Source organism: Manis pentadactyla, chromosome 5, assembly GCF_030020395.1.
Source record: "Manis pentadactyla isolate mManPen7 chromosome 5, mManPen7.hap1, whole genome shotgun sequence".
Taxonomy (NCBI): domain Eukaryota; kingdom Metazoa; phylum Chordata; class Mammalia; order Pholidota; family Manidae; genus Manis; species Manis pentadactyla.
In genome coordinates, this window is record NC_080023.1 from 163,781,023 (window position 1) to 163,902,918 (window position 121,896).

At 47.6% G+C, this 121,896-nt stretch overlaps 4 protein-coding genes and 1 long non-coding RNA gene across 26 annotated transcripts in view; 3 read left to right on the top strand and 2 right to left on the bottom strand.

The window, feature by feature from the left end:
• Window positions 1-9,087, top strand: part of GDAP1L1 (ganglioside induced differentiation associated protein 1 like 1) — a 19,874-nt gene extending 10,787 nt beyond the window's left edge. Inside the window, exons 4-6 of the mRNA XM_036902212.2 lie at window positions 3,575-3,672; window positions 4,489-4,603; window positions 8,720-9,087. Of these exons, the coding sequence (XP_036758107.1) occupies window positions 3,575-3,672; window positions 4,489-4,603; window positions 8,720-9,063 (557 nt within the window). The 3' untranslated portion in view covers window positions 9,064-9,087. The remainder of the gene's footprint in view (window positions 1-3,574; window positions 3,673-4,488; window positions 4,604-8,719) is intronic.
• Window positions 9,088-17,399: 8,312 nt separating this feature from the next.
• On the bottom strand, window positions 17,400-23,051 carry FITM2 (fat storage inducing transmembrane protein 2). Of its 2 annotated transcripts, none has more exons than XM_036902216.2 (2): window positions 22,902-23,051; window positions 17,400-20,699 (listed from the first exon to the last, which is right to left on the bottom strand). In XM_036902216.2, the coding sequence occupies exons 1-2, from the start codon at window positions 22,925-22,927 to the stop codon at window positions 20,084-20,086; spliced, it is 642 nt and encodes a 213-aa protein (XP_036758111.1). In that variant the 5' UTR covers window positions 22,928-23,051; the 3' UTR covers window positions 17,400-20,083. The 2 variants fall into 2 exon arrangements, with proteins under 2 accessions (XP_036758111.1, XP_036758110.1); XM_036902215.2 differs by having other exon boundaries at window positions 22,755-23,017.
• A 14,138-nt stretch (window positions 23,052-37,189) lies between these two features.
• R3HDML (R3H domain containing like) lies at window positions 37,190-45,245 on the top strand. The gene is made up of 5 exons (XM_036900950.2): window positions 37,190-37,447; window positions 39,955-40,073; window positions 40,185-40,317; window positions 41,401-41,516; window positions 44,888-45,245. The coding sequence occupies exons 1-5, from the start codon at window positions 37,190-37,192 to the stop codon at window positions 45,018-45,020; spliced, it is 759 nt and encodes a 252-aa protein (XP_036756845.1). The 3' UTR covers window positions 45,021-45,245.
• Window positions 45,246-49,974: 4,729 nt separating this feature from the next.
• On the top strand, window positions 49,975-108,479 carry HNF4A (hepatocyte nuclear factor 4 alpha). 5 transcript variants are annotated; one of them, XM_036902210.2, is made up of 10 exons: window positions 49,975-52,223; window positions 89,393-89,567; window positions 90,700-90,794; window positions 95,819-95,925; window positions 96,644-96,799; window positions 100,122-100,209; window positions 101,064-101,219; window positions 103,474-103,740; window positions 106,175-106,327; window positions 107,344-108,479. In XM_036902210.2, exons 1-10 carry the CDS (start codon window positions 52,175-52,177, stop codon window positions 107,484-107,486), a joined length of 1,389 nt encoding a protein of 462 aa, XP_036758105.1. In that variant the 5' UTR covers window positions 49,975-52,174; the 3' UTR covers window positions 107,487-108,479. The 5 variants fall into 5 exon arrangements, with proteins under 5 accessions (XP_036758105.1, XP_036758103.1, XP_036758101.1 ...); XM_036902208.2 differs by lacking the exon at window positions 49,975-52,223 and adding an exon at window positions 84,849-85,750 and having other exon boundaries at window positions 106,175-106,297; XM_036902206.2 differs by lacking the exon at window positions 49,975-52,223 and adding an exon at window positions 84,851-85,750.
• On the bottom strand, window positions 52,232-81,656 carry LOC118920807 (uncharacterized). 17 transcript variants are annotated; one of them, XR_008997966.1, is made up of 10 exons: window positions 81,426-81,656; window positions 71,940-72,173; window positions 71,434-71,625; window positions 65,691-65,864; window positions 62,653-62,832; window positions 62,449-62,559; window positions 58,238-58,357; window positions 57,253-57,333; window positions 56,555-56,671; window positions 53,558-56,372 (listed from the first exon to the last, which is right to left on the bottom strand). It is a non-coding gene; the product is annotated as an uncharacterized LOC118920807 (long non-coding RNA). The 17 variants fall into 17 exon arrangements; XR_008997971.1 differs by lacking the exon at window positions 56,555-56,671 and adding an exon at window positions 68,457-68,528; XR_008997973.1 differs by lacking the exon at window positions 56,555-56,671 and adding an exon at window positions 74,726-74,907.
• Window positions 108,480-121,896: the final 13,417 nt, after the last annotated feature.

A 121,896-nucleotide genomic window follows, 5' to 3' on the forward strand; every position in this document is an offset into this window, starting at 1 on the left:
TATCCTGCAGTTACACCTGGATGTGTGCACCAGAAGGATGTCCAAGGATATTCATTGCAGCATAGGTAATAGCAAGAGGTTGGAAATAACCCATGAGTTGGGAACTGAGTAAGTAAGTGATGGTACTTGCATGCAATGGAATACTGTGCAGCTATTACAAAACAGTAAGTACACAGAATGTTCTCTAAGATACATTAGTGAGTAGAAAAAAATAGTGAAGGGCAAAAAAATGCGTCCAGTGTGCTATCATTAATATATTTAAAAGAGGGTTAAATGGATACACAGTTGCTTGCAAACAGAAGGAGTATTTCTGGAAGGATGCACAAGAAGTTGCCAGTTGTGTGTGCTTTTAGGGAGCAGGACTAAGGGACTGCAGATTGAGAGGAGAGAGATTTGGTCTTCCCTGTGCTTTTCTTTTAATATTTGAATTTTCAAACAAGCTTACATGCACAACCCATTCAAAACCAAACTGATAGAAAAAAAATTAACCGAGTATGAATTAGTGTTAAAAGGGGAGCATGGAGGCTGTGGGACCACAGAAGATTCCCTTCCCAGCCTCTGGGGTCATGGAAGACTTCTGAAACGCAGCAACATCCAGGCCTGACTAAAAGTTAGAAGGGGAAGGGGAGAATCCTTTCAGGTTCAAGGGTAGGAGAGGGCGTGGTGTGTTCTGGGAACCAAAGTAAGTTCAGTGTGGTTGAAGTGTAGCACGAGGGAGGTACAGGTGGTTGTGGTGTGAGTCTCAGGAGCTGGAGCAACAATGACGGGAAATGACACAAGCAGATAAGCATTTTACAAAGATCACTCAACCAAGAGATGGATGAGTGGGGCAGCTAGGAGGTCCTGACTGTCATCTAGGTGAGCCATGACGGTGGCCTGGACTAGGTGCAGGCAATCCCTAAGTGTTTTTGGGGGCTGGGCGTGCTCCCCATCCTGTCCTGAGCCATCTGAAGGTGCCTAGAAGGCAGCTGGGGGTGGGGGATGGGGGTTGTCCAGAGCAGACCCAGCCTGCACGGAGGGACCTTTATAGGATGCATAGGTATCCTGCAGTGACCCCTGCTATCAGTCCAAGGTCTTCTCTTGACCTGGTCTGCCCTCCTGGAGTCTAGAGAGCTGCTTGGGCAGCCCTGGCAAGAGAGAAGATGCTGTATTTGACCTTCACATTCATAATACATCAGTGAGACTTAATATGGCCCCAAAGCTGAAATGTCTGCCAGGGTGCTTATTGGGGTTTTTATCAGGCAAGGAGATAGGGTGGTGAATGGTGAAACCTCATAGGGCAGAAGCTTAGCAACTGCAATCACTCATTCACTCACTCCATCCACTCATTCATTCATTCAACACTCACTGAGCTCCTGTTCTATGCCAGGCCTATACTGGGTTTTAAGAGAATAGGGATGTCTGTTGCTCTCCAACAGCTCAAATTCTAGTGGGAAACATAAACATCCAGAGATAAGTAGAGCATCAACATCTCCATGAACAGCAGTACAGGTAATGCACTGCACACATTTACAGGGCACTTCTCACAGAAACGTCAATGTGAATTTGTGCAATGGCAGTTCTGATTGGTGTGCTTGCATTCTGTGGCAAACATCTGTACAGTGTACACTGGAGGACAAGGCATTGAGTGGTTAGATCTCTTAGGGAGTCAGGAAGGACTTCATGGTGGCAGTGTTTGTGAGCTGGATCTGGACAAGGATTTTCAGAAACACAAGAGAAGTCTATTCTGGGAGAAATACGGAGTGTGAACAAAGACCTGGAGGTTTGGAATGGTCTGGCACATTCAGGGAATGTCAGGCATTTGGAGTGGCTGAAATGTTACCGTCTAGAGACAGGGACAGTTGGGGAACTCAGTGATGGAGTTGGTGACGGATGAGGACATGGGTCCTGCTAGATCTTGTAAGGCAAGTTGAGGAGTTTGGACAATGTCTGAGGGCAGTGAGGAGCCAGGGATGGATTTTAAGCAGGGAGTGGCATGGCCAAGTATGTATTTAAGTAAGGTCTCTCTGGCAGAAGTGGGGAGAAGGGCTTGAAGGGGAGAGAACGCAGGTGGCAGAGGGTGAGTCATAGTCACCCAGGCAAGAGATGAATAGGGCCGGTCAGAGGGTTGAAAGGGAGAAGTTAAACATGAGAAAGATTAAGGAGGAAGAATCAACGGGACCTGGGCTGATTTAGTGTGTGGAAGATGGAGGAGGAGAAATGGAGGACAACCCCACACATCGGACTTGGCTTAGTGTTGGGGAGGGGTACTGTAATTTGGGGGAAGAGCAGGTGAAGCAGGGAAGATGATGAGGTTGGGCAGGCCAGGATGTGTTCAAGAAGCCTAAGGGATGTCCAAGTTGAGTTGGGGTGCAGGGAGATGACAGGGCAGGGTTGGGCACCACTACCCATGACCCACCATGTCCCATACTTACCAGCCAAGAATTCTAGGCAAGTCCTGCCTCACTCAGGGAATAGACCTCAGGATCTTATCCCACTTAATATTTCCACCTCCCCTTGTAAAACCCACAGCTTACAGTTAAACTTTCTCTAAAATTTTTTAATAATAATTGGTCAAACTATATATCAAACACAGATGTTTAAGTTATCATCTGCAGTCCAATAAAACAGTACACAATTTAGTCTAGACAGTAGGGAATACCTGCATATTCAAATAAAGTTCATAAAATTTAATAAAAAATAGTTTACCATCCATCAGTCAGACCAATAAGATGCTTGATGAAACTTTTTTAGTGCCGAAATCATAAGATTTGATAGATATAACAGGCTACAGTTAGACTTTCAAAGTTAGATTATAGGACACTTCCTCTCTCCCAGTGAGAATAATTCTCAAGAGACTGCCTTGAATTCTATCATCAACCCATGTTCCATCACTCCTGTCTTTTTGGCGTCTTTAAAAGGCCAGTTTTCCTGGGAAAGATGGGTAATTGAATCCCTAACTCTTCAGGGAAGTTGCCTCCCCACAAGTGAAAGTTTCAAGACACCAAAGGTCTCATATAGATTTTTTTGCATTAAACACGTTTTTCCTTGTGGGCTACAGGGGGTGAGCCATAGGCTGAGCATCAGACAGATCCAGGTTTGAAACCTGTTTGGCATTTACTAGCGTGGAGTATTCCTTAGCACTCTGAACCTACTTCCTCACTACAGAAAAGGGTGGGAGGAGACGTTCCCTGAAACATGAGTTTGTTCAAGTCTAGGATTAAATCCACCTCTGGAAATTTCCTACTCATCCTCAAGAGTACAGTGTCCTCCTCAGCAAGGTCTCTTGACAACTGCATCCTCTGGCAGGCAGGTGGCCCTCTGGGTCCCGCAGCATTCTGTGCACTCTCCACTAGAGGATGGACATGCTGTTTCATAGAGATTTCTTTATGTGACTGTCCCTCCCACTAGCCTGAGCCTAGAGCAGGATGGTGTCACATCCACCCCTATGTCCCAGCCTGTAGTGACATAGTGTCTACTAAGGTTGGCTGTTGATATTGGTACTTTGCAAGCCAGTGTCTGGGACCTACTCCAAGCTGTGTGGGGGAAGGTGACACCAGGTGTCAGGAAAGGACCTGTCCTATTCTCTCCCCAGGACATTTAGCCAATGCCACCACAGACCTCATGAAGCTGGACCACGAAGAAGAGCCGCAGCTCTCTGAGCCCTACCTTTCTAAGCAGAAGAAACTCATGGTGAGTGCCTCCTGGCCTGCTCATTCTCCTTGCCTACCATCTTCCCATGGAAAAGAACAATTGGGAGGCACTGATTCTAAAAGAAGATCAACGGATGAGATGAAATGGGAATACCAACTGGCTGGTTCTCTGGCCCTTTCTCTTCTGTCATTTACTGTCTACTTGACCTTGGGAAAGCCACTGTCCCCATGGAGCCTCAGTCTCCTCACATTTTAGGTTGTGCCTCTAAAAACAGAGCACTGGACAGAGGCTCTCGGGTAAGTATGGGACTGAAGGAGTACTCTGAGGGGGTCCCAGAAAGGATTAGAGGGATAGGAAAGAGGAAGGAACCAAGTTCACCTGATCCTGCGGGGAGCTCGCGAGCGTGAATGGCACCACAACATCAATCCACCTTGAGAAAAGGGGCCGGCCTTTCACACCTCTGCGTCAGTCAGTCATTGGCTACAGATTTCCCAGTGTGGGAATGAGGGGCAGGGAGATAACATCCCAAGTATTTCTGGGCAGCAACTCAGGCCGAGAGCAATTCTCTGGAGAAGGGCCCACAAAGAGAGGCTGTCCGCCAATGTTCACAGCAGCTGGTCTTCGGGAGTACCAGCCCCAGGAAGTGAAAGGCCTCTGCCCAGGACCGCCCAGCTCACGGGAGCCTTATGAGTGCCACATGCGGGCGCTTTGTAATAGAGGGGCACTTATACACTTGAGGGGATATTTGGAGGCTGGGTTTGCAGAAGAGGGTTTGAGCCAAGCTCCTTCCTTCCCCTGCCACCCGGGCTCTATTCAGGCCAACCCAGCCCTGGTTCCTGCCTGTCCCGCCCCCAGGCCAAGATCCTGGAGCACGACGACGTGAGCTACCTGAAGAAGATCCTCGGGGAGTTGGCCATGGTGCTGGACCAGATCGAGGCTGAGCTGGAGAAGAGGAAGCTGGAGAACGAGGGTGGGTGCCAGCTCGGGGTAGGCGGGTGCTGAGCCCACCCAGCCCACCTGCCCCTGCCCAGTTCCAGACTCTTAATCCCCAGGGTCCCAGAGGACCTCCAGACTGGTTAGGGTCGGGAGCCATGGAGTCAGACAGACCTAAGTTTAAGTCCTAACTTGGCCACTCACCAGTTGAGTGATCGTGGGTCAGGTACTTCACCTCCCTGGAACTTAGTTTCCCATCTGTAAAATGGGGATAGTAATAATAATTACTTCAGAGAGGTGTTGAGACACAGCATGAAATAATACATGTGGAGTCCTCAGATCAGCACTTAGCACCCAGTAGGTGTTTAATAAAGGTTGGTAAAGATGATGGTGGTGGTGGTGGTGACCACTGCCCACCACACCATCTCACCCTTCCCCTGCTCAGGGATATATTTTGGCTCCATGTATTATAGTAATCTGAGTAACTCCATTTAGCAGATGAGGAAACTTGTGAACTTCCCAAGGTCACACAGACAGAAGTGGTGGAGCCTGGATTCAAACCCTGGATCCCAGAGTTTGAGTTCTTACGTACTACCTCTGGCATGTCTTCTGTTCTGTGAAAGACTGGTAAGATGAGCACCACCTTCACAGGCCTGTTATGAGCATCACTGAGAACACGTACCTAAGGGGCCAAGCACATCTGGGTGCATGGTGTGGCAGTGTCCACAGATATCAGGGACTGTTATACTCGAGGGAGATGCAGGGTGGGACCTGGGTGGGGGCCAGAGCTGATGGTTCTGAAGAATAGCTGTGGACACACATTCCTCAGGTGATTCCTGGACTGGGAGCCTCCTGCCCCCACTCCCTGTATTGGTCCTGAGGTCTTCCAAGAGGAGGCAGCATTGCACTGCCCCACGGTAAGATGACTGGGGTTGTACAGGATGGAGCCTGTGGGCAGTCCTCGTGTCCCTCTGATGATGAGGGGTACAGCAGGGAAGGTGGCTATGGGCTTTAAACTTCTGACTGGTTGGACCCACATGGTCTGTATGGCTTGGTCACCCACTGGGGCACTGCTGAACCTGCCTTGGGTAACATTTACCTCCACTGCTCTTTGAATTCACAATCACTAGCCTTAGATGGCCTCCTTGCAGCCCGAGGCCTTCCACTGTCCCCTCTCTAGATGACTATTGATACCTTTGCCTTTTCCTCAATTCTTCAACTACTTCCCCCACATCCTCACACTTAACTGGCATTTTCTTTCTATATCACTGAGAAAATAGAAGCAAAGGAAGAGACTGTAGCCTTGGCCCCATAGCCACCCACCCACCAGCATTCGTGTCCATACATACACCATATTTTATCAATTCTAAGATGCATCTTTGTTAACATCTAACATCTCTGAAATTGGAACATCTCTCACAATCAATAGTTTAGTTGGTATCACTTGTTTGCTCTAGGATGGATGTCTTATACTTGATAGCAACATAGATTTGAAGAAATGCAGTACCACACTCTCCTTGAACCAGCTCAGTCCCTCCCTTGTGTACTAGACACCATCCACACTCATCCATGTCACACCAGCAACTCTCTCCCCATAGAATAATTTCCCCCTCTTTGCTAGACCCTTGCCACCAACATACTGGTTGTTTCCTCCCAAACACTCTTGACCTGCCTCACATTATTAGCGTATCCTACCCATTACAGCAAAACTTGAAAACTCCTTGATCTTTCTCACCTTCTCCAATTCCTCTCCTCCTTTCTCTCTCGAACTCCCTCCAACCCAGCTTTCATCATCAACACCTACTCCACCTGCTCTCGTCAAGGTCACCAGTCGCCAGATGTAATCAGAATGGTCAGGCCCTCTCTTATTTGACCTCTGCAGCAGAAGTCCTTGGAACACTTTCTTATCTTGGTTTCCGGGACACCATGGTCTCCTGGTACATCTCCCACTTCACAGGCTATTCCTTATGCTCATTTGCTGGTTTCTCCTTGTTGCCTAATATCTAAATCCTGAAGCCCCAAAGCCCAGCCCTTGGTCTTATTCTCAGATCTGTCTGCATGTACTCCCTTGATGATGTCATCCCACCTCCATGCTGATAATGCACACTTGAACTAGGCACATGTACCTTTAATTGCCAACTCATCCCTCCCCTTGGATATCTAGTAAGCATCTTGAAGGTTACATATTCAAGAACTTCTGGTTAGTGCCTTCATTATACTTTACCTCCTCCTCCCCTGAAACTGTGAATCTCTTGAGGGAAAACATCGCATCTTATCATGACTTCTTGCCCAGCACATACTAGCAGATAAACATTTGTTGGATGAATGAATAAATGCATGAACAAGAAAACAGAGTGAAACGGGCAGAGGAAGCTTAGGCTTATGGTGGAGGGCATTAGATACATGGACTTTCTAAGCTGAAGGGAACACCAGTTCAAAGGTGCAGAAGCAAACTTTCCAGGAAAGCAGATCTCACAAGAAGTGACAATGGAGGGAAAAGCATTCCGGGCATGAGGTACAGTAGGGGCAAAGGCCCAGAGGCCAAAATGGGTGAGGCCTGCTTAGGGGGAACAGTGGATAGGCGGGTAATTCATGAGAAGTCAGAACTAGAGAAATATATATTGGAGATAAACTATGGAAAAGGCTTAAAAGCCAGGGAAAGGAATTTGGACATTAACTCATAGACAGTGAGGAGAATGGAGGGCTTTTGAGCAAAGAGATGATGTAGGAGAACAAAGTAACTCCAGAGTTTCAAGTCTAAATGACGGGGAGAAACATGTTACACAAGCGTTTCCTATATATTCAGGCTAATTTTAGATGGTATATGACCACAGTGATAAATAATATGAAACCACATAGTAAGAATAACTTACTATCAGTTATTAATAACTAAGCTATTCTTTTAATTCTTTTGTTTAAAGGCTTTTATCTCTGCATGTAGTTTATGGCAAAGGATACTGTTCATGATGCAGTTTCTCTTTTCTTCCGTCAGTCATTCAGTAAAGAACTGAGCCAGGCACAGGTCCAGGTGCAGGGGATACAGCAGCAAACAGGGCAGACCAAAATTCTTGCTCTTGTGGAGCCTCCCTTCTAGTAAAGGGTGACGGCTCAGAAACAAAAGGAGCATGCACAAGATGCCGTGTAATTATGGGGACAAGTTGTATGGGAGAAAACAAAGCAGGGGAAAAGGGTAGTGGCTCCTGGGGCTGGGGTTTCAATTTTAGATGGGTGATCAGTGAAGTCCCCCAAGAAGATGGCATTTGAGTAAAAACGTGAAGGTGGAGGAGTAAGCCCTGTGGCTATGGGAGAAGATTGTTCCAGGCAGCGGGAACAGCAAGTGCAAAGGTCCCGAGGTAGGAGGCCGGGATGGCTGAAGAACAGTGAGTTAAAGGGGAGAGAAGTAGAACACAAGGTCTGAAATACCTGGGGCCAGATCACCCCTAGGCCATTGGAAGGCCTCCACCTTTGACTCTATGACAGGGAGTCATTAGAGGGCTTTGAGCATGATCTGGCTTAGATTTTAACAGGATCACTCTGGCTGCTGTACTGAGAATAGACTCTAGAAGGTCAAAGGCAGAAGCAGGAAGACCTTTTAAGGGGACACTGTGGTATTTCAGGTAGGAGATAATGGCTATTTGGACCAGGATGGTAACAGTGGTGCTAACATCAAACTCTTGAGTGTATTCCCAAGATAAAGCTAATGGGAACTGATGACAAATTGTATAGGAGATGTGGGAGAAAAAGAAGAATTTGACAAGGCATGGGGCTTTTGGCCTGACAGACTGGAAGGATGGATGTGCTGTGACTGACATGGGGATGAGTGCGGTGGGTTTGGGGTGACAATCAGTGACTTGGTTGTGGACATGTTGCATCTGAAATGCACAGTAGACACCAAAGTGGAGCTGTAAAATGGGCAGTTAGATATATGAGTCTAGAGTTTGAATACATGCATTTGCACTTAAAAAGTCAGTTGATTTAAGGAAAAAAATAGAGGTAGTATAAGCATATGGCAAAAATCATGAAAGTTGTACAGCAGTGACTGACCTTGGGGAAACACTATGGCAGGCAGACAAATGCCAGATGAGTCACAAGAGAGCAGTGAGTGTATGGGGGAGAAAGGCTGGCCCCACCCCCAAATCTTCTCCCACTCTAGGGCAGAAATGTGAGCTGTGGCTCTGTGGCTGTGCCTTTACCCTCGCTGATGTCCTCCTGGGGGCCACCCTGCACCGCCTCAAGTTCCTGGGACTGTCCAAGAAATACTGGGAAGATGGCAGCCGGCCCAACCTGCAGTCCTTCTTCGAGAGGGTCCAGAGGCGCCTGGCCTTCCGGAAAGTTCTCGGTGACATCCACACCACCCTGCTGTCGGCAGTCATCCCCAATGCGTTCCGGCTGGTCAAGCGGAAACCCCCATCTTTCTTTGGGGCGTCCTTCCTCATGGGCTCCCTGGGTGGGATGGGCTACTTTGCCTACTGGTACCTCAAGAAAAAATACATCTAGAGCCAACCCAGGCTTGGTGTCTGACTGTTGGTGTCTGTGCTGTGTGAGTCCCAGTGAGCTCTCAGTTTCGCACTGTCTCATGAACACTTGGAGAGCCCCTTCCACCCCTTGTTCGGAGTAATTCTGTCGTCAATGTGAAAACATTCCATAGTTTAGAAGTAGACATCGCCAAAGCCGTGAGTTGAGGCCAAGGCTCTACTAAAGGAGAAAAGGAGCAAGTGAGAGAGACAGAAACAGTACGAATGCCTTTTCTTTCGATTCAAGGTCCCAAGATGGAACTGTGGGGACTGGTTAGGATCTGAGGTGAGTCCCAGGCTGTTTCATCCCCTAGGGCCCAGATTCTGGGAGGGGCTGGGCGCTCAGAGGGCCTGACCCCTCCCTTCCCCTTCCCTCTCGTCCAGGGAACTCTTCCACAGGACAAAGCCAACATCAAGACTCTGCTCTTCTAAGCGGGACCTCTGGGTGGGGCTGGAGACCTGGAGACCCCATGGGAGGCCCCTGAAGATCAGAAGGGGCTTCATTCTTCTCCTGGACATGGACTATGACAGCGGTTGACAGTGGCACTCAATGCCAGGCTGTGTCTGGGCCTGGCACTATGAGCACACCTGTCGTCCCCTCCTGACATGCTGGTGTGTTTGGTTGGCACTCTGCCGGAAGTCCCTGAAGGCAGCATCCACCATCCTCTCCCTGCCTGGAGTTGAGTTCTCCCACCACATGAGGTGGACTTTCAGTAAAATCCATGTTGACCTCTCAGAAGGTCCTGGCCCGAGTGCAGGGGTGGGTCTGGATGTGGAAGGACCTCAAGCCCCTCTTCCAGCCTCTGCCAAGCCATCTCCTTTAACGGCCCCCTTTCCCATCACTCGTGGGGCTCCCCCGGTGCCCCACCATGCCACGCAGGGAGGTCTCTGTATCCACGCTGCCCACCCTGGTTGTGTCTCACTTTCCTGTGCCTTTTGCATGTTGGGAGAGGGTCCAGGTGTCACTGCTGCTCATGCTTAGAAACCACTGAAAGCCCCAATAAAGCATCCAGGAGGAGCAGTTGCTTTTCATTTCTACACCTGTGCTGTCCATCCATCCAGCTCTCATTTCCAAAGTTTGTAACCAGAGAGGTAGAGACGTGAGGTTCAGATTCAGTGCTCTGCAAGAGCAAACAAGAGCTGAATTTAGGTCTCAAGTTGCTGGTTCTAGGGAAGACTTCTAGAAAGGCTGCAAAGTTCTGACCTTGACATAAACAGACCTCATCTGGACTCAGTGCTTCAGAGTTCACAGATCATGTTCACAACCACTTGCTCGTGTTAACCTGTACACAGGCCTTTGGGATGTACCCAGGGCACATGCCCCCACAATTTCCCAGAGGGAAAAATGTGTTAAAATGTCTAAAGAACATTAAACCAGAAGTATAATTTGTGGAACATCAGGTTTAGTTTATTTATTTTGCAAACATGTGTATGAATTTTCCCATTTTTCTCATCCAGATGAAAAGAAAAAATAGCTAGGGCCAAGACAGGGCAAGTGTGAAACTCAGAGGCCACAGATACCATCGGGCACTGTCCACCCCTTTGTCTACTCAAATGGCCAGAGACCATCCCACTCATAATTAAACTCCATTCGAGAACAGTTAACAGCGCGCTTAACCCTAATGGGGTCAACTGTTTCCCTGAAATGAGAGCATACTCACCCTCTCTCCAAAAATGAGACCCACAAAGCCCTATAAGTTAGCAACACCACTCTGGATGATGCTGGATTCTCCTCTTATTCCTCCTCTAGTTCTAGAGATCACAATCATACCTCAATATACTGTAATACACAGATTAAAATGTCCACTCAACATCACTAAAATTCCTTATATACAGCGTGTACACACACAAAACAAGCAAGGGAGAAAATATTCATAACTGTTGAAGTTCTCATTTCTGCAAATGATCCCAAGACCATTGTTGATATTTACAATTTCTCTTTTTTTCCACCAGTTATTCTGAGATGATTCAGACTTTGGTCATCCCTGGGTTGCTGTGGTCTTCTGTTAGTTTAATTTGGGTATGGAAGCACCAGGGGCATCCCAGAGAATCCTCTAGCTCCTGTACAGAATCTTCCATGCTGCACTGTAGCAGCAACCCCATTTACCCTTGGTGATCAGAACCCACAACTCTAGCCAGCAGAGTAACCTACTTTTTGCCTGCAGTCTCAGATATGAGGAGCTCAAAATGGCCAGGTGGCTGTCTCAGCTTCTCACTCAGCCGAACCACTGATGTATTCCCCGACAAAAGCATCCCTCCCTTGGGAACTATAATCTCTAAACCATCAAAGTCCAAAGTTTCAGGGACAGGAAGCAATATTTTTGTGAATGGGTTATTAAGTGCAATAGTGAGAGTAGCCATGCCTTCCTCAGCATTGCTATGTTTTCTGGGTGTGGGAGAAACAGCACTGTGGTTGGTACAAAGTATATACCACATCCTGAGGGGCAGCACCCCAAATTCCAGTGTCTCCCAGATGCTGCTATAATGGAGTCTTCAAGATGCCATTTCAGTGTTCTTTAAGTCTAGCTCCTTCTAGATAACAGAGCACTCAGACCATAGAATTCCACATTCCATATCCAGAAAACTCCATAATCACACTGCTTCATTTCTTTTGCTGTAATATCAACTCGTTGGTCAGAAGCAATGTTGTATAGAATACCAACACTGGAATCAAGGTGTCCATGGAGGTGGTGGTCAAAGAAGTCAAATCCATGCACAGAATATACAAACTGCTGCTCCCTCGAAGATGGGAAGGACTCAGTGTAATTGACCTGCCACTAGGTGGCTAGTTCCTCTGGGGAATGGCGCGGAATCAGGAATTCTGTGCGAGGTGGGCACTCAGTGGTGGTATTAGCTAAAGAGCTTGCTGTGAGTAAGACTGTGTTGACTTGCTTTAATAAAGAAATCACACCTGAAGGGAGCTGCAGTTTGAATCACTAACTGATGAAGTTCACAGTAGGATATAATCCTCCCACAAGACCCATCCATTTTACAGTAATGCAACTAGTCTAGTGTGTGTGGGGTGCTGGTGGGGAGTTCCAGGCACTTTCCTCTGAGATAGGAGCGTCAGGATGGACTTAACTATGTATGACCTCCTCTCACCTGCTTCAGCCGCCACCGGTGTCTTGCATTGGCAGAACCTGAAGGGAAGCAGGATGAGAAATGTACGTTGCAGGCTTCCCATCCATGTGATACACAGGAGCATGTGGAATAGTAAGGGTGCAGCTCAGAGGCAAAGGACGTTGCCTGGCACACACTGTCCTGTCTGAACTTTAGGTCCCTCTCCTCAAACACAGGGTTAAAAATTCATACTCTACCTCAAAAGATTACTCTGGAAAAAAAAAAAAAAAAGATTACTCTGAGGAAATAACAAGTGATGATGCCTTTGTAAACTACTAATTGCTGTACATTTGTGACACATTACCTTTGTTATGGTTATTGTTACAGCTGCATGGGTTATTAATATTACTGTTGCAGTGGATCCTGGGGCATGTCACCCCCTTATACCCTCCAGGGCTGAGGCCTTTGTGCCCCAGTTACTGGGGAAGTTGGCGGTTGACAGCTCTCAACTGAGTCCCTCTCTGGGCACTGCTTCTGCTAAGGAGGCCTCCTCACTCAAGCTCAATCCACTTCCACAAGGGCGGTTTGCATCCATTGACTGGTTCATACAGGAAAAGAAAAGTCTGTTCCCTTGCCTCAGTGCAGGACACCACTGAAGGGACATTCCAGATCCAGAGCTCCCTATGGGATCAGCTGAGGTACTATAGTAACTATCACAGTTGACGTTCTCTCTCTGCCCATCTTGCCCCTCTTCCTCCCTTACAGGTGATGTTCCCAAGAGCACCCCCCGATAAGCCTCCTACCTATGAATCGAATCTCAGAATCTACACTGTTAATGTCTCTCTAGCATTCACAGGATTCCTGTTGTAGAGGACAGTAAGGGCCACTGAAGGTCCAATCTTCTTCGGCTTATCAGCTCCTCCCTTCCAAAGTCACTTTCAAAGATAGTCCAGGTCACTCTGACACATCTTTGAAGACCTGTTGGTCCTTTTCTATTGACCTGGGCCCACATTGCCTAAAGGCCTCAGTTTTCTCACCTCTAAAATGGAGCTGATGATAATAATAGTTGCCATCCATTGAGTGCTTACTATGCACTAGGAAATTTATATAAATTATTTCTAACTGCATAGGTTTTTATGTTTCACTGATAGGAAACAGAGGCTCCAAGTACCCAGGGTAAAAAGATAGACTGGATTCTTTGATTCTCTGGTAGGATTATACATCCAGTCTTTGCCAAGTAACTGTAGCACCTCCCACTGTGGGTGGGGTTTATTCCCTGCCCCATGGATGCCAGGCTTGTCCCTATGACCTGCTTGGGCCAGTAAGGTGTTAGAGGAAGGATGTGATGCAAGCAGAGACTTTAATGTGCTGCGCGGTTTGGCTTAGGTGTGGATGCCCCTGTGATTGTTCGAGAAGAGCAGGCCCCAGCTGGTTGCTGCCCTTTTAGTCTGGACCCCAAGAATGAAAGTAGAACAGGTCTGAGCCCAGCCTGTGGCCTGGAGCCAAGTCCCACCTACCCATGGCCTGCAGCAGAGCTCACCAGCTGAGGCCAGCCCATGTCAGCAAAACTGCAATTCCTGGGAGCGTCTGTTGTCCTAAGCCAGCAAGTTTGGGGGTGGTTTGTTACAAAGCTTTACTAAAGCAACAGCTAGCACAGTAACAGAGCTGGGATATGAAGCCAAATGTGCTAGAAGCCAAAGCCCTTCCTGTTTTCTCTATGGCCTAGGTTGTTTGGAACTATAGTTGAGATAATATAGTAAAAATGCCAGGCACTAGATTTAAAAATTCAGAACAAATGTTAGTTGTTACTGATTTTACTGAATGTTGCATTGTTTAAAAATTATTTTGATGACACCATGTCATTTCAGTGTTATTGGGGACTTGTAGGAGTTACAGTGTCCAGACTTCTGAGAGAGACATTGATTAGACAAAGACAAATCTCTTCAAAGACAAATCTCTTAAGTGCCTGATATTTTAAAGCTTATAAAATATCTTCCCATCCATGATTCCACTGAGCCAATCAAATACTAGTGAGGTAGAAAGTATTGTCCCCACTTCCTTGATGAGTAACAAGTCCACAGAGACTAACTGACTTGCCTAAGACCACACAGTTGAGGAATTGATAAGCAGAAATTGAACACAGTCGGTGTGCTTTAGTCCAAAGCTTCTAATAACTCCAGGTGAGAGTAAGTTCATGCCCCCACCCACTCACCCTTGCATCTCCCAGGAGCAGGGCTCTCTGGGGCAGCACGCTCAGGCAATGCAAGCAGAAGGCAAGAAGGGATGAAAGGAGAGGGACTGGGAAGTAAGTGGGTGATGGCAGCTTGCTAGGGCAGGGCCTGAGTGACTTTGCTCCAGAAATTAAGATGCTAATCAGGGTGGCTCCCGTGCTCCCCCACCTATTTACCTCCTAGGCATTCAGCCGCCTCAGACACACACCTTGGGCAGCCGCACCCTGGCAGAGAAGACAGGGGAGCATCAGGGCTCCTGGAAAAGGCTCCTAGCCCTGCCCCTGAAAGTAAGTGGCCCTTAGCTTGCCTGTGAGTGGACAGCACCTCAAATAGGGGAACTTGGCTATAAGGACCCTATAGATAAATGTAAACAGCTCTCAGGAAAATCACCTCTCTTATTCTCCCTCATCCCCTAATTAACCCTGAAACCAGAATGCAGTCTCAGAGAATCCAGTTCCATGCTAGGTCACTGGGACATGGCCTTCTATATTCATTGACTATATAATTAAATTACTTCTGAGTTGATCAAAATGGTAACGCTGACACGTACAGGATTTCTTTTCCTTGACTTTTTAAAGTAAGTTATGGTAATGATGGCATATTAGGAACTTACTATGCACTTGAAAGATTTATATAGCACTTCCCATATATTTGGTCTTGTTCTAAGCACTTTACAAGTATCAATTAATTTAATCCTCACAACAACTCTGACTTAACAGCAATCATCTCTGCCTGGGCTGTGACATCAGGGTAGGTTGGGGTGCACCCTGTACAGCACTGTGTGGAGTTGCTCATTCCATTGTCTGGGTTCCCAGTTAGACAGTAAACTCCACCAAGGCACTGTGTCTCTGAATTAATGCTGTGCCTAGCACAGTGCCTGGTTTGCTCATTGCTCCTCAACTATCGGGTAGTGAATGTTCAGTGAAGTGAGGCACTGTCATCCCCATCTTACACATCAGGAACAGAGACTCACAGAAACTGGCTAAATTGAGGGCACACAGCTTTAGGTTATAGTCAGCATGATCCCAAGGCTTTCTGCCTCCAGATTCCATACTAAATATAACATCATTTATGCTTTACAGTAACTGCATTACATTCTTACCATAGCATTACCATGCGTTGGCAATATAGAAATTCCAATCTGTTAATACATCATGATGATTTCTATTACAAATAGCTGCAATAAAATCTTTGTACATATCTTTGCATAAGTACAAAGCATTTCCATAGCCCAAATCCCTAGACCAACACTGGTGGATCTGTACATTGTCATTGTAAGTGACCATTTAAACATACAGTACAAATTTACTAGCTCCCCTCTCCCCAAAGTATGAGAGTATTAGAGGTTTCTGGGACAATTTTTGAAGGTGACTCTACTGCACAGGGCTTACCTTAACGGAACCTACCTTCTCCTCGATAGCTATCAAAAATAGTTCGATTTTGGAGACTTCAAAAAAAAGCTTCTGCAGTTCACCCCCCTGGGAACTAGACTCACAACTCCTCATGTCCAGTAAGTCCATATGAACCCATGCAATCCTATCTGAACTACATCGGGCTGTTGATACAGAGAAAAGCGGGGTAAGGGTGGTGCTGTGATAAAGTGCTCAGAGGTTGGCTTCCCCGTCACTCACGGGGAAACCAGCTTCCACCTCAGCTGAGTGGGAGTTTCTTTTCATGTTGTTTCTTAAAAGTCATTACCAGCTTAGGAAGAACTTTTTATCACACAGAACAGAGAAACAGAATAGAAGAGTTGGTAAGAGTATCCAGTCCACACCCATCATTTGTCAGATAAGGAAACTGAGGCACAGAGATGTTGAGTGACTAATAGAAGGTCACACAGAAAAGCAGAAAAAACACTGGCAGAACCCAGCTCTAAGTCAAGTATTCTAATTTTACTAAATGTTATTCTGGCTGAGTGCCCTTTATATTACAACAGGGGCGCATCCATGATCTCCACTGACAGTCCTTTAAATTTGCCTTTAGTTAATCTCTGTTGCTCTTGAAAATGAGGGGGAAGTTAGGTTCCTTGAGAAGGGATATCAGAATAAAAAAATCGTAATACATGTATGTGCCTTTGCACATGTTGTTCTCACTTCCCTGGATACCCTTTCTCTGCCTAACTGCTGCAGTTCCTCCTCATCTTTCCAGGCCCAAAAGAATTGTCACTTTTTGTGAAAATATCCCCAGTTTCCCAAGGCAACTGGTTGTCCCCTGCTCTGTGTTCCCTGGTCCTGACCTTAATCTGGCACTTAGACACTTTACAGTGGTTGCTGGCTCCTTATGTGTCTTCTCCACAAGAGTGAAAATTCCTTGAATGCACAACTGTAACAGATTCACCTTTGCAACTCCAGCACACACCTTAAGCTTTGAAGGGACAGACTCTGGACCACAAACTCCATGCCAGAAGGAGTTCACCATCCCACCCCCACAGCTCCTGGCTCACCACATGAACTCAAGAAGGGTCTGTTGCTGCTGAAGGAATCTGACCAGGGAAATTTTGCATTGGAGGAGCTTCTAATCCTGGAGCCATCGAGCTTTCAACAGACACTATCTGTAAGTGCCAAGCAGGTCAGGCTGACAGATGAGTAGGCACTAAAAGGTGCACAAAGCCCTCACATGAGTGTAGGCCTCCAGGGTTCCAAGGTATTGTTACAGATGACCTCATCTGAGTGAACTTTGCAACTACTCTTTGCTATTACTTCCATGAGGCTTAACTTTTCTCCTTCTGCCAAGAAAACTGCTCCCAAATATGGCTGATCCAGACCTTAGGACTCTCAGACATGGATACAGCACAGGAGGAAGAAGTAAATCAAGCTAACAAATATATGATGGAGCACATACTCAGTTCACAGGATTCAGGGGGAAAATAAGAGTAACTACAGCTGTGCAATACCCCATGTACAATGAGTAGCTCAAGTAAGAATTAGGCAAATACAACTTTATGAACCCATTTCATAAAGGCACTGAGCTTTCCTGGTTCTGGACTTCCTTCACAGTTTGAGAAAGGAACACAAGAAATGCCAGTATGTAGGATTTCATTATCTCCAGTTTACTTAATTTGCTTGTTTACACACATGATCTGTGTGTACATAACAGTGGCAAGAGTCATTCTCTAAATACAATCTGGCACTCAGACTATGACAGATGCACGTGGAAAATGAGGCATCAGTGAATGAACCTCAACACAGAGGGAAAACAAGCCTGGTAGTGTTCTGTGATCACAGATGCCCTCAAAGCCTCTTGTTCAGCACCTGGGGACAATAGACACTTTCCAAAGGACAATATAAGACTATTTCAACAGGAGACCCAGGCCTCAGGTGGCACTTGAAAGATGATGTTAGTTTCTCTGCTTTCATTAGAGGAGCCAAAAATTCTAAAGGCTTAGTCAAAAAAAGGAAGCAGGGATTATTGACTGCTAAGCATATGGGCTGGGCATTGTACACACATCATTTCCCTTAAACCTAACAGTATCATCGCCATTTACAGATGAGGAAAAAGAGCCTTGCCTGTGGTCAAACACCTCTCAGTAGTGGTGCCAAGATTTGAGCCCACAGCTCACATTTACCTAAGCCCCAACCCTTTCAGTTATGCCATGCTGTCTCACATAGGGATAGAGCATTTTCCCAAGAAAAAGGCGAGGCAAGGGCATTAAGACTGAACAGGAGGTGGTGGAAGACTAATCAACACACAGGCTCAGGAACTGACACTTTCCACATTGTTAATTTAATGCCAGTCTGAATCAGACCTGCATGGGAGAAATGTCTGTAGGTTTAAGCGTGACAAACGACCATCTGGTCATCCATGCCTACTGCATTTTGGTGCTGAACATGAAGCTTAGGAGAGTTTTCAATCCCTTCAACAAGCCTATTCCAGCCCCACTTCCATTCCCAGTTTTGAACTTCAGGAGGCAAAAATATTCTCACAGGGCTCAGCACATCTGGCCAACGCTCCCAAAGCACCGTGGTGACACCTCTGAAATCTCAGTGCAGGTGTTTCTGCCACCCTTGGATACAATGTATCACATCTCACATTCTGATGGATTTGTTAACCTGCAGCCAGATGGGATACCAACTGCGTATTATATGAAATACAAGTTACCCTGAAAATTCTTCCTGACCTCAAGTTCCTAACAACCTAAGCTGGAGTTAAGCGGTCAAGTGTAGTGCTCACTAGTTAATGCTATTATCAGGCTTGACTGGGGGTGGGAGGAGCATCAAGAAGTGCTAAGGATGATAATGCAAAATCAAGATGCTTGGTTTGAAAGGCTTAAGGAGATAACCTGGGATAGGGGTGGGGTAGCTTATCACCAGGGTGTAACTGTGCCTTTGCAGGGTGGAGGTGATGGGATTTCTAACCCTTCCCAGGACTCACCACAGTGAAGGCCACAGAAGGATGAAGCTGGGCATTGAGAAGTACTGCGAAGGAGGGGGGGAAAGGTGGACTTCCAGGCGAGCTGAATAGGCCCAGGTTTGGTTTGGTTTTGGTGGTGGTGCAAGTGAGAGGCGGGTGGGGCCCAAGTCTTGCCACCATTGAGTAAGGACATTTTTACAAACAGATTGGCTGCTTGCCATCAGAGGCAATGGAAGACATTTTTCCTCCCTTCTGACTTACCATTGTCTTGTCCAAAAGGTAAACATGGCTTGGGCCACAGCAGATTGATCAATGTACTACTCACATGACCCTGAAGCACACTATTCAGTCTATACCACTGATGTGCAGTCAGGAAAATTTCAGTGCAAATATGCGTTTTTGCAAAATTACTCTGACTCAGCTTAAAATTCATCAAGTTATTATTAAAATGTTTGCTTTCTGATTTTATTGACAGAGAAAACGGCCCCAAGAGGTGGAATTTAATAACACAGGCCAAAAGTTTGGTTTATAAAAAGTAACTTAGTGTTCTAAAAAAAACCTCAAAGCTATCTACACACATGCCAAAGTGCAGCACTAGAGTTGTGAGATTATGAGTTATTTTCAGTTTTGTTAACAAAAGAACAAATGTCATAGTTGTATTAAAAACTATAAAACATTCATTCAAAAGAGAGAAAAAAAATGTACCTTATTGCTCCAAAAACTAATATATAATAGACAACATGGACAGAAAATCAGCAATGCTCATTACATAAAAATCATCCAATACTGAGTCACAGAGGCACTCCTGCTTAACTGTTCTGATAACTAATCAGAAGCCAGTTGCAATATTTAACATTTCATGGATGAAATAAATACTACAGTGAGAGTGTGTCTTTCAGGTGGTTGGTTGTTTTATAAAAGAATCCTTCTGGAAATCAATGCTTAGGCAAAACTGACCAGAGGGAAATATGGTTAAGCAACCACATCAGCAACCATTAAAACAAAAGACAACTAGAATCAGGAAGTTCGGCAACAGAGAAGAGTCCCGAGGCCCTGGCCCCTCCTTCAGCCACACAAGAACGGCTTTCCAGATTCTATCCTCTCACTGAGCCTCTAGGGATAAAAGGGACATTACGGATTAATGTCAAGTTTTGCCAGGGACAGAGAGTGCTTGACTGAGAATAGTGGTGCTTGTGAAACAAGGTGATGTCACCAAGATGACTGGGGACTGAACCCACCACCCACCCAAACTGCCTGGTTAGCTTCCTCTCTGAACTGGTGTCAATAATTTAATCAAATAACTAAGAAAAAGAAATGAAAAATATATTAGTCATTGTCCTGCCATTGCCCTTGTTGTTTCGTTCATTTCTTGTAACTGTCTTGCTTCAAATTCAAACTCAAGCTCTGGGGAGGAAGTCCTGGGGAAAAGGATTTCAGATACCAAAACCTGTACGTCCCATACCAACCTAGCAAACCAAACAGGGTGCCAAACACTTTCTGGGACAAGTTGTGGAAATAAACGGCCGTGCACAGAAACATCAACACCCATACGAAGGTCAGGAAGCCCAGGGCGACCACCAGGCTGGTGATGGCAGTGTGCAGGCAGTGGCTTCGGTCCGTCTTCACCTCATGCAGCACAGCCATCTCCTCCACAATCATGAGGGCACAGAATGTCAGCAGGAAGGAGTGGCCTGAGATGTCGAAGCCATGCCAAAAGCCCCCTTCCCTGTGGCACTGCTGCTTACTCTGGTGCTCCTTTCTGACCCCCTCCAGGGCTGCAGACTGGTAGCAGCTGCCTGTGTAGTGCTCAATGTTGGAGAAGATGGCTGTGCAGACATACCAGATGGCCGTGCCCACAAGCAGGGTGCTCAACCGCCGCAGGACCAGGCCCGTCTTGCCTGTCAGGTGGTAGTTGGTGAGGGCAATGAAAGGCAGGAGGAGACAGAAGGTCCAGGTCCAGGCCAATTTGACAAAATACCTGGCAGAGGAGGAAAGTGGAAGTGAAGATGGGACATGGTGGAAAGGAAACGATGTCACAACTCAGGCCTCTAGACTCTCAAAGGAGGGAAAATGAAATGAGCTGATAAAAGCTAAGGTAACTTCACTACAAGTTCTTTAAATGTAGTAACTATGCAGTGCTTAAACAACTCCATGAGGTTGGTACTACTGTTATCTACTTTTTAAGACAAGAAAACTGAGGCACAAAATAATCATGCCCAGAGTAGAGGTCATAAGTGGTGGGGCTGGGATTCAAACCCAGGGTCTGTGATCTTAGGCACTATGCTATTGCTTAGAAAATTAATCATCAAGCATCTACCAAATGCCAGGAGCCTTCGCATACATTCACTTTCCCATGGAGCACTCACTTCACTTCCCGATGGAACACTCACAATTACCTTGGGAGGAAGGTAACACTTGCCCCATTTTATAAAGAATCTGAAGCTCAGAAATGTTCAAGAACAGGGTTACACTCACACAACCAGCAAGCACAGGTTAAACCAAGGTTTGGCCAGCCCCAAAGCCCATGCTGCTTCTATATCACGGCCCTTTCTTACGTGACATAAACGATCTCGGAAGAACTTGGCTTTGAGCGAGAAGACCTAGGTTCAAATCCTGACTCTGACTTAACTAATTACCACACTTCTCTAGGCCTCAGTTTCCTCAGCTGTTAAATAGAGCTGAGGGGACCAAATGATTTTTAAAATCCCTTCCAGAGCCAATGATTCACTAGTTCCCTTCCGTTAATTAGCAATAGAGGCTTGGAACAAAATGCCAGAATCTATGGTTACCCAAAAACAACAGAGACTTGTCTGCCAGGCTGCTTGGCTCCCAGCTCTCCCAGGCTAGATAAAGCAGCAGCTGCCTTGTCTGCCTCCCTTGCACTCTCCAAAGGTGGCTGGCCTGGGGACCAGCTACAATTAACACACATGCCAGAGCCATAGGGCTACAACCACTCTCACCAACTATTCTTAGCCCAGCCTCTATGAGTAGGTGAGGAAGGAAGGGGGCCAAAGACAGAATGACTCTTTGCTAGTTTCCGAAGGTGTCTCAGACACCAAAGGCCTGACTAAAATCTTCCCTGGAACTGATATGCAAGCATCTTACCGGAGCCAAAACCTGTCAGGCCTTTGACGAAGATTTTTGGGAGAGTGACCAGTGTTTTAAGTGGATAACCGAAGTTGGGGGTGACCTCTGACAGATGCTGCTGACATTATAATTCTAAAGAAGAATCTAGGCTCACAAAACAAGGCACAAGCTTTATCCTTCAGTTTCCCTTTACAACTGCAACAATATTTTGTGTAATAAACTGAAAATCCAGAAATTAAAAAAAAAAAACAGAAAAAGGAGTAGGTGGGTGGAGTTAAGGAGAGGTTTCAAAGAGCCCAGCTGGGATTGCTTTCCTGGGCCACTGCCATGAACTTTGAGTGACTGAAAAGGTCCAAAGGGATCCAGGCGAAAGGTCAAAGACAGGATGGTTCCAGTCCTCCGCGGCTGTCTTGGAGTGGGTCAGGCTGGGACAAGGCTCTCCAAAGTTGGGGTGGCGGGGAAGAAGGCAGGTCTTTCGCAGGTGGTGATGGGATTCCACCACAGGCCGAGGGGATCGGATTTAGGGTGGAGGCGCGGGGTCTAATACAGGCAGGCAGGAGGGAGGTGGCGTCTCCCAAAAAGGGCAGGGGAAAACTCTTCATTCCAAGGGAAGGTGAGGCGAACAGCGACACAGGCTGGTTCAGCCCCCCCTCATCCCACCCCATACTCCTACATACACACAAGGCACACACACACAACCCCGCCCCGTCACTGCCAGCCCAGTCAAGCTCAGGCGGTCTCGTTTGGGCGTGCAAACACGACTGCTAGTGACACCAGCTATCCCGCGACCCCTCGGTGGCGACAAGCGCGCAGTTGTGGCTGTCATGATTGGGAGGACTTCCCCTTCCAGTGACTGGTGCAGCCGGGCAGCTAAGCCCGGTCATCTGGACCAGGCTACCGCAGGTCGGCTATGGCGGGGACAGGAGAGGACCCGGGGCGCACTCACACGTTGAGGACGTTGCGCTTGTTGCTGAGGTAGCTCTCGGGGAGCGGGGAGAGCTCCTTGAGGAGGGAGCCCACCAGCATGGAGGCCGCCAGCGCCCAGGGCAGGTAGCGCCGCACTGCCGCCCGCACCAGTAAGCCCCTAAGGCACCTTGCACAGCGCTCCAGATGCTCCATGCCTAACCTCGTCGGCAACCGTGTTCCTTCCCGTGCCTTCTCGGCCACCGTCTCGCCCTTCGCCGGGCCCGGCGCCACCGCCTCCCTTCGGGCGCATGCGCACGGCCCGCGGGGTCCACCCCTTGCGGAGCGCTCGCGCTCCCCCTCCTGGCCACTGGCGGCCTCTGCAGCCGGTCCGTCTGATAACTTGCCACCATCTCACCGCTCTAGTCCCACCCGCCTAGCGAAACGCTCGGAGTGCTGCCGTTTCGATCTCAGCCACTGCACCTTGCTAAATCTGGGAAAAAGCGCTTGTGGGAGAATTTGTTGGAGGTGGGAAAGAACAAATGTAGAACTACAGGAATTAGAGCAGTGGTCGCAGCATCATTTAGTCCCTCTTGGAGACGGAGACACCTCCATCTGAGTCTCGGTTTTCTCGAGGTTGGTTATGGTGATGCAGATATAAGGACGATATTAAATTTCATTAGAAAATACATGCATAAAATAATTACTAAACTTAAATTTTGAATTGTTATACTTTTTTTTAACTTTAAAAACAACTATTTGTATTGAGCGAAAATGCTGCACGCTGGGTGTCAAGGGAGATCGGAGGAGGGCGCTGCAGTTTCAGTTGCTCAATTTATCCCACAGCTAAGCCCTCTCACCCCCTTGTCAAGGCTGGGTGTCTGATTCAGTGTTTCCCAGTCTTGAGTCATATCTTCGCCGCTGTATTAGTTTCCTAGTATGGCCGCAACAAATTACCATAAACCTATTGGCTTAAAATGACAGGAATTATTCTCTCATAGTTCTGGAATCCACAAGTCAGAAGTCAAGGTGTCAGCAGCGTTGGTCCCTTCAGGAATCTCTGAGGGAGAATCTCTTCCAAGCCCCTCCTAGATTCTGTTGCCTGTTGGCATCCCTGGCATTCCCTGACTTGTAGCTGCATAACTCCAGTCCGTCTCCGTCCTCACATGGACTTCTCCCCTCTGCATCTCTGGCTTCACTCCTTCTATCTCTTACCAGGACAATAGCTACTGGATTTAGGGTTCACCCTAAATCCAGGATAATCTCATCTTGAGAGCCTTAATTATATCTGCAAAGACTCAGTTTCCAAATAAGTCACATCTCAGGTACCAGGGGTTAAGATTTTAAGCATACCTTTTTTGGGGGGAGGGTGGGGGCACCATTTAACCCGTTACAGCCATGTTAACTGCTTTTACTATGTCCCTATACCTCCAATACTATTATATACTTAACAGTTTTCCTTAAACAATGCACATTTAAAAGTTAAATACCTGCTGAGTAGCCTCCCAAACAAACATCCATGGAATCATGGATTCTGTGTGCCAGTTGTATTTATTCTATTACAAATAAAACATTCAATTGAAATATTCATCATCTCTAGCTGCCTAAATAATCTAATGTCCTTTTACCAAGGATAGCTACCACATTTTGAGAAACACTGGCCTAAGTTATGCATACAATGGACTGATGTTTAAAATCTCTCATGCAGAGAATCAGTAAATGAACGAGATTGAAAGTGTCAGTTCCTTAAAACCATCTCAGGATGATCTTCATTATCTGTAAAAAACATGTATCTGATCAGTGTTCTTACTTGGCAAGGTCTCCAGGCCTTGAAAAGGCTAGATTTAAAACAGAAAACATAGTGATTATTCCAGTTTGGTTTTTCATAATTGGGAATAAAAACTACACAACTGGAAAGATGTTATTTGTGAAGGCAGCTTGTAAATAGAATCGGAAACCATCTCTATCTCGTGAAGGTTAGCAGGTGCTCAGTTACTGTTATTTCCCATAAGCAGACTGCATAATCGCTAAGAACAGGGAGGTACATTGGACATTACTAGCTAATGGTTCCCTGGGCAAATTCCACATGCTAATCCCCTCAACCAAAGAATGGGTGAAAGGGTGCTGGGTGAAGAGAAACTCTAAATAATCACCCAAAGGAACTACCAAAAATGTATCTCCTGAAAGTTTCAGGCTTTGTATTTTTGTAGAAAGGAAATGGGTTTGTGTCACTTGAGACCAAGCAGCTTTATCCCTGGAGACTGTTGAAGACTGAGTTAAACCCGGCCCTGAAAAATTATTTTCAGCCCTAGAGAAGTGTTCATCTTTTTTTTAAAAAACTTCAGCCATATTCGGAAATACATATTTATATTGTAAGTCCAATGGTCCTCAGCCAACTCATACAAGCCTTATGAGAGCAGATCGTTAAATTTTCAGGACTTTTGCAAGCTGAATGTTAAGCACAGCCATTATTAAAAATTAAATTATATAAACTAACAAATTCAAAAGAAATATTCAAAACTCATCATTTCCTGATTATTTTACTGTATTTCATTGTAATCTATGCTCTTGGGGTTACTTACATCTGCTGTATCTGTAAAGTATGCTACTGTACAACTCCGCCCTACTGCGGGCTCTGTAACATCACAGTGAAAGCTTGAAACCAGCCATGGAGGGAGTATTTCTCCTAAAGAAACTGGCAAGTACTATAAACCAGGGCTTTATTTGGTTTGTTGATTGTCTAGATTGAACGCAACTCCATTCGTCAAAACATGACTGAATTGACACTCTAGGATGGCTAGACATGAGAGAGTTCAGCAAAAATCAGTGAAAGAATTCTCTGAGAATCAATTTGCTGAATGGAATTTACAATAAAGAATATTAGCATATTTTATTATTTATAAATGATGTGCTACACATTCTTTATCTTAAAAATTTATAATAAATGTATGTCCATATATACTTATACACTTTCCCCCAGAGAACTAGTTGTTAAACATTTGTCAACAAATCACTGGTTGTGACCCAGTACACACATAAAAACATACATGTTTTTATGTAATAAATGAGTATATATGCTAATAGGTACAAAGATCTAGCTATAAATATAGCTTTATGACAGAATTTGCCTCCACTATGTGTGAGACCCTTTGATATTTTCCATTAAATTATAAATTCAGTTTTTAAAAACTCTGGTCATGACTCACTGAATTGATTTAGCACTCACTAATGGGTGGGGATCCGTAGTTTGAGAAACACCACCAGATTTTAAGGCACTGGAGGATGATGCCCTGCTGTTCCCCAGCAGAGGGTGATAGAAAACCAAAAATTAGGGTTCTGCCTTGCCACAGACTTCAGTGGTACCACCTGTTGGCTTTCATTCCTTCTTTATCTATTAAGCAAGTACTTATTAGAAGTATATGTCTCTGACATCAAGGAACTTAGAATCTAGTGAAGGTGATAATCATTCATTTATTCAGCCAACCAGCATTTATTAACTATTCACTGTGCACCAAGCCTTGGGCTAGATGTTAGATTTCCAATGTGTTGGATGGGTCAGTTGCCTTGATAACTGCAGATTTATTACCCTTTAAAAATAGTTTCCCAGATTTGAAGCAGAATATACAACATGAGGTTGGACCATCTTGTCAAACCAGAATGCAAGGAAGCCATAGACTCTAAGTGACTGCTAAGGTTATTTCAGGAGAACACAAAGCGAAGAGAAAGGCTCCCACAGGCCAAAGATGGGACATGGGAGCATAAATAATAATAATAACTCCAATGGATGGAAACATGACCTATGTTTAAGCCTGTGGGTTTACAATGGTATTTTTTAAAGTAATGGCCACCTTGGGAGGAATCAACTCATTTTTTGAAAACAAGTAATTTAAGGGAAAGAATCAAGCACTTTTCCTGCCTCTCCTGTGTGAACTGAACCACTGAATAACCAAAGAGTAGATTTCTTTTTAAAGAACTATCTCAACTAGTAAATGAAGAACAACAGAATTAGATATACCGTTTGTAACACAGAAGTAAAAATGTTGGTTTGAAATATTGGTGTGTCACATTTATTCAAGAAAAGAGTTTGAAGATTTCCATAAAGAGCAAAGTTTAAGAAAGTAAATACTAAGCAGCACTTTTCATTAAATCTCTAAAAATCTATCTCAGAAGGCTTAAAATTTTAAAATCAGATCATTGTGATTTTGACTGTCACTCAGACTTTTATATTTTAGGTTTCTTAGAGTCAGATTTTACATAAGTGTATGGCTTCATGTTTACTACAGAAATGGCGAACTATAACCAAAAATATGTCTGCCACAAAAAAGTACCCTTTTCTTTCTTACCGAATGCTAAATGTAATTTCATAAGCAAACCCCATACATATGTCACTTTTGTTGCAAGAGTTTGGATATTATAGATTTATCTTGAAGTCTGAGTCTCTTTGGGACAAATAGAAACTGTTGAATTTTTTGGAAGTCACTTTTACTTATATTTTTGTTTTGACAGCAGTTTGAGGTTTTTGAAAAATATAATCACTAAATCTGTGAATGGTTGCATAGAAATAAATCATCTGTTGTTACAATTGTGCTTTGGCCAGATTGGACATAAATGTGTATCAACTAAAGATTAAATAAAAGGAAATATAAGTTATGTGCCTTCTCTTAAGGAATTTTTCTTCCTTATCACCACATTACATTAAAATGCCACAGATCCATAAAGAGATTAAATTCTACCAGGGTAAAATACAAAAAAAAAGGGGAATTTTTTTGTTTCCTTTGGAAATATGATCTTTATTTTGACAATGATCTTGGTCTGTTTTAGAGTAAATTGACCTGTATTACTTGATTAAATGGCAAAATTTTAATCTAAGAGATCTTTATGGATTAGGAGTATCATCCAAGATTCTTTTTTAAATATACTCTTGATATACATATTTATTTATTTTCTGTCTCCCCTACTTGAATGTAAACTTTAGAAGGCAGGGAACATTGCCTGTTTTGTTCACTGATACATCCCCTTGTCTAGAACCATGTCTCCTCCTTACTAAGCACTCTAAATTTTTTTCTTAGTTAAATAAATTAACCAATCATTACTAATATGCTGATGTAAAGAAAATTATGTCAAATGTAAATTGCTTCTTTATGAACCAAAGAGAAACAAAAGAAAATAATAATTTTGAAATCATTAGATTTTTATTCTTAAGGGGTTCCCAAGATTATAAATCATGGTAAAAGTGTTTGCTGGTCCATAAAGTCTGAAAGATGCTGCAGTAGAATGATAATGGGTTAAGTAGAGGATGCTGAGGATGCTGAGAAGAACCCATGAGGCCAGGGAGGGGTCAGGGAAGAGTTCTTGGAAGAGATGATTTCTGAGCTTGGGTCTAAAGGATTGGCTAGGAGTTGTCCAGAGGAACAGTGGGAGGTGGTCATCCCAGGAAGAGCAACCAGCAGGTGCCCTTCTGTTGGCTGGTGTATGTGAAACAATTCAGTCTGGGTTGGGCAGGCGAGCAGGATGGGTAGGCAGCCTAATTCTCCCAGCAGGCAGCCTTCTTTGTCCATTGCTCCTGGCCAGCTTGCAAAAGCACTCATTCCCAGCACCAATTCCTTCTTTTGGAGCTCTCCTCTGCAAGGCATCCCCATTCTTAACCTCTGGCTACCTCTCTTTCTGGCAGGAGGGGACTACTAGCCACTCCCTCGAGGGAGGCAGCTAAGCAAAGCCAGTGTCTGCCAGAGGCCAGACTGCCTGACTGCCTAACTGGGAGGGGGTTACATCCACTGGCTGGGCCCCTCAACACACAACCTCAGGCTGCCCATCAGGGTTCCCATTTGGGCACAGGGTCAGAAGGGCAGGCACAAGAGGGCAGGGATCCGCCTTTGCTCATCTGCAGGCATGGGGAGAGCAGCCAGAGGGGCTGCCTGGGACCTCACAGCACCCCGGGCAGCCCTGAGGTCTCTCCTGATCCGGCTTCTGGCCACCGTCTCCTTCAGACCCCAGACCCTCCTACCAGGCAGTCACAGGGCTGAGGCCTAGGAGGAGGGAACCTTGTTGTCTGAAAGGGCGCTGGTAAAATTAGAAAGAAAAGCAAGAACTTGAGTATCCCAGTGTCCACACAGCAGCTTCCTATAGGATCAGAGGGTTTTGGGAGTGTAGCAATGTTCTGATCTGGTTCTTTACCTGGGGGTAGCCCCATGGATGTTTGCTTTAAAAATATTCATTAAATGATATATTTATATTTATAAATCTAACACATTTGTTAAATTTCAAAATTTATAAAATGTTATTTAAAAAAAAAGAAAAGGAACACCAACCTGGGAACAAAATGCTGAGATTCCATGAACTGCTGTTTAATTGAGCCGCGGCTAAGTGCCTGGCCCTGGGCTCAGTGCTTTACTGTATCTGACTCGCCTTTCTCACAAGCACCACACAGGTATGTACTGTTAGAACTCCATTCTACAGGGGGAACACTGAGGCACAGACAGGCCAAAGAACTTAACCAAGGCCACACAGCAAGCAATTCAGCAGAGCTGGGTCATTCTGCTCCGTAGGGCAAAGCACTTAGCCAGAAGCCCACCCTGCCTGCCAGGTTTGCGGAAGGCCACTCTGACCTCGCCTGGCTGCCAGAAACCACCTCTCCCATGGTCACAGCCCTCCCAGAGCTTAGCAAGTCACAGTTGATAGGGTTTCTCAGCCGTGCAGTATGTTGGTTAAGAATAGACAGACGTGGGTTCAAGTCTACATTCAGGATTTATGACCTGGGTGACTAGGGTCAGTCACCTATCTCTCCATTTCCTCACCTGAAAAAGGAGAACTGCTTTGGGCCAACTTCGTTTGCAGGGATAAATCAGTGAGATCTTCTCTCACCAGGTGTCATGCCTACAGGAGGCGCACAATACATGGATACCTCTGTAACAAGGACGCTCATCTGTGGCTGCTCACAGTAACTCGGGAGACAGGCAAGGCAAAGTGCCGCCGTCCCCACCAAACAGCTGGGAAGTCTGGCCCAGTTCTCATGCCGCTGAGAAGCGGGGAGGCCCAGAGGCTTCCACGGGTCCCTTCCTTCCTGCCCTCCCCCTGCCGGATTCTCAGGGTCAGGCGCCGGGATGTGGCCGCGGGGCCCTTTCTCAGCGCCCCGCGCAGGAATGTGGGGCGCCTCCGCGGTGGCCAGACGGGGGTCGCTGACGCCGAGGCTTTTCCGCTCCAGGTGCGCGGGCCGGCGACACAGCAAATTCCGCGGCCACACCTGCAGCTGTCCCTGCTGGACCAGCATGAGGATTTCCCAGTCCTCTGCCCACAGGCCCTGAGGGCATGACCTTGACCCCTGGTAGCTCAGGCCGGGGCTGCTGCGCCCGGGGCGCAGGAGCAGGGGCGCTGCTCGGGTTAGGCACACCTGGGCACCCCGCCTTCAGCTCTGCCTCTTTTTTTGGAAGGGCTGGCCCTATTGACAACCAGGAGGAGGTGAGGGGCTCCCTGGCTCAGCCCCCGCCAATGCCTTGCTTAGAATTTTTGGTGGGAGACAGGGGACAGGGAGGGAGCCCTGAGGTTTCAGTTTTCAGGGTTCTAGGGGCTCATGGGAGATCAGCTCCTAGGAGGTTGAACGGGAGAGAGGTGCTGGCTTTTTCTAACGGACTAAACCCTGGTCTGCTTACCCTGGCTCCCTCTCAGTCCCTAGTTTCCACACCCCAATAAGATTGGTCGCCCGGCAAAGCACAAAGGGGAATCTCAGGTCCTCAGCAGCCCTGCAGCTGGCATGACATGCAAGCCTCCAACCTGCAACAAACGTCCTCTGCTTACCTCTGACTCTATCTCTCAACCCACCTCTTACCCTCTCTGTGCCTTCTACATCCTCCCTAACCTTTTTTCCAGTTCTTGGAATGAACCAAGTTCCCTCCTGCCTCAGGGCCTTTGCCCATGCTGTTCCTTCTCCTTGTACTGCTGTCCTCCCAAACCCCACCCCTGTGTCCCAGCTTCTCTGTCCCCTCGTTTCTCTGTTTTCTGCTTTATCATCACACATTGCTAACATTATGACTAATGGCATGTCTTGAAAATTCTTGGGCCATGACTCTGTACATGAAGTTTGGAATCAGCTTGCCAACTTCCTCCAGAAACCTTGTTGGGATTTTGACTAATCTAAAAACTAATCTGGTGAGAATGGACAACATGAAAGTCTACTAATAATGACCTGATGCAAATCACTGAAGATACAAAGAAAAATCACACAGCTCCTTCCCTCAGAGAATGTATTTGTTCATGATCTTCCTTTCTATTTTATTTCATTTTGTGAGAGAAAATCTTACGGGGTCCATTTTGTAGATAGGGAAATTGATGCCCAGAGAAATTACCTGACTTGCCCTATGTCCTGTGGTGCCCCATGTCTATCTGACCCATGAAGTTGCCCATCAACTCAATTCAGCCTGTGGGTTTGGTGTGTGTGTGTATGTGTCTGTTTGTGTGTTTGCACGTAGGGTGTGTTTTCAGGCACCCAGAGTGGAAAAGCATCCACGTTTGAAGATGGATGTGCTGTGAGGTTGAGTGGGAGAGGAGGCAGGTGTGCTCCATGGGACTGAGTTGTATCTTTGAGCTTTGAGTACGTATGTACAGCTCTGGAGGACTCAGTGGGTGTACTGCAGAGGATATTTATATGTATTGGGTAGGAAGTACGCATGGGTAAGACAAGAATGGGATATTTTTCTTGGGAGGATGTATTTTCTTATGTTGGTTTTTAATTTATACTTGTTGAAAGAACTCTTACTAAACAAAGACTTTTTAAAAAAACATACATACCTTTAAATTTTTTTATAAAGGTATAACTTAATTCTAGGTGAAGAAATCTTAAGTGTACAATGGGATGAGTTTTTACAGATGTCCACCCATGTAATAACCACAGGGATCAAAATATAAAACAGATGCAGCACTTTTCGTGGGAGTTCATTCATGGACCCTCATCAGTACCCCCCAAAGTCTCCAGTGTTCTGACTTCCATCTTTTTCCCACTGTCTGACTTCTGTTAAATTAGTTTTGCCTGTTCTTGAGCATCTTATTGATGGAATCACACAGTTTTTCTGTTCTGGGAAAGTTAATAGCTAATATTGAGCATACTGCTTTGTGCGTGAACGCTTCCCATATCTCACTGAATTTCTCAAAATAGCTGAATAAAGTAGCATCTATTTATCGGTCCCATTTTACAGATGAGGAGACACTCAGAGAGGGCACATGACTTGCCCTGGGTCCACCAGAGCTGGGCCACCTACGGACACCACAGCTCAGATGCTTGCCTACTCCTAGACCATCTTGCCTTCTGCCTCCCTCTGGGTAACCTGCTAAAGAGCAGACACTGCGGTCTGGGTGCAGAGAGAGCAGGAGGCAGACGTGGGGACCCAGAAATGTTTCTGGGAATGCTCTGTTTTCAGAGGAGTTGGTTTCTCTGGATCTGTCTTCTCCAGTGCTGGGTCAAGAACTACCACAGTCCCCAACCACCCCTGTGCTAGACACACCAAGCCACAGGGGTCGAGTCCCGGCTCCCAGACTTATTTGCTGTGTGACTGTGGGCAAGTTGCCTCCTGCTTTGAACTTCTCATCCCCATCTGTTAAAAGAAGAGCAAAATCCTCATGCGTGGTTAAGGCAGTAACAGATGTAAAATGTCACTTTATAAATTATTACTGTAATTTGTAAAGCCCTTTTTATTATAAAATAAAACCCAATTACAGAAAGTGACATAAATGTGGAGCCCAATGAGGTGAACCACTTGTAACACCAGTGCGATCAAGAACTAGAAGCCCCTCAAACGTCCCACCCCAATCACAGCCTTTTTTATTTCTTGTGTTTCTTGATAGTTTTATTGCCCATGTGCGCATCCCTCACTAATAAGAGTTTATAGTCTTGTCCATATTTTTAAAATGTGTATCTTTAAAGTATCTGCAAATTCCTCCTCCATCCCTCTCGTTTTCTTACATTTATCTTCTGGAAGAGCCTGGGGCATTTGGCCTGAGGAGCCTTGGAGTCTGGATCACCGCTGTTATTTTCCACACGTGTTCCCTCCTTCCCCAGCTTGGATTTGGAGTAACTAAGATCTGAGTTGCAGTCCTGAGTCTGCCCGTTCCTCTGTGATCTTGGACAAGTCACTTAACCTCTCTGAACCTTTTTCCTCAGCTGACAAATGAAGGGGTGACCTAAAAGATCTCTAAGGGCTGCCTAGCTTTCTCAAGCACTAAGCTTCTGCCCCTCAGTCTCTTCTTAAAAGCAACTTAACAGAGCGAAAAGAGTAGCGGAGCGTGAATCAGAGTGATCTGGCACTGGAACCCAATCTGCCCTGGGGACTGGCTGTGTGAACTTGGGCAGTGTACTTAACCTCTTTGAGCTTCCACTACCTTGTCTGTAGCAGGAAGATCCTGATGCCTAACCCATGAAACTGGAGCGGGGCTTAAATGAGATCATACCCCTACAGCGTTTAGTGGCCCTTAGCGTGTACTGAGTAAAAGTTGACTGCTATTATTAATTCCATAGCTGACATTTATTGACTGCTCACTCTGTGTCAGGCATTGTGTTAAGTGTCATAAGATGTACTAACTCACTTAACCCTCATAGCAATGCCACGAGGCAGCCCCATTGTACAGATGAGGAAACTGGGGGCACAGACAGGTTAAGTAACTTACGCACGGCTGCACAGTAAGCCATGAACCTAGCCAGTCTGGATCCAGAGCCAGCATTGTTAGCCGCTGAGCTATACTGCGTCAAATACTACCCCCCTCTAGAACAGTTTCCCCTTTACTCATCCAACCCCAGAGAGAACTCCAGTAGGGCTGAGGATGAAGCAACTGCTGGACCCAGTGGGATAAAATCCAGGGGTCAGAAAGTGTTCTTGCCCTCAAGGCAGATGGCAGCCCAGAACACTAACCTGGGCTCTCCCTCATTATTTCCTGCCCCCACCCCTGACATCTGTATCCACAGCAACCTGTCAATGTGAACCTGGGAACAGGCCTAGTCAGCGAGGGTAGCAGAGAAGGTCCCACCTGGTGGAGTGGCCACGGGTGTCGCCGTGTTTGCCATCCTCTGGCTTCCTTTAGGTATATGGATGTGTGGGACAGGAGATGGCGGTTTTGTATGGTTTCGTGTGGCTGGACCACGGGGCCATACCTGCCTCGATGTGTGTCTGGGCAGCCTGCCTGGAGGCCTGTCCCCACCCTCTGATGTATGACCCCAGGCAAACGACTCACCTCTTTGTACCTCGGTTTCCTCATGTGTGTAAAAATGGACATGATAATAACAGCACCTGCCCGATAGGGCTGCTCTGAAGATTGAATGAGCTCATTCAGGTGAAGTGCTTAAAACTGCGCTGGGCACTGAGCTAGGAGCAAATACTTATAGCTACCGTGTGCTAATGTGATTAAATGTGTAAAGGGTGGGCTTCTGTATCTTTATGGAAGGGCACTGGAGGGTGTATGATAGAAAGGATCTGAGGGGCTGGGCGAGCTGTGTCAGTGATTTGTGGGAGGAGCATTTTCTTGTACGTGTGCATGTAAGTGTGCAAGGCATGTGCACAGCGGATGCATGTGCATTCTGTAAATGTGCAAGGATGTTCACTGCCAGACCCCAGTCACCACACAAAGAAGCTCCAGGCCCTAGGACAAGTCACTGAGGCTCTGTGTGCTTTAGTATCCCCATCTGTACAATGGGTGGGGTTACTCCCTCAAAGTACACCCATCTGTACAATGGGACCGTGAGGACCAAGTGAGCCATGACGTGAAGCTCCAAACCAAGGCAAGTGCTGGTTACATACCAGAAGTTCGGGTTAAGCATTCTGAGAGAGTGGGGTTAACTGTTGACACTCCTGGGTTTGAAAGTGCCAAGGCTGTTTGTGTCTGCCTCCTGGGGCTACAGAGCTCCCTCTGGAGTGCTGTGGATCCCAGCTTGCAGAAGAGCCCTTAGTCCAGTCTCTCTGGTGGGGTGTCTGACACCCAGAGAAGGATAGAAGGATAGAGACTTGCCCTAGGACACCCAGCATGCTGGAGGCAGAGATGGGCCAGGAGTGGAGCCAGTCTCTCTTGTCCTTCTGGTGTGGTAGGAAAGCCTCATAGGGGTGAGGGTTGGCAGCCCCCACCCATCACTGCCTGTGCCTGCCCCACCTTCCCCAGTGCCCAGCAGTCAGTGCCTGTGCTAGGGGCGGCCACTCCAGCAGGAAAGTGTGTGCATTGGCAGCTGGCACTGTCTGGGCCATGGAGGCTGAGGCTGGGCAGTTCCCTATGGCGGGAATTCCCTGTGTCTGGGGAGGACCCCCAGCCCTCCCTCACCAGGCCCCAGCCCTGCATCACCACCTGGTTCAGCCTGGCCCCATGAGACTGGGTTCTGCTGCAGGTGGGATTCTCAGAGGTCCCTGAAAGAGGAGGCTGAAGGCTTACAAATGCTTCAACTTTGGTTTTTTTATATAACAGCTTTCTTGTAAATCTACAAAAGTATTGCTTGTTGTTTGTGGGGAATACAAGTCAGAGGATAAAATTAAACTCTTTCTTAATCCAGAAATACAGCAACTCAAGAGACCAAAAAGGTTTAGATCACACACACACACACACACACACACACACACACAGGGATAGACATCTGCATGCTCATGCATGTATCTATACACGTATATACATGGCACATGAACTGTCATAAGCTTACACACACATATAAGTATATACATACTCATGCGAGTATACACACACACACCTACTTACAGAGCACATAGTGTGTGCCAGGCACGATTCTAAAGTGCTCCACAAATGTTCACTCATCTAATTCTTGCAAAAGTGCTGTAAGGTAGGTACCCCGTTTGACAGATGAGTCACAGAATGACTGAATAATTTGCCTAAGGACACCAATTTAGTGAGTGATAGGGGGGATTTGAACCCAGGTGCAAGGGCTTAGTTAAATAGACTCCGTGGTGCTGTGTTTGAGTGGCATCCGAGTGAATATCCTCCTAGGTTTTTTCCTTGTGTGTCTATATTGGTTTGGTTACAAAAATGTTATCTTTTATATACTAACAGGCCCTGGAGTCAGACTTGGATTTGAATCCTGGCTCTAGAGCGTCGGGCTGGCTTGATGGTGGCCTTGTTCTTTCACCTCTCTGGCTGTTTCTTCATCTGGGAAATGGGGAGCTGTAGTGCCTGCTTCTTAATGTTGGCTGACCTTGTGTGTGTAAAGCATTCGCCCGGTGCTCATTAAATGGGGCCATATTAACTGCCTACTCAGAGGCTGGGGCTTTTGTAGGGAAAACAATCGGAAAATACTTTGTGGATGCAAGGTGGTCTTTATGTTGGAGTCTGGAAGGCAGAGAGAAGCCACTGGATCTGGGGACTCTGGAGGTGGGGGGCAGTATTTCCTCCTGGGATCTGGAGGTCTCTGCTGCATCCCTACCCTGACCAGCATCTGAGCCCCAGCCCTGCACACCCCAGGTGGCGGCGGGAACTGCAGAGGCGTGAGAGGGAGGGAGAGCAAAGCCCACAGACGGGCAGGCGGAGCTTCTGTTCCAAGTCTGGCCCGGCTGGAAGGGGAGGGGGCTGTGGGGCCACAGACGTCAGAGGCCATCAGCTCCCAGGGGACTGTTAAAGTCGCTGCACTGCCAGGACGGCCAGGGTGTCTGCAGACCCCCTGCCTCCTCCCGCCTCCTGCCACCAGCCTGGGCTGCCCGCTGTGGGTACGAGCCCCTGGGGAGCCGGCTGCCTGGTCTCCGTGGCTCTGCTCGCTTTAAGTCTATTTCTCTCTCCATCCTCTCTGTTCTTTTTCCCTTTGTCTTTCTGCCTCTGTTTCTCTCTCTCCCCTGTTCTTTCTGTTTTCCCCTATCATCTCTCATTCTCTCTCGTTTCTTTCTGCTTTTCTGTTTCTTTCATTCTTTTTCTTCTGATCTCTTTTCTCCACAGTCACCTTTTTAATCTCTCATTTTCTTTTTCTCTGTTTCTTGTTTTTCTTTCTCTCTCTGCCTCTCTTTTTCTCTGCCATCTGGTTATTTTCTGTGTCTAGCTCTCAACCTCAAAACTGCAGCAACTAGGGGTGAGAGGACCCTGCACTCTGCCTTGGGGAAGGTCGGCCCTGCCCCTCCAAGGGAGGGTCCCACTTGGAGCAGGATTGCTGAAGCAGGGGTCCAGGCTGGAGTGGACTGGTGTCTGTCTCCTGGGCTGGTGGGGTGGGGCCCGGGTTCCTCATAGAACCATTGATGTGGTAGCATCATGCCACCCCTGGACCTGGTCTGGCTTAGCTGCTGTCTGGGCATTTCTTTCCATTGCCCAATCCACTCAGTCCTACTCAGTCCACAGCGGTGAGAAGGACGGGGTATTCGGGCACCTGGACCAGAGCAGAGTTAGGGGGTCTTTGTCAAATTCTGAGGTGTAGCATCCTCTGCCTAGCAATGCCAGAGAACACTCGTGGTTTAATACCCTCATGCTCCCCCCATCCAGGCAGCTGGCTCTGACTGCACGAAGCAGACACTTGACCCCCCCCACGCAGCTATGCCCCTGCTGCCAGGCACGGTGGGCCTGGCAGGCCTGCTCTTCTGGGCAGGCCAAACAGTGAACGCCTTGATGCCAAATGTCACCCTGGCACTGGCCCGGACACAGGGCACAGCTGAGCAGCCCCTGAGTGCTCTGGGGGCGCCCCGGTACTGGCAGAAGCGCCACATCTCTGTTCGGGACATGAATGCCTTATTGGATTATCACAACCACATCCGGGCCAGTGTACACCCACCTGCCGCCAACATGGAATATATGGTGAGTCCCATGCTGTCCCCAGTGTCCCTCCTAGCAAAAGCCAGTTGACTCAGTTGAATCTTGGAAGGGCTGGACCATTCGCCAGTCTGGCCCCACTAGCCAGTATTTGGGTAATCTGGGCTCTGTGGAAAGGGCAGGAATTCTGCCCATTTTACAGATAAGAAAACGAAGGTGGTTGCACAGGTCCTCCTGGGAGGCAGGGGCAGAGGAACTGTTATTTATAGAGCATCTACTGTGCACTAGGCATTATACATTACCTTGAGGGTACTCCTCTTCCTTCAAGGTGGGAATTATCATCTCTATCTTCCAAATAAAAGAAACTGAGATGCAGAAATTAATTTGCCAAGGATCATCCAGTTGGGATTCCAACCTCAGGTCTATCTGCTGCTGAAGGCTGTAGTCTTAACTGACACAATACCCTGCCCAAGAATTTTGGCTCCCCACTGGGGACCTGCAGGGGGTGGGTGGCTAGAGCTTTCCAGGGTATTGTCTCTTTGCCCCAGGGGTTTGATGGACACACCCAGACCGTCCTCCTCCAGCCTGTGGAGGTGGAGTTTGGAGCAGCAGGGATGGGTACCTGGGGGTCTCAGGCTGAGGAAAACCAGCCGCTGACAGGTGGAGGAGGCTGGGATGCCTACCCTCAAAGAGGCAGGGCCAGAGGCTCTCACCCCAGTCCCCCAGAAGCCTTTATCACAGCCACTCCCTCAGAACCATTGTCCCAAACCAGCCTGGGGAGATAGGCTTCATACCCACCCACAGATTTCTTCAGGGAAAGATTGCCAGCCCACCTCCTCCAAGACAAATATGTGCTAGTCAACAGCCTGAGAATTCTTATACTTTTGCAATGTGTCCATTCACTTGTGTTCTAACTCCTGCTGGGAGCCAGGCACCACGCTAAACCTTGTGAACACTGCTGAGCACAGGATGGATGAGGTCTCTTCCTTCACAGAGCTTCCCTTTCACTGGGGAGGTTGGAAAACAAGCATCAACCCCCAAATATATGGATAATACAGTGTCAGGTGGTAATAAGGAGTTGGGGAGGGGTGGGGACAGGAGCTGGCATGGCAGGCAACTAGAGGTGGGGGAGTCACTTATTTGTTCATTGACTGACTCACTCATGTATTAACACAGCAACTGACACATGGAAGGCCTTCCATTTTTTCAAACAATGACACATTTGTTGAGCACCAGTTGTGTGTGCAAGGCACACATTATTGCCTGCATTGTGGAACACAGCTAAATGCCTCACCAGGGGACCTGGGGAGGGTCAGTGAGTGTGGGTTTGATGTTAGCATGCCCCTGCCCTCAGTTTACCCCTTTGTAGCAAAAAGGACACATTCCTCTGCTTTCCCTAAAAGAGTATGAGGCTGACAACCCTGTGGAGATGGTTGGACCTCTCTTTTGTATCACCATTTCTTCCTCATTAGCTGGCATCTGCCCCACAAGACAGGTGTCTGACTAAATACCCCTTGCTCCGGGAGGCCTGTCTGACTGACCCACAGCCCCCAGAAAGTTCCAGTCCCTTCTTTCACATTCTCACACTCACCAGGATTGTGATGATTATTTAATGCCCCATTTCCTTGCTAAACTGTGCATCCTCACTGCCTAGAAATACTGTTGAATATTTTCTGAACCGATAAATAAAACAAATGAATATCTCAGAGAATCCCAGGAAGCCTGAGTGGAAGGGAACTAGTATTTTTTTTTTAAGTGATGCTTTTTCAAGTTATAAAACTTGGGGCATTCATACATTAGAAAATTATGAAGCTGTTAAGAAAGATGAGGAGGGCATTCTCTGTACACTGATGTGGATTAATCACTAGGATAACCTACTTGTTAAGTAAAAAGAGCTAGGTGTCTGATAGAACGCCTGGCATGTACCATTTGTCAAAAAAATTATATATATAATATTATCTTAAGGGTAATTTTTTACATGTATAATATATATATAACCATGTATCTGTATATACACATGCTTTCATAGAAACAGCATTCCTGGAAGAGGACACAGGAAATTCATAGTCATTGTTGCCTCTAGGGGGCAGGACGGCTCGGGGACAAGTGTAAGACAGAGATGACTTTCTACCTTTCCTCCTCCGGACATCTTGCCTATTAAACTGTGCATGTTTTCACTATTCAAAAACACCTATTTGAACCACATTTTTTTTTTAATGTGAAAGAAACACATTTGAAAAACACAATAAATATAATAAAAATTTAGTCATCTTCTTGTCATCCTGGGCTTGGTCACCTCTGGGTACAGCCATGAACACCTGGACAGGTAGCCTGGGACCCCACTCAGAGCAGCAAGCCCCAGGCTTGAAGTCCAGCAAGGGCACAAGGGCATCAGGTGAGGAGCCAGAGACCCAGTGTGGGTCTTGCTCCTTGTGGACTTGCTGTGGACCTTGTAGGGGAGCAATGGCACCGGGTAAACGTGAACCTCCATATACTTTTGGGATGATGGTGGGTGTTTTCCCCGGACAACATCATGACCTTTTTGGCCCTAGGTCTGGGATGAGCGGCTGGCCAGGACGGCTGAGGCCTGGGCCACCCAGTGCATCTGGGCCCATGGGCCCTCACAGCTGATGAGATATGTGGGCCAGAACCTCTCCATCCATTCTGGCGGGTGAGTGACCTTCTGCCCTCCCTTCATTCAACTAGGGCAACCAGCAAACTGGTGGCAGAGGGACTTTCCCATTCTCCCACTCAGTGCCTCCCATCTTCTCTGCCTTCCCAGGTATGGCTCAGTGGTGGATCTCATGCAGTCTTGGTCTGAGGAGAAGCAGCACTACTTGTTTCCAGATCCGAGGGACTGTAACCCGCACTGCCCCTGGCGCTGCAGCGGCCCTGTGTGCTCCCACTATACCCAGGTACCCCTCGGTCAGGACTAGAGGCTGTGGGAGAACACATCTCAGTAGCTCAGAAGAAAAAGAAGGTGGTGGAACAGAAATTAGAAATAGAAGAGAGGCCCCTATGGACTTCCTTTTACATAATAAGCATATTCCTGGAAAGTTATGTACATATTGAATTGAGTTGAACTGGATCTTGTTTTGAGTGTCTTAGGTGGGTGGACCAGATTGCTTGACCCTGAATTGGAGATACTGACCAGCTCAAGAGTGCTTTCAGATGCAACAGATCCAAACATTTTCTAGCATTTTCCCACTGTCTTAAAAAAAAGAAATGCCAAAAACTGTAGTATATTTTGAATGCTAATATTGAATATGTTAACACTTATCATACATCAAAATGCCATGCAATATAATGTTGCAAGAAATGGGACAGAACTTCAAGCTGTATGACAAGTATCTTCTTCCAGCCATCTCAGTCTCTGTGGGACTTGTTTGGACTTACTGTCAAAAATCCAAATTTGAAACCTTCTAGGAAATGTGAGGCCTAGATAAAATGACCTTCCTGACATTCCATGAGATATTATTACATCCATTTTACCAAAGAAGAGACTGAAGCACAGAGTGGTTAAGTGACTTGGTCAAAGTCACACAGCCAGTGATACTGAGATTCTGATCCAAGGCTCCAAAATTTGTCTTTTAACCTCCAATACAACAGTAATTTTCAAACAGTGGTCACTAGGGAAAAAAGAAAGAAATGTAATAAAACAGTAGAGCAAGTATTGACATATATATCACTTTTGATAAGATTAAATATTGGTTCATAAACCTTTTGTTCCAACTGTGTGTGCATGTGTGTTTTGTGTACAGAGTAACAATATAAAATTCATCCCTTACAGTTGGTTGTAGAAAAAAAAACGAAGTTTGAGAAACATTATAGTACAAGGTACTTCCAACCTCCTCACCTTGGGACGAGGCAGACTGCCTCCATCAGGAAGACCTCCCCTAATGCACCCACCTTGTACCTAGGCCAGGAGCCCCCAGGCCCAGGGAACCTGGGCCCCACTGAGTCCTTCTTATAGCTCCTTTGTTTTTGTCCTTCCTCAGATGGTGTGGGCATCCTCCAGTCGGCTGGGCTGTGCCATCCACACCTGCGGCAGCATCAATGTCTGGGGCGATACTTGGCACCAGGCAGTATACCTGGTCTGCAACTATGCCATTAAGTAAGTGCAGCCCTGAGGCAGAGGGTGCTCTGGGAAGAAGGGTGGACCCTGGGGCAGAGCAAGCAGAATTCAAAGAAGAGGAAGACAGGATACTCGACCTTCCTCCATTCTAAGTAAGCTCAATACCATAAAATTTGGCAGTTTGAGAGTCAATTCATAATCCTTTTTCTTTACCCAAGTTTTCTGAATTGACTGGGAGACAGACAGAGGACCAAGTCAGGTGGATAGGCAGTCTCACTGAAGAAGTCAGTAGTGGAGAATGTAGTTTAGATCTGCCAGCCAAGTGGGCTTGCAAATACCTCACTCTTGCATTAGCCTTGCACACCCACTGACCAGCAACCCCAGATGACCACAGGCCTCTTCCTTCGAGTGCAGTGCCAGCCGCATAAGCCTATCACAAGAAACAGAGAGACCAAGAACCATGAGCACATGTTCCCTGCAGGCATGCAGAGCCCAGAGGAAAGAAAGGAAAAGTAGCATGAGCGTGCTTGGCTCCTTCTCCCAGACTCTCCAACCAGCTTGGTGGGACAGAGGTCACAAGTGGTCTTCATACGCAAGTCCCTTGGAAATGCAGAACAAGGGGCATGGCTGTTCCCATCCACGCAGAGTATACACACTTGCGAACATTACAGATTCTCGTACAAAAACAAGGTTCTAAGTAGACATGATATTTAGAATTTCAAAATTAAATGATAACCATCTTTTACCCTCATGTAGCCCTAGACCATTTACAAAATACTTTCACCTTATTATCTCATTGAAGAGACAAAAGAGAGAAAGAAGACAAAAAAAGGGAGGGATACTGGGAATACATTTTCCCTTTGTACATATTAAGAGATTGAGGATCAGAGAGGTTAAGTAATTTGCCAGAAGTCACAAAGCCAGTAAGTAGCAGAGCTGTTTGAAACACAAAGCCTTGATTCCAAATCCTGCCTTCTGTCAGCTATACTATCCTGATAATCTTGAAGTCACTGGTATCTTGAACACAAATTCTCAAGCTATTTGTTAGATGGTGACATCTAATGACAAAGTACCATATTATAACCCAGCTTTATCAGACAGGGAAAAATACAACAAACCAAATTCTGTTACAAACAGCTTAGGGGACTTTTCCAACTTGCTGATATATCAATTTTTTTCTGGCATTGAATATTAATAGTATAGTTATTAAGAATTTTAGGCTCTGGAGTAAAGACTGTCAGAGTTCACATTTTACTGAGCTTCTCCCTGCCTGTTTTTTTTTCATCTGCAAAATGGGAAGAAAATAATACCTGCTCATAAACTGTTGAGAGAATTATGTGAGCTGATACAGGTACACCCCGGGGCTCATATTAATTTTAGAATATGTGTTGTTCTTATTGTTATTACCAGGTCTGGATTTTATTCTCAGCCCTAACCCACTTATCTAAAACCCATGAGGATTTTAGATAAGTCACTTCATCTCTATGGATCTCAGTCTCCTCTTCTGAAATAGGGCTAATGCTACCTGGTTCACAGAGGATCATAGTCATAGTTGCCCATGGTACATGCTAAATAAGTGGTGGCCATGATTATAAGTAGGTTAGAAACTCCTTGAGGGTGGGATATAGACTGACTCATTTCTATATTCTACTACAGTGATTTCAACCCTTTGGCTTTTTTAAAGCAGTAGAACTTTTTTTTCCAAGTGGTTAAATTAAACAAAAAAAGAATGACTTTGATTCCATCACCCCAAGTGTTTCCACCATTCACTTTCCCTGTCCCCAAACTTCAGAGGACTCACAACATCAGGTACAAATCCTGAGGCCCAACAGATGCTCTGGAAGTGTGTGGAAGTGTTGAATGAATGAATGAGTCCTGCATGAAACCAGAAATGCAAACTTTTCCAGGCACTTTGACTAACTTTATTTCCAGTCATTCAACAATCATTGTTGGAGAAAAAAGATTCCATTGCTGCCCACAGAGAATATTCATTTGAAGTGTGAGAAAATAAGGCAGTGGGACTGGCAAAAATAACTAACACTCCAGGCCAGTGGTAAGATCATTAGGCAGCCACAAGCAAGAGCCAGAGGAATGACTTTAGACCCTGAGGAAGAAAGAAGGAGAAAAAGAGACATCTGTGGGCTGGGATGGAGAAGAGAGTTGTGGGGAGGTGAGCTATGTAATCTGGACCTGCCAGCTGGTCTAGAGACCTGACCAAAAGCTGTAGATGTGATTCTACAAGCCAGGGCTCAGCAAATGTGGCCCAGGGCCATACTTAGGCCTGCTGCTTCTTCTTGTAAGTAAAGTTTTATTGAAATACAGTCGTGCCATCCGTTTACATATTATCTAGGGCTGCCTTCAAACTGTAGAGACATTTGGACTGAAAGCCTAAAATATTTACTATCTGGCCCTTTACATTAAAAATTGTCAATCCCTGAATAGGCAATGGGGAGCCACTAAAAGTTCTTGAGCAGGAGAATAGGACAAAGGTGTTTTTTTTTTTTCTAAACAGTTTTAATGAAATACAATTCACATACCGTACAACTCACCCACTGGAAGTGTACAATTCAACGAGTTTTGGCAGATTACCAAAACAGTAGATTTGGTAGATTTTTTAAAAACAGTTGTAAAATACATATAACATACTTTGGTATTTTAACCATTTTTAACTGTACAGCTCAGTGGCATTAATTACATTCACAATGTATAACCATCATCCTATTTCTTAAACATTTTCATTATCTGAAAGAGAAACTCCATAACCACTAAGCGGTAACTCCCTGTCCTTCCCTGAAAAAAAGCCACGTCCTGTTGAGAGGATTCGTTCAGGAGCAGGTAGGAAGGATCTGGGATCAGGCCGTGGAAAAAATGAATAGCAGTGAGCACGACAAGGCTTCGTAAGCCCTTGCCCCCGTGACTGAATTACATTCACCATCCATATATTTCGGCTCTCTTTGCACAGCACTATTAAAAGTTAAGGTGTTTTCACATCATTTTTATGGACACCATTTCCTTTATTTTTTCACAGGATAAAATCAAGGCTCAGGAGATGAGGTGGTTTATCCTGTCACCAGTTGGCAGGTGGCAGAATCCAGAACCAGAACTCAGATATGCCTGAGTGGGGAATAGGGGAGGTGGGGGTGGAGGGAATAAGAAAATCAACACTTACTGGGGAGTCATTTGCCAGGCATGGTGCTAGGTGCACGCACACAGGGCTCCATTATTTCATCTCGGCAGCGTCCCTGGGAGAGAGGGAAGCCTCTTGGTTTTACAGAGGAAGAAACCGAGGTTTGCAGTTGGGACGTGCCCAGTCAGTGGTGGCGCTGAGATTTGGAAACCTGGGTGCCGGTTGCTCATGTAACCCTCCTCTGTCTCCCAACCCCATCTCCCTGGGACCTTTTCTCTTCCAGGGGCAACTGGATTGGCGAGGCTCCTTACAAGATGGGGAGGCCATGTTCCGCCTGCCCCCCCAGCTACCAAGGCAGCTGCAATAGCAACATGTGCTTCTCTGGGCTCAGATCCAACAGGCTTCTGCGGTTCTGAATTTTCCCTGGGCTCGGGTGGGCTACCAGCCGGGCCTGCCCTCCTCCGGGCCCCTCCCCAAAGACCAGGCCAGGGAGTAATTGTCTTTTTTTTAACCGACAGGAACCGGGCTCACTCTGTCGATCTGAATTTTCCCTCCTGCTTCCATTTCCTAAATGCCCAGCATCTGTCAGAAGAATACAACCTCCTTCCTTTTCTTCCTTCCTCAGTTACGCTTTTCTTTTCTCAGGCCTTTTTCTGTGGACCTCTGCCTCCGTAACAGACTCAGTTCTCAGAGAGCCAGGCCCGGGGGAACAAAGGCAGCAGCAGTTTTGGGGACTCTTAAGTTTCAAAGCTACAAGGCTTTGTCATCCAATGAAAAGTATTTATTAAATCATCTTTAGTCTGAAGCCCACCTCCATTCATCCGGTAACAGACGACCAGCTTCTGGGAGCCTTGGAGGACCTGGGGTTCCTTCCCTGAGTTGGATGCATTTCAAGTCCAAGCTTTTAAAAAATCACTGACATTGGCTTGTGGACACCCCACTCCCACTGCAGGTTGCTGGAGCCACCACAGGGAACAGGACCCCCTTTACAGATGGGGACACCGAGGCTCAGCCACGGGGTGTGAGCTCCTGAGCGCCGGCAGCTTGTCTGCGCCAGCACCCAGGTTGCAGCTCAGGCTCGGACACCCCCTGCAGGCTGTTCAACCCCTCTCTGGGGGGACCGAGTCAAAACCACAGCTGGGGACCCCCCTTTCTGGGCCTGTCTTCTCTCTCTGTCACTCGGTCTCCCCACCTTGGCCTCTCTTTCTTCTGCTTGTTTCCCCCGCCTGCTCCCCCACCCCCACCCCACTTCCTTTCTTCGTAGAATCTCTCTCGTTCCCAGAAACCATTTCCCTCTCCCCACCTCACCCCACCCCACCCAGATATCATAACACACAAAAGTCCTTTTGTCTCCAGAGATAGTAAAATCTCTCCCTCAGACATTGCCCTCCTGCTGGGGCCAACTCCCTGCCTGGCTGGAGAGCCTCCACGCAACAGACCTGGACGGAGAACAGCCCCTTTCCCAGAGTCCTTGCAGTGTCCTGGATGGAGTGAGCTCTCTCCGTCCGGTTATTTGCACCTAAGCCATGTAAGCCATGGCCTGTGCTCGTCAGCACCCCCGACCCTCCCCACCGCAACCCCCGCCGCAATAAAGTCCTTTGAGATCTGACGCAGTGGCTCTTTCTGGTCCCTCCCTTCCTCACTCTACTCCCAGGAGGGTCAAAGAGGAGGGAAGGGAATTAGGCAGGGGGAGATGAAATGAGGGGGAAACCAGCTCCAGAGGAAGACCAGGAAAGGGGGCTAATGGCCCCTCAGCTCCCACCTGGCACCAGGCGTGGTGTCCAGACCAGCGCACACGTGTGTGAATATGTGTCATCACTCCCTTTTACACATGAGAAAAATGAAGGATAGGGTGAGTGTCCATTTCCAAATGGTATAAAATAAGAGAAACAAGGACACTGTTGTTAAGTTCCTTATTCTTGAATTGTATCCTTCTTATTTTATTGGAGGGTATTAAAATGTGCTATCATTTATAAAACAATGGTAATAATAAATGTTAGATTTTTTTTTAAAGTTCTTAATGTCTTTATATGGGGGGGAACAAAGGCTTGCCAGCCCTATGTCAATGTCCCAAATTGTCCCAGAAATTTAAGGGGCATGTGAACTCCTGAACTAAGTGGTGTGCATAAGATCCATGGCTAGTAAGGAGCAGATGTGGAATTTGAACTCAGTTTCATCTGACCCAAAGCCTGTGTAGTCTGACTGCCCCTCATGGCCTTCCTGTGCCCTGGATACCAGGATAGTGAGAACAACCACCACCGGCCCTTATAAACTGTTTGGTATACCCTTAATGTCATTGAAGCGTCAATTTTCTTAAGTGATAGATACCTTTCCTATCCCTGTTTTACAGATGTAAAAACTGAGCCTAAGAAGCTGGATTTGAATATGTTTATATGATCCACAAGCCCAATGTCTTAACCCATTCACTCTCGCCTCTCAGCCAAGAAGGGAGAGACTCAGGGATTGGTCTAAGGCAGAGACAATTAAGCAAAACGTGCCATTGTAGGGTGGGGACTCCAAATGACCTCCTGAGTTCCCCATTTCTGACCTGCCTTTGAGACAATCCCATACCAAAGGAGAAATGAGCAAGTTGGCCACACTCATCCTGGCCACGCCGCGGCCTGCAGACCTGGGGGTGAATGGGGTTGCCCAGAGGACCCGGCTTGTTAAGCTGCTGTTCCAAGTGAAAGGGAAGTTTTTGCGGCAATTAATCTGTAACAACTTTCAAACCTCTGTAGTATTTTATACTTTTTGAAGATTTACATAGCACCAATCTTATTTGATAGCTCATTTGTTCATACATTCACCAACCAGGAGGGTTAAGAGCACAGGCTCTGGAACCAGGCCACCCAGATACATATTTAACTTGGTGGCTGAGTGTCTCTGGATAAGTTACTGCAAGCTCTCAGGGCTTCAGTCCCACCTGTAAATGCAGAAACTAATAGTATCTGTCTCATGATATCATTTGAAGCATTAAATGAATGAATACAAGGAAAACCCCTGGAATAGTAAGTGCTATAAAAGTGCCACTCTGAGCATAATGGTCATTAATATATAGATCAGGGTGGGCAAACTATAGCCTATAAACCAAATCTGGCCCACTACTGTTTTTGTAAATAAAGTTTTATTGGAACACAGCCATGCTCATTTGTTTATACATTGTCTATCGCTGCTTTCAGGCTTCCACAGAAGACATGAGTAGCTGCAAGGGTCTGTACACCTAAAGCCTAAAATATTTACAGTGTGGTCCTTTACAGAAAAAGCTTATCCACCTCTGAGATCTATAACGTTCCTGTGTTCCCAGAGCTTGTAATTCTAGAAGGACTAGTCAGGAGTACAACAGAAGACGAATACAAATACTTTATTATAATGGAAGTAAATGCCCCCTGGAGAAGAACAGGGAATTCTGAGTGCAGGCTAAACCAGAATGGGTAGTCACATGGGTCTTCCTGCAGAGGGCTGTGTTTTAATGAAGGGAAGCTGGTCAGGCTCTGAGGCAGTGATGAAAATGTTGCTGGAAAGCTGGGGATCATATCAGAACTAAAAGAAGACCTGCTGTGTGTGTGTGGGGGGGGAAGGGCATGAAATGACCCTGGGAAGGGAGGCAGGGGCCAGGTCATGAACAGTCTTGGAACTTCACTTGAGGACAATGAAGAGGTACAGCAATATTCTAACAGCGGAATGACATGTCAGATTTGCATTTGAAAGATAATTCCAGCCGTATTCATGGGGAATAGATTTGACAGGGCCAGGGCGGTTGCTGGGACCCAGGAAAAAGGCTATGTCAGTGATCCAGGTGAGAAAAAAGGGTGGCTTAGATCAAGATGATGATCCTGGAAGCCGAGAAAAATGGATACATTTTTGAGATGTTTAAAAAGTGGAATCAAGGGGGCTTTGTAGTGACTGGGAGAGGGTGTGAAGGAGATGAAGTCGAAGTGGATGAGGGCATCAGTTTATCAAGATGGGGAGTGCAGGGGAAGGAGTTCTGGTGGAAATAAAGCGCAAGAGTGTGATTATGGGCCTATTTATTTTAGATGAATTTGAAAAATAAATGGAAATATGTAGAAGGCAGTTGGATATATGACTCTGGTCTCCAGAGCAGAAATTTAGGTTAGAAATATGTGATTGGGAGTAGCCGTAGAAGGCATGGTAATGAATGAGATTATGGAGAGATAATAGAGAAGGAGAAAAAAAAAAAAAAGAAGTAAATCTAGAACTAAGCCCCAAGAAACTCAAGTATTTAAGGATAGAGAAGCATAAAATGTTGAGAGAGAGAGAGAAGAAAAGAACAATCAAGAAGGACGAAAACCAGGCCTATAGTGTCTGGATGCCAAGGGAAGAGGTCTTTTAAAGGAAGAGATGTCAGTGTACAAAGACATTCACTGTGGTAACGAAAGCTTGGAAATAACCTAAGTGTCTAGCAATGAGACACTAGTAAAATCACTTATGGGGCATCCACACAATGGAATGCTATGTAGCTACTCAAGAGATGAGGTAGGTACGCTGGTAGGGAGATGGCCCTTAGATACTAAGGGGGAAAAGAGCAAGTGGCAGAAGAGTGTGTTTAATATATTCCTGCGTATCTATATGCATTTACATCTGTGTGTACATATGAGTCACAGGCAACCGTAACAGAATACCTTAGACTGGGTGGCTCAAGCAAAAGAAAATTATTTTCTCATAATTCTGGAGGCAGAAAGTCCAAGATCAGGGCACCAGAATAGATGCGTTCTGGTAACCAACATAGGTTCCTGGCTTGCAGACAGCAACTTTCTCACTGTGTCCTCGCATGGCAGGGAAAGAGAGTGGACTCTCTGGTGTCTCTTCTTGTAAGAACACTAATTCCATAGGCTCAGGGCCCCACCCTTATGACCCCATTTAGCCGTCACTACTTCTGTAAAGCTCTTATCTTCAAATACAATCACATTGGGGTGAGGGAGGGCTTCAACATATGCAATTTGGGAGCACACAATTCCATCCATAGCCTTGTGTATGTGTGGGTATATGTATAATTCCTGGAAATGTACGTAAAAATTTGTTTAAAAGTTGAAAGGAATAAGATGTAGGATTTAAGGCAAGGGGAAGGCTTATTTTTCATGATATGCTATTTGTATGATTGTCATTTTTAACACATGAAGGTAGAACTCTTTTCACTCATAAAACTAGTTCAAAACAAACAAAAGCAAAAGGAAAGATCACACCATTTGGTTGAAGTTAAAAATACTGACAATAACAAACATCGATAAGAATGTGGAGCAAACAGGTGCTCTCTTACCCTGCTGGCAGGAATAAAAAATGGTTTGACCTCTTAGGATGATAGTTTGGGAGTTTCTTATGAATTAAGCATATATGCAATATACCAAACAGCAATTCTTGCCTTAGAAATTTAACGAAGAGAAATGAAAACATATGTCTACACAAAGACTTGCCCACAAATATACACAGCAGCTTAGTTCACCATGGCCACAAACTGGAGATAACTCCTATATCTGAACAGGAGAGCAAATTTTAGTAGAACCACCCAATGAAATACTACTCAGCAAGGAAAAAGGACACAAACACAGATGAATCTCACAAGCATGTTGAGCAAATGAAGCCAGACACAAAAGAGTAAATGCCATCTGATTCTATTTCTATGCGTTCTAGAACAGACAAACCTAATCTAGAGTGACAGCAGATCAGCAGTTGCATGGAGCAGGAGGTGCTGGGGGACTGACTGCAGAGGAATGAAGGGAACTTTTGGTGGTGATGGAAATGTTCTGTGTCTTAATTAAGGACATCAAAAAGGGTACATTTTATTACATGTAAATTATACCTGAATAAAGTTGATCTAAAAGTCTAAGGAGGGAGAGGCTGCATATATAAGGGAAATCACATGTGGTCATGTGGGGCTCCAAGTAGTAGGAAGGGCAGATGCCAGTGGGTGAGCAAAGTGCAAAGGCAGGTGGATTCGGGTGGGGAGCTCAGGCAGGGCCAGGTTTAGGGCTTCTTTTCTCCATGAAGAAGGTAAGGTCTCATCCTCCTCAGGGTGAAAATGGAAAGAGTTTGGGGAGAGAAAAGGTTTGAAATAGCGGTAGAGAGCAGAAGAGCAAGGAGAAGAGAGGCGGGAGGCGGGGCAGAAGTTTTCGGTGGGGAGGGATCTGTTGAAGGCAGTGATCATGAACCTATGGTGGCCGCCATCTGTCCTCTAAGCGATTTTTCTGGCTGCCAGCATGTAGGCGTGAAGACAGCAAGATGCTTAGGTTCATCCAGGCTTGGATGTTTGTCAGATGGTTGAAAGAAAGGAACTGAGAGAGAAGCAATGAGAAAAACAAAGATAACAGACTGCGGCTTTAAACTGGGTGGGAGGAAGAGAAGACGGGAAAGTGAGACAGGTCAGGTGAGAAGAGAAGGATCGAAGCCCTGGAAACAACCCCAGTGTCCATCAGGAGGGGCCTGGAAGGCACCCTGAGGTGGCTGAGCAAGCGTCCTGGAAGGAAGAGACTGGACAGGGAGGCTTCTTAGCTCTTGTGGACAGTTAGCTGTCTTAAAAGTGGAGCAACGTCAGCGGGAGCTATTACTGTCAGGCGATGGCATGATTTGCCGAAATCTGTACCGCAAGACAATGGTGGAGCTGGGCTTTTCTGACTCTGCCGAGTCCCCGGTTTTACTGCTTCTCTTTTGAGCCCTTCAACATGATGAAGACCTTGATTTCGGAATCCCAAATAAGGCCTCAAGATCCAGTGTTGGGACAAGAGAAATGGGACTGTTCCCCCAAAAGCCAGGCAGCAAGCGTCCAGTATTACAAGAGAGCTAAAATGCAGGATGGCTCTGATGCAGAGACCAGAATGCAGATTTCAGCAGTGGGGTTGGGGGCCAGGCAGAGAGCCTTTGGCCCAGGGGTCTGGAATCAAGCCTGTGTTTCTCCATCCCTCATAACACTCACCAGTTGGTAATCTTATCTTTGAATGGTATCTTTAATATTATCTGATTAATGCCCATCTGCCCCATTAGTCCACAAGTTCCACAGGGGATGGGGTGATGTCTGCTTTGCTCACTTCTGTATCATTGGAGTCTAGCACAGGGCCTGGTATACAGTAGGCGCTCAGTAAGTACGGTCCACCACCTTCCTCCTTTTCTCCTCTCCCTCTGCCTCCCACCTCATGCCGCACCCATTCTGCAGAGCCATAAAACCCAACCCAGGTTGGACTCTCACCTCCCCATCCCCTCCTGGCCAGTCCCTTACCTCAAGTTGTGGGTGTGTGTGGAGGGGGTGCTGGTGCCCCCTACATCTGGCTCTAGGTGCCCCCAACTACATGTAGGACTGGGGCCCTAGTGGACCTCGGGTCTGGCCAGGTTGCTATTGCCATGGCAACAGTGACAGTCCTCAGCTGCAGGTTCCCTAAGTGACTGGTTACTCTTTAACGTATCCACCCACCTTGGGTGATTAGAAGAATCAATAAGATAACCAGGCGGTGGCAGCTGGCTGTACTCACTGCCTTCCCGGACTGGCTCCCGGTGGCCCAGCTGCTGCTCTGTGTGGGGCCCGGCTCCTCCATGCCCCCGTGTCTCCAGCTGAGTGGGCTCCGCCATGGTCAGTGTGAACGCGCCCCTCGGGGCTCCAGTGGAGAGTCCCTATGGTGAGTGGGGCCAGCGACTGGAGCTGGCGGGGGACTGGACAGGCAGGACCATGGTCAAGTTTGGGAGGCCATGGGACAACCCCCTGTGTGCTTCCAAGGGCCCCTGAGACCCTGGAACGGCTCCTCTAGGATGATGGGAAGCTCAGGGAAGACATGGGACTCTTTTCACTGAGCTCCCTAAACAGGAGCATGGCAGATTGAGTATGGGAGGGGCTGCAGTAATCCCAGAGCAGGGGCCTGGCTCATGCTGCCTGCTAAGACAGACCCGCTTGCCTGCAGATGCATCTCAAGGGGCCTTCGGAAATTCCACAGAGGGTGGGGCTGGAAGCATCATTCCCACTTTGCCCTGGGGACAAGCTGAAGCCTGTAGCCAGCCTTGCTGGGCCTAGCACTGGGCTGGCTCCTGTCTAGGGGGAATGGGACCCAAGGGGAGGGTTGGCAGCCCCTCCGTGGAGGGCCATCAGCTCTGAATAATTCACCAAGGGGAAGCCATGGAAAGCAATCAGAGCATGAAACGTTGGAAAATGAAATGCTCTTGTGCTTTGTGTGAAACTTGGAGACGAGGTTCAGGGAGAGCGTGTTACTGATGGTGAAGGGCTCAGGGCTACTGGTCAGGGTGACTCCAAAATTGGAAGAACCCGAATGTCCCGCAGTGGAGGATGGGTAAATGAAGCATGATGCATCTCTAGGATGGAATGCTATCCCACTGTTGAAGAGAAAAACTGCAGACCTGTGTGCAGATAGGGAAGGACTTCCAAGTTACATTAAGTGAAAAGAAAAAGCTGAAGGACTGTGTATAGCATATTACATTCCTGATAAGAGAACGGATATACCCATACATATGTACACACATTTGTATTTGCATAGAAAACTAGTGGAAGGGAAAAGAGACCGGTTAACAGAGTTCTGAGGAGGGAGATCCAAGAAAATGTTTTTGTTTTTGCTTTGCATAATTTTTTTGTTTATATTTTTTTTGCACATTTTGGATTTTTAAAAAGTAGGTGCATTTTATAAGTTGATTGAAATCGCATGTGCACACAGAGCTTGGCCTCTGGCATCCAGTAGATCTCTGTTCTTGTTCTGCGACTTTAGACAAATTATTCGGCACTTCTGTGTGTTGGCTGCCTTCTCTCTGAAGTGAGGATAGGGTATCTTAGGGCCTTCAGGGAGGACCAAAGGAAAGCAAGGGTGTATGTGCATTGTAAGGATGCAGTCAGTATCAGTTATTATCCTCATTACCTGAGGACAGATGGTCTCAAGGAACCAGGTACTGGTGTCCTGGCTGGTCCCAGGAACCTTCCTTCTTTGACAGACCATCAAGCAGGCATCTGTGAGGCAGTGGAAACAGCAGAGGCTGAAGAACTAAAAATGGCCTGGGGACACATTCCCCATACCAGCTGTGTGACCTTGGGCAAGTCACTTCCCCTCTCTGAATCTATTTCCTCATCTGTAAAGTGGAGACAACAACAGGACCTATCTCACAACAGGCAGTGTGATTAAAAGAGATAGCACAGGTAAAGGGGTGGGCTTGCCTCAGGTGCTTCATCCAAGGTTAAACACAATTGTAAAACTCGGTTGACCCTTTGGCCAGAGGAAGATTCATTGTCTGCCAAAGGAGCCAGATAGCTTTTGAGGAAGGACAGCCCAGGCCGCCAGCCTAGGCTAGAGGTAAACAGAAGGCCCCACAGAGTTCCTCCCAAAGATTAATTGAATAATGACATAACCTGACAGCGTCTCTCTGTCTCCTGCGTCTGTCTACTTCATAGGATGTCCTCTCGTCCCTTCATCCCAACTTCCGCGCTGTGCTCATCGCATAGCAAGCATTCAACAGGCCTTTGCTGGATGGTTGGATGGATGGATAATCTATGCCTATTCACTTAATTCTCACAACAGTTGCTACAGATAAATAATATGTTATCTCCAAGGAGAGAAGCTAAAACTAAAACTAAGGATTGTTTGAAAAACAAAATCATCTGATTCTTGGCCTGATAGCATCCATCTGTGCTGACCCTCTTGGCTAAGCTGCAGATATGGCTGGGCGGACAGCCTCAGGAGAGGCGATAGAGGGCAAGGTTGTGGCCAGCATCAAGTAAATTAATGCAAGAGTGCTTAGAGAAGTGCCTGGCACCAGTAAGCATGCAATAAATCCCAGCTGCTCACATTTTTAAACTTTAGTAGGACAGTCTATAATGAGTTGACCTTTGGTGTAGTGATATTGGGTAAACTTGACCTTCCGCCAGCCTGGCAACGCGTTCCCGACCCACTGGGTTCTGCACTGCAGTTCTCATCATTGCTCTGATCAGTTGTCCGCGTGTGTTGTGGTGTTTGTCTCCCCCCACTAGACCATAAGCTCTATGAGGTCAGGGACTTCAATGGTTTGTTCAGTCTTGCCCACTCCCACAGTGACTGGCACAGAATAAATGCTCAATAAGAATTGGTGGATGAATGAACTGAGGAAGGTTTTAAGAAACATGACAGTGGCTAACAATGCCAGCCAGATCCATGCTCTTCCCTTCCTTCTTCTCTGCCATGCCCACTATGTTGGCTCTTGGTCCTTGTATTCGTTCCATTACAGACCCATGGTAGCTGTCACAGCCTCAGGCATCAGGCCTGCACTTAGGTGGCTGAAGCTGGGAGGAATATTCTCAAAGCACTTGTTTTGTAATCAAAAAGCAATTTTTCTCTAGACATCTCCCAGCAGACTTCCCTAGTTCAGGAACACTGGGAAATCAAGTGTCTTACAGAAAGAAATGGGAAATCCAAGACTGACTTAGACTGACAATGTTCTTTTCTTGAGGTTTGGCACAATGCTGCTCCAAACAAAACTGATGTTCTCTAATAAAAAAACTTCTCAGTTTTGGCATTATTGACACCTTGGCTTGGATGATTCTCTGCTGTGGTGGGCTGTCCTGTGCTTAGTAAGATGTTTAGCAGCCTTCCTGGCTTTGAGTCACTAAATGCCAGGAGCATCCCTCCCCATCAGTTGTGCCAACCAAAAATGTCTCCAGACATTTCCAGATGTGCCCTGGGTAAATATAACTCCACCGTGTCATAAGGAAGCAGGCTACTGGGCAGCGTCTGCCACAACTGAGTATCCTGTGACTCTTCTGTGGCAGTATTGCTTTGGGTGCCAGACTCTAGCTAGGGAGGCAAATCTGGAGCTGCCTTAGCAATTGTGAGGGTGAGATGCTATAGCATGCGTATCTGTGTCTCACCTGACTCATAGCTTTGTTATTTTCCTACCCTTGTTTTCCTTTCAACAAGCTTCTCTGGATTATTATTTTGGCTCTTCAGGAACTTGTTATTTTTGTAAGCACCTCAAATCTCTTTGAGGGCAAGGTCTGTATTTGTCTGATTCTTTTTGTTAAACTCCAGGCTACCACAGGGTCTGACTCTATGTTGACATTGATGGAAGTTTATTTAATGAATGAATGAATGGGAAGATGGATGGATGAATGAGGAGATGTCTGGGTGGGTGGATAAGTAGATGGTTTGATGAATGGACATGATGGGTTGGTGGGCAGATGGGTGGATGGGAATGGACTGGATGGAGAGATGGATGGATAAGATCAATGAATGAGTGTAAAACTGGGAAGATGGGTGGGTGGGTAGATGGATGGATGGGTGGGCATGGCAGATGATAGATTAATGGATAAGTAGATGTGACAGATGGGTGGGATGGATGGAGAGATGTGTGGATGAATGTGATAAGTGGATGAATAAGTAACTGGCTAGATGGGCGGGTGGATGTATGGATAAATGAGGTGATGAGGGTGGAAAGATAAAAAGACAGATGGATGGGTGGATGGAGTATGTGATAGGCTGGGCTGGAAAAGCAGCACTTGCAGGTGTTCAGGACAGAACAGGTAAAAAGAGAGGGCGCAATTTGGACACTGGTTAACAGTCCTCCATCAGGGCAGCATATGTTTCTAAAGGCCAGATGTGCCTGATCTTTCCTGGGTGTATAGGTCTAGTTCCTTTCACCAATGGCCTCAGCCATAGGCCTTATCAGAGGTTGTTGTCAGAGTCACTTTGGATAAGTGGCTTTCTCACTTAAAGCTGTGCAATGGTGAGCACTTGCCTTAGCTCTCTAATCTTCAATTTCTTCATTCATCAAATGAGCCTTGGTTGTTGTGAAGATTCTATGAGCTAATGAAAGAGAAAAGGTACTTCATTTCATTGATGGATTGATGGGCCCAAAGTTGGTGGACACTAGACTGGCTGGCTTTGGGACTGTGCTGGCTGTCAGAATGGCTGTTCCCATCCCCAAAACACAGCCTCCCCCACCTTTTTCCCTTTTCTCCTTTCTCTACATCATCTTCCCATCCTACCTCAATTCAGTTTCAACCCCTGTGGTTCAATGGTTCACAAAACTGGCTGCATATGGGAAACTTTCTTGAACAAACATATTTTGGGGCTCCACTCCAGACCTGGTGAATCAGAATCTCCTGGAATAAGTTCCAAGAATATTTTATTTTTTACTAAATTTCTTATGTGATTTTGGGTATCTAGGTCAGTCAGAGTATGGAAACCATTGCCTTATTTTGTCCCATTTTATAAAGGGGGATATGGACACCCAGAGCGGATCTTGTCTCTCATATGGTTCATCTGTTGTTAGAATTAAATGGAAGCTTTCTGCATTTATTCATTTACTGGTCACATGTTCATTTCTTCAACAAACCTTCCCTGGGGAATTATGGTACACAAGGCATTCTGCTAGGCACTGGGGGAATATAGGAGAGTAAAACGGCTTCAGGTCCTGGAGAGAGCCAGTCTGGTGGGAAGACAGACAAGCCAGAAGCAGTCAAACACAGAGCACCATGATATGGATGACTGGGGCACTGTGGGAACACAAAGGGACTTAGGAGGAGTGTCAGGGTGAGGGACCTCTTGACCCCAGAAGAATGGACTGATATCTAAGCTGAAACCTGAAGGTAAAACAGGAGTGAACCAGCAGAAGAAAGAGAAGGGGAACAGTATATGCAAAGGCCCAGAGCTTAGCCAAGTAAACTGTACTGATTTTACTTACATTTGACTGCGATTAATTCCATTCTTTCTTGAAAGTATCTTGGAACTTTTCTGATTGCTTCTTGGATGATTTCTCTTGTTCCTAAAAAGATTATGAGATGCTTACGTGCAAGAATGATGCCTGCTCTCTTTTCTGACTCACGTGCCTCTAGCCTAAGGATGAAACTGTAAAGAAGAAAATATGTTTTCATTTAAAGCTCTTCTATGCAATGGGTAGGATGCTGGTTGCTTTGTTTTCTCCCTTTTAACCCTTGCAATAACCCATAAAGGGAAAGTATTATCCTCATTTTATAAATAGGGAATTTGACATTCAGAGTTGTTACGTAAGTCTCCCTGCATCACACGCAACTAAGTGATTAAAATCTAGTCTGCCCGACACCTAATCTTCATTTTTTAAAAAAGCTACACTTCCTACCCCTTCTAATAGCATCTAAGGGGCTATATAACTTTGTGGTTAGCAGCTCAGACACTGGAGCCAGACTGCCTGGGCTCAAATTGCCACCTGCTAGCCTCGTGGCTTGGGGTAAATTATTAAATTTTCTGTGCTTCAGTTTCTTCATCTGTCCAATGTGGTGATGATAGCATCTCCTTTATGTGTTGTGAGAATTAAGTGAGGTTAATATCTGTAAAGTGCTGAGTGTCTGGCACATAGGAAGTGCTATGTAAATATTTATTATTGTAATTACTATTATTACATCTCAATTTGAACTATTGTTATTGTTATACCTGTTGAGTATAGACTACCATGTGAAAGGGATTGAATGCTTCTATGTGCTAGGCATTCTTCAGCTGTGTGGAACAAACTGAAATGAATGAGGAATATGTAACTGGCTGTTCCAGGATGCAAGGGTGTGGCTGGAGAGTCAGGACAAAGCTCTGTTCCAAGCTGTCCAGTACTCTCTGATGACTGGTTCGTGAGTCTGGGCCCATGTGGAGTAAATGGTAGGCATGGAAATGGTGGAAACAGACCTGTCCTGGCCACAGACCTGAGAAATGACTCTGATCTGGGCAGCAAGTCCTTATGCTGGCTCCCCACCTCCTCTTCTCAGACGTGGAGGCACATGACTTACTTGTTCAGCGATCATCACACATAATTCGCTAGAGACCTAGGAATCAGGAAAGATGCCTCTGCTTTCATTCTGAGGCCAATGTGGGTGTTCAAGAGGACCAGGCTCTTAGCCTCCCCAATTCCACACCAGAGAAGCTCCATTTTGAATTCTGAATGAAACATTTAATGAAATGGTTCCATGGTTCAGAAATGTTTGGACAACTAGAGGATCAGGCCAGTGTATTTCCACTGCAATCTTGACCCATTAATGGGCACACGATTTTTTGGGTTCTATTAGTTAGGGCATCATTAGCTATTGGAACAAGCAAATACAAAATGTAAGCTAGAAATGTACTTACCTTCCACATAGTCATCTAGAGACCGCAGAAGTAACCCTGGCCCAGAGTGACACTTATCATTTCTACTCACATTCCATTGGTGAGAGCTAGTCACATGGCCTTGGCCAAATGCAAAGGAGTCTGGGATATGTGCGATGAGCATGAATTTGTTGGTACACACTTGACCACCTCTGTCATGGGGTCTCACACACACACACACACAGAGTCAAATATGTATAACAAATGTGAATATGCAGTTTTTTACATCAAATCTTTCAATCAAAAAGTACATAGGAAGATAGATAGGGACAAAGCACATGTAACAGAATGCTACAAAATGGTGAATCTAGGTGAAGGATATTATCAGGTTCACTGAACTATTCTTTCAATCTTTAGTAGGCTTGAAATTTTTCAAAATAAAACTTTGGGGAAACTATAACCATTATAATTTGCTAGACTTATAAGTAGTATAAAATAAGATATGAATAGAATAAGATTCAACTTAAGCTTGAGGGTTTTGAATTGTAACTTTAACGTAGGGGTTGACAAACTTCTGTTGTAGAAGGCTAGATAGTAAACTATTTTAGCTTTGAAGGCCAAATGGGATGTGTGACAACTACTCAGCTCTGCTCTTGTAGCACAAAAGTAGCCATAGACAATAAATAATGAATGATCGTGGCTGTGTCCCAATAAAACTTTATTTACAAAAATAGGCAGTGGGCCAGATTTATTCTACAGGTTGTAATTTGTGGACTCTTGCTTTAATATACTGAATATTATTTTTAAAAGTCTTTGAGGCACATAATTTTGGTTTTAAACAGATATATTATTCCTAAAGTGCAGTTCAATAGTCTTCATTAGAAATTACAGATCAGCAGCGTCCAAGCTGTTAGGGACCCAGATCTGTTGCTCTACACCTCATAGCCTTATTATGCTGGACAAAATAATTTCAGCACAGACGCTCATCATATAATCAACACTTCTTCTGTTTTCATTTCTTGCCTAAATCACAAAGGGGTCACTGAAATTTCACAACGATGATCACATTTTTTTAAATGAAGTAAGATAGAATAAAAATCATCCCAGTACATCTTGTAGTAAGAGTAAATTGGGTGTGTGAGAAACTTTCGTTTCATTTATACGTTTATGGATGTGTGTAGAGGGCTGTGATAATAGCAAAAATTTATAAAGCATTTACTAGGGCTTTACGCATATTAACTCCTTACTTCACAACTACCCTGTGAAGAGGATACTATTATTGCCATTCTCATTTTATAAATGAGAAAATGGAGGCACAGAGAGGGTAAGACACTCAGCAAAAGTCACCAAGGCATTAAGAGGTGATGCTGAGTTTCCAACCCAGGCAGCTGGGCTCTGCTGTCTGCGTTTTGACTACCACCCTTCATTGCCACTGTATATAAAGTATGTGATGTAAAATGTGTTTCTTACTGAGGGTCATGGTCAAAAGGGTTTAAAAGCCACTGGACAGAATGTTCCCAAAGGTTCTTTACAGACCCAAAATAGCAGTTTCCTTAGGTGTACCCACAGGGTACAGGGGCTGATTTTAAGTAGTACATGGATAAACACTTTTAAATCTCATTGAATTTATTTTGCTCCATGTTGGAGAAATTTATAAGTAGCTTATTAAAACACTAATATAAAATGTCCTTTAAAAATAACATGTCGTCAAAAGAACAAAAAATATCAAGCAAATAATTAAAGATAAGAAAAGTACAGGCAATAGGCAGATAATGGTGAAAATTGTACAGGGAAGTACAAATCCCTGGGGTTTTGGGGTCAGATACTGAATTTGACAGCAGAAGGCCCAGATCTGGGTCCTGGCTCATTCATTTTCTAGCTCTGGTTTATTTGATCACTTATATAGTACATACTATGGGCCAGGCACTGTTCTAAACACTTTATAAAAATTACTTCCCTTAATCCTTATAACTGCCCATTGAGATAGGTACCATCATCATACCCATTTCTTAGAAGTAACAAAGCCTCAGAGAAATTAAGTAACTTACCCAAACCATACAGACTATAAGAGTCAGGGCCAAGATTCAAATCTGGGCACTGTATTAGTAAGGGCAATCCTAGCTGGTATAATAAACAAACCCAAAATGTAAGATAGATTATCTTCTTCACAGAGACCCTGACTCCTTCCATAGTGGCTGAAGGAGGGGTTTTATTTTAACCACTTCTCCCCACTGCAGTAAGTGAAATTTTCTTTATCATTCCGGGCTCCATGTCATCCTCTGAAAACAGGGTTAATAATGCCACTTCTGCCTACCTCTCTGGGTACCTCTACAGATCAAGAGGATGGGTGCAAAGGTCTTGGGCAAACTACAGTATCACTGGATGTAAAGTGTTAGTATTATTAGAACCAACATCTACCTTAGAGTGTTATTGTGAAGAGTAACTGAAGCAGTTAATCTTGGTTCAACTACAGATGACATCAGCTATTAATAATAGTAATAATAGCCATGCAGTTATACAAATAAAAACAACAAATATTGACTCATCTCCAAATTGGGAAATAGTTATATAGGATCTTTCCTATTAGCAAAGTTAACACATTATATCTAAAACTGGGAAACCAAGAAGTAGCAATCTGTGATCTGTAGGAAATACAGAGGAAACACCAGAGAGGAAACCTAGCGAAACCAAGTGGTTGCCTCTGGGTGATGGGAATCAGGTTCAGGAAAGACTGGGAGGGAAACTACTGCTCCTCAGTATCAGCTCTGTAGAAGTAGTTGATACTTTCAACTGTGCACCTATACAGCTTTGATTAAATCTAAACTTTTTTTTTAATTTAAAAGGAAAGGGAATAATTAAATGCTATTTCAAACACTATCAAGTGTACCTGAAAACGAGAGTCCCAGGACAGAAAGCCACAGAGAGAAAAAGCAGTTAAAGTTACAGAAGAAGCTCAGTTACAATCATATGTAAAGTCCCTCACCTTCCCATAGCTCTGTGTCACACTGAAAATTCAAGGTGAGCTCTTTTCCCTGACCTAAAAGTCCCCAGAGATCTGACTGTTGTCTGGCCCTCTGTTGGCCTCTTCTGTCTTTCTCCCTTTCGCTTACTCCACTTCAGCCACATGGGCCTTTATACTATCCTTCAATCATGCCAAGCACTTTCCTGCCCCAGGGCCTTTGTGCTTGCTTGTTCCCTCTGCCAGGAATGCCCTTTCCCGGATTTTCCTATAACCAGTATCTTCTCATAGTTTGGGTCTTAGCTTGAATGCTTCCCCACTCAGAGCAGCCTTCTTTGACCACCCAAATCTAAAACTGCCCATTTCCACCCATCACTATCAATGTTATTATCCTCCACAGCTCTGGAGATAGAGCTGTCTGCCGTGTTGCTAGCGATATCCTCAGCATGTAGAACAGTGCTTGGCGCACAGTAGGCACCCCATCAATATTTGTGGAATGAGCAAGTGCAGATGGGGACAGCTGAGTCAGTATGCTGAGTAGCTGGAAGGGCCAGTGGCGTGGGGAGGAAGCTGCAGCCTCTGCCTGGGCCCTGCCCTGGGTAAACAGGCCTCCCTCTGCCCAGACAACCACTGTTTGACCACTGTCTGCCGTGGGACCGGCCAACCTGGGCCGCCACGCTGCCAAGGACCCAGGATTCCCTGGGACAAGCTGCGGAGGCAGCCACACCTCAGAGGGAGCTTGTGAAGGAACAGGTCAAAAAGTTATCCAAACAAGGTGTGAGGAAGGGCGGAGGAGGTGGTGAGAAATAGAGAGAGAGCAGTCGGCCCTTCCGGGGGCAGAGCCCAGAGGAGCTGAGGGAGGCCCTGGCATACCCAATGGGCAGCTTCCCAGACAGGGCCTGGCCTCTGGGCTGGTCTTGACTCTGGTTCTGACTTGAAAAGGAACATCAGGCCCTTGTCATCTCTGGGACTCAGTTTCTTCCCCTGGAAATCAAGGGACTTTGGGCAGATCAGTGGTTTTCAAATTTAAAAAGAAAAAAAATGGCAGTGGCATTCTTTCTTCAAGTAAAATCTTACCTGGAAGCCAGGGTGGGAATGCTCGGGTTCCAACAAGTGTGGATATGCAGGTCACAGCTCTCCCGGCAGCCCGGGCCCTTTTGGAGTAGACCCGGGGTGAAATCCATCGTGTTCCCTGGTCGCTGGGTCTTCAGCATGGTGAGGTGGAAGGGAGCGAGGCCAAAGGGAGCACCGAGAGTCCTGTAATCAAACACAGACCCCGGTTCAAGCCCCACGGTGTGATCTTAGACAATTTACTCCACCTTTCTGAACCCTGGCTTCCCCTCTTTAAATCTGGCCTCATAAGCAGTACCTCCGTGGTGCCGCATGCCAGAGCCTGGCACCTAGTAAATTCTCAATAAGAATAGTGGAAAAATCAATGCTGGTTATTAGCGGAAGTAACAAAATGATCTGAAAAGCCAGTTCTTTGTCTTTGCTCTGAGTTGGGAAAATATTTAACCCCTCTGAACCTCCATTTCCTCCTCCCTAAAACAAGGGTTTAAAGGAGATCAGGTGTTGAGATTCAGCCCACCCAGTGTTTTTGAAAATAAAATTTGAATTAACTGCTAACCTTTAAAAATCCCAACTTGTGGCTTCTTTCAAAAAAATGGGAAGCGCTAGCAGCACTGACTCCTCATACTCCTGATGCAAAAGTGCGCGGGGCTGATTTAGACCGTGGGTGCTTTCTCTAATTTGCCGAAGTCCCTACCATTCCTTAATGTATCTCCACACCGAAGTCACACTAATGAACATAAACCATTATGTTTGCTGTACTGTTTTTCTTTACAGGAAAGTATGAAATTTGCTGATAGCCCATCTGCTCCATATCCCTATCTGGGCATTAAGGGCCCTTGAGTTTGGGACCCCATTGCTATGACCAAAGGGAAGCTCACTGTGTGTGAGAACAATCTCCTATTTCATCAGTTTACTAATTTTTAATGTGACTACCAGCCCATTTAAAATTACATATGTGGCTCACGTGTATTTCTGTTGGACGGTGCTGCTCTAGGCCCTTGGATTCTACAGCAGTGACCAGCTTCGCTGCTAATGCACCCAGCCTTGCGTTCCCATTCTGAAGAGACCAGTCCTTGCCAAACCTTGCGGGCTTCTGGCTGGGTCTTCTCCCTACCCTACAATATCTCTGGTGTCCCCACCCTGGTTGCCTACCTGTTCGTCAGGAGGACCCAGACTCCAGAAATCCAGGCCTGTCTTCTAGAATTCTCCACTTGGGAAATCTCACCTCCCAGCCCCCACCTGGCAGCCATTGTGTTTTCTTTATCAGACATTCACATAAAACAATAGTCAATTTGAAACTTAATTACACTGCCATTCTTCTGTCTCCAGCCTGCCTAATTTACCCAAAATCCAGTGAGTTGTGGGGGTGGAGTTGGGGTAGGGAGAGGCTTACCCCTTTTCCCCCCCTTCTCCAGGCTAAGTCATAGTTTTCCTAGAGATAAGGTGGACAGAATGGGAGAGAGGGATACAGGCCCTTCTACGTAGAAGTGCTGACTTTGCTTTTGCAGGAGATAATGTCCACAGCTCCTCTGGGGAGATGAGAGAATCCTGAAGGACTCAGCAGGGAAGAAAAAGATTCTGGGCAGTGATGAAGCCCCCTTCAAATGGGGAGGCCTTATGTGGTAGTAGCAGAGAACTTGGGGGCAGTCAGGAAGACGTGGGCTAGAGCCATGCAAGTTGTATGCCTTGGGTAGGTGACTTCTCTGACCCTCAGACTCCTCCTCCTGTGTAAAATGAGGATGAGAAGGGACCTCTTCCTAGCTCAGTGCTTTGCACAGAAGTACTCCATAAATTCTAGCTAGCATCGTACCTTTTGAAAAAGGGCCCACAGTGGCAGTATGGAATGCATTTAATTCCTTTTTATTTTGCTTCTGTGCATTTTTGTAATTCTACCATGAACCTGTTTCAGTTAAATAATAAAAAGTTAATGGAAGAATAAAACTAAACGAACTGTTATCCTAATGCGGGGCTCTGACATGGGGTTTTAGAGCTGGAAACAGGTAAGAGATCTTAGAGCCCATATTCCACACACTCATTTAATATCTCAATAAACTGGGGCCGCAAGAGGAAAGCTGATTTGACCAACAAGTCAGTGGAAGACCCAAAACTAGAATGGCAGACCCTGGAGGTCAGGAGGTCAGCCTTTCCCAAGGCCACTCACACAAGAAGGATTCTATTGTTTGATGTTTGAAAAATGCTGGGTTAAAGAAAGCTGTACAGATTTCCTTATCAGAACTTCTCAGAGCCCCTAACACATGGCAGTGCTTTGGGCACTCCGAGACAGCCTCCCGTGTGCCCACATTAGCTCATCACAGAGCCCCGGAAAGACACTAACACCCATGAACGCTTTCCCTGCCCCCGCAACAGAGAAATGCTGTAGCTTAGATCTACTTGTCAATTTAAAAAAATACTAATTTCATAAATGTTTAAAATAGTATGCTTTATAAAATAACATAATCAAACTGTTGCTAGTATATAGAAACACAATTTTTTTCATAATTTCTTGTTTTTAAAATACGAAGTATGACAAGTGGGCAGAAAAATATAGAGAATAATATCATGACCGCTGATGTATACCCGTCATGTGGTTTTGTCAAATTCTCCTGCATGATCACATGTGCACAGGATTCCTCTCTGATTTGTTTTAATGAGATGTGAAACAGTATATTTAGAGTTGAAATTCCCCTGTTAGCCCTTCCTGACATTATTGTCCTGCCACCCTTCTCCTAGGTGACCACTGTCAACATTTGCTGTTTATCATTACCAAACATGTTTTTATACTTTCGCTATACATGGCTACATAAACAATATATAATATTATTTTGCGTATCTCAAAAATATATTTGAATGGAATGTTGTACATATCCTTCAGCAGCTTCCTTTTTTCACTCACATATGAGCTTTTTGGATCTTCCCATGCACTAGGTCACTCATTTAAAATGCTTTGTGTGACTATCCCAAGTATATTTATTCTGGTTTTGACAATGGACTTGTTTTCCAGTTTTTCACTATTTTAAACAATGCTGCAAGGAATATTCATATACCCGCGGATGAGGGCTTCTTTAGGGTGACATGAAGGAGTGGAATTTTTGGATCCCAGGCAACGAGCATCTTCGCATTGTTGAGATATTGGTAAACTGCTCAGTCTTACCAACTACCACTTCAGTCAGTGCTGTCTAGGGGTTTTGGTGGCTCCACATCCTCACCAGCGCTTCATTCTGAAAGATGATGAATGTAGAATGAGAATTTGTGTTTCCCCTATTACGAGAGAAGAAGGTAAAGGCTCTTTTGGTCTTCTGAATTGAATTTGTTCTGTGAGTGTGCTTGTTCATATCCTTAACCCATTTTTCTGTTACATCATATACTTTTTCTTACGGATTTGAAAGAATTATTTGCTCTTGATACAAATCCTTTTTCAGTTATTTTAGTGGAAAATATCTTTGATCAGTTTGTAGCTTGTCTTTTCACTCCCTTTAGAGTATCTTTCGTTGAACAGAAATTTACAATTATAATGTACAGTTGACCCTTGAACAACATGGGTTTGAAGTGCATGGGTCCACTTATACATGAATTTGTTCAATAAATGTATTTGGGAATTTTTTTGAGAATTTGTGACAATTTGAAAAAACTCACAGAGAAACCGCATAGCCTAGACATATCGAAAAAATTAAGAAAGTGTCAGGTATGTCATGAATGCATAAAATATATGTAGATGCTAGTCTATGTTATCATTTGCTGCCATAAAATCAAGAGTAAGCTATTAGTAGTTACATTTTTGGGGAGTCAAAAGTTCTGTGCAGATTTTCAGCTGTGCAGGGAATCACAACAACCTTCACATTGTTCAAAGGTCAACAGCAGTAGTTAAATTTTGGTTAAATTATAAATAAAGTTATTAAATTTAATAATATTTTCCCTTATGTTTTGTGCTTTTTGTGTCTTGTCTGTAAATCTTGCAGTGCCCTGAGATCATAAAGATATTATGCTAAATATTTTTTATAACTTTTAAAGTTTTATTTTTCATATTTAGGTCATTATTCCATAGGAACTGATTTTTGTGTATGGTAGAGATGCCATTACAGTTTTCTTCATATGGCTAACCAATTGGCCCAGCACCATTTTTTTTCTTTTTTTTTATTAAGGTATGATTGATATACACTCTTACGAAGGTTTCACATGAAAAAACTATGTGGCTACTACATTTACCCATGTTATCAAGTCCCCACCCACACCCCAATGCAGTCATTGTTCATCAATGCAGCAAGATGCAACAAATCCACTATGTGCCTTCTCTGCGCTACACTGTTCTCCCCGTGATCCCCCACACCATGGCCCCAGCACCATTTATTGAATAAGATATCCTTAACTGATATGCAATGCCGTCCCTTTTGTTTCTCATTTTCAAATATACATAGATCGGTTTCTAGGCTCTACATACTGTTCCACTTATCTATCTCTAGTAGCCACATTTAAACATAATAATAATAAGAAGAAGAACCCAGGTGAGTGAATCTACAATTATACCAAAATAAAAAGTTTTATCTTTAAAAAGCCCCCAAAAAGTGTTGAAATTATTTGATGTTTTATTTATCCCAACACAAAATATTATCATTTCACATCTAATCAATAAAATGAGATATTTTTCACTCCTTTTTTACACTTGGTTTTAAAAATATGATGTGCATTTTATACTTACAGCACATCTTAATTGAATCACACTATTTCAAATGCTCAATGGCCACATGGGGCTAGTGGCTACCCTATTGGACAGTCCAGCTATAGCTCTAATATTACAGAAGATATGCTCATTATACAGTAGTTCTTTAAAAATCATTCGTGTCTATTATCTTTGCTCATTCATATAAACTATAGAATGAGACTGAACAGGACATAACAAAAGTTGAAGACCAATAGCATATTTGTCTCCTCCACAGGATTTCAATAAAAGCAACTATCATATTTTGAGTACTTATAATTTGCCAAGTACTGAGCCAAGTGGCTTTGTCCTGTTGGGCTTTTAATTGAAATTCCATTGAATTTATTGATTAATTTGGAAAGAATTGACATCTCTACATAATGAATCCTTCTGCCATGAACATGATACATTAATGTAGGTCTTCCTTTATATAGATCTGCTTTTATATTTTCCAACAAAGTTTGATAGCTTTATCCATAAAAGTCTTTTGTTAGATTAATTCCTAGATCATTTATAATTGTTATTGCTATTATAAATACTTTTTAAAAATGGAATATTCTCATTTGTTGATGTTAGTGTATACAAACAAAATACTTTTAATATCTTGAAAATGTATCCAGTAACCTTGCTAAATTTTCTTATCAGATCTCTTTTCAATTTCTTCTCTTATTGCATTGCTAGGGTCTCTAGTAAAATATCAAATAGAAGCAATAATGATGGGAATATCACTCAGGATTTAGTTGGTCTATGAGTAGTTAAGATACAAAATAATACTAGCTTAAACAAGTTAAAAGATTATTCCTCAGTTTATAAAAGTCCAGAGGGAGGCAATCTAAGGATAGTATGGCAGCTCTTCCCATAGCAGTCCTCAGGAACCCATACTCTTTCTAGCTACTATTATTCCATCCCCATGAGGTCTTCATTCTCACTGTCTAAGATGGCTGCCAAGAGATCCAGCCACACATTCATGTTGCAGGCAGAAAGATGGAGCACGGGACAAAGAAGAAAAGGGAATAAAAGTAATGGTTTATCCATCTTTTAAGAAAAGTTCCTGGAAGCTTCCATATTACATTTCTGATTATACTTCATTGGTCAGACTATATTTGCATGGTCTCACCTAGCTTCAAGGAAGGCTTGAGATGAATCTTTCGGGGGAAGCATCCAGACACTCAAATGGAAATTGGAGGTTCTATTCCAAAGGGAGACAGAGAGACTAGATTATACAGATGAACACACAGCTTCTGCCTCAGTGGACAACATTATTTTATTCTTGACTTTAAAGGGACTCTTTGACCTTTAAGTACCATATCTGCATAAGTTTTTGGTAGGTGAGCTTTATTGAGTTTTTTGGTTTCTCTTAAGTAAGCTAGAAGTGCTTGTTTTTAATCACAATGTTGAATTGCTTAATTGCTTTTTGTACATCCACCAAGATAAGACATTTTTTCTCCTTTAGTCTGCTAATTTATTTTAAAACATTCTAATGTTAAGCTATCCTTGCATTCCTGGAATGAATCTAACTTGGGTCATGATTCAATACATACATTTTATACATTGCTGATATTTTTACAAATTGTGATACAATATATATAATATAAAATTTACCATTTTAACCATTTTAAGTGTGCATTTCAGAGGCATTAAATACATTCACATTGTTATACAACCGTCACCACCATCCATCTCTCAAATTGTTTTCATATTCCCATACTGAATCTCTTTACCTATTGGAAAATAACTCTCCATGTCTTCCTCCCCGCAACCCCTGGTAATCACCATTCTGCTTTCTGTCTCTATGAATTTGATTATTCTATGTACTTCATATAAGTGGAATCATATAGTATCTGTCCTTTTGTGATTGGCTTACTTCATATAGCATGAAGTCCTCAAGGTTCATCCATATTGTAGCATGTATCAAAATTCCTTTCTTTTTAAGGCTGAATAGTATTCTACTATACGTATAGATCACTTTTTTTTCTGTTTATCTGTCAATTGGTACTTGGGTTGCTTCCAGCTTTTGGCTATCGTGAATAATGTTGCTATGAAATGGGTGTAAAAATATCTCTTCCAGAGTCTACTTTCAATTCTATTGGGTATATACCCAGAAGTAGAATTGCTGGATCATATGGTAATTCTATTTTTAATGTTTTAAGGAACTGCATTTCCATAATGGTTACATTATTTTACATTCCCACCAGCAAGGCAAAAGGGTTTTAATTTTTCCTCATCCTCATCAACACTTGTTATTATCTGTTTGGTTTTTAAAAAAATAATATCCATCCCGATGGATGTGAAGAAGTTACCTCACTGTGGTTTTGCATTGATTTGCATTTCACTAATGATTGGTGATATGGAGTATCTTTTTGGGTGCTTCTTGGTCATTTGTATATCTTCTTGGGGAAATGTCTATTCAAATCCTTTGTCCATTTTAAAACTGAGGGATATTTTTGTTGTTGAGTTGTAGGAATTCTTTATATATTATGGATATTAACCCTTTTTCAGATATACGATTTACAAATATTTTCTCCCATTCTGTGGGTTGTTTATTCAGTCTATTGATCCCATCCTTTTGTACACAAAAGTTTGTAATTCCAGTGTAGTTCAGTTTATCTGTTCTTTTTTTTGTTGTCTGTGCTTTTGGTGTCACATCCAAGAACATTGCCAAATTCTATGTCATGAATATTTTCTCCCATGTTTTCTTCTAACAATATTATAATTTTAGCTTTTATTTGTAGATCTTTAGTCTATGTTGTGTTTATTTTTACATGTGGTATAAGCTAAGAGTCCAACTTCATTCTTTTGCATGTGGATATCAGTTTTTCAAAACATAAATTTGGTTTTGATTATATTTTAAGACTTGCACCTGGGAGATGCTACTTTGATTCAACCTTTGATCCGTTGCTGAAATCCTCTCATCATCCTCCCTGACAGGTAGTCATTTAGCTTGGACTTGATACTTCTAGTGACAGGATGCTCACTACTTAATAAAGCAGCTTTCTGCATGGTAGAACCATTGTATCCAGTAGAAAAAGCTTCATTTTGAGTATAAACCTTCCTCTATAGCATCCATTTGTTGGTCATGGTTTCTTCTCTGGGGCTGTAAGAATAGGTACAAATTCCTTTCCAAAGGAAAGTACTTTGAATTCAGTAGGTAACACAACTACATGGTAGGCAACTACAGCCAGGCTTGTAAGGTTTATCACATTTACTCCAGAAAACAATCTATGAAGAAGTCCTAGTAGCGATTTCTATTTTTCAGGTGAAGCAAATAAGACTTGAAGAGCTTGTAATTTTCACAAGATCAAATGGTCATGTTTATGGTACCATTGATATTTCAAAGGCAATGGCCTTGACCACTCTGCTATACTGCCCCTCTCCTCTTACCCACTGGCCAGCCCAGAACTCCTTTGTATCTTCAGTTATTCTTCAAAGGGCATGGTTTTTTCTCATCCTGTCCCATCCTATGATTCAGGAATTCATACATTTTGGATATTAACTCCTTATCAGATACATGATTTGCAGATATTTTCTCCCAGTCCTTAAGTTGCCTTTTTATTTTGTTGATGGTTTGCTTTTCTATATATTTGTTTTTTAGTTTGATGTAGCCCCACTTGTTTATTTTTGCTAGAGTTGTCTTTTCTTTTGATGTCACATGTATAGTTCTTTAAGGATAAAACACAGAGGACCTCTGGGCTCCTGTGACCTGATCACTACATCTTGGCTAGAGCCACACAAGACTTTTTTTAGAGGTTTGGGCAGCTGCCACCACATAAAACCTTTAGAACTTGATTGTCACCTGCCACTAAGATGGGGCTGTCCCCATACACACTGTTCAGGTGATTTATTTTTAACCAGTGTGGAGGATTTTTCATTCCTCTTCACTGAGTTCAGACATTTCTCCAAATCTACCTGGATCTTGATCCTGCCATTATTTTAGGCCTAACACCTATATTGTACTCACTATGTGCCAGACATAGTTCTAAACTCTTTTTCTATATATTAACACAAATAATCCACAACAACCCAATGATATATACATCATTATTATCCCTATATTGCAAACAAGAAAACAGTCACAGAGCAGTGAAGGAACTCACCCAAGGTCACACAGCTTGTCCATGACAGAAACAGAATTTAAGCCCAGAAAGTCAGGCTCTAGAATTTGTACTCTCAGCCTCTATGCTGCCTCCAAACATCTGACAGTCTCAGCCAGCTTTTGGGGGTCCAAAAGATGGAAACACTTAGGAACCTCCTTTCTGAACAAAAGAACAGACCAAGGGCCCAGGGACCTGAAACGACAATAGTATTATTTAAGTTAGGATATAATATAATGGTTTATTTCATTCTGTTTATTTTGCCATCACTTTCTACTTAGGATACTGGTGTTTGGTCATAATAACATTTCCTTCTACAGTAAATCTATGTAAAAGTGAGTGAACTGATATAGGAAAAATGTGAAGTAATATTGTAGGTGGTTTTCATATACAAAATCAAAATGGTTGTAGGAAAATCAGTGAAGCTTTAGAGAGATCATATTCAGTCAGGGTAGGTGAGGCAAGGCAATGCTGCAATGACAAAAAAGCCCTGAGACTCAGTAGCTCACCACAGCCGAGGCTTCTCGCTCATTATGGCACATGTCTGTCAGGGGCTGGCAGTCGGGTTCTCATCCTGGTGACTCCGTAGCTCCACTGGTGTCCACAGCTGCAGCACTCGTTCTTGACGTTTCTGCCCAGGTGCCCCAGATGCATTGTTTCTGCTCACGTTTCATTAGCAGAAACAAGTCACATGGTCACATCTAACGGCAAAGGAAGCCAGGAAGTATAATCCTGTCATGTGCCTGAAAGGAGAGAAGTGGAGTGGGTGAGAGCAGCTCGCAGATAGACTGTGTGTACAGGAGCCTGGAAGATTGGTCTATAAAGGTAGATCGAGTCAATGGATTGCTCTGTCACTGACCACCATGACCAGCCTCACCACGGAGCCTTTAGCACCAGTCGCAGGAAGGGACTGTGTCCATCAGGGAGAAGGCAGTGTGACACCACCATTCTGTGCGGCTGGTACTTAAGGCAGCAACTCAGGATTCCTTTTGGTTGGGGTTGCTGCTACTTGCTAAGGAGTTTCAGCTGAACTTTGGGGTCAGCTTTTGTTTATTCCCTAAAGGTAGACGCAGCTCTGGCTGAGCTAGGACTTGGTTCTGTCACTACTTTGAAAAAACATCCAAGCGAGGGTAATTGGAAAGGAGAGGAATTCAAGGATAGGGTCCAAGGGAGCAGGGAGCCTCACAGAGTGCTTGCTTATCTGGTTATCAGGGAGGCTTCCTGAAGGAGTTTTCAAAGTGGGGTCTGAGGAACCAGTGCATCAGAAGCACCTGGAAGGTCATTTAAACGCGTGAAAACTGGGCCCACTGTTGGCCCCCTGGAACCTGGAGGTGGCACCCGATCATCTGAATGTTTAATAATGACTGTAGATGATTGTCATGGACATTGAAGAGTGAGAAACACTGAATTATGCAGAGAAAATTTCCTGTAAGGCTGAAGGCCTAACACAGTGGTTCTCAATCAGGGGTGATTTTGAACCCCAAGGGGCACTTGGCCATGCCTGGAGATAACGTGGGTCGTCATCCCTTGGGGGTCAGCTACCACTGGCATCGTGTGCGTGGAGACTGAAGATGCTGCTGAGCGTTCCACAATACACAGGGTGGCCAGAACCCACAGCAAGGGGTTATCTCGCTCAGGGTGTCAACAGTGCTGAGGTGGGGAATCCCTGGTTAACAGTTGAGTTTGAACCTTTTCAAATACAGGAGCACACACAATTTTTAATCTCCTCTTTTTATTTTACTTTCCAAATTTTCTGCCAGTAGCATGGGATCCCTTTTACTGAAAACAGAGTACATACCAAGCACTTCACATACATTACATCAGTTTCTCCTCAAAAATCTTTTCAATCATTCATCCAAGAAATGTCATGGAAGCACCTGTTGTACATTTAATTTTAAACTGTTCCAGATGTGGGGTGTACTCTGGTGAACACAGCAGACAAGGGTTACCTCCCTAACGGGGGTGGAGGAGATAGAAAGAGATAACATACAAGTAACTCAACATGTATAATTTCAAACTGTGTTAAGCAGTAAGAAGAAGAAACAGGTACAAGAACACAGCATAGAGAGGTGAGGAATGGGAAGAGGCTATATAAACATGTAGGAAAGTCTTCCCAGACAAGGTGGTAATTAAGTTGGGACCTGAAAGAGATTATTATTATTATTATTTTTTGCCATCCATGCAAAGAACCAAGGAACCATTTTCCAGGCAAAGAAAAAGAATGTGCAAAGGCTCTGAGACAGGAAAAGAAAATTAAGAAAAGAAAATGCCAGTGTGGTTGCAGCCACTGGGGTGGGAGTGAGTGGATGAAATGAGACTGGAGATGTGGGGATACAGACCCAAGGTCGTGCAGGCCTCACAGTCTATCGGTGCTTCAAATCTTATGAGTTTTATTATAAATGCATAGGAAACCATAAAAGTTTCAGTAAGGGAGGGACCCGATCCAGTCTGTGTGTGCAAAATCATCCCTGGTCCCTGGGTGGGAGAGTGGGTGGTCGGGGAGCCAGCCCACAGAAGAGAAATGAAAAAGCTTTTGTGGACCTGGAGAGATGCTGATGTGGACAAGGTCGCCTGTGGTGGAGATAAAAAGATGACTAACATTTGAAATGCTGTTGAGGTGGCATGAACATGGATTTTTTGATGAATTAGGAGGGATGGGAGGAAGGACACAGAGATAGTGACTCCAGAATTTTGGCTTGAATAACTGAGATGGGGGTGAGTTGATAGAATGTGGCAATTAACATCGGTATTATTATTGTTGTTTTCTTTTAAAAGCTAAGGAAGGAGAGTGAACTGTCTTTCACAGAGCTAATAAGTGGACTCCAATTCAGGTGTGTCTAACTCCAAAGGTCATACTTTTTCCCTGTCTTCCAGACCCACACATTAATTTTTATAACAGCGGAGAGGATATTTGATATTACTATCACTTACTATTAAGATACATAAATGCTCCTGCATGCAACATGGGCTTCCACATGGAGCCGGCACAAATCCTGGGACGCGCTTCAGAGGTGCTTGGGACCTTCCTCGAAGCCGCCTTTAGGTTGGGAACGGTTGGTGGAAATATAAATTTTGTAGATGGTGGGATGTCAGTGCCACACCAGCCTTGGAGAACCAGTTTTAAAATCTTGTGCCCTGACTAGTGCAGTAGCCAAGGGCGTGTGTGTGACTGGAGGGAGGTTAGCTTGCTCCTTAACTAAACCCGGAGAGCTGTGATGGTGATCTCTTCCCCTGGGTTCCGACCGAGAGATGTAGTCTGTATGGGCCGGTGATTGGTGGGCTTGTAAAAGCTTACCTCTGCTCTGATAAGCTTGCGTGGTTGTTAAAATGTTTCTGAGCGCCAGTTCCCGAATTGGCCACTAGGAGGAACCCAGGACGCACAAAGCGTGGGGCTGGGGGGAGTCTGGGCCGCTTCCTCCCGGACGCCCTCGGGGCTCTGCGCGGTGGTGGTTCTGCCCTGCGCCCTGGGGCAACGTCCTGACGGAGGCAGGGGTAGGGGTGGTGCGGGGGGTATGGTGTCAGCCCCGTCCCGGGTGGCTATGCTTCTCTGCACAGCCCCTTTGGCCCCTTTGGCTCCCAGCCCCGCAGAGAGCATTGGTTGACCGAGGGGTGGGGTTGCGAGTTCGTGAAGGTTTGTGAAGGCCCAGATCCAAATTGCAAAATTGTGGAGTCTGTCAAGTGAGACTCAGCAGCGCCCCCTTTCTCGGCTTTGACCTCTGCCCACCTCGGAGCCCTTCTCTCAAGTTTAACAGCCTCGACCACACCCTTTAAAAATCTTCAAAGGACTTGTGCAAAGTAGCATCTTACTGGCACTTAAAACGGTCCCACGCAGGGAAAGGCCACTAGCTCGGAGATCACCCTGCTCAAAGACACGCGCTGCCATCCCCAAGCGCTATCATATTGCTCTTTCATTGTCTTCAATGCACTTACCACCGTTTGAAATTCTCTTCTTTTTTTATTTACTCTTTACTTGTTTACTGTCTCTCTGCCAGACCTCCCCACCAAAACATAAGCTCCATGAGTGAGAGAATGCGGGGCCAGGTGCAGGACAGGATGCCCAGTTACCTTTGAATTTGAGATTAACAACAATTTTTTTTTTAAAGTCTAAGTATGTTCCATGCATTATTTGCTACATATTTATATAAGAAAGTATTTATTGTTTTCAAATTCAAAGGTAACTGGGTATGTTTATTTGCTGAAGTTGCAACCTGGTTGGGACGGGATCTCGGTCGTTGTCCTCAGGACTGCATCTCTCGCACCCACAGCAGTGCACAGGGGAGGCAGTAATTTATGTTGAATGATTGGATGGACGAATTCCTTCCTTCATTCACTCATTTATCCATGCAACCCATTGTGTTAAGTTCCAGCTGGGTCCTGGGACTGTAACAGTAAACGGAACACAGTCTAATGGAGGTGGCCGACGAGTCACCAATAATGACCATTGACTGAACTGCAATCATGTAAAGCACTGGGGGCTGGGAGGGGTGCAGAGGATGAAGCCCCACCCTGCCCGAGCTGGCAGGGCTGCCAAGGGGAGAATGACTGAGATGAAGGGGCGAGGAGGCGAGAGGCACAACAGCTGCTCTGGGCAGAAGGCCTGGCAAAGGCCAGGCACAAGGCTGAGGTTGTGGGATTCTGATGGAGCTGATGTGCAGGGTGGATGGGGCGTCAGAAATAAGTGAAAGGGAGACTCACATTCACATTCACTGAGCATTAGTACCTTCATCAGGCACAAAAGTGATGCCAGTTGGTATCACTGTGCCCGTCGTAGAGATCAGGACACTGAGGCTCAGGGAAGTGACATGCCTGGCCTAGGTTTACAGCGTGAGAGGGAAAAGCCGAGCCTCACTCTCAGATCTGATAGACTCTTAAGTCTGCCCTCTTCCAGAAAAGCCCCTGGCTGAAGGGGTTGGAACCCTAATTGGAGGATGAAGAAACTGATGCTCAGAAAAGTGCCAGGACTCTCCCCGTGAGTGTGGGTCCGCGCAGGTTACCACAGGAACACAGAGGCACAACAGGGGCTGCGATTTGTCTCAGTCCCTCCAGAGAGATGACAGGAGGGCGAGCGCGGGACCCAGGAGTCCAGGCCTACTCTGCCTCCCACTCCTGTTTGGGCTGGGTCTCTGGGATCCCCAGCTGAGCCCTGTGGCTAATTCCCTGCATGGGTCCTGGGCAGGTTCACAGTTTCCATGGGGACAGCCTCCCACCACCCCTGAAATCTCAGTGTGACCAGTAGTAAGAGATTAACCCTGCCCGGCAGCCCTGAAGGGTCTTGGGTGCCAGGGGTGATGCAGTTGCCCACTGTGCTGGACCTCATAGCACCAGACTGGGGCCAGGGCTTCCCCTGGAACCCCTGGGTATGGTCCTGAATCCATATTTACCTAGACAGGAGGACAGGGTGGTGGAGAGAGACACGGGATGGGGGGTGAAGTCCAGATGTGGGACAGTTGTGGAGACTTTGTGCCTCCAGCCCCCAACCAGGAAGGCCCAGAGCCTTTGGGGGTGGATACTATTCTGATCAAGGCAAAGATCCAGATTCGTTTAATAAGTGAGGTGATCCTCACAGAGTCTTTTAGAGATGCTCCAAAGCTGCCTAAAGACCAAATACCTAATCTCTTTCATTTTGTAGTGGAAGAAACTGAGGCACAGAGAGAGAAAGGGACATGTCCAGAGTCAGCGAGTCAGTGAACTAGATCAGACCCAGAACCCAACGGAGCCCTGCGGTGGCCCGGGCAGAAAGCACAGTTAAAACCTCCCTGTCCCCTCAGACTTAAGTCCCAGACGCTCCTCCCTGACCCTGACCTCCAGGAATGGGGTCCCCTCAGCCTCCCTCCCCCAGGCCTGTCCATTTAGCCAGGCTGCCCTTCCCTCCCCACCTCTCCTCCTGGCCTCCCTGCAGGCTCCATTCTGATGGAGGGCAAGGCCGCCCTAACTCTCCCATCCAGGGGACATACCTTTGCTGGGTCACCCTGGCTGACTTGGGACATTTTTGCTCACCACTTCAGGCCCTCTGTGACTTTGGGGCCAAGACACAGTGAGGGCCCTGGCTGCCCACCCCCGCCCCACCTCCCACCAGGCCTACACTGGAGAGATTTAGGTCTGGCTCTGAAGTTCACTGAACCAGGCTTCCTGGAACTGAGCAGGGGACAAACACCAGCTCCGGAACCAGGCAGAGATAGCTCAGATGCCACTGACTCAGCAATCTGAGCCTCAGTGCCTTCACCTGTGAAGGGGGCACTAACCCTTGCTTCCTTGAAGCTTGCCCTCACTGCTATGGAAGAATCTGTACGCTATGATATGAAATGAACAAAGCGAGGGACATGAAAGAGGTGGGGGTGATAATATATGATCTTATAGGCTGCCGGTGGGCAGTGGGCTGGTGGACAGGAGACAGGGGCGGAAGCAAGACTTCTCAAAGTGCTCCTTTTACATTGTTTTGATTTTTCAACCATGTGAGTGTAGTACTGGTTCAAACAAATGAGATAAAATAGCAAACAGTAATAATAATCACACATGCCTCAATAATGTGATAGGTATGCAGCCAGGATTGAGACCAATGCCCTAGAACTTGACTCGAGGAGCAGAGTAAACCTGACACTGAGTCTCTGAATCCTTGACCTGTAAAGATCTTTTATCTCAAGCCAATCCCATCTGGCCAACAGTACCCAAAATAATGGCCACTGGTGCCAAGAATCAGGAGCTCCTTACATGCCAGCCGCAGTGCCAAGCACTGTCTGAATGTTATCTTGTTGAAGCGGCCTTCTGACTCTATGAGGAAGCTATCATCATTCCCATTTTATAGATGGAAAAACTAAGCCTCACCTAAGTTGCAAGTAGTAAGTTTAGAATTTGAAAGTATTTCGAGGTCTTTCCAGCTCCATATTTTAAGCCCTCCTACAGTGGGTGTTGATCTTGATTACACATCAAAGTCATCTGGGAACTTAAAAAAATAGATGCCAGCACCCACTCACTCCTGCCCTAAGATTTGATCATTGGTCTGTAATGGGGCCTGGACATCAGTATTTCTAAAGGTCCCAGGGGATTATAATTCTCACAGGGGTTGAGAGATTCTCAGGGTTATACCTCTAGTTTATGCTAGACAACCTTTCAAATGGGAAGTCAAGGCCGGGGGCTGGGGTGGGGTGGGGATGACCTTGCCCAAGGTCACACCATGATGGGAAGCAGAGCAAGGGCAGGGCTCCCACGGAGTCTCTGTGAAACTCAGTAGTAAGTGCCCTGCTCTGGGCAGGTCACAGAGGCAGTTGGCTTGGCAGGCGGGACAAGGGCTAGATTGTCAGCCCCACTTTCCCCTTGACCAGAGAGCCTTTGTGTAGTGAACACCCTGCACAACTATAGGCAGCAACCCTGGCTTGAATCTCAGGACTCCCAAACATTTCACCTCAGAGACCTCCAGGCAGATCCCTGGGGCGCTGCAGGACAGGGGTGCAGGGAGACCGAGGGTGGTTCCTGGGATACGGGTTCACCCTCACACCAAGGATAAGGCCTGCGCCAGCAGGGACTCGCTATCATCCTCTAGGCCCCATGGAAGCTGGGCGGGCCGCATCCAACTCCCAAGGTCACTTCTGCAGATAAAGTCAGGAATATAACCAGGAGGGAGGAACATAAACAGGGAGATGCCACAACCTGAGCCCAAAAGTCACCAGCCATCCAGCAGGAGGCAGCCGGCGGGGAGACCCAGCCTGCACAGACCCAAGCGCCCCTGGCCTTCTTCCTGGTCGTCCTCCAGACCACGCTCTTTACCCTACCTCTTGAGCATGACGGTTGGCATTTTCCAGAATGCCCTGCTCTCTGGCCAGAGCGGCTTCCATGCTCTTCCACCTTCACCAAGTTCTCCACTTCTGGACATTCCCTCTGTCCAGAATGCTACCTCTTCCAGGAAGCCATCCCTGACCACTTCTACCCAGAGACACACATGCCTTCCTTCTCGTGCCTTCTTCAGCCCCCACAGTCCATGCACAAAGCTCACATGTGCCTCTGAAAGGAGCTTATTTTATTATGGTATGGCCAGCTTTCACTGAGCTCTTACTGTTTGCCAGCCCTGGAAGGGCAGGGTAGCCTCGGGGTTAAGAGCACAGACTCTGGAGCCAGGCTGCTCGGGTTGGAATCCCAGCTCTTGGTTCATAAAAGTTGTGTGAGCTTGGGCATATGACTCAACCTCTCTGTGCCTCCGGCCTGTAAAATGGTGATGAAAACACTTGTGAGGATTAAGGCATTAACACATGGAAAGGCCCATGGCAGCTTTATCAACACCAGGCATGGCTGTCTCACTCCATTGCACGTGTCTCACTCCATTTCATCCTGCGAGTTAGCTATTGTTATTTCCAACTTAAAGGCTAAGAAACTGAGCCTCAAAGAGGCACAGAGGGTCAGGGCAAGGTTCTGCATCTTTCTCCATCTTTCTCTATGGCCTGATGCCTCCAGAAGAGGATGTAGCTGAATGGATTATAAGTTGGCACCTCTGGTTTGTAGCTTGCGACTGCTCAGAAAGCCCGCAGGACCCGGGGCAGGTGAATTCCCTGGACCCTGCTTCCAGCCAGCCCAGGGAGGGAGGTAAATGACGGGAGAGTGGGGTTTCAGCGTCGTCTTGCTCATTAACGTCCAGACCATATCCTTGAGTCCCAGAGAGGCTTCTGGGGGCCCATGGATGGGGCTCAGTTATCAGTTAACCACATGGATGTTGTTTCCTTCCAAACCCACTGGCCTTCAGCCCCGGGCTCCCTCATCTTCCTCTAAGAAGTACTGGATGGCAGCCCAATGGCCAGCAGCCATCAGCCTAGCTGGAGACCCAGGGCGCCGGGCTGCCCTGTCCCTGGGTGAGTTCCTTCCCACCTTCCATCTGCACAGTGAGTGAGGACCAGTGGCTTTCCTGCCCACATCCTCAGTGGCCAGCTCCCCTTTCAAAGGGAATCTCAGGGGGGAGCACTCCAGGGCCGGCGCTGGGTGACCGAGCCCGTGCACACACTTCCGAGGCTCCCGGGAGCCCCGGAACCCAGTCCAGTCGGAGAGGCCCCAGCCCTCGTCTCCTGAACACTCTCCTGGTCTGACACTGCAGGATTCCAGAATCCCAAGCTCAAAGCGGCCGCCTCGCATCCCTGTTTGGAAAGCTCTCCCCACAGGCAGCCTTTATCTCTCTTTGGTAACAGAGCAAATTTGCTCAGGACCCAGAGCAGGGGGAACAAGCAGACTGTTGACTCTTGAGCAAAACCTACCCTTCGGAGAGCAGCTGAAGAGGAGCTGGATGTGTGGGGAGGCCAGCGGCCTCTTGCATAACCCGGGCGGCCTCCTGCCCACCAGGGCTTTTTCAGGGTTAGGGGTGAAGCAAACCGCAAACTCATGCCCAGTTAATTTTTTAAGGCAAAATCAACAGAGTCAGCAATGATTAGCAGGCAGGTAAGTTCATCTTAATCATGCTGAGGAGCGTGAGGAAGGAGGCTTCTGGGGGCCCAAGGATGGGGCCCGGTTATCAGTTAACCACACGAATGTTGTTTCCTTCCAAACCCCCTGGCCTTCGGGCCCGGGCTGCCTCATCTTCCTCTCGGAAGTACTTCCGTGGCAATCCAGGGGCCATCAGTCATCGAGTGAACAAACATTCTACCATCTGGGGTCCCCGGCAGCTACCGCCAGGGCCCTCAAGGGTTGCAGTGGAGCAAAGAGGTCCTCACACAGCTGTGGTCTTCTTGTTAAGGCACAGCTCCCACTGCATGGCCCTGAGCATGGCCCTTCCACACTCTGGGGCTCAGTGAGGGGCCCCAGGTCTGTGGCTCAACCTGTGGCCAGCTGCCACTCCCCTGGTGGTGGCCAGTCTCCATCCACCAAGCAGGTGGGTTGGCTGAGATGCCCGTTCCAGTCTTGAAGTTCTGTGAGGTCATGACTGGAGGCCAGTGTGGCCTGGACCCAGGGTGAGGAGACTGGTATGGGCAGTGTTTTAGGAGTTCAAGGGGAAGAAAAGATGCCCAAAACAGGAGGGGGCCTACCTGTATCTCTGTCAGTACCACCAAGTGTCAGATCCCAGCTCCAGAAAGAAAGCTTTCTTCTCAGATGGGAAGCAGGGTCCCTGTGGGGTAGGACAGGAAAGCAGGGATGGCCTGGCAGGCCCCAGTCCGCTCAGGACCCCTGCTCCCCAATGCTGGGAGCTGCCAGGGGAAGCGGAAAGGCCAGGCCAGCCCCAGGCCTGCTGGCTGTCTGCACTGGAGTTTGGTCAGTGGTTGGGGACCTATATTGTGAGAAAGTTAGGACTTTGTCCACAAACTGGAATTTGAAATTTCAAAGGGGCAAAACTGAAGGCCCTACCCCGCATGGAGATGGCTCTTGGCTTCTTTCCCCCATGACTTTTGTTCTTTGTCTTGATAAGTCCCAGGTTCCCCAACACCGCTCCCTGGGTGGGGTGGTGAGCACCCAGGGGAAGTGATGACGCCAGGCAGCTGGGGTTGCTTGTGTCTGGAGGATGCCTCTGAACTTGCACGTGCCCAGGGATGGGCTGCTTGGTTGCTGAGAGCTAACGTGATGGCGAACCACCAACCCCAGCTCTCCAGAATTCTTCAGTCCTTTCTGGGGTTGCAGAGGGAGGCAACGTGTCAGGGGTGAAGTCCTTAAACTCCAGAATCAGACTCGGGTTCAAGTTACAGCCTATCCTGTGTGGCCTGTGGCAAGTCACTCCACCTCTCTGAGCCTCACTCTGAGCCCACTGTAAAGTGGAGCAGATGAAACAAGGAGAGTGGATGAGTGAAAGGTTCTTAGCACTGGGTCTACCACAGCGTCTCTCCAGAAACATTAGTCATTATTATGAGTTAAAAGAAAATTGATGGTGCACATTCCGCTGCCAGAGGGGCAGCTGCCTTAAGCACTGTCTGCCCTGCCCACAGCCGGGTCTATGGCAGCCCCTCCCCAACCTCTGGCCGTCCAGGGCAGTGCTATCAGGAAAAAGCCTCCTTCCTTCTGGAGGCCTCTGTTTCTGCATCTAGCGCATGAAGGACTTGGACCTCTAGGTGAGCTCTGAGGTCCTCTGTTATCCCCTTTGGGCTGCTGCAGGTTAACCCGGGGCCGGATAGCCCGAGGGGGTGGGGCAGAGATAAAGGTCTGCTGAGCTGAGGGCAGGGAGGCTGGCGGCCACGGTTTGTTCATGGCTGGGTAGGCCTTCCTAGGAGCTCTCCTGAGCCAGGGTCCCGACTCCAACAGATTGTGCGGCTAGTGGGTCAAGGAGTCAACCACCAATGACAACAATTGCCATTGTTGCACAGCCTGCCTATACTTGGTCATGTAATACCCCACCGCCCCTGGGAATAGGCTATCAACCCACTTATTTGTTGACAAAATTAAGGCTATGAGAAGTGGGGCCTGAGGTCACAGTTTGGGAAGCTGGCAGGGCCTGGCTTTTTGACCAAGGCCTGGTTTATCCTCTGAGCAGGGAACAAAGGAGTGTTATTTTATTTAATCATCCATCACAACACACTACAAGTTAGGCCCATTTTACAGAAGGAAATTGAGGCTGTAAGATCACAGGGCCAGTAGATCTTATAGGTGGAGGGTCATTTGTATGAGGGACATGTATCTAGAAGATATTGTTTGGGGTTGGCTAGTGTGGGGTAAATCGTGTGTATAATAGATTGTGCAAGTTCATGAGTGGGTAATTGTACTTACGGGGGATGTTGATGTGTGGGACATGGATGGGTACGAAACTGGTTTCTGGAATGTGCCTCAGGCAGTGGGGCATGCGTGTTGTGCATTTGGTAAAACATGTATGTTGCAATTGGTATGCTTTGTAAGCTCATCCCAGGCAGGCTGCCCACCTGTGGTTCTTACAGGTAACAGGTCATGCATGTGGCATGACCCGGCTCACCCTAGTTGATCATAGACCTTACTTAATGCAACCTAAGCTTTATCATCTCTAGAGATTGAAAGATTGTTTTTTTGTTACCGATCAAGCTGACATGCTAACAATCATATTCCACTTTTGGCGATGTGGAAGCATGCCTCTTAGGCCGAGAGGCTGTGTGTGCGCTGCGGGACCGTGGGAGGGGCAGCTGTGGGTGGCTTGTCACAGGTGCCGGACAGGTGGCAGGATCTGGGGTCAGCCCTCAGAGGCCCCAGCGCTGCCCCTCCTTCTCCTCTGGGTTTATCCCTTAATCGGGTGTCCTGCCCAGCTCAGCTCTGCCCCAAGGCCACTGGAGCCTGCATCAGATGTTCCCGGGGTGGGGCATGGGCAGAACCGCCAGGAGCTGCGGGCTTCCCCTTCAGGCCCTCCCTGAACCTCACAGCGTGGACTGGGGGGCTCGCTCTTCCTCCCTCCCTCTGAGTCTTGTCCTGACCAGCAAACAGGGCCGGAATCTTCTCTCCACTTCACAGACGGGGAAATTAAGGCCCCAAGAGAGACGTGATTTAAACAAAGTCATCCGAATAGGGACAGAGCTAGTGCCTAAACCCTGGGCTCCTGGAGCCAAATTCAGTCTCTCTTCTCCTCCACAACAATTGCTCCCCTCCCCCGAGCTGTCTTGGCTCCAGGGGCAGATGGGGAGGAGGGCAAAGCTATGGAGGGAAGAGAAGAGGCCCCTAATAACTGAAAGGTATGAGAACAATGCCACCACACACCCCTCACGCACGCGCCACCTCTCTGCTGACTTGCTGACTCTCTAACTCACCCACCCTCTCCCTCCCTCCCTCACTAATTCCCTCCTTCACTAATTCACCCACTCACTGTCCAGTAGCAGGCCCCCTCACTGATTCCTCACCTGCTCACTGGTATTACCGAATCCCTCTTGGCCCTTCCAGCCGGGAGACGAGGTCAGGCTCCCAGGCCTCTGGAGTCTGAGGTCCTTCCTCCTCTGCCTGCACTTCCGGCCTCCGACATTGCGACCCTGCCTCCCCAGCTCGATTGGGAGCTCTTGACAGGGTCTGTGTCAAGGGCGGTGAGAGCCACAGGGTATGGGAAGAAAACGGGGGCCATGAGCTGAAGGCAGGCAGGACTGGCTGCATAATTCTCAGGGTCCAGTCCAAAATGAAAATGCAGGGGCCCTTGCTCGGAAATCATGAAGAATTTCAGCAAAAGCCTAACATTAAACCAGGCCTGGGGACCTAAGTGTGGGGCTCTGTGTGACCACTCAAATGGCATTGTGTGGAGCCCACTCTGTGGGGAGGAGATGGGGGGAAAGAAACAAGGGGCAGGGAAAATGGGTGCAAAGGGGGCCAAGGAGGAGAAGGGGTGGACGCTTGCCAGGCGCCGTGTGACCATTTACTACTGCCATCTCATCAAATACTCCACCACCCTTTGAGGTTGACTGTGCATTGGAGAAAACTGAGGCTCCAAGAGGAGAATCATTTACCTAAAGTCACGATTAGCAGGTGGCAGGCGCCTGAATGTAAATCCAGGTCTGTTCGGCTGCAAGCCTTGTCTCTGTCTGTTCTGGGTGGGTGGGGGGAGGTGACAGGGCACTGGGAGATGGAGTCTGTCTGTGCCTGAGCAGCTGGGCACTGTGGGAGCTGGTGATGGCCGGAGTGAGGTCGTGGGGAGCAGGGAGGAGAAGCAGGCCCTCCCAGTCCATTCTGCTCCCAGGGGAGGTGGGGAACTGGACAGGAGCTCCAGGAAAGAGGATGCAGAAGTCTGGCGTCTGGGGCCCGGGATTTAGGTTTTTAATTCGTGAGCCATGAGGCAGGTTTCTCTAAGCAGGAGTCCTGAGGGGAGAGGCAATGATTCGCGAGTGATTGAATAGGGGCGTCTTGGTGGTGGGCTGTCAGTGTCTGAGCCTATCACAGTGCTTGTCTTGGGGCGCCAATGACTGGAGGGTGGCTGAATCAGGGGTCAAACGAGTGCTGATGAGCTAGTGCAGTCTTATGGAACCCCCAACTGAAGAGTGTGGAGTTAGGGTCCCAACAGTTGAAATAACACCCCAGGTGTCAGCCAGAAACCAACAAACAGGCAAATCCCCGCGGCCCCGCCCAGCCTGTCCACCAGTGGGGGAGCTGATTAACCATTAACTCCCACCCTCCCCAGCAAAGCCTCCACCCCTTGGAAGAGGCTAGGCCAAGACTCCTGGCAGATCCTCCCAGAGGACGGTGTGAAACGCAGGAAGGCAGAGAGGGCACCTGGGAGGAGGCAGTGGGAGGGCAGAGGGCGGGGGGCCGGGGCTCAGCCTGGAGCCTTCGGGCTGGGCATCCCGGACAAGGCCAGCGGCCGAGGGCAGAGCGGGGAGGATGCGCCTCTCCAAAACCCTCGTCGACATGGACATGGCCGACTACAGTGCTGCGCTGGACCCAGCCTACACCACCCTAGAATTTGAGAATGTGCAGGTGTTGACCATGGGCAATGGTAGGTGGGGGCAGGTGTGCCCAGGTACGGGAGCAGGTCTGTGGCGCTCAATTTTGGGTTGAGAAGAGAATGACAGAAAATGGCAGGTTGGGCTTACAGGCGAGCGCAGTCGTTGCCAGGTGAAGCAAATATGCCCAGGTACAGTGACCACAGGCATTCTGGGTGAGGGGAGGCCTGCAAGGGCAAATCTCCAGCAAAAGTAGGTCCCGGGTATTCCTGCCAGGACCCCAAAGCTACTCCTGCTCAGCATGTCACTGGGAGTGAGGACGTGATGGTGGCTCCCTCTTGGAGTCCAGCTCCAGTAAGTGGGCCAGCATGGCCCCCTTTTTAGCCCCTTGGGCCTTGGTGCAGAGAGGTGGAAAGGTAAGTCCTGTTTCTGGAGATGGGAGATGGAGGCACAACTGTGCTTCAGGGTGTCTTTGAGATGAACACCCCACTTGGAGAAAATGGAGTTCTCAGGGAAGTTTTGCTAAATGAGCCACCAGTCAGCAGTGTGCATGGTGTGTTTTGGTGTGTGACTGTGGCCTCCTCCTGGTGTGCATGCATGAGTTTCCGTGCGAGTGTGTGGGTGGGTGATGTACTGCATTGGCCGATATGTGTGTGCAGGAACCCTTTTTAAATTTGTGTTTCTTTATGTGTGCCTGTCCTGTGTCTCTTTCCATTTGTATTTGGTTCACTGAGCGGGTCTGGGTGTCTCTAGGGGTGCTGGTGTTTGTCTTGCTCATGTCGACAAGCAGCAGGAAGTGTGCATACACGTGGCTATGGATGTCTGCCCACGTGTGCTGTGGACGTGGGTTTGTGTGTGTCCCACACTTTCTGGATGTGCACCCTGTCTAGGCATTCTGTCTCAGGCCCCTGTTTGTACCTGCTTGTGCACATCCCTGTGTAGAGGGGCCAGTGCCCTCTGGTAAGCATGATGATGCCAGGTTTCGATATTGCCTTTGGCCAAATGAAATTCACATCAGCTACATGTCTGTTTGCCTCTGAGCAGATTTTGCTGCCTGTGTGTACCTCTCCTCAGGTTTACACCTCGGCTCGCACAGCACCAAGAGCACCTCTGAAGGGCAGGAGGGTTTCCTCCACAAGGAGGTGGGGAAAGAAGGAGGCCTGGAAGCTTCTGGAAGGGAAGGGCCCTGACTGGTCGCAGGCCAGCGTCAGAGGAGAAGTGGGTGGCAACCAGCCCAGGCCAGCCTGTCACTTGGCTTCCTTCTGTGGCTCTGCAGCTTCAGCTGAGGTCTGTTTGGCTCAGCCAGGGAGCGGTGACCACACTTCCGGTGGTCAGTGGGCTCTGCCCATGGTCAGTCTCACTGATTGCTCCTGCCATCCACTCACTGTGTGACCTTGGGCATGTCTCCTGTCCTTTTCTGGTCTCAGTATCTTTTAAAAAATGGGCTTCATCACCCCAGGCCTGCTGTCTGTCCAGCTTTTAGGAGTGTCCGGGGGTCACATGCCAGAGCTGAGGGGAAAACACCCAGGAAGTGAAAAACAAGGAGCTGCTGCACCAGGTGGGGTGCTGTGTGACCCCACAGGGACACCGTGTGCTGTCACACTCCTGATCACTGCCCGGCCCGGCCCGGCCTGCTCCCTGGGGCTGGCCCCATCACCATCAGAGCTCCCACGGAGTCCTGAACCCCCAAGGCAGAGGCCAAGACTGGGTGTCCCAAAGACAGGCCAGCCTGCAGCTCTCCAGCCAGAAAGACCTGGGCTCACACTCTGGTGTTACTCTTTCCTACCCCTGTGAGCTCATCAAGCCACTTTCCTCTCTGCTTCGGTCTCCTCTCCTGTAAAATGAGAGTGCGTAGTAGAGCCTGCCTCCCAGGGCTCACCAGAGGACTCAGTGAGAGAAGGCGCCTGAGCGCTTAGCACTGGTAACTGGTCCTGGCCACACGCGGGTCGTCACAGGAAGTCCTAGCATCTGTAAGGAGAGTCTGCATTCCCCACCGGATTCTGAAGGGCCTGAGACTCGGGGTTACGTTTTGTATACATCCGGGGCTGGTGGCTTGAAGGTGAAGAGCCAAACTTAGCAGCACCCAGCCCATCCTGCTCAAGATGTAGGGGACCCTTCCCCCAGCCTCCACCTGAATGGCCAGGAGTTGTGGGGTCAGCTCTCCCTGGGGGTCGGGGGAGGCGAGGCTGAGGGAGAAAGGGCACCAACACAGCTTAACAATTATTTCCATCTCCAGGAATAATTCACCAAGTGGAGTGGCCATGCTCCCGGGCACCCTCGGGAGTCTGGGAGATGTTCAGCCAGGCGATGGCAGAAACGAGATGCCATTGGTGTCCGCTTGAGCACAGAGGCAGCAAGCCATCTGCTCCATGACTTTTCTTCTGCAGAAAAGTGTTCATTTCATAAATACTGCAGAAGAATGTTTATTTCACAAATTTATTTCATTATGTGCTTATTATGTGCCAAGCACTTCATGCACAATGATTCCCTGAATCCTTATAACAGTCTCAGGCAATTTTTATGCTTGCTGTTTTACAAGTAAGGAAATGAAGGCACGGCAAAGTAAACCAACACAGCCAACATCACGTGGTTAAGAGATAGGCAAGCTGGGACTTCAACTTGGCAGAAGGGCTACAGAGCCGGCGCTCTTCTCTAGAGCACTATGGCCTCTCCGGTTCTTAACTGGGTATTCCCAGGGAGCTCAGCCTCAGGGTTTCTATGAAAACACGTGTGTGTATATATGACTCTGGGTGGTATGCGTATGCATGCATTTTTCTGGGGAGATGGTCCACAGTGTTCATCATCTTCTCCAAGAGGTCTCTCCTTGGTGAAAGTTTTGCCAACAAAAACAGGATTCAGCTGCTGAAGTTAAAAGAAAAAGAAAAAAGGGAAACAACCAGACCTGTCAAACAGCCCCCTTATACATTTAGGGAAACTGAGACCCTGGTGAGACTGAAGCAAGGAAAAGGGACTAGCCCAAGGTCACAGCTGAGTTAGCAGCATCTGCACCAGCGCCTGAGATCCCCAGCATCCAATCTAAGATCTTCGTCACTTGCCTCTTCTCCCCCTCCTCATGTTCATATAGATGCAGTAGCTCTTGCCCCTGGGGCAGGAGGCATTCAAGAGGTGCCCAAATCCTTGCCCTGACCCTTCCTGGAGGGCGAACAAACCATCGTGCTTGCTGCATGTCTTCCCATTCCCGGGATGGGTTTGTGGGGCCCCTGGTACCAAATGAGACCCATTCAACCCTAGAAACCCAGTGAGAAATGGACAGGACCTGGGTCTGGGCAGATGCTGGGGGAGTATCTGTCTCTTCCACAGCCCCCTCTGCCCAGTCATTCAGGGTCTGTATGGGTCAGATGCATCCTAGGAGGTGACCAGGTTTTCATTATTTCCCAGAGAAAGCTGGGGCTAGCAATGTCTGCCATGGGGAGAAGCAGTCCCTTGCAAATGATGCAATGAATTCAGTGTCACAACCACCCCTAAGTTATAAATGCAAAATGGTGGTTTCAAAACGTCAAGGGACTTGCTCAAGGTCATTGAAAGAGAGGGCATAGCACCCAGCTCTGGCGGAAGCTGAAGCCTTCAGGAGATCGCACAACACTCATATTGGTTTCTGGATCTAAAGCATCAGGAAGGCAGGGCCTCTGGAAGGTGACTTTTGGCTCCTGAGTCCTCACTCTTTTCTGGTGCAGACACATCCCCATCAGAAGGTGCTAACCTCAACGTGACCAACAGCCTGGGGGTGAGCGCCCTGTGTGCTATCTGCGGGGACCGGGCCACAGGCAAACACTACGGTGCCTCAAGCTGTGATGGCTGCAAGGGCTTCTTCCGGAGGAGCGTGAGGAAGAACCACATGTACTCCTGCAGGTGAGTGGCCCCTGCTCCAGCTGGGAAATGGGTGCACTTGAGCCAGGAATGCCCCCCAGGGTCTGTCTTCTCTGTGGTTAGGGCTTAGACGCACCTATCCTTCAAGGCCTCCAAGCTGCCCCTGGTTTCTCAGGCCTGTGGATCCAGAAGAGAACATCTATTCCAGGAACCTTATTTACTGATAATAAAGCTGTCAGCTGCCCTTTATTGAGCACTTACTATATGCCAGGCACTATACTGTGTCTTCGCTTATATTTAACCATCCCCATAAGCCCATTGTTATTTTTCCCATTTAGTAAATGAGGATCCATGAGGCTTAGGATCAGATTTCTTCTGAAGCCTCAGAGGGTGGGGCCCATCTCCCAATCTAGCGCTTCTTCTGGGGCAAATAGGGGATCAGCCCCAGGCCTTTCCACCTACCCTAAGAGCTTCCCAAGCCTTGGAGATCTCTCCTTCGAAGTCATCTCCCATTCTGAGTAGCAACAATAATAAAATAATAGCAGCTGTCAGTTATGAGCATTCTCCATGTGCAAATACTGTGCCAAGCCCCATCCATGTATTATCTCATTTTCACCCATCAACACCCCTCTGAGGTGGTTTCTGCTATTCCCATTTTATAGGTGAGGGAGCTGTGGCTTGGAGAGGGCTAGGAATTTGCCCAGCGTCATCCAGCTTGAATCAATGGCACAGCCTGGATTGACATTCAGGGTCCCAGCCATAACCACGACGGGGCACTGCCTGTACTTACATTCCTTCCCCAGAGAATGGCTCATGTGGACCAAGTATTGACTCAGAAAAAAACAGGAGCCTGTGCTGGGCTCTGGGCTTCTATAGGATGTGGGAGAAATGGCAGTGCCCTGGCATTCAAGAGACTAGGGCTCCCAACTCATCTCTAACAGCAGGCCAAGTGGTCCAGGGCCACATGTCACCTCTCCGAGCCTGTGTCCCCATGTTTTATAGTACAGGGTTGGGCTTAGAGTCCATAGGGCTTTTCTCACGGTGAACATGAGAACTCCTGGGATGAAGGGTTGGGGCAATGAGGTGGGGGGTCAACCAGACGGCAGGGTTCCAGTTCCGTCCGGGGAGGGAAAGGGCTGTTCCTTCTCCATCCAACCACCCAAGCCCTCCCCAGATTTAGCCGGCAGTGCGTGGTGGACAAAGACAAGAGGAACCAGTGCCGCTACTGCAGGCTCAAGAAGTGCTTCCGGGCTGGCATGAAAAAGGAAGGTGAGCTCCAGCCCTGCCCTAGCGCCTCGCTGCCCCACCCACACCCACAGCTCCCGCAGTCATTTACAACCGCAGGCACTACTTTATGACTGGGTGACAGGCTCCAGGGTGACTGGCTGCTGGCTGAGAAAAGGGAGGGTCTGGAAATCTGGCCACAGGGAGGGGCTGGGCTTGGTCTTGAGAAAGATTTGAAGAGATAAGCTCCCACTCTCAGCTACTCAGCTTCCCAGCAACCCCTACTCTGCCTTCACCACTACCAGGCAGACACGTTGGGTCTTTTTTTCTTAATGTATGATTTCAAACATTAGGGGAAGTGTAGAGAATGACCTTGCAAACGTCCATGTACCCATCACACAGACTCAGCAAATGTGGACGGGAGGTAGGGACGGGTCCTGTTCCTGAGTTTCCTGTCCCAGGGACAAGTGGCCCAGGTCTTGAGCATCAGGTGAGCTGAGGTTTTCACCTCCGAGGGAATGGGAATGGGGCAACAGGCTCTGCCTGGGTGCAGAAGGAGGAGGAGAGTGGAGCACTGCATTGCTCAAACCCTCTCCAGGCTCCGGCTTCCAGCAGATTCCAATCACTGGGCTGTGCTTTTCCATGACTGACAGCTCCTTTCATTCTCATGACAACATACGTGGCTGGCACTGTTATTATTCCCCCTTGCCGTGGATGAGGGAACTGAGGCCAAGAATGGTTCAGCAACTCCCCAAGTCCCCACAGCTGGTCAATGCAAGACCCCAGGTTTGAGCCCAGAGCTTGGGATTCAAGCTCAGGGCTGCCTCCTTTATGCCCTCTAGACTTCAGGGACGTTTAAAATGTTTTCAGCCCAACGCCAGGAAGCAAAAATCCTTTAACTGCTTCTTAGAGAGGCTTGAGTTCATTTTCAAATCTCTTCCTTTCCTTCTCCCCTCAACTCAACTTTCCAGCTCTGGGATCAGCCCCCGGACCTTCACTTCTGGCCTGCAGCTGTGGCTCATCCCCCCAACCTCGGTCTAGCCCTGTGCACGTGCGCACATTGGCTTCGGCAGCCTCCCCTCCACTGCTCGGCCCCCGTTTTCTCAGCCTCCTCCCTAGGAAATCTCTTCTGTGTCTCATCCCTTTAGAGCCTCGGTTTGAGCTCATGAGTCTTATTGGGAAGCCCGGGCGTGCTGGCCCTCAGGAAAGTTGGGGGTGGTCTCCACGGCCCCTCCTGCTCTCAACACCACAGTCCCAGCACCCAGACCTCGGTGGTTCTTAAAGTGGTGGAGGAGCTTTTACAAAGGGCAAATGCCCCCCAGCTAGTTTTCAGTGGGGTTGAGTCTTTCTCACCCACTCTCACCTCCAAAGTGGGAGGTACTCTGTGAATAAGAAAAGTTAAAAACGGGAATGTGACACATGTATGAACCTCCGGAGGCAGGAAAGGATGGAAATCTACAGTCCAAGGGCCTAACAGTCTGTGGTTCTAATGGTCAGTGACTCTATTATCCTAACAACCTAAGATGCTGGGTTTGAGAGCATGAAACTCCCATGTTAAAATTTCGGGCCTGGTGACAGGCAGGTGGGAGAAGGGTTGGCAGCCTTCCTAGGCTGTACGTGCTGGTCCTGCCCATGGTGAGCCCTCATATGTGTCGCTTGTTAAACAGCCAGAGTCATTTTCACATGTGTCACTTCAGGGAAGTGTCTGACCTCTGTCTCCAGTTTTCCCATCAATAAAATGAGGGAGTTGATAATAATCCCTCCCACCTGCCCACTGGGGCATGTGTGTTTGTTCCCAGGTCCTCCGCCTGAGCTGAGGAGGTGGCAGCCCATATCCTGGTGCCTGGATGGGGCTGAGAGCCCCAGGCCATTCTGCCTCAGCTTTGCGTTGAAAATTGTCATTGCTCCTTGGCTCAGGGAAGGTGGCATTATGCCAGGAGGCTAGGAGGACTGGCTGATGGCAAGTGAGTGTGGGTGAGAACGTTAGTGCCTATGCACATGCCTGGGTTGGCCAGGACAGCGTGACACCTGCAGCTGCTTGGCTGCTGTGAGAACAGGACGGGGGAGCAAAGTGTTCACTCGCCACTGCGGTCAGGCTCTGGGAAGTGAGGGTGTCACTGGCTTTCCCTAGGCTTTATACCCAGCACCCCACTCAGCCTGGCGGGAAGCTCCCCAAGCCAACAGAGTCTCAGTGGAAGCCTCAGTGATCAGGAGACTGGGACAAGTTTTCATTTCTCTTCCTTCATGGCCTTAGGAGGAGTCTGGGATTCAAACCCAAAAGCAGTCCCTAAGGACAGGAAGGCATGGGCTGCAAATACAGGATTTATAGACCAGCCAGGTGTAGACGAGGTCATCCAATCTACCCACTCCCCACTTTACAGATGGGGAAACTGAGGTCAAAAAGGTGACATGCTTTGGTCAAGGGTGAGTTAGGGTGAGAACTCAGGCCCGCCGAGCTGAGCAGATCGGGATTGAAATGGGGTGAACAGCTTGAGAGGCCTCTTCTCTGGTCTAGATTCCTGAAACTTCCTCTTGAGCCCAGGAAGGGCTGCAAATCTCACAGGCATGTCAGTCTTCACCAGAGGATGGTGGCCAGAAGTGGGTCCCCTGAGGGGACAAAAATTCTGGAGAGAAATCTGGTGGCCAGTGGGCCCAATAGCAGGTCATAAATTCTTTCCTATTACAAAAGGCCAGGGAGACGACACCCACCTGGGCCTAAGCTGGCAGACCCAAGACAAATGCCCAGCTGCTGGCATTGGAATGCAGCCCAGGCAGCCTGGTGGGGGGCGTGAGAGGCTCAGGTTGGCCATGGGCTGGGCGCTGTCTGATGGACCCTTCCCTGGACCCCCTGCCCAGCCCCCCACAGGCCTCCATGCAGCGGTTCTCTGGGAAGACAGGCTCATCCTCCTCTCCGCCTCTGCCCTGGCCAGTTAATATTCAATAGAAGTTACATTAGGTCCCCGACCCCACTAATACTGAGCAAACATTTGGAAAACATCATTCCGTGACTGAGCTCGCGCCGGGCACTGATAACGCCGGCCTAACCTTGAGGAGCCCAGCCCGCAGCTGCTGACAGCAGCCCTTTTATTCGGCCCGCCTCCACTTGGCGCCCGGGTGGGTGCGGGCAGCGCTGGCGGCCGGGAGGGGAGTGGTGGCTGGCAGGGCTGCAGCTGGGGCTGGGAGGGCTGCTGGACAGGGCACTGGCCCTGTCCACGGGGGTGGGTCTCAGGAGAGGAGATTTTTTACCTTGGTACCTCTGTTATACCCACTGACTCTGTTTAGACTTTCGATTTTCTCTGATTTCAACAATGTGTGAAATCAAGAGAAGGCTGGATAGCTGGGATGTCAAGGTTCCACTGAGAATTAGGGCGTGGGTGCTGCTCTAAGCATTAGAGTTCATCTCCATCCAGCACCTTCTTCCTTTCATTCAACAGACATTTACAGAGCACCTACTGTGTGCCAGGGTCTGTTCTAGTCACTGGGACTATAGCAGTGAACAAGAGGAATGAAGTTCTGGCTTTCTGGAGCTTTCCTTTTCACGGAGAGACAGAGAGTAAAGAAATGAATGAAGACTTCTATAAGGGCCAAGAGGAAAAATAAAGCCAGACGAGGGGCCGAGCACGAGGGAGTAATGTCACACCAGACAGGGCGGTCAGAGAGGGTGTCCCTGGGAAGGGGACATCTGCATGGAGACAGGAGTGAAGTGAAGAAGCTGAGCTGTGGGGAAAGAGTTCCAGGCAGAGGGAACTGAGGCGGCCCCGGCCCCGGGGGACATGGCGGTGTCTGAGGAACAGCAGCGAGCCAGGCTTGATGGAGTCAAGGGGAGATCTGAGTGAAGGGCAGAGCGGGGACGTGTGACTCGGCTCCGCGGGCGGCGGGGGACACTGGTTTTGAGCCGAGGAGGGATATGACCGAGTTCCGTCTCAGCGCACAGACCCAAGGCCAGAAGCGAACAGACCAGTGTGGGGGGGCCTGCGCCCCCCAGGGGGAGGCAGCAGGGCTGCCCGGAGGGGGAGCTGCAGCTGGATTTTGTAAGAATTCCTGACAGCATTTGGGGTGTGAGCAGAAAGAGGAGTGGGGCAAGACTTCCCGTTCCAGGAAGGGAGTGGGAGAGTAAACCTGCCCGTTCCTGAGTTGGGAAAGCTGCAGAGGAGCCGTTTGGACGGGAAAAGCTTGTGGACTGGGAAACAGGCCCAGAGGAGGTTGTGGTTTCTACCAGCGCAGGAGTGAGTGGCAAACTCCACCCAGACAGGAGCCCATGTCTCCGGCTGTCTCATCCTCCCTCCTTCAAGCCTCAGCAAAGCCTCATTTCACAGTGTGGCCTTGCAGACTCCACGGGCCAGGGCCAGGGCAGCAGAAGGTGCCTCTCACACCTTAGCTAGGACTGACTCAGGTGGGGATGCACACTGGGCTGTGGGGCCAGGTGGACAGACGCCCTGGATCTCTGAGCTGCTGGGAGAGCCCAGCGCCGGGGCAGGAGGGAGACAGAGCCCTTCCTTGCTGCCTCTGAGCACATGCAGCTCTGGCTGGTAGGGGAGACTGCCGGGGCGGGGCCTCCGGATCCCACTGTCCCCATCTTCCCCCTCAGTGTTCAAGAATCCCTGGGCCATTTCCATGTCACCCAGAGCAATTCATTTTGCTTGTTTTACACACTTTTATCTGGCAAGAAAGGGGCCCTTTTCCAAAAGAGAGCTTAAAAATCTGTCATCCAGACAGACCCACTGTAAGCCCTCTGCCAAATCACCACTGTCTTGCATGCCTCCAGTGACTGGTAGATCACTCCTGCAGCCACCCCATCGTGTTGGCGGCGGTGCTGGCACTTGGAAAGTTCTTTCACAAGATGGATTTAAATCCATCTCCCCTCTTTCCCACGCTCTGGTCTGGGCCCTGCCCCTGGATACCCCCTCCTACCTCCAACGGTGTTTCCTCCACTCCAGGAGAGCCCTGCCATATCCCTTTCCAGGCTGACCTATCTCCCCTTGCGCCCACCCACTCCTCATCAGTCATGGGGCAACCCTTCCCTCCCCGCCATCCCTGCCCTCTCTCCTCACCTCTCTGCCTCCTCGCAGCCGTCCAAAATGAACGGGACCGGATCAGCACTCGCAGGTCAAGCTACGAAGACAGCAGCCTGCCCTCCATCAATGCCCTCCTGCAGGCTGAGGTCCTGTCCCAGCAGGTACTGGGGTAACCCTCCACCTACCTGAGAATCCCTACACTGAAGAGGAGTCTCACCTCCACCCCTGTTCTCCCCAGCCAGTCCCTGGAGCAGCAGCCAAAAGGGCCTGGAATATCACAAAAGGGAAACTGAATCCAGGATCACACAGCCAGTTTAGTAGCAAAGACAGAACTTGAACCCAGGTTTGGCACTCTGGGGCACTTTCTAGTGCATCCTGCAGCCTATGTTCTGCAGGCCAAGCAGAGTCTTTGCTTTCACTGAGGGCCTGAGATCAGCTTCGTTCAAGAGAACAAAGTAGTGGACAGAGTGGAGAGAGTAGAAACTGGGGCTCAGCCAATCCCTTGCTGTGTGACCTTGGACAAATAATAGCACCTCTCTGGGCTGTGGTTTCTTCACCTATCAGATGAGGATGATGATTTTGCCCTGCTTCTCCTCTAGGACTGAGGGGTTCCTTAGGATTCTAAGGAGCTGGTGCAGAAGGAGGTAGGGGCAGGCAACAGGCGAAAGCCTGGGGGAGACGTCTGCCCTAATTTCTGCCTGCTTCATCACCCTTCCTTCTGTCTGGTTTCTCCTGAGCTTCCTCCAGAGCCGAGAAGGCACCCACCATCCATCTCCCCTTCTGCAGACAGGGAAACTGTCTGGGGAGGGGCTCCTTGCAGGGACAGAGAGTGCAGGGAAGGCCCAGCCATTCTCAGCATTTTCCTTCATCTCCCTGCAGATCACATCTCCCGTCTCCGGGATCAACGGAGACATTCGGGCAAAAAAGATCGCCAGCATTGCAGATGTGTGCGAGTCCATGAAGGAGCAGCTGCTGGTGCTGGTGGAGTGGGCCAAGTACATCCCTGCTTTCTGTGAGCTCCCCTTGGATGACCAGGTGAGGGTGGACGTGGGCTGGGGCACTGGGCTGGTGATTGTGCTGGCCCACCTGACACATAGCCTTGGATGACTTGTTTGATTTTATTTAACAACGCACACATAATGCTCGTGGGTGCCCAGGGCTGTTTAAATTGCTTTACAAATATTAACTTATCAAACCCCTCCAACAGCCCTATGTGGTTGGTGCTATTAGTATTGCCATCTTATGGAGGAGGAAACTGGGACACAGAGAGGTTAAATAACTTGCTCAAGGTCACACAGCTAGTATCAAGCACAGCTGGGATTAGAACCAGGCAGGCCAGCTCCAACGTCCAGGCTCTCTTAGCCACTACACCAGGCAGCTGTCCTGGGGGGATGTTGACAGGGGCCTGGCCAAGGATCAGGAGATCTGGGCTTGAGCTCTGGCTCTAAGGCTGGTTCTCTGTGTGATTTTCGACAAATTAACTTCCTCTCTCTGAGCCTCAGTTTTCTTATCTGTAAAGAGGGAATTATAATATCTGCTTCAGCAAGGTGTTGGGAGATTGAGGACATCACCATTTACAAAGCATAAATCATGTGATGGGACACCTGCTCAGTGCTCAGGCAGCAGCTGGCCTTCCTGAACATCAGGGTCTTCCTTGTATCCCACCAAATGGTTTAACTCAGCGTTTTAGTCCCCAAAGTACATTCTTTGGAATACCAAAAATGTCCCAGGGGAATTAAGGGGTTTGCAGGAGGTGGTCGGAGAGCAGATGAGTTTCTGAGATACTGAGAATGGTAGCTCCTGCCCAGGGTGCCCCCTGGGCCTCCTCAGACATAGTCCCTGTCTGGTAAAAGGGAGCTGCACTGTGGCACCTTTTCAGCTCTGAGGGAAGCTTGGGGCACCAATGGACTGTGCCCCTGACACAGCTCCTGGGGCCTTTGCGTCTCTGCTTTTTGCACATTTGCACAAAAGACTGACAATGCATGTCCGTCTCTTAAAGTTTCTGAGAAATTCTGCAGGCAGGGCAGCTGTTGGGTTTGGTGGAATCCAGGGCTTCTCAAATCCCTCTGACACCCAGACTCTCCTGGAACAGCTATTAGTATCCTACAGTGGGACACGCCGTGAAAACACCGGCTTGGCTGGTCCTCAGCCTCGAATGCCCCCTCACATGGATCCCTCCCCACCTTGGAGGGATGTCAGCGCAGGGCTCGTGGCTGAGCTGCCCCTGCCTTCTCCCTTGCTCCCTGTGTTCTGGCCTTGGTCCCCTCTGCTGGAGAGTCTGCATTAATGTTTAATCCCTCCTGTTCCTTCCCAGGGGCTCAGCAGGGCAGCAAGACACCCCCAAGCTGAGCAATTGTTAACCTCTATTTCCTACCCAAACCTCCCTGGCTAGGGCTCAGAGCATTCTCAGAGAGCAGTGATGGGTGGCCAATAACACAGGACAATCATTAACACCCCACCCCCTACTGCCACATGCCCACCCCCCAGAATAGCTGCCATGTCAGAGAGCTGGACTCAGGGCCAGGAGGTCCCTAGCTCCCCCTTCCTGGAGTTTAAGGAGCTCATCTTACCTGAGATGGGTAGGGCACACCTGGGAGAATCAGGAGGCATTGTCTCCCAAAGGACACCCCAGTTCTGTCGAAGTTGCCCCAGGAACAACTTTCCCAGTTTGTTTGTTTCTTGATTTGTTTTGGACCTCAATCCATTGAAACCTAGAAGGCTGGATGGCATCAGATAAGGGCACTAGGGTCTAGAGAGGGAAGGCTACCTGCTCATGGTTGCAGGGCAAGGCAGCTACAGGGCTGGGGTTTGATGCCAGGTCTTCTGCCTCTCTGTGTGAGAGCCACTGGTGTAAGTGAGAAAAGACCTGCCCAGCGCCCAGCGAGCAGGATGTGCTCAGTCAAAAGCATCCTTGGCCTCCTTTGGTCCTGGTCACAGTAAGCAGCCCCTCACCTTCAAGGCCATTTGCCATTTCTCTTTTCCTGTCATCCTCCCAAGGCCTAACATGGGGACAGACGAGGTAAGCACAGGTGGCTGCTCAGGAGGGGCAAGACCTGGAGAGGAAGTTAGTAGTTTTCTCATTCATTCTTTCATCCACTCATCCTCTCCTTCCTTCTTTCAAACAAATACATATTGAATGCTTACCAGGTGCCGGCCATCTTCCATGCCCTAGAATGGTTTCACCTCCTTAGTGAGGCCTTCTCTGACCTAACACAGTCACCCTCGCCCCATTGCTCTATATCACACAACCTTCACTTTCCTTCCATCCTTCTCTCCTTCCTTCCTAAAATAGTCTGTCACTTAGTAAGAACCTAACATCTCATTGTATGAAAGAAAGAGCAATCAAATGAACTGATGAACAAAAGCATTTTTACTTCCTACTTTAGCCTGCTAGGAAAACCTACAAGCTCCCTCGCCCAGCCTTGCAGATAAGATCCTTGAGGCTACCAGCCTGCTGTTATTTTTACCAGCCCACCCTGTGGTCCTCATGTAAGCACTAAGGCAGATGGCTCTGAAAGGGCAGGAGATTCCTCCTGTGAGCTGGCGGGGTCCTGGCCTCAGACTTGTAATCTTCAAAGGCTGCTTTGCCTCTTTGCAGGGAACAGGGCCTGTCAAGCTCACCCCCGGCCAGGGACCAGCGTTCACACCTTTGCCTTAAAAGCCAACATCCATGTCCAAATTCTTGTAACTCACTCTCAGAATCCTAGACTCTTACAATGTGAGTGGCCAGATGCCCTGGAGATCTTCCAGAGCTCCCAAACATAATTGCATATCAGAATTAATGAGGAAGCTTGTTAAATACAGACCCTTGCCCCCCCTACCCTACCCCCACTCCATATATACAGAATCAGAATCTCTGGTAGTAGGGACTAAGAATCTGCATTTCTGTAAAACACTCCTCATAATCCTCTGTAGCTGGCCCGTAGGTAGGAATTCAGGACCCACAGTTAGAGAGCTTTTTGGGTCATAGACCTTCTTGAGAGTTTGATGAAAGCCTTTGAACCTCTGCTGAAAACCCAGAATGCTGTTTTACAGTTTCACCAGGCACACAAATGAGGCCCAGAGGGGAGCGGCAACTTGCTCAACTTGACTAACAGAGTCAGCATTTGGGGTCTCGGCTCTGAGCACAGGTTCTTTCCCCTTCCAGGTTCCTGCCAGATCTTTTCCAGGTCCCTGGTTTCCTTAGTTATGGCAGGAAGGCAGCAGTTTTCTGATGCCCATTTTATAGTTCAGGCAGGTAAAGGCAGGGGAAGCATTAAACTGACTGGCCCAGGGTCATCGAGCTGGCCAGATGCAGCCTTCCCAACGTGCAGCCTTCCCAGGGCGCAGATGCCAGACACCATCCCCTCTCTTTCAGGTGGCCCTGCTCAGAGCCCATGCGGGTGAGCACCTGCTGCTTGGGGCTACCAAACGATCCATGGTGTTCAAGGATGTTCTGCTTCTAGGTAAGGAGGCTGCCTTACCCAGCCAGGGCTTGCCCAGTGTGGAATGCATGCAGGCACAGATTTCCATGGTAGCTTGCAGGGGTGAGTGAGATGGACCAAGAATGGCTCTGTTTCCATGTTCGCAACTGGACACTCCACTCAGATGCAAGGAAATGTGGATGCAACGTATAAAAGTAGCCCAGCATTAAAGTTAGAGTGCAATCATGGTCATCCCTGGAAACTGCATGCATTCTGATGTGCTTTCTAGAGCAGGAAAAAGAGGCAGCCAGGAAAGGCACCAACTCCCAGCCTGTGTCACCTATGCCTTCATGGCATGTTATTTATTATTTTAGATGTTGATATAGATCACACTATGGGCCACAGATTAGCCTGAGTACTTTAAAAATGTTAACTCCTTTAATACAGCAACCCTATGAGATAAGTGATTATTTATCCCCCTTTTACAAAAAAGCCGAGGCACAGAAAGTAATTTATGTGAATATATCTGGGTTGTTAGTGGTAGAACTGGGATTCAACCTGGGCAGTCCAGAAACTGGGCCCTTAACCTTAATGCTTTGGTGCCTCCCAAGTGGCCCTTGAATGTCAGCAGTCTTGTGGGACCTGCTGGAGAAGAGAGCATGGATGATGTGAAAGGGTCCTAGAAAGCCAGGCTCCAGGCCCAGGCCAGGGACTCCATTTCATTAATCTGGGCCTCAGCTTCCTCTTCTGTAAAATGGGCATGCTAACCCCCATGGGGCCCTCCTCCCAGGGCACCAGCTGCATTGCACTGTGACCGGTAAGGCCTGTCCAGAGCTAGGGGAGAGGGGTACCCCCAAAGTGGCTTCCCCATCCGCTCTCCTTCCCAACCAACCCAGGCAATGACTACATCGTCCCTCGGCACTGCCCAGAGCTGGCAGAGATGAGCCGGGTGTCCATGCGCATCCTCGACGAGCTGGTGCTGCCCTTCCAGGAGCTGCAGATCGATGACAATGAATATGCCTGCCTCAAAGCCATCATATTCTTTGACCCAGGTACAGCCCACCCTGCCTCCCACCCTGATGCACCAGGCGGGCTGTCAAACTTCCTATTGCGTTACGGACCCTGAGCTCACAGCCTCATCTCTTTAATGCAACAGCCAGGAGAGGTCGTTTTTATCAGCTCCATTTAATAGAGGAGGAAAATTGAAGTTTGAAGGGGTGGTATGACCTGTCGGCGTACACAGACTCCAGGGGCTCGGCTTTTTCTTTGCCTCCTTTCCCTTCCTGCCTGCTTCCTTCCCTCCTAGCTTCCTTCCCTCCTTTCCTTTCATCCTTTCTTCTTTCCCTCAAAAAATTATATCAAAATAATATCTGTGCACACCTAAAAGTCAGTCTTCCCCACCCCACATTTCCTGTAAAGCCTACTCCCCAGGGGAAACCGTTTCTGCTTCTTTTTAACTGTTTCTTCTGGCAGTTACCCAAGAGCTCTAAACAAAATGCTGGGCCTTGATTTATCCATTAGTTCTGTCATCTACTTACCTATTTGGGATCGTATTTTTCCTCCTGTGCTAGTTGAGGCTTTCACTTTTCTCTATGGCCATTCCCATCTTCTTTCCCATTCTCTTAATATATTTTTATTTCCATTTTAGTGTCTCTACTAATGGCCTTTATAATGTCATTGTGTGCTTCTGTTTTTATTTCTTGTCCCATCAGCTGCAGACAAAAGCGTAGACTCCTACCCCTTCCCTCGGATGAAGGTATTGCTTCTCCGCCCTTTCCTTCCACTCTCGACTCTCCCCACTCCACCTACTGCTGTCCACCTGCATTTTTACAGAATGTCTTTGTAGTTATGTCTTTGTGCAAAGCCTGTTGCCATTCCATGATGTCAAGATGCCTGGGCCCCAAAGGCTTGCCTGCTTCCTTCCCTCTTTGAAGATTAGAGAGCAGACTCCACCTGCATGCAGCACACCGCCGGTCCTAGTAATACCTATTAAGAAGAGGAAGGTGACCACCGTTTATGGGATGGTCCCTAAGGCACTTTATGCGGATTATCTCACTTATCACTACTTGCAACACAGTACCTGTGAGGTAGGCATTGACATTAGACCCATTTTGCAGATAAGAAAACAGGGAGATTGATTACTTGGCCCAAGTTTCCACATCCAGGAAAGGGCAACGACTATCCAGCTCTCTCAAGCCCATGTTCTTATCTACCAGGTGCTACTCCCTGTTTCTTGAAGGGTCAGATTTCTAATTCTAGTTTCCTTGAGAACCTGGCCCAGGCTGTATCCCCTGCAGTGTTCAGCATGGGGCTGGACAAATAGGAATTGCTCAGCAAAGTGGGCAGGATTACTGGGACCGAGTCAGGGTCAGAACCTAGCTTAGAGGGGCAGGTGGCCTAGTACAGGGCCTGGCATGTGGGTGGTGTGCAATGAATGTTTGTCGACTGAATGAAAGAATACACAAATGTGGCTCAGTGGAGTGAGCCCTGGCTTGGACATGTGAGTAGAAGTCTCCTCCAGCCGCTGACTTTGTCTGTAAAAGAGGAAATAAGTGCATCACCTCCATGAAGACTGAGATTAACTATTGTATCACCACTTGAGTCCCCTTCTAGGTTAAGGATCTAGAATTGATCTACTGATTTTTTATTTGTTTCACTCACCATTCCATCCATTTCCCATCCCTTCATCTAGTTTATCTATTCAACAGATACCGACTATGCATGTGCTACATGGTGGGTTTAACATGACAAAAAAGTCTGCACAGAGAGTCTAGTGGAAGAGACAGTTACATCCTATGTGGCCAATAGTCTCATAATGCAGACTTGGGAAAGTGGAATGGAGAAGACTTCCTGGAAGAGGCGAACCCCAAGGCAACAGCCCAGTATGACACAGGCATGGGAGCAGGGAAGCAGGGAGCCTGTTCTAAGGCAGCAGAAGGAGCATGTGCTGAGGTCTGGATACAGGGACCTCAATGGAGAGCCAGGAGCCCTGGGGTCCACATCGTGGACCTGCTGACAGCTGTCTATGTGACCTGGGCCAAGTCCTTTTCCTGCTCTGTGCCTGTTTCCCCAGGTGTAAAGAGAAGGTTGCTAGGTGCCCTCCTGGGCATGCTCCTGAAGTCCTGCCCTCCCTCCTCCACTGCCCTCTCCCAGTTCTGCATCTTAGGAAATGTGTCTGAGTCCAGGAAGCACTGGTGCCAGTGTTCTTTGGTTCCTAGGGCCACAAATACTCATCCCAGCACTGCTGAGAGCTGGGGGAGATCTGGGTCCCCCACCAGCCCCCCATGCCTGCCCCTCCCGTTGCAGATGCCAAGGGGCTGAGCGACCCAGGCAAGATCAAGCGGCTGCGTTCGCAGGTGCAGGTGAGCCTGGAGGACTACATCAACGACCGCCAGTACGACTCGCGCGGCCGCTTCGGCGAGCTGCTCCTGCTCCTGCCCACTCTGCAGAGCATCACCTGGCAGATGATCGAGCAGATCCAGTTCATCAAGCTCTTTGGCATGGCCAAGATCGACAACCTGCTGCAGGAGATGCTGCTCGGAGGTCCGTGCCCTGCACAGGAGGGGCTGAGAGGTGGGTGGGGTTGGGGCTTGCCTCTCGCCTCCACCACCTCTTCGCTCTGTGGCTTTGGGCAAATCCCTAAGTGAGCCCCAGGTTCCTCACTGAGGAAATGGGAACAAGAGCCCATTTATTGAGGCACTGAGAGCCTAGCATGTGCCAATCACCATTCTAAGTGCTGGAGATTCAAAAGAGAAAAAGATCTCCAGCCTCCTGGAGGTTGTGTGTATGTGAGTGTGTGTGCATGTGTGTGCGCCTCAATGTGTGCATAAGGACTTGTGGGAACAGACAATAATCAAGTGTATAATACAGAGGGTAACTAGAAACTTTGAAATAACCAGGTAATGTGATAGAGTATAACTGGAAAGGGGTCTCTTTAGATAGGCTGGCCCAGGGAGAACTCTCTGAAGTAGTGACTTCTGTGCTAAGACCTGAGGGATGAAAGGAAATAGAACATTTAAAAACCAAGAGAAAAACATTCCAGAGATGACTCTTAGATATCCAAGTTGAGTGATGGAGGCAGTCCAAAGTTTTAGTTTGTTGCTGAAACATGAGCCCAAAGCTCAGGATGAAAGGCAGCTCCATGGTGCTCTAGCAATCAGGTGTCATGGAAGGAGATGGAGGAAGTCTGGTCAGGGGGAGAGGAGAAAAGCCAGGGAAGTTCCAGAACCCAAGAGATGAGAAAGTTTTAAGGTGGACAGAGCATTTAAATTCAATTCTACAGGAAGGGAGGAAGGTGTTCACTGGATTGGCAATACGGAGGATCTTGGCAGTATTGCTGAGAGCAGCATCAGAGGACTGTGGGATGGAAGCCAGGGTGGATTGGGGGTGTGGTTATAGAGGGAGTGAGTGGGAATTGAAGCAGACACCCTTTGAAAACACTTTCCCACAAAGGGGAGCTCTGAGAGAGCTGAGCGTGCTGGTAAGGGAGTGATGATAACGGTGGCTCTCAGAGTCTTGGCTGGACTCAAAGAGAAAGATGGAGGGATAATTAGCAAAGCCTGTGGGTCAGTGTGTTGACAGCTTCAATAGGGTCAGAGAATTCTTGCACTGATTGTACTGGATGAAGTGAGCAGGAAGGTAGGAGACAGGACCTGAGCAAGGATGCTTGAACTCAAGATTTTGGAGGAGACGCAGTTACTGTGGATAGTATGGCCAAGGGCAAGGTCTCAACGTCAGCAGATATTTGGGACTGGATAATTCTTTGTCATGAGGACTGTTCTGTGCACTGTTTAGCCACCTCCCTGGCCTCTACCCATGAGATGCCAGTAGCACTCCTGCAGTAATGACGACCAAGAACATCTTCAGACATTGTCAGATATCCCCTGAGGGGCCAAAATCACCCCCAATTGGGACCCACTGTCATGTGGTAACTCATCTCATTCTCACTTGGACCCTACTATGGCATTGTCATGAACCAGGAGTCACTGAGATTGGGATCAGGAAGGAGCTTGTACTCTGTTGCCAGATAAACTTAAATAAGATAATCAATCTCTCCCTGTAATCTTTCTGTAGAATGGGATAATAATGATATCCACCCTATAGGATTGTTGCAAAGATTAAATTATGCCAAACATAAAAAGTACTGTATACCTGGCACATAATAGGTGCTCAATAATTGATGCCTATCATTGAAACAGGCGTACTCTAAAGGCCTGTTGCAAGCCCTAAAATTCCATCATTGTCCTATTAGTGATCATAGCTTGTTACCCTATGAAGCAGTTATTGAGTTCCAGAGACTTTGCTTGGCGCTCAAAGAGAGAAGAAAAGTAAATCTGTAGTTATCATGGTCACAAGCCAAAAAGTGCTTATTTCCAAAAGATGGGTTGCAGATAAAGTACTATGGGAATTCCATGAAGGGGAGGTTCACTTCCTACTGGAGTGAGGAGAATCAGGAGAGGCTTCCCAGAGGAGGAATTGTCTGAGCTGGAATTTTGCCATGTGGACATGGAGAAGTGGGGGTGGAGAAGGCATCTCTAGTGGAAACAACAAATGAGCAAAAGCACTGAGATGGGGAAGGACAGGGAACACAAACGCTACAGGTAGGTCAGTATGGCTGAAGCAGAGGTGTGGGGGACACCAAAGGTAAGTTGACACCAAATGGTTGAGGAACTTGCATGCCAAGGAGCTTTGAGAGCCATTGATTCAATCCATAATGTTAACATTCAATCAATACACTACTCATTATAATAATGATCTCCCATCTTCTTTACATGTTCTTGTTTCTTTCAAATCACTTTTGTTCTCTTGTTCTGTTGGGTCCTCTCAATACTCCCATGAAAACTGTCAATAAGAATGGTTAGACCCAGTTTACTAACCCAGGAATAGGTATCCAGTGGGCACTGTTGATAATTGGGTGGGCAGGCTGATTGGCCGCACCTGAGGAAGATGGTGCCTCAGGGCTTATCCCGGACTCTCTCTCTTGACTGAGCCCCTCCTGTGTCTGCAGGGTCCTCCAGTGAGGCAACTCATGCCCATCATCCCCTGCACCCTCACCTGATGCAGGAACACATGGGCACCAACGTCATTGTTGCCAACACGATGCCTGCTCACCTCAGCAACGGACAGATGTGTGAGTGGCCCCGACCCAGGGCGCAGGCAGGTGGGCACCTTGGGCTCTACCCAGGAAGGGGTGAGGTTGGGGCCTAACAAGGGAGCCATGAGAAGGTTGGATCTAGAGGACGGGAATCAGGATATAATACTTCTCTGTGCCACAGGGTAGGGAATGAGGGGTGAGATGGTCCATTTGTTAAGGCTGCTTATTCAGTGAGGTGATTGACAGCCTCTGCTGAATCAAGCTGTCCTTGGAATGAGGCGTCCATTGGATGAGGTCGCCCATTGAATGAACATGTCTGTTAGGTGCCCAACTGGGTAAGTCTATCCATGAGACAATTGGGGGAGACTATTCATTGGGTGGGGATGTTCCCCACTGGGCTAGATAATCCTGGGAGGTGAAACCTCACAAATGTGAGTTAGTCTTTGGGCAAAGTTCTTCAAAAAGGAAGATTATGGTTGGGATGAGGTGGCCCACCACAGTGAGATTGCATTGCATTGAGTTTATTCTTTGGGAAAGTTTCCCACTGGATAAAGTTGGCCAAGTGGGTCATGTTGAGTTACTTTTGAATACGTGATGGGTGTGAGGTCAATTTGTTTCCGTTACTCATCTACCTAAATATCAAAGTAATGTGTTTTTTGAGCCAGTTAGCCTGACTCTTAGGTCTTATCAACTGTTGTGCCTTCTCTCCAAGAAAGAACATTCCTGTCACATGGCCCATGGTCCTCGGGGAGAGTCAGTCTTGGAATCTGGTTTGGGAGAAGCAGCCTATGTCTCCACAGTAAATGATGGGGGAGATGTGGGGTTGGCAGGACCTAGGCAAAAGGCTCAGACCACAGAACCTGACCTGGCCACAGCCTTCCATACTGCATAGAACTTGAACTTTATGATCAGGGTCAGAAGATTTGAGCTGTAAAAGATGTTAGAGATTATCTAATTTAATTAACTTATTTTATAAAAGAAGAAACTAAGTCTCAGAGGGGGGGAAGAACTCCCCCAGGACTCTTTATTCCCCAAAGGGTTGTAATTCTAAGCAGCCCCTGTCTGCCTTTCTGTCCCTCCAGCCACCCCTGAGACTCCACAGCCCTCTCCGCCAGGTGGCTCAGGGTCTGAGCCCTACAAGCTCCTGCCGGGAGCGATTGCCACAATCGTCAAGCCCCCCTCCGCCATCCCCCAGCCAACCATCACCAAGCAGGAAGTCATCTAGCAAGATGCTGGGGGCCGGAGGCTCTGCTGGCCTCCTTGCCCCCCTCGGAGAGCCCCGGTGCTCCCTTGGTCACAGTGAAGGAAGTCGTGACCACAGGGCCAGTCTCAGAGCAGCAACGGAAAGGACGAAGGGCCCAGGAACTTGGGCTGTGGGCCACGTCCCATTGCTACCCTCCTCCCCCTGCTCTGGATGGCGGGGCTTTGACGTGGGGAGACCCCAGCTGGAAAATCCTCTGCTGCCTTGGACTTTTCTCCTACCAAAGCCACTTCACCCTTATCTTCACCCCCAGAGGACAGCTGTTTGGGGATGACATGGGACCTTGCTTAAACATAGCCCCCTCCCCCTTCCGACCGGTACTTCTCTCCCGGTGCTGTCACAGTGTGCGGACACAGAGCCCTTCGAGGCTGTGTTGGATCGCAGCGCCTTACCCCTCCCTGTTCTGCTGCCCCAGCCTCACAGCTCCTCTCCATGCACCTTCCTCAGCATCCTGGTTCCTCCCAAGCCCCATTTCCTGAGGCTGAGGAAGACTTGCACACAATTCCCCAGCCATTCCTGGAGGTTTCTAAAGCACTGGCTGGGGCCACGCACAGGGTAGGAGGCTATAGAAAAGGAAGACGCCATCTTTCCTCTAACTCACGGCTCTTCCCTTTGGGAAATACTGAGTAGTTGCCATCAGTACTCAGACTGATGATCCCTACACGCTTTCAGCAATGAGAAAACAGCCCCAGCTGGGCAAGTGCAACAGGGACTTGGAGGGAGGGCTGGAGGGCCAGAAGGCATCTGGAAAGGGACGGATACTGCACGAGGCCGTTAAAGAGGGGTTGGATTCTGGCTGGTGGAGCAGGTGAGCCAGGACATTCCAGGGAGGGCAGACAGCCTGGACAAAGCCCGGAGGTCAGCAGAAGGGCATGGGAGGGAGGCGATGAGAAGACCAGGCTGTCTGGAGCAGCGTGAAGGCCTTGAATGCCAGCCTGAGGCATTGAGACTTGGAGGGATGTGCAGAGTAAACTGAGCTTTCAGAAGCTGAAGAAAGCAACCTAGAGGGACTGGAAGGTTGGGAGGGAGCAGGGAGCTCAGAGGGGAGCTGACGGTGCAGACCAGGTGTGGGTGATGAGGCTTAGGGAAGGAAAAGATGGGGGATGAGTCCTTAGGTCAGAGGGATCCAGGGGAGAATCGCCCCCAGCGTCTGTCCCAGACTTCCTTATTCCCTGCACTGTCTGAAGGCCTTGACATGCATTATCTCCTTTCTCCCCCTGTTACCCTGAGATGGCCACAGAACATGGAATGGAGGTCTAAGAGGTGAGTGGTTTTTCTGGAACTCACTCAGCTAGTAAGTGGCTGCATCCGGACTTGATTCCAGTCTGCCTGGATCAGAACTGAGCTCTTAATTAACCATGGAGGCCGATCACCTCTGAAAGGGCTCCTGTGTCCTCACTGTGAGCCAGGGGAGGGACTTCCTGCACCTTTCACCAGCTTCAGAAGCCAATAGCTCACCCTTCCCCAGGGTCCTGCCCATGCCCAAGACTAAGATCAGCCTGAGGCTGCACTCCAGGCCCCTTAGGGTCCAGATCCTGTTGGGTGATAAACAAGGAACATCAGTAGTTCTTGGGTCCCTTTTCTTTACTCCCTAAGTCTGGGGCAGGGTTGTGGGTCAGGGGTTTGGTTCATGGAATGGGAGTTTGGAGGGGGAGCAGGGGACAGGTAAGAAGGCCTGGGTTTGAAACTTGAAATGCATTTTGGAAACATTAAATCCCAGGTGGGAACAGCCAGTACCTCATCCATGCAGAATCTCAGTGGCTTTGGGGAAATTGCAGAAAGTGCCACTCATCAGTGGAAATAAAAGAGACGTGCCCTGTGGCTAGAGCTGTGCTTACGTGGGAGAGTGAACACACAGTTAGGCTGGCTCCCTAACCCCACCGAGGGCTGACTCTTCGGAGTGCATGGGGGCTGTACTCCACCGCCCCCAACTGTGCCATTAGTCGCGGCTCCTGTTTGTGAACAAGGCATGAAAGTCCTGGGGGAGTAGGTCCAAGAGAAATCTCTGCATCTCCAGCGCTGTCAGGAGGGCCTTGCCCACTCCCCCGAGCCAAGTGCCCAGTCCCACTAGAGACTGTCCCCTGCGCAGTTCTCAAGCCTTCCTCAGCCACCCCTCACTCTATTTCCCCAGACATCCCAGCCAGGGGGCTCAGACTAGTCTGGGCAAGGTCGGAGAGCTGGGATTGTGGGTCGCTGTGGTCATCCCACTCTTTGCTCCTCCACCCCCCGACCCGAATCACTCAGCCTCTACCATGCGAACAAGCTGAGGTAGGAATTTGCAAAGGGTGGAATGGGGTAACTGGCTTTTAACAGCAGCAGTCCTCTGGGCCAGGGGCCAGTCCTTGTCTCCAAATCAACCCATCCTGGAGGAGAAATCCATTCCGCTTTAGTAGTTTTAATGCAATACAGGAAACACAAAACAAAGAGAAGTTTACTTTTCTGATCCTGAACCGAACACACTGCAGTGGAGAATCTTTCTTTTTTTTTTTTTTGCTACCTGAGTTGTGGTCCTAAAACATAATGTCTGAACGACGGAGAAGGACTTAGGAGGGCAAGTACGGACCTGTGATTCCGCCATGTAGACAGCCCCTTCGCTAGGCAGCCAGCTCTTAGAAGCCTTCAGAGCCCACTGGCTCTCCAGAGGGTGGACAGAGGAGAGAAGAGGGTCAGACATGGGTGCTCCTAGATTTTTTTGTGATGACCAAGCCAATTACCTTTACCAAATTGCTTTGTGATTTCCCCCTATTGGGATGAATTGTGAAATTCACATCAGGCAGTTCTGGAAGTGAGCTGTGTCCCATCGGGCCGCCAGCATCTTCCCGTGGGTGTGAGTCCATCAGGTCCTGTGCCGGCCCCTGAGCCCCCATCACTGCCGCCCAGTGGGGCAAAGAAGCAAAAAACAGTTCTTACTCTTGTGTGTTTTAACAAAAGTTTATAAAACAAAATAAATGGCACATATGTTTTCTAAGTCCTTGGATGGGTGTGTCTTCCTTTCAAGTATTAGACATAACACTTTACTGTGCACAAAATGCTTCCATATACACCATTGTTTTTGAATCTTTAATAATAAACATTATCACATCACCACCACGACTTTATAGATGAGGAAACTGAGGCTCAGGGGAAGTGATTTCCTCGAGAGGTAGAGGTGGGACTCTGGTCTCTTGATTCCAAGTGCTCAGTATGCAGAGAGAGAGCAAGTCAGTCCTCCCTCTTGAGAGCAGGGATAGGGGAGAAGGCAGTGGAAAGATCTCGGAGAACAGCAGGAGGGTCCAAACGGAGCCCGGTTCTGGGTCATTTCCAGGGACCTGAGTCAACCTGCCAGCAACAGCAGACAAGCAGGTATGGGACATTTCACAAAAGCAAGTCTTGTTTTTAAAAGGGAGTAAAAGCAAGGATCGCTCGAGGTCTGCAGGCAGGTCTGCGGACATGTCGGTCTTTTCCCTGACACACCAGGTGAGGTGCGGTGTGCCCTGGCCACCTCATATGCACTTCGGGGCTGGCATCTCTTCCCAACCTTCTGTTCAGCAATGTCACATTGGCAGCAGCATTTAAACCACAAGAACCAGCAAACGCTACAGATCAAGGCTTTCTCCCTGGAGACCCTTTGCCAAACATTCACCAGCACACCGCTGCATTCAGTGGTGGGTGGACAGGGTGGCTGATGGTGGGACTGTGGATGTCTAAGTGTGACATTCGAGGTTGAGGGTGGGGCAGGATGACCCTTTCAGCTTCCCAAAGGGAGCGACAACAGGTCTGGTCTGGGAGTCACAGAGCTCGGCAATCAGTGTGAACTTGGTCAGGTCACTCCACCTCTCTGAGCCTCATCTGAACAATGGAAATGATACCTCCCTGTAGGGGTGTTGTCAGGATTAAATTGAACAGGGTCATAGTAACTGTAAGAGCTGCCATGTAACAAGGTGCCCACCACCAGGGCTCAGTGTGAACTCCTCACCCAGCCCCTTTCCAAGGAGAAGCTAATCATTAAGCTCTCCAGCCTCGTAAGCACGCATTAGCCGCCTGCTGGATCCCTGGGGCCACTCCTGCTTTCCCCTGTCCCTTCCCTCTGCTCCTGAGCTCCAGGAAATGTTGTCTGTAATGTTGCAATGGAAGCCTTGTCCATGCCGCTGCCAGCACTGACACGGGGGCTGGGGGTGAGCAGGTACCACCACCCTGGCCTGTGCTTAATCAGTCCATATCAAACCGTAAACCCTGGGCTGCCATAAATTCCTCTGGCCTTGGTTCCTCCACATCATCAGCCCTTTGCCCCAGTTAATCTCAAGTCTGTGTGGGCGGCCAGAGCTTCAGGTTTGGTTTCCATTTAAGTTGCAAAACAGTATCAGCTTGGGGGACAAACAGCAAATCCCATCATCCCCATTTTAAAGGCAACAAAACCAAGTTCCAGAGAGGTGAAGGCACTTGTCCAAGGCACACAGCTAGTGAGCAGTCAGGCCAGGACTGGAATCCGTTCCTCTTCCCAACCCGTGTGGCCTCACTGGGTGTTGGGAATTCTGCCCCCTACAGACGTTACTTCCCCAGACAGGACACTAGAAGCTTTCTCCCCCATGAGGCCGGATGAGCCCCACTGCTCACAGAGCGGAGGTGAGAAGTGGAGGGGACTTCGGGTGATTGGCTGTGTGAGGACCTAAAGGGAGTTCCATGTGGAGCGAGTGACCTGTCATCCCAAACTGGTGGGGCCGCCCTACTTCCTTTTTTGTAGAACCCAGATCACCTTTTATCTGCATTTTTTGAATCAGTGTGTCATGTAAACTCTAAGATGTGATATAAAAGGCCTGAGTCACAGGATCCATTCAGCCGTTGGGTGACGGCAGAGCTAAAAATCAAAGCCTGATTTCAAGGACAGCATTTGCCTCATTTCTCTTTGCCAAACCATTGATGGACATAATGTAATCCCCACAACAACCCTGAATCAGGTATTCTTTTTGGTCTATTTCACAACCAAGGAAGGGACTTGCCTAAGGTCTATAGTTGGTGTGACAGCTGAGACTCAAAGGCCACCATGACGGGATCGAGGAGGACGAAGCAGGCATACTGGTAGCCTGGCGGGCTCAGAAGCAGTACTTCATCATCCAACAAATGTCGGTGGGCAAAGCTCTGTGCCACAGCTTCCTGGAGGCTACGACAAAGCAGTCCCGCAATGTGGCTTCCTCTTGGGGCTTACACCTTTCACTCATAGAGGGAAAGTAACCAGCAGTTGAATATATAAAGAGCCAGAGGAGGAAGAGGGACAGATGGTGACATGGATGTTTAAGGGAGGGATGACTGCATCCGGGAGAGGGAGTGGGGTGCACCTGCAGGTTTCAGAGGCAATAGCAAGGCAAAGAGAGAAGTGCAGTCGAGGTTGAAGAGAGAGGATGGAGAAGGAAGTCGGGGCAGGTAGCAGGAAGCAGGGCTTGTGGATGGGACGGAGGACAGAGACCAGCGTTTCCCAGCCTTCAGTCCCGCCACCGGCCACCTTGATCCTCTCCATACCTGAAAGCCACTGTACCTTCCTTTACTTAATATTGCTCTTGAAATCAGTTGGTCAATATTTTCTTACACTGATAACCTACGTAAGTGGGGAAACAGTATCACTGTCCACAAGTAGGGGGGTGGTTGTAAAATTAAAGAGAAAACAGTATTCTTAAGGTGCCGCCAGATAGGATTGCACCAGGAAAGCTCTGCTCTTTCTTCTTCAAATGGGTCATGGACAAGTTCTGAGAGAGATGTTAAAGGCGTATGTTCTCCAATGGAGACTTTCTCCATGAAGTTTCAGCAGGAAGTAAGCCCTGTAAAGAATGCTTCTGTGAAGGAATTTTGCAGAGGTAGGGAAGGACCCAAACAGTTGACTTTGTAACAGGGAGATTCTCCACGGCAGGCTTTGAAGATAGATGGGGCCACATGGCAAGGAATGCAGGTGGTCTCCGGAAGCTGAGAGCAACTCCCGGCTGACAGCCAGTTAGGAAATGGTGACATTAATGCTTGGGGTGATGGGAATGTTCTTTATCTTGACTGTGGTGGTGATTACATGACCATGTAGATTTGCCAAGGTGTGCAGATCCATACATTATTTAAAAGGGTGAGTTTTTGAACATGGAAATTATATCTTAATAAAAAGGAAGGAAGGGAGGAAGGAAGGAAGGAAGGAAGGGAGGGAGGGAGGGAGGGAGGGAGGAAAGGAGGGAGCCAAATAGTGTTTTTTGCTCATTTAAAGAGGGAGTAAAGCCAGCACAGAGGTATGGGTGAGGATTTCACTCTTGGCCTCTCCACCGTCCAGACTGGAACAAATAAATGAGATGATGGTGAGGGAAGGGGACTCACTCAGCGTCAGATAAGGGCCCAGTGTGTGTGCTGACACACTTGTCTTGCGTAGCCATGTCAGTGAGGCTGTGAGGCAGGTCAAGTCCTTGATTTACAGACAAGAGGAAGTGACTTGCCTTGGGTCCACACAGACTATAACACGGGCAAAGTGAAGTGATCGTAGCGGCGTGCCCTGCACTCTATTACTTGTTAAATGAATTAATGAATGAATGAGCAAATGAACAAATGAGTAGCATTGTGCACCAGGTGCTGAGATTCATTCAAGCAGGTTTTAGCTGAGGATATGAAAACATGGTATTTTTAGAGAAGTTGGGGCCATAAAACTTGTTCCATTTTCCGACTTGTGCAACGCCCAACCCCTCCCCCTGTGGCTGTGAAATTGCTCCCCGGCCTTGGGAAGGGCTCCCCAGCCTTATCTCAGGGGGAGAGTGAAACTGTAAAAGGCTTTATGGCTTTGAGATCGTGTCTAGCAGGGGCAGTGATTGTTGCCATAAACCTGAGCTGCCCTCTGAGGGCAATGCCCTGGGCCACGGGCGTCAGGGGACAGTTGAGCAATGCCAAAGGGCAGCCACTGCTGAGCTGGGCACTCTGGGGATGTGGTCAGTGCCCATCACACACCTACCATGTTTCATCCTTGCATAAGCCTCAAGAAGAGGCAGTTATTATGATACTTTTTAAATCCTTTGAAGCACCTTTTTTTGAATAGTATCTCTCAAGTTGGGATATGTCTTTGAATCAATGGCATCCTATAACAACTGTTGGTTAGATCCAGTGCTGGTCATGACCTGGTTGATTCTAGTTGTTATTTCTGGTTGCCTGACTGGACAACTGTACCCCTTGTGCATTTCATCATAAACTTTTTAAGGACCATTTGAGGGAGGGACATGAGGAACATTTGTTTCCTGAAAAACCTCTGTTGATTCCTTTTGATAAGAGCAAGGAAGCATCAGGGTCAAACCTGCAGAATAGGAGTAAGCACATTGGAAGAAAATCCCAGAGACCATAGTGGAACATTCTTTCAAGAAATGTGGTATAGAGGACCACGTTGCATGAGAAGATATGGACAAGGAAGATTCCAAGTGCAATGCTGACTGTGAAGAAGTTTAAGGAGTTCCTTAGCTAATTTATTTCACTTATATTTTCCTTTATATTTATGTATGAGGTGATAAATGATTTTAAAAGCGATGTCTAAGTCTCAGAGCTCTTTAATAAATATAAATTAAAAAATCTAAATGATAAAGCACTGTGTCATAATTTAATCATCAGAGTGTTTTCTTTTATAGTGGTACACAAAATAATAGTGCCTCTTACAATTGAAGCATCTTAGGTTAGATTCTATCCACTTCAAAGATGAGAAAACTGAGGACACAGAGGGCACAGGGCAGGTAAGTGACAGAGCCGGGATTCTCTCTGACAACACACCTGTGCTCTTTGTAAAACCCAAGGCTGACTGGGACACAGATACTGACTTTCCCATTTCCTTCAAAGATGTTGCTGCCAGCCAACAACTCTAGTCTGCCATCCCAAGGGCCTCGGGCAGGCAGCAAGCTGCCCTATGCTCAAAATTCAAGCAGGAAAGGATTTGCAGGAAGCCTTCTGCCCAACGGACCATCCACCTCTGCTATGCATCACCCAAGTCAGAAGTCCCATCCTGGCTAAGCCCACCCAACCTGGGCCATCACACATCTTTTGGGGGCTCCTGAGGTCTGTGGTGTGTGTGTGTCCAACACAACCCCACCTTGGTCTTGCACCAAGCAGACTGGATTCTCACCTCACTTTACAGATTAGGAAACTGAGGCCCAGATAGGTTGTCTAGTTCTCTCAAGGACCCAGAGGAGTCAGTGTCAGAAAAGAGTCTGGAATCCAGTGCTCTTTCCAACGTCACAAATTTCCTAAATCTAGAAGAGGCAGCCTAGGCTGAGAAAGCAAGGGACTCAAACTGGGTCAAGAGGAAGGGCTCTCTGGCAAGAGGGACTGCCAAGTCCTGAACACACAGTCAAGCAATAATGTTTTTGCCAGAGTCTTGTTAAGACCACAGGTTCTGGGGCAGCTGTGCTTAGAGGGGCAGGAGAGGCCCTGTTTTTCTCAGAGGAAGGGGCCCAACTCCACCAGGCACCTCTCCCATCCCCATCAGATCCTACCTCTCCCTCTTAAAACCCTCCAATGGTTTCCCACCATTCCTAGAACAAAATTCAAGCCTCTCACCAGGACCTCAAGGCCCTACATAACACGCTCCTGCGCACTTCTCCAAAGATCATCTCCGGGGGCCACTGCATTCCAGCCCCTTTGGCTTCCTGGCTGTTGCTCAGCACATCAACGCTGTTCCCATTTCACAGCCTTCACCCTGATGCTCCCTCTTTCTTGAACACTTTTTTCCCCAGCTCTTCCCATGGTTGCTTCCTTGTAACCATTCTGGTCTCTGCTCCAATATTGCCTGGTGGAGAGGCCTTTTCTGACCTACTTAGCTATTTATTTGAGGCGTTTTGGGCTATGTCGTCTCTGTTGAGATGGCTTAAATCTGCTGTGGTAGTGTGAAAGCAACCATAAGCAATATATAAATGAATGCACATGTCTGAGTTCCAGTAGAATTTTATTTACAAAAGCAGGCAGCAGGCCAGATTTGGCCAATGACTGTAGTTAGCTGACCTGCTCTGACTTACTGCCTTCCTTGATTTTCTTCATCGTGCTTACAACTATCTGAAATTATCTATTGGTGTACTGAATTGTTGTCTGCCTCTACTCTTCCCTCCCTAGACGCTAACTCTACGAGCAGGGACTTTGTCACTCTGTTCAGCACTGCTGTGGTAACCAGCCTCCAGGACGGCCTCTCATGAGACCCCCTTCCTGTATTCACACCATTGTGCAGTCTCTCCCTCAGCTGGATGGGGCTGTCCTGTGTGATCTCTAGGACATGGTGGAGACGAAGGGATGTGGTCTTCCAGGCTAGGTTCGAAAAGGCAGCGTGGATTCCATTTTGCCATCTTGGATGACTTGCTCTGCAGGAGCCAGCAGCCATTGGTAAGGACACTCAAGCTGCCTTGTGGGGAGATCCACAGGGAGGGGAGGCGTCCTGTCAACTGCCAGCCGCTTTAGAAGTGGATCTTCTAGCACAATCAAGCCCTCATGGGACCATGGCCCTGGCTGACATTTTGGCTTTATGAGAAAGCCTAAACCAGACCCACAGGCTAAGCCATTCCTAAAGTCCCACTGCACAAAAACCATGAGATAATAAACGTCTGTTGTTTAAAGTCAGGATAATTTGTTATGCAACCATAGTTAAAATGCAGTTGCCCAACACAGTGTCTGGAACACAGTATGTGCTCAATATTGGTTAATAAATAAGTTAGGTGAAGTGTCCATCAGTAGATGAATGGATAAAGAAGATGTGGTACATATACACAAAGGAATACTATTCATCCATAAGAAACAAATCCTACCATTTGCAACAACATGCATGGAGCTAGAGGGTGTTATGCTTAGTGAAATAAGCCAGGCGGAGAAAGACAAGTACCAAATGATTTCCCTCATTTGTGGAGTATAACAATGAAGCAAGACTGAAGGAAGAACACAGCAGCAGACTCACAGACTCCAAGAAGGGACTAGTGGTTACCAACCAAAGGAGAGGGGTGGGGGAGGGCAGGTGGGGAGGGAGGGAGAAGGGGATTGAGGGGTATTTTGATTAGCACACATGGTGTGGGGCGGATCATGGGCAAGACAGTGTAGCACAGAGAAGATAAGTAGGGACTCTTTGGCATCTTACTACACTGACAGACAGTGACTGCAGTGGGGCATGGGCGGGGGACTCGATAATAGGGTGAATGTAGTAACCACATTGTTTTTCATGTGAAACCTTCATAAGAGTGTATATCAATGATACCTTAATAAAAAAAATAATAAGTTAGGTGTCCAATAAATATTACAAGAGGACACATTATAAAAATAAATATTTGAAAGACATAAATGTCATATTATATAAACATATGTAACATAAATTAAATAATATAGAAAGATGCTATTGAGACTTTCCTAATTCATTAATAGTCCTTGGACAAGACCCCTGTACAAAAATTCTTCCAACCTTGAGATCATAGACTTCTGAGATTCTCAGTTCTGAGTTTTTAATACTCTCTAAGTTGATGATAATATGATTCAGAGATTTTTAGTTTTCTGTTTCACTAAGTCCATGGTCCTAAAATTTTGTGATTCTGTGATTCCAACATATCATATTATAATTCATGTATCAATACACATCTTTGTTCAGCAACTCTTCTCTGCCAGGTATGGTGCCAGGAGATAGGGGTTCAGTAGAGAAAAGAAACCCTGTTTCTGTCCTCCTGTGGCTCATGAGCTGATGGAGACAGAGGCTGGCACATGGGCTTATACGATACAGACTGGCTGTCATGCAGATATGCACAGGAACTGGTGGGGAAGGGAGGCACCAATTCAGCCTCCTTGGGAAGGATGTGAGCAGAAATGGCTTCCCAGAGGAGGCAAAAAGAAAGAGAGAGAGTATTCAACCAGAGGAGGGGTGCTGGTGTGCTATGTTCCAAGTGGATAAAAGAGCAAGTGCAAAGGTCCAGGGGTTAGTGAGAGGAGAGGGAGTACATGGCATATCTGGTGCCCTAGGACAAGATCCGTACAAGTTGGTGTAGAGCTTTGGTGGTAGGGGGACTGCCAGAGAGAGGCAGAGGGGCAAGAGACCACGGCCAGATGACAGAGGACCTAGTAAGCCATGTCAAGTAGTTGGACCTTTATCCTGAGGGCAAAGGGGAGCCAGTGGGTAGTTTTAAGGGAAAGAGTGACACAGTCTGCTTAGAGTTTGGAAAGATACCTCTGACTGCTGTGTGCAAGTCTGGAAGTAGGAGACACCAGAGAGGAGGCTGGAACAAGACCCCAGGTGAGAGAAGAAGAGGCCTATGGATGGGAGATGGGCTGGGTAGAGACATTTCATCCGTGGTGTGGTGCATGCTGTGGGGTGTGGATTATACTGGTACCCATCAGTCCAGGATTCCTGGCCTTTATGATTCTAAGATTCTCTGACTCTATACTCAACACTGTAATTCTTCTACACAAAATACTGTACATTTATAATCCCTGACCTCACACTGCCCTGCATCCGTCCTTCCTGAGCCTTAGTTTTCCTTGTTTGCAAAGTGTGGGTCACAAACACCTCCCTCGCAGAGCAGCAGTGGGGTGAGAGCTGGTGTGTGATCGGCACCTGCACAAAGTTTGGTGGTCATCCATGGTAGGTATACTTGCCGTAAGTGCTTGACACACAAACATCGACAGGAAAGAACTGGATCTTAGAGAACAAGAGAGTTCAGAATAGAAGAGCAGGTCCTCCTTTTGGTCTTAAACTCCTCAAAGAGCTGCAAAGATCACCGTGGGAAGCCAGGCAGGATCTGGTCTTCCCTGGGTAGGTCCAAGCCAGGCCAAGTGCCACACCGTTGGTTGGACCCAACTGGCTCCCAACCCAGACCACCCCTGGGGCCATAGGATCGACATTCCCTTCTTAAGCAACTGTTCTGTTGGCTCAGACTAGAGCAGATCTTTGAAGATGGAAATCTTACCTGTCTCCCCCAAACGACATCCTGCAGTCCCTGGAACTATGCCCAAGGCTTACGTGTACTCGTGCTACAATTTGCTTCTTGCATTAATTTGTTTTAATCCATAAAACATCAGTTAAACAACAGAACTGTGGGCAAACCCCACAGAACTGGAAGGACCCATGGAGGCTCACTCCTTGCTTGGAGGAGGAAATGAGAAGCTGAGAGTGCTGGACCTAAAACTACACAGTGTTTGGTGGTGGGTTGGGTTTAGAGTCCCAGTCAGAGCTCTCAGTCCATTTCTTTGCACACAGTAGAGCTTCCACAAAGGTCAGTGAAATTAAGTCAAATTAAGAGTTTAAGTGACACATAGCATGTATGTTTACTGGCTTGCATTTGCACTGGCTATTACTAGGAGGAGATAAGAGACAGGAGAGAAAGGTGGCCTCTGGGGAGGTGAGCTGGGTGGCTGGGGTCAGGAGTGGGAGGCAGACCGACCTTCCATGTTATGCCCTTTTGTACCTTCAAATGTTTTATTTTCACACAGTGCACGTAGAACAGGGTCACTCAATCAAACAAACAATCATAATTAAATAAACAATTATGTGAGCCAGGCTCTTTTGTAACTCCATGCCTTTGTACATGCTGTTCCCTCTGGTTGAAACACACTTTCCCAGTTTGCTCCATGAGGAAAACTCCTATGCAGGTTACAAGACTGAACATGAATGCCTAACATCCGGGGCCTGCTGCTGCCTCCCTGGGACAGTTAATTCTCCACTTGCTGCCACGGTCTCTGCCCTGCTCTGTGCCCCAGGAAGCACCCGCGCCTCCAGACTTCTCACTGGATTCTGTCAAAGGGAGGAGTCAGTGGGAGATTAAAGAGAAGAGTAAGGGAGAAGTAGGGTATTATGCCCCCATTCCTCCACGTTTTGCCTTAATCTTGCTGGGGCTGCATTTCTCCATGGCCTCCACTCACGTGTTGGCCTCACTGCCGCAGTCCCAGCTATATCCAGGAGCAGTGACACCGTCCTTCCCTCACCCCGCCAGGCCTTGGGATGATGACAGCCCCCCGCTGTATCTAGTCCCTGAGTGCCCCATTACTCCTCGAAGTTTCCCTAAGCCTGCCCACAGCTCTGTAAATACTCTCTTCGTTAAATTCACTTCAGTTAAGCCAGTGGTTCTCAACCTGGGGTGGTTTTGCTCTTCAGAGGACACTCGGCAACATCTGGAGACATCTTTGGTTGTCATGACTAGTGTGAGGGATGCCGCCGGCACCTAGTGGGTGGAGGCCATGGATGCCGCTAAACATCCTACAGTGTGCAGGGTGGCCCCCCCACAGCAGAGTTTATTTGTCCCCAGATGTTAATGGTACTGAGATTGAGAAACCCTGACGTAAACCTTTGCGATGCCAACTGCTGCTTGCCTGGATCCTGACAGTTCATGGCTGGGGGTTCTAGACACCCCCAGGCCTCTCTGTTCATTTACCTGCCTATTGTTGGCCTCCTCTTAATGGCAAAGAGATGAAAAGACCCAGTCTTTGCCCTCAAGCCACCCAGTGTGATGGGTACATTGGGGAGAGACTTTGGGGAGTTGGGTCCCCCTCCAGACTTAAGTTCTTGAGGGCACCGTCTCTGTGTCATTAACCACACAGCTCCGGCAGTAGGAGATCAACAGACATTTGCTGATTGAGCAGAAAAATCCTTCAACGATGTCTTAAAGCAGGCTACAGATGACAAAGGACTAGACTCAGTGGATAGATGGGACCCAGGGAACCTGGGTAATTTGCCCTGTGACAGAAGTTCTAAGGAAACCACACTTGGGCAAATCCATACAGAATGAAAGAATAATGAATGAATTATAGTCCTGGGATATGGGTGGGTGGGCAGGGTAGAACGAAGAAGGTGTCTCCTCTCTCAGATGGGGATCGAAGTAGAACCCGCCCCCTCAGATTATTGTGAGAATACAATTAATAGAAAGGAGTTACAATTAATGGGAAGGACTTTACAATTAATGGGAAGTATTACCTAGTACCTGGTTAGCACAAAAGAAACTGTATCCATCAGCTCTCTGGAGGAAGTGATGGAAGAAAAGCATCAAGATGGGGCTGAGGAGGAGTTCTGCCACTAACAGTGGGCTGCACAGCACCCCTGGGCCTGTTTCCCAGTCTGTAATAAGGGCAAAATGTAGGCAAGATCAGTGCTTTGCAGAACCTATATCATAAAGGATGCTTTAGGGACTGTATGACATGTTTGAATATTTTCAAAACCAAATCTATATTTTAATCAAAGTAAAAGGCCCAGTCTTCTAAGTTACAGTGATATGTAACTGTCAGGCAGGCCTACAGTGGCCAATTCATCCTATTTTGCCCAGGACTTTTCCAATTTTAGCAGTGAAAGTCCTGTATCCTCCAAAACCCATCAATCTTGGGCAAACTGAGATTGCTGGTCACCTCAGCAAGTCAGATGATCAGCCTGTTTACATAATTTTAAAAACAATAAATATCTAAC

Coding starts and splice junctions, on each gene's coding strand:
- HNF4A (XM_036902206.2), top strand. CDS start 85,636: ATGCGCCTCTCCAAAACCCTCGTCGACATGGACATGGCCGACTACAGT. Junction 90,795..95,818: donor GGCTGGCATGAAAAAGGAAG/GTGAGCTCCAGC, acceptor GCCTCCTCGCAG/CCGTCCAAAATGAACGGGAC. Junction 96,800..100,121: donor AGCTCCCCTTGGATGACCAG/GTGAGGGTGGAC, acceptor CCTCTCTTTCAG/GTGGCCCTGCTCAGAGCCCA.
- R3HDML (XM_036900950.2), top strand. CDS start 37,190: ATGCCCCTGCTGCCAGGCACGGTGGGCCTGGCAGGCCTGCTCTTCTGG. Junction 40,318..41,400: donor TGTGCTCCCACTATACCCAG/GTACCCCTCGGT, acceptor GTCCTTCCTCAG/ATGGTGTGGGCATCCTCCAG. Junction 41,517..44,887: donor GTCTGCAACTATGCCATTAA/GTAAGTGCAGCC, acceptor TTTCTCTTCCAG/GGGCAACTGGATTGGCGAGG.
- FITM2 (XM_036902215.2), bottom strand. CDS start 22,927: ATGGAGCATCTGGAGCGCTGTGCAAGGTGCCTTAGGGGCTTACTGGTG. Junction 20,700..22,754: donor AAGCGCAACGTCCTCAACGT/GTGAGTGCGCCC, acceptor CTCCTCTGCCAG/GTATTTTGTCAAATTGGCCT.